The 144,179-nt window shown below is 37.4% G+C and overlaps 2 long non-coding RNA genes across 2 annotated transcripts; one reads left to right on the forward strand and one right to left on the reverse strand.

The window, feature by feature from the left end:
• Window positions 1-38,280: 38,280 nt before the first annotated feature.
• On the forward strand, window positions 38,281-111,888 carry LOC134758239 (uncharacterized). Its single transcript, XR_010133207.1, has 5 exons — window positions 38,281-38,432; window positions 90,646-90,728; window positions 92,225-92,381; window positions 100,148-100,497; window positions 111,780-111,888. It is a non-coding gene; the product is annotated as an uncharacterized lncRNA (long non-coding RNA).
• LOC115934322 (uncharacterized) lies at window positions 56,781-91,569 on the reverse strand. Its single transcript, XR_004070146.3, has 4 exons — window positions 91,216-91,569; window positions 62,797-62,863; window positions 58,939-59,074; window positions 56,781-57,065 (listed from the first exon to the last, which is right to left on the reverse strand). It is a non-coding gene; the product is annotated as an uncharacterized lncRNA (long non-coding RNA).
• Window positions 111,889-144,179: the final 32,291 nt, after the last annotated feature.

A 144,179-nucleotide genomic window follows, 5' to 3' on the forward strand; every position in this document is an offset into this window, starting at 1 on the left:
CAGTCAGGGTAAGAAGCAAATAAAAGGTGTGTTTTGAAGGAGATTAGCACTTGAGTTGATGTGTGGACAACTTGAGTTCAACTATGCCAGGGAACTCTGTAGAGCATATCACAGTTATCCTACCTGGGGATTGAGGAAGTTGGGCTTCTTGTCCTTGAATTTTCATCTGTCAGTAGTAGAGGGGTACTCCCAGAGCTGCAGGCTCAGTAATTCCAGCTTATAGTGAAGGCTGAGAAAAATCCCTCAGGTAGAGAGCCCTACCTGCCTTCAGTGAGAGACTTTTGGCAGGTGCTAAGATGATTAGTGACAAGGGAGGTGAGCAGAGCAGCAACAGAACCTGCTACAGTGTGTTATTTTACAAACTGAAATAGAAGCTCTGTTCTGGATGTCTTGCCACCTTTAAGAGGCAGTGTGTAGCAACAGAAAGGCTAAAAGCTTGAAACTATAGAGAACGGACCTCCGTTTGAATCCCAGCTCTGCCAACAAAGAACCACATAACCCTGGGGAAATTACTGGTGTTCTTGAGCCTTAGTGAAGGACAGCAATAGCTGTATCTCCACGCTATTTTGATAATTCAGTTAAGGAAAAACTGCAGTTAAAATGCCTGGTCCACCGTAGTGTCTTGCCTTGACAATGTTCCCAGCCTCCCCTCTTTGTGTGATGTCCTGGGTGTGAAGCACTTGCTCCAGGCCCTGCATAGGCTTCTCTAGAATTTCCCTAATTCCAGTTCACAAAGCACCCTGGATTAGTTTGTTTTCAAACTGCTGATAAAGAGATACCCAAAACTGGGCAATTTAAAATAGAAAGAGGTTTAATCGGACTCACAGTTCCACATGGCTGGGGAGGCCTCACAATCATGGCAGAAGGCAAGGAGTAGCAAGTCACATCTTACGTGGATGGCAGCAGGCAAAGAGAGTTTGTGCAGGGAAACTCCCGTTTTTAAACCATCAGATCTCATGAGACTTATTCACTATCACAAGAACAGCACAGGAAAGACCCATCCCCATGATTCAATTACCTCCCACCAGGTTCCTGCTATGACACGTGGGAACTGTGGGAGTTACAATTCAAGATGAGATTTGGGCGGGGACACAGCCAAACCATATCACAGACCTTTCCCCCAGAGGATCAATTCACAGAATTACTGTACCTTTCTCATGACACCTCATCCAATTTTCTCCTGGAAATGAAATAGTTTTAGTCTTTAAAACCAGCAGAAAAGCCAAAGGTAAATACATTAGTTGCATTTGTACAATATGTCACATACTGATCCAAATTTCCCACTCCAGCAGCAAGACAGGAACCTGTATGTTTAGGGTTTCATGATGCTGAGGATAGAAAACAATGTTTCAGATGTTCTTGAATCAAAGGAGGAAACTGACTTAAGATACCAGTGGTTAAGAAGTGCATAGGGATGGCAGGTGGTTTAAAGGAATATTTGTGTCAGTAAATAAGAGAAGGAAATCTGAATTGCTTATTGCAGCAATGGTAGGACAAAAGCATTTAAAGAGGTTTACAGTGTGGAGCAGTATATGGTGCTTTGGAAGAAGAACTTCTACTATCTTTTTCACACATATATTCCCCAGTGTCTAGAATAGTAGACAGAGTGTAATGTGGCCCACAGAAAGAGTTATCGGATGAATGAATACATGGGTGAGTTCTCTGAGGCGGTCCCTCTTGAGGGGTTTCTGAAAGGGCAACAGCGAAAAAAAGGTCAGGAAGAGTGCTACTGTCTACAAAAGCAGTGGGATATTCTCTCATGCTTTTTACCTTACAAACCATTGCTCTCATATGCAACAGCAAATTCATTTTCTTGTCATTCCCTAGACCAATGTGATGCTTCGTTAACTGCCCATGTACTTTGTGTTTTCATTGTTGGAGACTTTCCTTCCTTTGAATTATACAAAGTAGTATAGCAGTCCCAAGAACCCTTGGTTCTCCCAGCTCTCCAGAATACATTTGAACACCCTTCCACACCATCAACACACACACACACCTGGTCTGGGATGGTTTCCAACATAGCAAGATGCCATCTCTGCAAAAACAAACAAACAAATGGCTGGGTGTGGGGGCACATGCCTGTAGTTCCTAGTTGCTTGGGAGGCTGAGATGAGAGGATCACTTGAGCCCAGGAGTTCAAAGCTACTGTGGGCTATGATTGTGCCATTGCAATCCAGCCTGGGTGACAGAGCAAGGCCTTGTCTCAAAATAATAATAATAATAAAGTGGTGCTGGAACAACTGGGCATCCACATATAGGAAAAAAGAAGAATCTAGATACAGATCTTCTGCCTTTCATAAAAATTAACTCAAAATCAATCATAGGCCTAAATATAAAATACAAAACTGTAAATTCCAGGAGATAACAATAGAGAAAAACTAGATCACCTTGAATATGGTCCTGACTTTTTAGATACAACATTAGAAGCATAATCCATGAAAGAAAAAAATCATTATAAGTTGGACTTCAGTAAATTGTTTAAAACTTCTATTCTGCAAGATAATTGTTAAAAGAATAGAAAGATGAACTAAAAACTGGAAAATATTTGAAAATGCCTATTACATAAAAAGGACTAGTAATCAAATTATACCAAGAACTCTTTGAAACTCAACAATACAAAATTAAACAACCCACTTAAAAATGGGGAACAGGCAGCTCACTGATATACAGATGACAAAAAAAAAAACAACACATTAAAAGATGCCCAACATCATATATCATCAGGGAATTGCAAATTAAAATAAGATACCATGATATCCCTACTAGAATGGCTTATATTCAAAACGCTGACACTACCAATTTTAGCTAAGGATGTGGAACAATAGGAATTCTCATTCATTGTTGGTGCAAATGCAGAATTGGTACAACCACTTCAGAAGAAAGTTTGTCAGTTTCTTATGAAACTAAAGAAACTCTTACCATGCAATCTAGCAATTTAGCTCCTTGAGTTTCACTCAAATGAGTTGAAAACTTATGTCCACACAAAAACTTGCACACATATGTTTATGGCAATTTTACTTTTATTTTCCAAACTTGGAAGTAACCAAGATGTTCTTCAATACATGAATTAATGTATGTGGTACATCCATACGATGGAATATTATTCAGAGATAAAGGGTAATGAGCTATGAAGCCACAAAAAGACATCGAAAAACATTAAATGCATATTGCCAAGTTAAAGAAAACATTCTGAAAAGGATATTGTATGATTCTAACTATATGACATTCTGGAAAAAGCAAAATTATGAATACAGTAAAAGTAGTGATTGCCAGGGGTCAGGGGAGAGAGGGAGGTATGAAGAGAAGGTGGAGTGCAGGATACGTTTAGGGCAATGAAACTATTCTGATGATACTATAATGGTGGATACATGTCATCTTACATTTTTCAAAAACCATGGAATGTATAACACCAATAGTGAACTCTATCTAACATGAAGTATGAACTTAATATATCAATATCAGTCCATCAATTAAAACAGATATACCATATTAATGCAATATATTAATAACAGGGGATACTGAGGGGATGGGTGTGAAAGTATATATGGGAACACTTTGGATTTTTACTCAGTTTTTCTGTAAATCTAAAATTTCTCTAAACATTAATGTCTATTGAAAGCACTACAAACTAATTCACCAAAAGAGTCAGGCAACCATACCTTTGTAGTCTGAAGCCGATTATATCTGTATCTAAGAAAACTGCTCCTTGGAGAATTTATATTATGCATTTTATAACATTGTAAAAGTCACACATATTCAGAAAAGCAAAAAGGAAATAAAAATAAAATTCTCATGGAATACTACCACCCAGATACAAGGACCATTATGTTGGGTGAATGCTTAGAAATTAATATTATGTATTTCTTTGGGCACTATGTATTTCTGACATTTAATTTGATAAGATCTTGCCTTAACAGTGTGTAGGCATCCTGACACCAAAGACTGCATTTTTCATGAAGTTTATTTCACAACACCATGCATAAAGTATCTGATAAATACATTTTACCTAATTGATTAATCCATGGGGTACCTCTTTGCAGACATGCTTCAGTGATAACAGTTCCTCTTGCCTTCAGTCTCATATTTGAGTTTAGGGTCAACTGAATGAAAAGAAAGTGGTTGGATAAGCAGAGAGCTCCACTATTGTCTCAGAAGTGGGATGATGGAATGGAAAGAGCTAATCAAGCAGATTGTCATTCAAGCCTCCCCCTTTTCTGGGCGCAGTCCTAAAAAATAATTCCTCTAAGTCTCAGTCTCCTCTTTATAAAACGGGCAATTATTAAAAATGCACCTTCCTGTTCGCAGTAAATCCAGTAATCCTTAATTTTTCATCTCCATACCTTTCTTTAGCTAACATAGGCGATCTAAATCTCTTTGCTAGACTCTTGCAAAAGTAGTTAAATAGTTTTATTTTTACTCTGCATTTCAGTTTAAACTGCTCTTTCTGACCGAATACGCTGCAGAGTTGAAGGCCTGCTATTTATAAACAACGTGACTCTCCTATTTTCAAAGAGACTCTATTTTTAACTTTCGCAAAATCACCAAGATTTTGTGTCTGTTAAAAGAAAAATCATGCAGCAGAGATTTTTAAAGTAAAGAGTGGGATGCAAAACTATTTCCTAGAGAATAAAAGCACACACTTTTAATTTTTAAAAGTACTTTACAGGAAGCTAGGTAACTAGATTATCTACCAGAATGTTAGATCTGAGAGGGAAACAAGAAATTATCTGGTTCACACCTCCTATTTATGGATGTAGAAATTGAGTACTAGAGAGAAACCTTGTTCAAGGTCGCTCAGCTACCTAATACGAGAACTAGAATTAACACCAAAGGGTCTTAGTCTGTTTCACCAAAGACAAATAAATAAAATGAACACTGAATGAAGATAACTACTCATGAGATAATGTTATTAATAAGTCATGGTTAAATACACAATTTCACTATCCTCTTTCCTGATACCAGTGGGGGAAGATTTCCTAACACTGGGACCTCTGAATGGGCCTTATTTTCCTAAGGGATAGCTTTAAAGTATATATGTAAGTTGGGAAATATTTACGTACAGTTTTTCTCTGAACCTTTGTTTCCATGTGCCAAAGAAGTAATAGTACAGTGTTCCAGCCATATTAGGCATCTCTTTCTTTGTACACTTTATTCTTCTAAGTAAATGCTGGATTCAGATTTATGCTTGTATAGGGGAAGGCATAGGCCAGTCTAGAGTTAACATGGGCACAAGTACACTCTCCCACGATTTCTACTTCTCTGTATTCACCTTTGTTTCCATCACTCCTCTGTGAAATACTTTGGATGGTGAGTTTCAAGTTTAAGCTTAGAGAGAATGAAGCTACCCTGGTCTTAATCCTCAGTAAACTCTGTCTCCACACAGTGCATCAGACCTCACTATGATCTCTTGCTTGGGACAAAGATCCAGCTACTGGTAAAGTGTTGTTCTGCCTTTTATTTGCCTTATTATTTAGAGCAATGGTTTGCAGAAAGAAGCAGGTAACAAAGACAGGGTATTAGTGTTCCTAGATTCCCTGGACTAACTCCTTCTACCATATTAAATAATCTTAAATAACCTCAAACTTACATTAGATCCAGTTGGGTCTCTTACATGGAGCACCTATAATGAATTCATTAGACACTGTCTGAGCTGTGTTACATACATTCTTTCTAATCCTCAATAGCGCCGGAGGAAATAAAACTCTGAGATTAAGGAGTAAAATTCTAGACTATTAGGTTGCAAAGTGTTCTTACTTCCCAACACTAATGGATAGAAACAAAGGCTGATACTTAACAAAAGGATAGATTGTATTTAATATTTAATTTACAATTAATTTATTCAAATTCATTTTTAATTCAACCAACACCACCAACAACCCTAACAGCATTTGTTAAGGATAATATTATCTATTTTACAGTTGTGGAAATTGAGGTATATGAAAATTATATGAGTTGCTCAAAGTCCAACAGTTTCGTTGAGACATAACAGAGGCTGAAACCCAGGGATGGCAATTTCATAAATAACTCTTCCATAACAGCAGCACTCTAGATTTGGCTTGAGCAATGATTGATGCTCCCTTTGAGAAAGTGCTTTATAAAGACACACACATTTGTGCATGGTGTGCCTGAAGTTCTGGGAATGCACTACAAATAGGGTAATCAAGCAAAGTCACAGAGAGCCAGCTCAGGAAGAACTAGGAAGTTATTAAGACTTCTCTATCCTGGCCATGTCATGGTCGGGAATAAATAGCAGCTTTCAATAGGGATGTCTGAAAAACAAAATCGGAAGGAGGAGTGGTGACTAAGGTCTTATAAATCCCAAGGCTTTCCTGACCAAATGGAAGTTCACGTGCTGGGTAAACAGAAAAAGTCTAGTGACAACCAAAGTGTGTGATTGAAAGAACTACCAGCTACAGTCAATAAAGGTGATTTATTTAAAGTCAATTACTTGAAAGTCAGTGGAATCAGTGTTGTTTGTTTTACCTTGAGTACTATGCCCTGTTTTTCCTGCACTGGGAAAAATGAAAAGGACCCAGGTAAAATGCCACTTCTGTGAAAGCTTTGCTCATCCCATAGTTAGTTACTCCATTACATATCTTGCATATTACTCTGTATTATAAATATAATAATTTACTAATCATTCTCTGCCTGAGTTAGTTTGGTTTCTACCAGGGAAGTAGCCCTACTATAAGTAATATGAAATAGAGGATTGATTTTGGGGGTAAGCCACACATAATTGTGGGAGGTGAAGAAGTCTGAGGAAAGTTGTTCCTTCAGCATCTGGCAGTAGACCTAAAGTCATTGAAGGTCAGCAAAGCCAGCAGTCGGGGAAAAAATATAAAAGTGACATTGGGGACAGAAAGGAACAACTGGAATCTGTAAAGAAAACAAGAACCTATGAGGGAAACTGGAACCCACATCTGCACTGCCTCCAACATCAGCAATGCAGTTGGCCATGAAAAGAAGATGATGTCCTTTGCCACAAGGCTAAATGCTAATCTGGTTCGAGACTTAGAGAAGATGAAAGAGGAAATCCAGTAAAAGTGATGGAGCTACTCCAAGCCCAGCTACTGTCCCATCATAGCAATTAAATCTAAACCTCAGCAATAAAATGGAAACATGCAATGTTTTTGTCACCAGAAACCAACATTTGCTGGGTAATAATGGCTCTTTCACTTCCACATTCTACATCATGATTAACTTTCCTTGTGTCAAACCTAACCTGGATTTGTATAAGGAAAGGGATTCTGGAAAGGTACAGCTTAATTAAGTTGACATGGTAAAAAACAAAACAAAACAAAAAACAAAACTATTTTAGACTATAATCTCAAAGAGATGCTGCATGCCTTGATTATTTTTTGTATCATCTAAAAGTGCATAAATTTGTTTCTGAAAGATGGTTGCAACTTGTGAAAGTTTAAAAAAATCAGCCTCCAAATTATGTGACATGCAGTGTCGTCTATGTATCCTCCACTTGAATCTGTGATCAGCTATTTCTTGACCAATAGAATATGGCAAAAGTAACACTGTGCCCATTTTGGGGGTCAAGGCCTAAGGAAAGGCACTTTTCACTTCCTGCTTCTTGGAATATTTGCTCTTAGAACTCAGCCATGCTGGAAGAAAGCCCAAGCTACATGGTGAGTCCGTGTATAAATGATCCACCTATTAGCTCCAGCTGAAGTCCCAGTGGATCACCTGCTGGACATGAAAGTGCAGAGGCCTTTGCAATGTCTTGTACTTAGCAACTGTCTGGCTAAAATTGAAACATTAACTTCGGGATAATTTGTTATAAAAACATATTTGGAATAGATTACAATACTAAATATGGTATACTACCATATTTTTAAAAATTGACATTGGCTTTGAGATTGAGCAATGGGGAGGAGATAGAAAGACCTTGAGGAGGCTGCTAGTAAAAGCCTAAAATATTTCAAGAGGGCTGTCATAGAGGGCTTAGAGGAAAGTAAGAATGGGATAATGTTTCTGGAAGCTGGAGGAAAGAGGATACTTGTGTAGTGGCAGAAAGTCTACCAACACTGTCACTTGTGTTAATGTCATAATTAGGAAATGCAACTAAAGATCTCAAGGATCTAGTTAAGATTTCCAGCCAATGTGTTTGTAAAATGCTAAATAAAAAGCATTTGGGACTTGCTGTATTTTAAATTAAAGCTATTTTCAATTCCCAGTCTCTCCAGACAGCAAATGATTCTAAAATTACACATGGCTTAGGTCAAAGATCAAATACAGGGTAGGATGTTCTGTCACCTGATAATAATTTAAGCAGTGGCTCATGAAAACTTTCAAACACATAAAAGAGCCTCTGAGGATTTTAAGGTGACACCTCACAGGTCCTTTCCATTAAACAATAGGGCTTCCAAAAATTCATTTTCTAACAGCAGCTTCACAAGAAACTCAAGGTGGAGAAGAGCTTTCCTAAAAGAGCTTTGTGATTTGGCTAAGTCTAATGGAGTGAACCCACATAAGAGTAAAAAAAAATTCACAAAGATTTTAAAATAAATTTCTGGTGGAAGCACCACCTACTTGGAAAAAAAGAAATAGAGGCTGTATAAAATGAAAAGGGTGTTGGGAAGAAGACTGAGAAGTCTCATTCGTTGCAAAGTCAATTTTCTTATGCAAAATGATGAATGACTTATGGGAAGGAACCATGAACTTTGAGCACAGAGCCAAAGTTTGGGAGAATCACTGTTATGAAGGAGGAAAGGGCCCTACAGAACATGTGTCTGGCTGGATTTCAGAATTGCTATGGACCAGTAACTGTTTGTGCTTTCTGTTTTCTCTCTTTTTCTAAGACAGAGTCAGTAGCAGTTATTCTGTGTCTGTTCCACAGTTGGATTTTGAGTGTGGTGTGGAGAAGGGGCTGGGGGGAGAGGTCAGATAACTTGTCTCTAGTTTATACATTTTTAGATTGAGAGAAACCAGAAGCCAAGGATCTGCACTTTAGGAAACTAATTTAAATACAAATATTTGAACCTTGAGGGTGAGTCTGACACCAATATGCTATTAAATTCTTAAGAGATCTTGGGGATGAGTATATTTTGCGTTTTGGAGAAACGTTCATAATTTGAAGTTGGTGGCCAGACTCGAGTGGTTTTAAAAACTTACTGTGATATTCTTTGATAGTTCTCCTGTTGAGCAATGGGGTCTATGTTCCCTTGAAACTGGGCTCTGTGACTGTGCTTCTAATAGGTTACAGCAAAAGGCACCCTCTGACACCTTTCAGGCCCAGGCTACAAGAACTTAGCCACTTTGACTTCCTGCTCTTGGGATAGTGGCTATTGGAACCTAGGTACCTTGTTTTAAGGATGCACCAGTTACATGGTAAGTCTGTAGGTAGGTGTTCCATTCCCAGTTTTGATCCCTGCCAGTAGTCAATATCAACAAGCAGGCATGTGTTATAGAGGCTTTTGGCATAACTCCAGTACTACTCACTGTCTAGCTAAAAATGCACAAAAGTAAGAAACGCCAAACTGAACATAATCAAACCCCAGAATTTTGAGAGATACTAATAAATAATTGTGATTATTTTAAGCCTTAAGTTACGAAGAAATTTATTATACAACAATAGATAGCTACAGTAGCATTTAATTATGTCTCACCAATGAATGAAATAACTAATGATAAACTCAGGAAGTTTTTTTTTTACTAGTAATCATATTTTATGGAATGCTTAATGTCCTGGTGAAGAAATTGAATACTCAAACGTCAACTAATTTTTTTCTAAGACATGAAATTAAGTTATTTTCTTTAATTTTCCATTCTCATCTATTTCCTACTGTAGCATTGAGAAACCGTATTTATCACAAATGACACATTGATTAAGAATTTTGTCTGTGATTTTCATCATGCTAATATGGACTGGTCTTTCTGTTTGAGTGTTGAAAATGTAATCTGGATGCACTAGGAAATAAGTAGAATATAAAAGATTAGCTAGATTTGCTAAAAAAATTTTTAATATATACATAAATTTGTGACTCAGTTGTCTTTTTTGTTTTATTGTGAATCAAGTGATGACAATAAATGTTTATTACATACATTTTTTTTCCAGGATGCAACATTTAAAATATACTCTTTTCCTCCAGGACTCAATCTTCCAATTAGGGATCAAGATTAAAAAAACACGAAATAGGTTCATACACAGTGTCATGTACAGAAAGGTAAATTATACTCAAAATCAGAAAACTTTTGTCCTTGATCAAGGATTGGCAAAAAAAAGAGTCAGATAGTAAATAGTTTAGGCATGGCAAGACCTACCATCTCTGTTGCAGCTCCTCATCTCTGCTGTTCTAACGTGAAAGCAGCCATAGACCGGAGGCAAATGAATGAGTGAAGCTGTGTTCCCTTTAAACTTTATGTTCAAAAGCAGGTGGCCAACTGGATTGAGCCTGCTGTTAATAGTTTTCTGCCTCTTGTTTTAGACTTTGCATTGCCATTGGTTAGTTGTGTAACCCAAGGATACATCAAGCTCAGAGCTTCATTTCTCTTATCAGTAAAGTAAGAATAATAGTAGCAACTTCCTTGACATTCCCAGTACGAGGAGAAATAAGAAAATACTTGTGAGCTTTTTTGGAACTGTCTATTGTGTGGTAGACATGTTAAGTTACTTGCCATTATTATATTTATTTCAGGTCTCCTGGCTCTATTCTTTTAGCTATTTTTCTATACCTTTTTGTGAAATGGGAAATCATGGTTACTCCTTTTCATTTTGGGTTGGCAAGAAATTTTGGGGGTGTGGGCATCTCTGGCCTTCGTGGACTTGATATTCTAAGCAGCATCTTCATTCCATGGCTTTTGATATGCTATTTTATCAATTGTCCTTCCCTGCCCCTGTTATCTAAATCAGCTGTCACCACTTTCTTTGTTATACCCTACTTCGTTTTCTTTATAGTACTTATCACAGAAATTATCTTGTTCTTTTAAATCTTAGCCTCATAATTATCTGTCAGCTCCATTATGATATCAATTTGATTATTTTCTGATTCACTTAGTAATATATCCTCAGCACTGATGAATGTACTTTGCCATATATTACAAATTTGACACACATTTTTTGAATGAATTAAATGAATGAAATGTGCAATATTATCTCATCCTATAGGCAAAAGTAGAAGTTCTTCTGTGTATCTGGCCTGGCCACTCTAGTTTCTGGAGTCTGGGTCAGATATTTTACTTTCATATCACTTAGCAGATTACATATATCTACTATAATATTTAAGATTTTATAAGAACATTGATGGAAAGTCATTGGAAATGCTTTCAGTATTAAATAAAAATTATGCACTGTGCATTTCACTTGAGCATAATCATCTATCTGGTGCTTAATGATATTATTTACAGAAAGTGTCTCATTTCTGCTTATTTGGTTGTTATAGTTCAACAACAGTGTGCTTTGTCAGCTGCATATCTGCAGACGGTCTGCCAATATGGTCTTTTCCAAATGCCTTATATACTGTAGTTGCCAATCTTCTGTGTATGTCTCTCTCTCTCTCTCTCTCTCTCTCTCTCTCTCTCTCTCTCTCTCTCTCTCTCTCTCTCTCTCTCTCTCTCTGTGACTTGATTCTCTTTAGGAAGGTAGTGAGGCTCAGGGACCACTTTTTTTTTTTAATCGAACATGCACTAGCCAAATTGAGTTTAAGCTGAAGACTGCCTTTTGCAGAGAGACATAGATACTGTTGCACCATGTAACACCGTCATTCACTCACACTGGATAAAGCAGATCAGAATTTCACTCAGAATCCATTTCAGCACCAGTAATAGGTTGGCACAAAAGCCTCAGCATTCATTACATGCTTACTGAACCTAACACAGATTTTCTGAGGGACGCTGAAAAATAGAAACAAGGGCAGGTTGCTCGGTCACCTTTAAATCAGATTTTTTAAAAAGTTGGATTCCTAAAAGCTAAGGAGGTGTAGGTCTTCACGAGAGGTGTAGAAAATCTGCTTTGTGTCTTTTCCATCTTTAAATGTTTATGATCCAGTGAAAAGTCAGATGTTTAGGGTTTTCTTCTTTAACAGAACTGTGGTGAAGAGGCAATGGCTTTAACATAGATTATATGTGAGTTCCATGTAGTTAGAGAAAGCAAAGGAAATTGTTTTTTATATGTTCTTGCCATTTTTTTTTGGCCTCCTCTCTGTTTCTAATTTAATCTGGCAGCACTCTCTGAAGGTGTGGTAAGAGATAAAGCGTGACGGTTGTTTGGGCTGGCTTGCCAAGTGATTTGAAAGGCTTCTTAAGGATTTTGAATGCTGTCTTGAAGGTAACTGGTAGACACTGACAGGTTTTAGGCTGTAAATTACTTTGTCAAATTTACAATTTAAAAGCTACCTCTGGCTACAGTGTGGGAGATAAATTGGAGTATGCTGAGAATAAAAGCAAGGAGAAGATTTGGGAGCCTGCTGCCACTGTCTGTAAGAACCATAGTATCTCTGAAATAGCAAACAGGAATCCTGTGAAGAGAGTGGGGAAGGAAGAGCCCAGTGTTGAGAAAAGTGGTTTTGGGGAAAACTCTTCTCAGTGGTGGCTTTTGAGCAGAGCCTGGCATCTACCTTGGTTTACTAGTATGTCCCGAGCTCTAACTGCTACCCACTGAAATACTACCACCCTAAGGTAGGGAAGAGTCTGCAAAAGTTAACCTGATCAGTATCTATTCTGAAATAACTAAAAGGAAAATTGCTTTGAGTCTTAGCTTGGTCCGAAGAAGCTCAGTTCAGATGTTTGCTAGTTCTTTATATTCAGATTGTGAATACGACTCAGTGTATTTAAGGGAAACACACACACACACACACACACACACACACACCCAACCTGCAAGTCCCATGCATTGTGTGTTAAATATGGAACTGGCTGGCACAACCACCAAGATGGGAGTTATCCACCCCTGCAGATTACTACCTTGGACACTGCTCTTTTCAGATCCTATACTTTCTCTTCCCTAATAGTCATTGGAATGTCACTAGAACTTGATGACAGGGCAGGAAGCTGAGTCAAAAATCTCAGGAAAGCTAAAACACAGTAGAATTTATAAACCTTAGGATTCATATCTTAGGTGGGGTTGGGCTGTGTGATCTAAAATGGGAAGCGCTGACTCACTGCATTTTGAATAATGACTGGAGGCTCATCTCACAGTATGCCACTTCAATTACAACTGAGGGCTTCTGAATCTCTGATTTCTAAACACCATGGTCTTGCATCATACACAAATTTGATTTATACCATTAAACTATGCATGCTGGCATATAATGACAGGATAATAATCATGCTATTGATAATAATGATAATGAAGAGGGAGAGAGATGGAATATGACAGTGAATAGAGCACAGGTGATTCTACCCCTCGTTTATCTGTTCCTCTGAATATGTCCTTGATTGAGTGTGACAAGTGAGAGAGGAATGTGCTGTTGCTTCAGTTGTCTGATTCTTATAGTAAATATTCATATTTTTTCCTGTTTCACATGTTCCTTGGAAGAAAATTAACAATGTCTTCTATGCTGAAGGAAACAGAGACCAATTTGTATGTACACAGGAGGGAAAGCTGATTGTGTTAGGTGGATAAAAAATAATAGTGTTTAATTTTGTACCTTCTCAAAAGACTTTGGGGAGTCATTTCAACTTATACAATTTTAATTGTATTTGTTGATTTCAGAACCTAATGTTATTAAGACAAGGTTAATAGGCTTTTACATATCTGCTACAGACTTTTGGGGTGCTCTTCATTTTCCGTATCACAATTGATTGTCATGAACTCTGAATTAGAGCGGATAATATTTCCATTTTGCAGATAAGAACCCTGAGACTCAGAGAGATAAGAAAATTATCAACCAAGTAACAATTCAGAGCTAGGACCATCATTAGGATTTCATGGAAGTATCTTTTACTCTCTACCTGATGTTCTGCTCTAGAATCTTGCTTTACAGCCCCGGAGGTTTCATCCTCCACTTGAATGAGTTATGTTTAGGTTCCTATCTTCGGAGGGCATATTGTTCCCAGGAAACCAGTCCTTAGAACCCACACATGATGACTTTTACTAAGATATCTATTGAATGGTCTCAGTTAGAAGCCTAACTAAGTCCTTATTTTAGAAATCAGCCATATGAAATCAAAGTCAGCAAGTTTTAGTAAGAAGAAAAGTCAAAAATGAGGCCGTCTTAGAAGACTGTGTTCTTGACTTGGCTCTGTCTCTGTTTAGCTTATGTAATTCTGGGGAAGTCATATGCCTCAGTTTCCTTACTGGTACATAGAGAAGTAATGTCCTTCTGGCCTATCTAGTAGAATGATGTGGTATTTAAGTGAGATCGCATTTGCAAGACTGTTTCATAAAGGTAGGGTACTGTGACGTAAAAGATCAAGCCACCTGTAAGGGATACGTTACTCAGAATCCACTTTGGCTCTTCTGACCAGTGTCTTTCCCACCCTTGGAAGGCATCTTTTTTTCAAATTTCCCTTCCTTAGAGTGCCATGCAGCAGCAGCAGCAGCAGGAAGAAACAGCCACAGATATTTGGAAAAGAATAGAAAAATAGAACTCTCTCTTAAAACTTACTTGGAAGCTTGCTATTCATTCATTCATTCATTCATTCATTGATCTCTTCATCATATATTTAATGAAAACCTATTATGTAAAGAGCTAATATACGGAAATGAAAAAAGTCTCTGCCTCAAAAGACATGGTCTAGCAGAGAGAGTATGCATGTACGTAAGCTACTTAAAAACAGGTTAATATGAGTGTCCATGGGTGGGTGCGAATGTGGGTGCACGCACTTCTTAGGAACAAGCTATTGTGAAATGATAGGTCACAGCTGACCAGACTGGCAAGGCTTTCTTGAGAAGGCCACCCTTCTATGGAATCTGCAGGATAAACATAGTAGTCCAGATAAAGCAGAAGAGAAATGAATCCCAGGAGAACATAATCCCTGCTTCCTTCTTACGAGTAATGATGATGCCAGAGTAGCAAGTTTGAGATGTCTGTGCATTATGACATTGAATCCTCATAAACCTCCTGGAAAGTAAGTATTATACTGTCTATAAGAACAAGAACACATTCAGGAAAAGTAACATACCTGGGCTACTCAGCGGGTGAATGGCTGGAATTTGCAACCAGATCTTTGTGAAGCCCAAGGCCATAATGTTAACCACTATGATTTAAAATTTCCAAGCAGACACTCCAGAGTGTCTTGTTTAGAATGACACAATCAGAAAGTGGTCAAGTGGAAATCACAGCCACTTCTGTCTGGCTCCAAACCTTGTTCCCTAAACTCTCTGCTGATCTGGAAACACATGTGCAAATGCTAGAATTTGAGAATATCCCTTTTTGGAGGCCAAAACAATTCTGTTAATTTGCTAGGGCTGCCATCACAAAGGACCACAGATTGTGTGGCTTAAATAACAGAATTGTATTTTTTCACAGTTCCAGAGGCCAGAAGTTCCAGATCAAGGTGTCAGTAAGGTTGGCTCCTTATGAAGATTTTGAGGGAAAATCAGTTATGTGCCTCTTCCCTGGCTTCTGATGGTTTTCTGGCAATCTTCTGTATTTCTAAACTTGTTAGGAGCATCACCCCAATACTTGTCTCCTTCATCTTCACATAGTATTCTCTTTGTGTGGGTGTCTCTGTCTAAATTTCCCCTCCTTATAAAGACACTGTAGTCTTGGATTGGAGGCCTGCTCTACTCCAGTACAACCCCATCATAACTAAATATATCTGTAATGACACTAATTCCAAATATGGTCCTATTCTGAGGTATTTAGTGGTAAGACTTCAACATATGAATTTCGGGGGACACAATTCAACCTTTAACAGTCACCCTCCATTGTTTGAAGCACCCAATGCATGTAGAAAATTTGCAGGAAATTCAGGCTGAGAGACAAATGAGCATCCCAAAAATCTTATTGTAGTCTCCTTAAGGACTTGGTTCTGTATATGACAATAAACAGAATTTTCTGTGTGCAGAGAGAAGACTCAGCTTGCACGTCTTGGGCTGCAGCTGCTTCCACTAAAGTAAGAGTGCTACCCTTAAACACATCACAGCCTTGGTTCCTCCCCTCCCCAGGTTTTGCAAGGACACAAACAGGAGAACTTGAGTGACAGCCATTATACATAATTGACTAAGCAAGAATCTAACTACTGGCTTGCTCTCCCTCTGCATATAGGATCCTCACGGGGGCGCCGTTCCAGGAATACGCCTGCCAGGCCCAGTCCTGGGCCACCTGTGTGTCTTGAATCATTCATTACCAGGTGTCCTCAACTCAACTTGCAAAATTGAAGTGTCTTAAGCGAGTTAAAGAACTCTGCAAAGAAGAGGCATGGTGCCTCCTGTAAAGCCTCGTGAGAGTGGGACAATGATCAGGTTCAGGCTTTGGGGTAAAAAGAATTAATGAGCTTCAGTTGGAGTGACACTCCGGCTTGCTCTTGTCAGGACATCACCCCACATTACCCTTCATCTTCTGTCTCCCACAGAAGGCCTCGCTTCCAAGCTGGATTTGAGTCACTATCATTATCCTCTGAACAGACTTTCTCACAGTTCTTTTTTGCAGACAGTAACATACTGGGGTTAATTTTAGATATCACCAACTTGGAGTTTATTTTGGATTCCAGAAGTTTACATTTAGGTCTGCTAAAACGCACAACCTGCAGGAGTGGGTGTATGTGTGTGTGCGTGTGTGCGCGTGCGCGTGAAACCCATCAACTTTCTTTAATAACTCTGAATATGAGTTATTTCAGAATATTTTCAATGGATTGCTAATGTTGTGCCAAGATTAAAATGAAATTTTAAACCAAAAGAACTTACAGATGAATTGCAGAGCTCGTTTGCTTTTTACCACATTCTTTCAATTGTGATTTTTTTATCCATATATATGTGTGTGTGTGTGCATATATATATATATATATATTTGCCACACTTTAGTTTCTAAAGCTTTATTTTTGGTCATTGTAAGAAACAGCATTGGCTGAGTGGTATGTTCTCATCTTCATAACAATTCTGTAGGTTAGGTCAGTTTCTTAGAAATTAGAAAACAGGCTCAGAGAGAGATGACTTAAGTTGCTGAAGGCCATTTGGCAGGAGAATGGCAGAGCAGGCATTGCGATGATGCTTCCTTGTTTCAAGACTTGTGTTGTTTTCATTACACACTATTTCCTCAGGGCTCTGTGGTTAGGCACAGTTTGCAGAAGGGCACTTTCTAATGGAAGCTCCCAAACGACCCTGTGTGCCACTGTGTGGAGCTGAATGAACCTGTGTGATGGATAGAATCTTCAGATAGGTTGAAGAAGTTAAAATACGAACTCCTCAGACACATTCCACCAAATAGTATTTGGCAACAAGCACTGGGAATGCAAATTTTCTGTGCACATAACCCACACATTTGCAACGATTGGTCAATGATGTTATGTACAGACATAGCAGAACTATCATTAGATTTGAATGTAGAATGCCTGGAGTTTTGCTCTGGTTCTGTTATTAGCTGGGTATTTTAAAGCAAAGCAGTTCATCTCTCTAGGCCTTAACATCTGCATTTGTAAAATGAGGAAAAAAATCATTTCATTGTGAGAATAGCATGTCAAATATTTGAAAGCACTTTGCAACGTATGATAAGGTATAAATGAGGCTTTAGTCTTCCTGAAAAGTCAGACGTAGAATAAACTTTCACTTATTGAACCACATTTTCCTCCAATAAGTTCCATCATTTCAATGAGGTGTTCAAAAGGGGGAAAATATCTGGGATTTAACATGGAATAAGAATAACATTTAAGAATGGCTTAATACTGGATTCAGAAAGGATTTATCTGTTACGGTTCCATAGTTTCTGTGCCTGCCATTTTCCTTCAATACTCTAGCAAAGAATTAATGACACTCAAAATCAATCCACTTACACTTTGTACATATTTTAAATATCCATTAAAACAAATAGAACCAAGTCAATAAATATTTTTCTTAATACTGCTACCAACTGCAGTTTCATTAGCTATAGTCACACTTAACCTTCAAATAGCAGGCCCGGGGTCTCCTAATTTCTTAGTCAATCTTGGCAAAGCCTGACATTATATAGGAGCCTTGGCTAGGTGTGATTCACAGTTGATTATTGGTTCAAATCCAGAGATTGTAACATTAAATTTCATACTATAACTCCAAGTGCCTATGGGTAAGCCTCCTGTCTACCTTTCTGAGCACAGCCTACTTCCCTATACCCCTTCAAATGTACTTTCCCCATCTCTTGAATTTCTTGATTATCTTTTCAGGTTTTGCCTGAATAAAAATTCCTTGTCTATTACGCAGACCTTGAATCTAGGTCTCATTACCTCCATTTCTTTGGCACTTCATACCACTACTTGTAACCTCTGGCATTACCTTGCAATACCCAGTGGAATCCTTTTCCAAATTAGACAGGCCACCTTGAGCAAGTATCAGCCTTATCTTGAAAACAAGACTTCTCAGATTCTCCCTGATCTGTATCTTCTTTTCTAATTCTTCTGGACTACATTATGACCTGGATCCCATCTCTTCTCATTTATTCAAGTTTTTCACTTCAGCAATTCTTTCCTCTCCTGTGTCATCACTGTTGCTTTCTTTCTGTTAGATCATTCACATCAACATACCAGCATTCAGTATTATCATAAACCAACAGGACAAAATCTTTGGTTTCATATGCCTTCTGGCTCCTGTCCCATTCCACTGCTTGTTTACAGTAAAGCTCTTTAAAATGTGTTTTCTTTACTCACTCTTCATTTACACGTCTCCTTTTTCTTGAACCCATTATTAACCCACCAGATCTTGAAAATGTTCTTGTCTGTCCCCTAGTGCCTTGTCTATTACTAAGTCCAGTGGCTAATATTCTCCTTGCATACCCTATCAGCAGCATAACACAGTGGTCTATCTCATCTTAGACTATATTCCGTTTTTAGCTCTCCAGATACCACTGTCAATTCTCTTTGTACCTTACTTTTCCTCCTCACTTTCCTCTACTAGTCTATTTTCATTTCTTCACTCTCTACACTCAAGATTGCCAATGGGGTTAGACCTGGTTTCTCCTTCTCTCTTTCTCTTTCTTTATCTCTCTCCACCCTGTCAGATTTATTGTGATGCCACTGTAATGCCATTTCTAGTCAGAATAAAACTCACTTTTTCTTGATGTTTGGTTTATAACATTTGACAAACACAAACATTCATGTACTCACCACCACAGAGGAGGTGTAGAACCCCAAAAAGTTCTTGAATGATCTGTCAGAGTCATTCCCCTTCATCTCTGCAAGCCCATTGCAGTAACTGATATATTTTTATATGTCCATCGTTTTCATTCTCCAGGATGTCATGTAATCAGAATCATCAGGACCATATTGTAGCTCTAAATCTGGCTTCTGTTTAATGCAGTGCATTTGAGATGCATCCATTTTTTTTTTCATGTATTCTTTGCTTGCTAAATCCTATTACCTTATATGGATTTACCATATTCTGTTTATTCCCTACTTGATAGATATTTGGGTTGTGTCTGGTTTTTGGCAATTATAAATGAGCACTTTCATAAACATTATTTGTTTTTGTTTGAACATATATTTTCATTTTCCCTGATAAATACTTAAATGCAGTAGAATTGATAGGTAATATTATACATCTGTGTTCATAAGAAAATACCAAACTGTTTTCCTAAGTTGTTATACCATTTTTCATTCTCACTAACCACGAGAGTTCATGTTGCTTTATTTTTTTATATTATACCATTTTTGCATTCTCACTAGCCATGAATGAGAGCTCGTGTTGCTTTAAATCAGCTTGGTATTGCCAATTTATTTCATATATTAGAATTGACTTTAAATATTAGAATTGGTATATTGTGCTAACGCAAAGTTATACAAGTAATACAGATTATATTCTTTTTTTCTAAGTGTTTTATAGTTTAAAGTTATATATTTATATCTATGATTAATTTTGAGTTTATTTTTTATATGGTGTGATCTATGAGTAGAGGACTTGTTTTGCCCTATTTTTTGTTTGTCTGTTTGTTTGAGACAGAGACTCGCTCTGTCACCCAGGCTGGAGTGCAGTGGTGCGATCCCGGCTCACTGCAACCTCCGCCTCCCAGGTTCAAGCGATTCTCCTGCCTCAGCCTCCTGAGTAGCTGGGATTACAGGCATGCTCCATCACGGCTGGCTAATTTTTGTATTTTTAGTAAAGACAGAGTTTCACCATGTTGGTCAGGCTTAATGCACAGTTGCTCCAGCCTTATTTATTGAAAAGACTAACAATTTTCCACTATATTATCTTGTATTTGTTGAAAATAAATTGACCAGATATAAGTAGGTCAATTGAATCCCATTGATCGTACATTTAGTCTTTAATTCAGAGCTTAGCAAAACCTGCCCCATTGCCTCTTTTTATGTGATCCAAAATTTAAAAATTTCTTTTACATTTTTAAATAATAAGAAAATCAAAAGATGAATAATATTTTATGACACTTGAATAAAGTTTGATTAGAACATACTCATGCTTATTGGTTTATATATTGTTTATGGGTGCTTTCACATTAAATAGCACTAGAATTGTGACAGAAAACATATGGCCCACATAGCTAAAATATTTACTCTCTGGTATATCAATAAAATATTTACCAACTCCTATTTTCACTGATACCACACATTCTTTTTTTTTTTTTCTTTATCTTGAGACAGAGTCTTGTTCTGTCACCCAGGCTGGAGTGAGGTGGTGCAATCTTGGCTCACTGCAAACTCCGCCTCCCGGGTTCAAGCAATTCTCCTGCCTCAGCCTCCTGCGTAGCTGGGATTACAGGCGCCTGCCACCATGCCCAGCTAATTTATGTCATTTTAGTAGAGATGGGGTTTTGCCATCTTGGCCAGGCTGGTCTTGAACTCCTGACCTCAGGTGACCTGCTCGCCTTGGCCTCCCAAAGTGCTGGGATTACAGGCATGAGCCACCACACGTGGTCCACATTCTTGATTGCTGTAACTTTACAATCAGTTTTTGAAATCCAGTAGTGTGAGTTCTCTGTCTTTGTTCTTTATCAGAGTTGTTTTAACTATTTTGCTTTTATTTTCCATATAAATTAAAGTTAGTCAATCAAATATGTATGTTTAATTGACATTTATATAAATTTATATAGTTATATATAAATTTATTTATATATCAGTGGGAATTTTGATTTTGATTGTGCTGAATCTGTGGATCAATTTGGGTAGACTGACATCTGAACAATATTGAATCTTTCAACCGATGAGCATGTTGTATTTCTCTATTTCCTTAGATCAACATTGTTTACTTTCATTAGCATTTGTACTTCTCAGTACGAATGTAAATCTTATATATATTTTCATTAAGTTTTTCCTAATAAGAGCTGATGCTTTGATGCTGTTGTAAATAGTGCTGTTTTGTAAATTCAACTTTCATTTGATCACTGCTAGTATAGAGAAACACAATTGATTTTTCTATATTAATCTGGTAACCTATGACCTTGCTAAAATCATTTATTACTGCCAGTAGCTTTTTTTGTAGATTCTTTGGGATTTTCTATGTAGACAATCACTTTGTCTGCAAAGAGAAATAGGATAATTTATTTCTTTTCATTTGGTATGGCTTTTATCTTTTTTTTTCTTTTTTAATTTTTTACTTTAAGTTGCGGGATACATGTGCAGAACATGCAGGTTTGTTACATAGGTATACACGTGCTGTGGTTGCTTGTGGCACCTATCAACCCATCACCTAGGTTTTAAGCCCTGCATGCATTAGCTATTTGTCCTGATGCTCTCCTCCCTCTCCCCCCATCCCCCAACAGGCCCTGGTGTGTGTTATTCCCCTTACTGTGTCCATGTGTTCTCATTGTTCAACTACCACTGATGAGTGAGAACATACAGTGTTTGGTTTTCTGTTCCTGTGTTAGTTTGCTGAGGATGATGGCCTCCAGCTTCATCCATGTCCCTGCAAAGGACATGTTCTCCTTCCTTTTTATGGCTGTATAGTATTCCATGATGTATATGTACCATAGTGTCTTTATCCAGTCTATTACGGATGGGCATTTGAATTGTTTCTGTGTCTTTGCTATTGTAAATAGTGCTGTGATAAACATACGTGTGCATGTGTCTTTATAGTAGAATGATTTATATTGGGTATATACCCAGTATTGAGATTACTGCATCAAATGGTATTTCTGGTTCTAGATTCTTGAGGAATCATCACACTGTCTTCCACAATGGTTGAACTAATTTATATTCCCACCAGCAGTCTAAAAACATTTCCCGTTTCTCCACAGCCTCGCCAGCAACTATTGTTTCTTGACTTTTTAATAATCACCATTCTGACTGGCATGAGATGGTATCTCTTTGTGGTTTTGATTTGCATTTCTCTAATGATCAGTGATGTTGAGCTTTTTTTCATATGTTTTTGACAACATAAATGTCTTTTTTTATTTTTGAGAAGTGTCTGTTCATGTCCTTTGCCCACTTTTTGATGGGGTTGTTTTTTTTCTTGTAAATTTGTTTAAGTTCCTTGTAGATTCTGGATATTAGACCTTTTCAGATGGGTAGATGGCAAAAATTTTCTCTCATTCTGTAGGTTTCCTATTCAGTCTGATGCTAGTTTATTTTGCTATGCAGAAGCTCTTTAGCTTAATTACATCCCATTTGTCTGTTTTGGCTTTTGTTGCAATTGCTTTTGGTGTTTCCATCATGAATTCTTTGCCCATGCCTATGTCCTGAATGGTATTGCCCAGATTTTCTTCTAGGGGTTTTATGGTTTTGGGTTTTACATTAAGTCTTTAATCCATCTTGAGTTAATTTTTCCGTAAGGAGTAAAGAAGGGGTCCAGTTTCAGTTTTCTGCATATGGCTAGTCAGTTTTCCCAGAACCATGTACTGAATAGGAGATCCTTTCCCCATTGCTTGCTTTTGTCAGGTTTGTGAATGTCCAGATGGTTGTAGATGTGTGGTGTTATTTCTGAGGTCTCTGTTTTGTTCCATTGGTTTGCATGTCCAACTGTAGCCATGTAGTATAGTTTGAAGTCAGGTATCATGATGCCTTCAGCTTTGTTCTTTTTGCTTAGAATTATCTTGGCTATATGAGCTCCTTGGTTCCATATGAATTTTAAAGTAGTTTTTTCTAATACTGTGAAGAATGTCAAAGGTAGTTTGATGAGAACAATGTTGAATCTATAAATTACTTTGGGCAGTATGGCCATTTTCATGATATTGAATCTTCCCATCCATGAGGATGGAATGTTTTTCTGTTTGTTTGTGTCTTCTCTTATTTCCTTGAGCAGTCGTTTGTAGTTCTCTTTGAAGAGGTCCTTTACATCCTTTGTTGGCAGTATTCCTAGGTATTTTATTCCTGTTGCAGCAATTGTGAGTGGGAGCTTCTTCACGATTTGGCTCATTTTGAATTATTTCATTTGGTAAACACATCAGTAGGATGTTGAATAGGAATTGAGAGACCAGTAATCCTTGTACTGTTTCAGTGTTACAGGGAAAACAGTCAGTCTTCGCATTAAGAATGTTCTTAGCTAGAGAGTTTGTAGGTGCTTTTCATCAGATCGATAAAGGTTGCTTAATATCTAGTTTTCTGGAGGCTTTTAACATAAATGGATGTTGAATTTTATGAAATATTTTGTCTATTTCTTGAGATCATGTTTTATATATAGTCTTAATATGAAAAATTACATTGATTATCAAGTGTTAAAACAAACTTATATTTCTTGGTAAAACCGACTTGTTCATAAGTTTTATCAGATTTAAGGTCTGTGTTGATGTTAATGAGGGAGGGTATAATGAGGCATGGCTGATGCCCACTTCAGGGCATGGCCTGAACCAGTATTTCAGGTTAAATTTTAGAGTGTCCTGACTGAGGAGGAAGTTCATTCAAATGGTTGGGGAGCCTTAGAATTTTATTTTTGGTTTGCACTTTTCAAACACTCCTCTCCTCCAATCACATCATTTCTGAACTTCTTCTTTTGATTAACGGTTTCTTTCAAAGCTTCTATTATTTTCTCAATTTCTTTAAGTGGCTTTAAAATAGTTTGCAGATAAAAATCTGTTTTATAGACATATATTCTGGCAGAATTTCATTGTCTGTACAGACTTTGTTCTGCTCCTTGTATTTTCTTTTTCTTACAATTACTTCATATAGAATTATTTTATGTTTCTCATTTTACATAAAATTACTTTTCTAGTACTTTTTAAAGGAAGACAGTGGGATAGAATAGCTGTTTTAAGGTTCACTGCCCTGGAGCATCTTCTTTTGCTGTTATTTTTGTTGTTTATATTTTGATATAATAAAAAATGGCTTTATACTTTCTGATGGTATCTTCCAATATTTTGGGGGTATTCTCTTTTCTTTGTCCCTATTTGGCCTGTTTTGCTCAATTTGTATTCTTCCTTCAGCAATTATTTCTTAGCATATGGCTTTCTTCTATTATGGAGCTTCAGGTCATTAGTTTAGAGTATACACAGGTCTCAGACCACTCCAACGCATTACTGTAGAACCCTTACTTCACCCCTATGTTGAAGTCTATGGAGCACACTCCCCGTATTGGTTACTGTACTCAGACTTCCCAATGATTGCTTTTGGTGACTCAGTGAAGCACTGTTTAAATTCCTCTTCAGGGATGAAAGATTTATTCTTTCAGCTGCTGAAAGTATTGCTAAAAGATGGGCCTCCATCTGTTAGGACTGACTGTGGGGATTGCCACAGCTAAAATAATCTTACTCACCCAAGGTCATAAAGCTCTGTAGGATTAGCTCATACTTAATGGCTAATCAATGTGGAAAAATAATAACGTCCAGGCAACCTTGCCCAATCTTAGAACAACTCTAATTATCCATTCCAACTCCAGAGCTCCCAGGAGATTTGCTGAAGCCCTCTTTAGAACTGTATTACAGCTCCACTCCCTCTGCCCAGTGCTACTTCTCTTCCCTCCCTTCCACAGGCATGGATCCCAAAAGCACTTCCTAAAAAAAGCCTGTTATGCAAATATCCCTCTCATTGTCTTTTTTTCCTGATAATGCAAACTGCAACAATACCTGTGGCAATTTTGCAGCTCTTCTCTTTTGAAGCTTCCAGGTGCCCCATTTTTCTCTCTTCTTTCTATGACACAGATGCTGGTGTCATGTGAGTCTCTTTCTACCACACAGATGCTGTGTCGCATGAGTCTCACAGCTGTTGGTTGTTTGTCCACACCTGCTTACATTTTGGGGATTTATGGGGCTATCCAATCACCCAGTTTTATTGAAAGTTATCCATTCGTGTTTGTTTATGTATTTTAGTTGCTCTCTTTGTTTTATTTGCGGATGGGGAGATTTAGATTCTGGGCCGTCTAAAAACTATATTGCCTCTACTGCTATTTTTTTCCACAGCATTATTTCTCACTGAACAATACTTTTGAAAGTATGTTTATAAAAAGAAGGGTGAAAATGAGGTGATGTCCTCAAGAGGAAGCAGACTTAGAAGACATTTTTGGGTTAAGGAATAGCCATTAACTATATTCCTTACTTAATGCTGGATTTGGTGCTACGGAGATATAGAAATATCACTGAATATGCAATCATAAGACCTGAGTTCATGTTCTGGTTTTGCTAGGTGACTTATAACCCAATTAGCAAATTGCTAATTCCAATTAAATATACATTTCGCTATCTGTGAAACGGAAATATTAATACCATCCTTGCCTCTACCACAGAATTGGGAGGCTAAGAATGCAGTATTTCAAGTGGAAGCCCTAAATAAACATGAAATAAGAGGGGCTTTCTGTATGAAAGTCATGTAGGATGTGCACAATTTAACAAATAAAACCACTGATGAAATTGACACAAAGCCAATAAGACAAAACACTAACTGGCATGCATTAATTCCAGCAACATAATTTGTGATGTAGTCCAAGTGGGATGAATGAAAATAGTTTGGGACTTTTCAGTTTTACCATCAAAGCCTCCAAAAGGTTCAAAGAAACATTTTTTAGAGGTTAGTCTATGAAAAGCATACTTGACTGATGCTGTTGATTTCAGAATGCAAATATTTTTTTTTGGCATAAGGAAAGAAGATGAATGAAGAACAAAAACAAAAGAGCCCATTTCTTCTGTAAATCTTTTAGTGATCTTGCAACATTGAGGACTGTTTCTCCTGGGGAGACAGCGTTTCTAGGAGGAAACATAAAAAGAAAAAATAAAAGGAAGGAAAAGTAACACAAAACAAAATAACCTTAGGGCTCTGAGATATGCCTTCATTTTTGGCTCTGTTTTATTTCTTAATTGTTGTTTATTTCTTTTTTTTCCACAGTCAATTTTCTGGGAAAAGACAGAGCTTTTTACAATGTAGGCACTCAGTCTCGATCAATATTTATTGTAGCGTGTGTGGTTGCGAACATTCTTGCATAGCAATTTAGCAAATTATTTTTTAAAATAACCCATGGTTAGGTAACCAAAGGCAGGATTTTGAGGCAAAATAAATAATTTTACTAAGGAATATTGGTGAAAATCACACAAAATAACCCCTCCAAATCATGGGGTTTGATACTATAGAACCACATATGACTTCTGGTCATTATTTGGAACTATTAAGATTGAATGAATAGTCGACTTTGAGGATTTTTTATATATAATATTACCCGGAAACATTGTTTTATTTTACTAGAACTATTGCATTTACTCAGCAGGATCATCAATGCATAGCACAGTAGATATAACCTGACAAGGTGTCACAGGTAGCTAAGGCTACTGTAATCGGGACTAAGGCATAAGGATTCAAGTACAGAAACAATAATATGTGTGGCTTGTTGGAAATACTGTGCCTATATAACAAAAAAACAAAAGTGGGCCAGGCATTGGTGGCTCACGCCTGTAATCCCAGCACTTTGGGAGCCCGAGGTGGGTGGATCACGAGATCAAGAAATCGAGACTATCCTGGCCAAAATTGTGAAACCCTGTCTCTACTAAAAATACAAAAAAATTAGCTGGGTGTGGTGGCACGCACCTGTAGTCCCAGTTACTCAGGTGGCTGAGGCAGGAGAATCACTTGAAGCCAGGAGGTGGAGGTTGCAGTGAGCCGAGATCACGCCACTGCACTCCAGCCTGGGTGACAGTGTGAGACTCTATATAAGAAAAAAAAAGAAAAGAAAAAAAGTGACTATCCCCATAAAAATCATAGAGAGAAGCAAGATATCACTCAGAGGAAGATAGAGCAGCCATGGTAATACCTAAAGGGCTCTTTTTACTGCCCCTTTTTCTCATTTCCAAGAACACCAAAAGTCGGGGATGGGCTACAAAGTAAGAGAAATAATCTAGGACATAGAAGTGAGGACATGCTACAGAATTAATCTAACTAAGTCAATAGGCTCAAAAGACTTTCATATGATCATCAGTGGAGAAGTAGAGGAAAAATAAGGTCCCAAGAAAAGGAAACTCTTCAGCAAAAAATTAAAAACATACCTTAGCTTTAGATGATTTTGAGTTCAGGTGTCTAGTCTGTGACAGATAAATTATATATCTGATATTTATTTTAAAGTCTTGAAGTTGATATCAGAGAAACATTGGCAATTATTAGCCAAGAATTCTGAAGAAACAGGTTCTTGAAGACTTGGTGAGCAAATTTTTTTTTTTAATTTTTAAAAAGGTGACCACACAGATATCAAATATTCAGTGCTAGTGATTTGAAACAAGTATTTAGCACAATGCTTATCACAAAATAAATGAGAAATAAAAATTTATTGAATTATTAAACAAATCAATACCTGATAAAAGGCAGGAGCCATTAAAACACAGCACTGGTTCATAAAGAAACTAAACCTACTAGAATTTTTGACAGGTATTTTAGACTCAGAAATAGATACACATTTTTTAACCTGGATTTAAGAAGGCATTTCCAAAAAATCTCATGAGTCCATCATGTTCAAGATCTAGAAATGTGCATTAAGTGACAATGTAATAATTGGTTTCATGGGGGATTGCATAAATCATAAGATAAGAATTAATGAATCAATGTAAAATTGACAGAGTTCCCTAGTAATGCGTCTGATGGTCTTGTCTTTAACCCTGCAGTATTCAACATTTTAATTAAACCCAGAAATGGTTATAGGAACATAGATAGTCACTGATGTCATGCAACAAGGACTATTAAGTATCCCGCATGATAGAATCAAGACTCTCCAAGGTCCTGATGGTGACTTTCAAGCTAACAAAAAGAAAAAGAAAAAGAAATCATTCACATATAATTTTTTAATGTAAATAAGAATTCCTGAGTTTAAGTTGGATCTCTTCATGCTCCTATATCTTATCTGCCTCCTTCAGATGCCCAAGAAATGGAGCATAAACATAAGGAAAACTTGGACCTGTGTGTACTTCTCATTAATACATAAAATATGATCTGTTCTTGGTCACTGTTTTCAGGCTCACATTGAATTTTTCTTTGTGTTAAGGAATATGGAATAGTCCTCTTCTATTTCCTCCTTTTCTTTTTCTTTTTAAATTGACACATTTTTATCGTACTTAAAATACGAGGTAAAATTTGATGTTTTGATACATATATAATGATTCAATTAGGATAGTTAGTGTACCTCTCACCTCATTCATTGTTGTTTATTTGTGGTAAGAACATTCAAAAATTTCTCTTCTAGCTATTTTCTAATGTAAAACACTTTACTCTTAACAATAGTCACCCTACTGTGCTGCAGACCACCAGAAATGATTCGTCCTAATAGGAGCTTTGTACCTGTTGAACAGCCGTTCCCCGTTCTTCTTCCTCTGCCCCACTTCCCCATCTCTAGTAATCACTGTTCTGCGTTCTGCTTCTTTGATTTCAGACTAAAAAACTTTTATTTTAGATTCCACATATGAGTGAGATGAGGTATTCGCCTTTCAGTGCCTAGCTTTTTTTCACTCAGATGGTATCTTCCGGATTCATTCATGTTGTTGCCTTACAGAATTTCCTTGCTTTATATGGCTAAAGTAGTCCATTGAGTATATATAACACTTTTTCTTTATCCATGCATCCATTGTTGAACACTTAGGTTTATTCTATATCTTGGCCACTCTAAATAGTGCTGAAATAAACCTTTTTATTTTTAATACTTGAGGGTACATAGTAGGTGTATATATTTATGTGGTACATGAGATATATTTATACAGGCATGCAATGTATAATAATCATGTAAGGGTAAATGAGATATCCATGACATCAAGCATTTATCCTTTGTGTTACAAAAAAAAATCCAATTATACACTTTTATCTATTCTGAAATGTACAATAAATTATTATTGACTGTAGTCACCCTGGTGTGCTATCAAATATTAGATCTTGTTAATTCTATTCAACTATATTTTTGTACCCATTAACCACCTCCACTTCCCCCAATCCGCTACGAACACTACCGTTCCCAACCTTGGGTAACCATCATTCTACTCTCCATCTCCATGGGTTTGTTTTGATTTTTAGCTTCCATAAACAAATGAGAACATGTGAAGTTTGTCTTTCTGTTCCTGGCTTATTTCACTTAACATAACGTCCTCCTGTTCTATGCGTGTTGTCTCAAATGACAGGAATTCATTTTATTTTTAATGGCTGAATAGTGGTCCATTGTTTCCATGTGCCACATTTGTTATCTTTTACTTCTGGATTTATTTTTCAGATTATTCAGTGTTGGCATGTAGAAATGCTATTGATTTTTGTATGTTGATTTTGTATTCTGCAACTTTACTTAATTTATTTATCTGTTCTAACAGGTTTTATTGGTAGAGTCTTAAGTTTTCCCACATGTAAGATTACATCATCTGGCCAGGCATGGTGGCTCACACCTATAATTCCAGCACTTTGGAGGCTGAGGCAGGTGGATCATGAGGTCAGGAGTTCACGACCAGCCTACCCATGGGCAGGGCCTGCTGAAACTCAGAGCCCACTTGTTGGGATGGGTTATTCACTTCTGGCTAGGGCTTGTCTAAATTCTCCCTCAATGGAAGCCAGCTGTGTCCTTCCCTGTGTTTCCTTCTACTGTGACAGGGCAGCACAGTGTTCCAATGGAAACTACCATAATCACTGCCCTCTCCCTTCTCCAGGTAAATAGATTCTCTCTCCACACCACATGGCTGCTGCCACGGAATGCGGATGGAGTGACATAGGTGATTCAAGACTGTCTTTCCTACCCTCTTCAGTGCCTTTTTTCTTAATATAATGTTAAAACCAGGTACTGTGATGGCTCACCTGAATTTTGTTCCTTATGATGGTATTTATTTGTGTGTGTAAATAGTTGTTAAATTTGGTATTCCTGCAGTGGAGACAATTGCTGAAGGCTTCTATTCAGCCATCATGCTCCACCTCCTCTAGTTATACTAGTTTATAATGGTTATACTAGTTTATAATCCCACCAACAATATGTAAATGCATCCTTTTCTCTACATCCTTGCCAACACATGGTTTCTTTTGTCTTTTTGATCATAACCATTCTACCTGGAGTGAGGTAATATCTCGTTGTGGTTTTGATTTGCAATTCTGTGATGATTTGTGATGGTAATCTTTTTTTTATACACCTTTGGCCATTTGTATGTCTCCTTTTGGGAAATGCCTATTAAGATATATTGGCCATATTTTAATTGACTTATTCCTTTTGCTGTTGAGTTTTTTAAGTTTTGTACATATTCAGAAAATTAACCCTTGGTCAGTTTCATAGTTTGAAAGATATTTTTTTCTATTCTATAGGTTCTCTTTCCTCTGTTGTTTCCTTTGCTGTATAAAATATCTTTAGTTTGATAAAATCCCATTTGTTTAATTTTGTTTTTGTTGCCTTCCTTTTCCTGTAAAATTTTAAAATTCTTTCCCAGTCCAATATTGTGAAACATTTCCCCTGTGATTTTTTTCTAGGACTTCTATAATTTCATGTCTTATAGTTAAGTCCTTAATTCATTTTTAATTGCTTTTTATATGTAGTCAGAGGTAGGAGGCTAGTCTCATTATTCTGCACGTGTATATCCAATTTTCCCAGCACTACTTATTGAAAACACTGTCTTGTCTTCAATACGTGTTCTTGGCTCCTTTGGCAAATATTAGTTGGCTATAACTGCGTTCATTTATTTCCAGGCTCATTCATTTATTTCCAGGCTGTCTATTGTATTCCATTGGTCTGTGTGTCTGTATTTATGTCAGTGCCCTGCTGCTTGGGTTACTGTAGTTTTGTAATATATTTGGAAGTCAGAGGTATGATATCTGCAGCTTTTTTCTTTTTGCTCAGGATTGCTTTGGCAATTCAGGCTCTTTTGTGTTTCTAAATGAATTTTTGTATTTATTTTATATGTCTGCAAAAAATGCTATTGGTATTTTAATACACATTGTGTTAAATCTGTAGATTACTTTGGGTAATATGGTCATGTTAACAATGTTTTTCAATCCATAAACATGGGATTTTTCATTTATTTGTATTCTCCTTAATTTCTATTATCAATGTTTTATATTTCTCCATGCACAGATCTTTCATCTCTTTATTTAAATTTATTCCTAAGTATCTTTGGGTTTTTTTTATAGTTATTGTAAATGGATTCAGTTTCTTGATTTATTTTTCACATAGTTCACTATTAACATATAAAAACACCACTGATTTTCTGTGTAGATTTTGTATCTTGCGATTTTGCTAAATTTATTTATTAGTTCTAACAGTTTTTTGGTGGAATCTTTAGGATTTTGTATATATTAGATTATGTTATCTACAAATGATAATTTGATATTCTCCTTTCCAATTTGGATGCTCTTTATTACTTTCTCTTGCTTAATTGCTCTAAATTCTAGTACTATATGAAATAGAAGTCATATAGCTGAACACCTTTGTCTTGTTCCTAATGCTACAGGAAAAGCCTTCTGCTTTTTCCTATTCATTGTAATGTTATATGAGAGTTTGCCATCTATAGCCTTAATTTTGTTGAGGTACATATCTTTCATACCTAGTTTGTTGAGAGTTTTTATCATAAAGCAATGTTGAATTTTGTCAAATACCTCTCTGCATCTATTAAAATGATCATAAGGTTTTGTCTTTTTATCTATTAATGTGATGTATTACATTTCTTAATTTGCATATGTTGAACCATTGTTGTATCTTTGGTATCAGTCCTACTTCATTATAGTGAAAGCTGTTTTTAACGTGTTACTTAATTTGATTTGCTAGTATCTTGTTGATAAATTTTACATCTGTGTTTATCACGGTTACCATCTGTAGTTTTCCTTCTCTGTGTATACCTGCCCAGTTTTGGAGACGGAGTATTGCTGGTCTTGTAAAGCGAGTTTGGAAGTCTCTCCTTCTCTTCAATTTTATGGAATAATTTAATAAGGATTGATATTAGTTCTTTAAATGTTTGGTAGAATTCAGCAGTGGAGCCATCCAGGTCCTGTGCTTTTCTTTGATGAAAGATTTTTAAATTAGTGATTCAGTTGTCTCAATCATTATTGGTCTATTCACATTTTTTATTTCTTTATAATTTAATCTTGGTAGGTTTTATGTATCCAGAAATATATTCATCCCTTGTATGACATCAAATTTGTTGGTGTGTAGTAGTAGATAATTGTCTTTTATAGTCCTTTGTATTTCTGTGATATCCATCAGAATGTCTTCTTTTTTCACCTCTGATTTTAATTCTTTGCATCTTTATTTATTTATTTATTTATAGTTAGTCTAGCTAAAGGTTTGTTAATTTTGTTTATCTTTTAAAAAATCAACTTTTCATTTTATTAATATTCTGGGTTTTTTTCCTCATCTCTGTTTTGTCTATTTCTGCCCTGAGCTTTATTATTTTCTTACTTCGACTCATTTGGGGTTTAGTTTGTTCTTGTTTTTCTAGTTTCTTGTGGTGCATCTTTAGGCTATTTATTAAAGTTCTTTTTAAATTTTTTTTTTCTTTTTTTGAGAATGAGTCTCGCTCTGTCACCCAGGCTGGAGTCCAGTGGCACAATCTTGGCTCACTGCAACCTCCACCTCCCAGGTTCAAGCGATTCTCCTGCCTCAGCCTCCTGAGTAGCTGGGACTACATGTGCGTGCCACCTCACCCAGCTAATTTTTTGTATTTTAAGTAGAGACAGGGTTTCACCATGTTAGCCAGAATGGTCTCAATCTCCTGACCTCATGATCCGCCCGCCTCAGCCTCCAAAAGTGCTGGGATTACAGGTGTGAGTATTTTTGAGGTAGGTGTTTATTGCTACAGACATCTTTTTTAGAATATTTTTTGGCTCGTAGGTGTTGAGATAACATGGTTTTGTTCTCTTTTGTTTAAAGAATTATTTTAAAATTTCCCTTTAATTTCTTCGCTGACCCATTGGTTATTTAAGAGCATATTGTTTCATTTCCAAGTATTTGTGTGAAAGTTTCCAAAGTTTTTTGTTGTTGTTCATTTCTAGCTTTATAATATTGTGGTTAAAAAAACACTTGATTTGATTTTTATCTTCTTAAATTTGCAATACTTCTTCTGTGGCCTAGCATATCATTTATCTTGAAGAATATTTTTTGTATAGTTGAAAAGAATACATATTCTGAAGCTGCTGGATGGCGTGTTTTGTAAATATTTGTTAGATTCATTTGGTGCAGTTAAAGTCTGATGTTTGTTAACTTTTTTTGTCCATTGTAGAAAGTTGGGTATTGAAATTTCTTATCATTATTGTGTTATAGTCTATCCCTCCCTTTAGATCTAATAATATTTGTTTTATATAGTTCGGTGCACCAGTGTTGGGTGTGTGTATATATATATACATATATGTGTATATATATACATAGATATATGTATACACACCTGTTATTTTTGTTGTTGTTGAGTTGCTCCTTTTATCACTATACAATAACTTGCTTTGTCTCATTTAAATTTTTTATTTAAAGTGTATTTTATCTGAAATGAGTATGGCTACTTCCTTTGCTTTTTGGTTTCCATTTGCATGGAGTATCTTTTCTTATTCCTTCACTTTCAGTCTGTTTGTCTTTAATAGAGAGAGGAGTCTCTTATAAGCAGCATATAGTAAGGTCTTTAAGAAATTATTCACCACTCTGTCTCTTTTGGTTGGGAAATTTTATCCATTTACATTCAGGTTTATTGTTGATAAGTAGAGAAATATTCCTCTCATTTTGTTAATTGTTTTCTGGTTGTCTTGTAGATTTTTGTTCCTCTCTTATTCTCTTGCTGTTGGCCTCTCTAATTTGGTGGTTTTCTGTATGCTCAGCTTTGTTTCCTTTCTTTGCTTCATCCATACATCTGCTGTAATTTATTTCTTTATGCTTAACATGTGGCTAACGTAGAGTCTTGTAGTTATAATAGACTATTGTAAACCTATATGTTGTTGTTTTTACCATTTGACTTTAAATCTTCATACTAGAGGCCTGAAAGATTTACATAGCACCATAATATCACTGAAAACTTCTGAGTTTGATTTATGCATTTATTTCTATTGGTATTATACTTTCATGTGTGTTCATGATAGCAATTACATCTTTACTGAATATAGTACTATTGGCTGGCATTTTTTTTTCTTTTGGCACTTCTAATATATCACTTTACTCTCTCTTGGCCTATAAGGTTTCTGTTGAGCCTCTATACATGATTTCATGCTTTTCTCTTTAGCTTTTGGAATTATCTCTTTATCTTGTCTTTGACTTTTGGCAGTTTCATTATAATGTGACCTCAAGGGTAACTTTTTGAGTGCTATGTCTTTTCAGACCTTCACTTTTCCTGGATCTGAATGCCCATATTTCCCCAAGACTTAGAAAGTCTTTACCTATTATCTTATTAAACTGGTTTTTCATACCTTTCTCCCTTTCATCTCCCTCTGACAATTCTATAGCATGAATATTTGTTTGCATAATGTTGTCCTAGAGGTCTTATAGTCTTTTTCATTCTTTTTAAATTGTTATTTTTTTTCTTTCTGACTGGGCTATTTCAAAAAACTTGTCTTTAACTCTAAAAATTCTTTCTTTTGTTTTATCTAGATTGTTATTGAAATTCTCGATTGTATTTTTTAAATTTCTATTTTTGAATTCTTCGGCTCCAAGACTTTTGTTTATTTTTATATAATACTTATCTCTGTTGCATTTCTCATTCAAATAATGAACTGTTTTCTAATTTCATTGAAATTTTGTTTATGTTCTCTTGTATCTCACTGAGTTTTCTGAAGATCATTATTTTAGAATTGTTTTTCAGGCACTTTGTAAATATCTTTTTCTTTGAGTTCTGTTACTGGAGACTTATTGTGCTCCATTGGAGATGCTATTTTTCCTTCTTTTTCCATGTTTCCTGTGTCTCTATGTTGATATCTATGCATCTAGTGGAAGGGTTGTTTTTTCTAATTTTATGGAGTACATCATAGGTGGGTCCTGTGGGTTCTTTGGGTATGGTGCATTGGCTTTGGTTTCAGTTGGACTCAGTAGTGTGGTCTCCATACAATTTCTTCTATTGTGATCCTCATTGGTGGTGTCTGGGATTGCCTCAATGACTTAAGCTACAGAAGTTCGTGATAGCGGTGACATGTTTTTGCTGGGGATGAGGGCACCAGGTTGGATTTCTAGCCCAGTGTAAGTGGGCATGGAGAGCCAACAGGCTATCTGGTGAGCTCTCTTTGTGGAGCTGGGTCACCACTGGACTGACTGTCAAGCTATGTATACACAAGCAGGCTGGCTAGTTGTGTGGTAGTCTTTCCAGAAAATCAGGGCAAGTGCGGTGGCATGGTTGACTGTTCAACAGCTTCCCTTCTATGCAGATCCACCAGTTTCCTGTGGAAAGGTTGTGGAGGTATTGTATAGATTTAGGTGCTAGGATCTCAATAATTCTGTCAGATCCAAGCTGTAGGCAGCCAAGAGCATGGTGTTCCAGACATTCACGGAAACGTGATGGAATGACAGCAGGCACTCAAAGCTGAAAACAGTCAGTGGCCCCTGGTCCCCAGAGCAGGATACGCTTTAGTAGTTTGTCCAGTTTCAAGATGGCGCTGTGCCAGATCAGCTTAAGAGTGGAGGCAAAGGGTGCTCAATGTGGGCTCTTTTTCTAAGACAATGCAGCCACAAAACCTCTCAAATACTCTCCAAACTGGATTGGAGGCCTGTGAAGAATGTGAGACCCTCCTGAATAAAAGGAGGAAACAGTAGAGGGTTCCGGGGGAAAAAAAGACACAGATGGAGGAGCAAAAGTTACTGATAGATGTCAGAATTCAGTCAAGAACTGAAAAAAACAAACCAAACAAAGTTTGACATAGAAGTAGGGAGAAAGATTTTATTGCTGTGTACAAAAGTTTCTCATTCTCTTGGAGACATAAGGGAACAAATTCCACTCTTGTGCCTTTTTCATAAAGCACGGAACTTTCAGGCTATAGACACAAACTCTTGGCCAGCACTCTCTCTAGTGGTGGACCTATGAACTACCCCTCTGCACTTTTCTCAATTCCATGAAAATGCAGAAGACATCCAGTATTTAATAGTTGTTTATTACATCTGGGGAAAGAGAAATACATCCATATTATATGCATATCCACATATAAAATATAGATGTATTCATATGTATAAAAATCCATACATATAGAGATATTATATATATCATACAAATATATTTATTATATTATATTTATATAATATATCTAATATTTTGGATATGTGTGTGCATATATCATGCATATATATATATATGTATTTCCAATAAAGTAAGCATTTCAAATAAAGACAAAATGATATCCATGAGATCCCACCTAATAGGAAGAAGTGGCCCCTGCAGAGAACAAACTTGCAAAAATATTCAGGGACCCGGAAATCAATGATAAGGGAATGGATCTGGAACAGGCGATGTGTAATTTGCTACCTTGAATTCTGATAGTTCACATAAGCAATCTATGCCTCAGTTTCCTTAACTGATCTATTTGGATTGATCATATGTCCCAGTTTGCCTGGGACAGTTTTGGTTATGCCAATTGTCCCATATAATTATTAATAATTCTGATTTTACTCTCTAAAGTGTCCCATTTGGGTGATGAATGATATGGTCACCCTAGTTATGTGATCCAAGGGTACTTTTTATATACTTTCATGGGGAGAAACGATTAAGCATGGAGCAATTGAGGTACAGCCGGGAGTCAAGTGCTTGGTACTCAGTGCATTTTTAAACTAAGGTTTTGTCTGTGGAGCTAATTTCACCAATGATCATTAAATGTCTCTCTGTATCTTCAACATGTTACGTGAAGATGAGAGAATGGAGAGAGTATAAGCTCTGGATCTTATCAAATTAATAAAGTTAATACTACCCAGAAAGCAGGAAAACCCTCTTGTATTACACATTTCTTTGCATTTTCTGGCCTCTTGAAATCCTTAAAAACATTTAAAATCTTTCACAAATAACTGAGAAACATTGACAGTTCCACTATATTATAAAAAGGTATGGAAAAGGACAGAAAGCAATGATAACGAATGCATCATAATTTGGGTTTGGGTTAAGCTGTGCATTCCTACAGCCATGCATTTTATTTCTATGAAAATACACATATGAAACAACTTTAATGTCAAATAACAAGTGATTGGAGGAGTGATTATAGAGCATCCATACAATGCAACATATTGCAGCCACTAAAAATGATAGCAAGCAGTTATATTTATTGACATGGAAAAGAGCTCATAGCATACCATCAAGTGAAAAAAGCTATTGCTGACAAGCAGGTGCAATATTATTGTAAATTTATGTACAATTACATAATATATAGTTGTATGTGCTTACATGGTTTAGAAATGTCTAAAGTGTTCATCCACATATTAATAGCGATTATCTCTGGGTGGGGTGATTGCAGAGGACTTTTATTTCCTTTCTATTTTTTAAACAATATGTTTCCTTTTAAAAAACATAAAACATACAATTTACATGAAATTACAAAAGGAATTTCTCTTAAACTATAATTCAGAGGTTGAAATACTTATGCATAGATGATGAGAATAGGCATTGATATACAAAAGCTAAATAGTCAGAACCTACACACAATTAGAGCTCTTTCTACCATCAGTATCTGAGCCTTCCTGTAGCTCCATTTCTTGTAACTACCCCCCAACACCACCAAGAAAAAACAGCAGACCCTAAATGTAGCACCACAATTCCTGTGGTGCCAGTCTTAAAAAAGGTGCCAAATGGCCCCGTCCCCTGATTTAATACCTTTGTGCAAACCTGTCCCATCTCATGTGAGCTGGACTTGGTGACTAACTTCAGTCAATAGAATTAAACAGAAATCACACGCGTAAAATAGAAACTAGGTCGTAAAAGTAGTATGACATCACCCGGAATCTCTCTATCGCTCTAGTTGTCATGTCAAAAAACCACTTAGACAGACTATGAAGAGATACATAGGGTGAGAAACGGAGGCCTTCAGCCAACAGCTGGGAGTGAGTCCCGTCAGCAATTCAAAAGACTGCAGCCCCAGCCAACAGTTTGATGTAACCTCAGGAGAGACCCTGAGCCAGAACCACCTAGGTAAGCCACTCCCGGATTCGTGACCCACAAAATGATGTGGGATAATAGATGTTTGTTGCCACATGCTGGTAAATTTTGGCAAAATCTATTACAAAACAATGGATAATCAATACAGTTTTAAACTTATTTGAGACGTTCTGTCTCAGGAACAAGTAGCTAAGGAACCCTAATCTCAGCCAGCCTTTCCTTCCATGCCAGGCTCACTTGCTTCTGCACTGATAAAAAGATTCCTTGAATCAGCTGTTATGTGGTGTTTTTTTTTTTTTCTTTAATATCAATCATGTTTCTTGTTCTTGGCACTTAGTATCCAAGTCGGATATCTCAAAGACAAGTGACAGTTGTTTCTAGGCTGAAATCTTGCCTGAAATAGGGATTCCAGATGCACTGCTTGTTCTGATCTCTGAGTCCTGACTGTTCTTGCATTTAGTTGGTACTTCCTGAATTTTCTGGCAGAGATCCATGTACTACCTGGACATCTTCCTTTGGCCAGTGATACCACAGTACACATTTGTAAGCACCATTTCTCTAAAACAGTGCAAGTGGGGGGAGCATTTATTGACTGTCAGTGTTTTAGATATGACTTAATTTAATTATTCAAAATGCTCTGAAAAGAAGTATTTTCATTTTATAGACAAACATTGAAGGTTCAGAAAGGGTAAAAAAATGTCCTGGATTATGGAGTTCGTAAATGCAAACCCATATTTGTAACTCATACATATTTGACTCGTATATGCATGTGCTTAACCCAAATAATGCATGGTCTCCCTAACAAATAGTTCTTTGTGGTAAGCCAAGGGGGAAAAAATCTTTCTGACAGCCTCCTTAGCTGCTTCCCTGAGATCCTTTCACCTGTATATTCATTCCTCTTCAGTGGTCGTGATGTGTCTGGAGTTGGTTCCTTCCGGTGGGTTCTTGGTCTCTCTGACTTCAAGAATGAAGCCGAGGACCTTCGCAGTGAGTTTTAAATCTCTTAAAGGTGGGACGGACCCAAAGAGTGAGCAGCAGCGAGATTTATTGTGAAGAGCGAAAGAACAAAGCTTCCACAGTGTGGAAGGGGACCCAAGCGGGTTGCCGCTGGGTCCGCGGCTTCATTCTTGAAGTCAGTGAGACCAAGAACCCACTGGAAGGAACCAACTCCGGACACAATGACAAACCTGACCACAGCAAGGTAAACATTACTATTATTCATGCCACTGGCAGGTGGGGTCTGGAATTGTTTTGCATGACACTTTCCCGGTAGATGCTCCTCCTGGGCCTATTCTAGTATATCACTATGATACCTGTCTACCAAAGTTTATCCACGTGCAGCTTCTTCCTCGGCTTTACAGTAGGGACTCTGTTCCCCTGCTAGGATGGAAGTCTTCCATGTCCCAATCACCTGATTTAAAACTCTGACACTATATGGCCAAGTCCTTTTACTGGGTGGGTATTGACCTTGGGTATTCCAGACACCTTTCTGCCTTGATTTATTTCCAAGAATGAACAAAGAAGAGCAGATCAGGTACAAATAGACACAATCGTAATATTGTCACTGACTGCAGCTTCTGTGTAGTTCTATCCCACACACTGGATTCATTATCCCTTTATCATCTTGGGGTCATTTTCATCGCATTAAACCCCTAAACTAATTGTCCTAAACTTTAGTGTGCATGAGATTCACCTACTCTACTTCTTCTTGCTTCTACGAACTTGGAGAAGACAAAGTTCTTATCTAATCCTCAGGTTCTTTTTGTAGTGGTGATTTTTAATGAGAACTATCCTATAATGTGGCTATAAAAATTAAATGAGATAATCCATGGGAAGCACTTGGTATGCCTCAAGACAAATAGCAAATGATAGTGTTCTTTGTTATTAAAAGGCACAGGTGGGGACTTCGGATGCCCATTTTTAATAAGCAACTCTAGCGATTACAACACAAATTGCCATTAGAGCATACTATAAGAATTCCTAACAGAATATAACTAAATCTTGTTTGGTTATTTTGATATTATTGATCTTATGCATTCTCTAGTTTCTCTTCTCCTTAACCTTTGCATCTAACTCGCCAGGGAGTGTTCTCTCTCTTTTCAGAATTTTCCGCTTTATTTCTGAGATGCTAAATAGCTGTGTGTCTCTTGCAAGAGATTTTATTTATTTTTTATTTTTTTTATTTTTTCAGACTGACAACCTGGCAATAGTGATTGCATGGAAAGTGGCCTGCAGCTCTAACCCATATTCCATCACAGCCCTTTCCTCTAGAGTTAGTCCATAATCTGTATTGGCTTTTGTTTTTTCCATATCCACTCATATAACAAATATTTCAGGATGTAAAGTACATCTTTTTCTGGAATAAGAGCCCAAAGATTATGAACTACTTGTTAGTCATGGAAATGTCTGTGGTTTAGTATTAAATTTCAAGACAAACAAAAGACACTTCCATTTTGGTTATGATGGATAATGGATTTTGGAATTATTCTTTGCTTGTACAGACAACAATGGCATGAAAAATGGGACAAATAAATGGAAGTAGTTTAGGTCTTGGCAACAGAGATCTCAGAATGCATGTTGTTTTTAAATGTCAGAAACATTCATCATGATAGCCCTTATATTGGAAAATAAAATGTTACAATAATCTTTAAAATTAAAGCAAACATAGTGACTATAATAAAATTGCATTAGAAGCCAATTAAATATTTCTAAAAAATACCCAAAATATTTAGTAATAAATTGGAACAAAGCAATAATCTGTAATAGTATTATTTATAATTAAATCAATATTAAATACTAAATAATGCAAGATAAAATAATAATTACATATAATTTCCAATAGTATAAAATGACTATAATATTTAGATAAAATTTGTGGAATTAAGCTGAAGTATTGCTTGGAGAAAAATCTATAACTTCAAATGACTTGATTAAAAAAGAAGAAAGGTTTAAGATTAATAATGTAAGTTTAAACATTAAGAAACTAGGAAAAGAAAGATAAATTGATATTAAATAAAAGGAAGGAAATAATAAGGATAAAAATAAAAACACATAAACAAGAATAGCAAACAGTCAACAAAAACAAAATGTCATCCATTGAAAGGATCAATAAGATTAATACACCTCTAGATTAAATGATCAAGGAAAGAAAGAGAGAAAACACAAATTATCAATATCAGGAATGAAGGAGAAAACATCTCCAAGAATTCTAACAATATTACAAGAATCTCAAAAGATAATTATGAAATCTTTTGTGCCAATAAACTCTTCAACTTAAATTAAATAGAAAAATTCCCAAAAGTCATATTCTCAAAACTGTCTCAAGACAAAATAGAAAAAGCTGTGTGCCTATTAAAGAAAGCTAGTTTCTAGTTAAACATATTTTAGTCAAGGAAACTCTAGGCATAAATAGCTTCCTTGATATATTCAGGCAAATATTTAAAGTACTGCACATCTGTTTTTAAGAAGATAGAGAAGGAAGCACTTTCCAATTCATTTTTTGTACTATCATTACTGTGACAGCAAAACCAGACAGGTATTACAATGAAGGAAATCTCGAGACGGATCCCTCTCAGGAGCAGATGCAAAAATTCTTAACAAAATAAATATTAACAAATCATATCTGATAATAGACTGTAATCAAGTCACATTTATTCAAGGCATGCAAGGTTGGTTTAACATTGCAAAGTGAATCAATATACATTACCATATTAACAGATTAAGAAAATAATGTATTTATTCATTTCAATAAATGCAGAAATATTATTTAATACAAATTCTCAGCAAACTTAGAATAAATGAAGACTTCCTCAGCCTGATAAAGACATGTATAAATAATCTTCAGCTAAGATCTTATTTAATAGTGAAACCATAATAAAAAACAGGACAATAATATCCATCCATTAAGAGGGATATTGCTTTCCCCATTGTGTTGGGGCACCTGGCCAGTACAATAAGAAAACAAACAAGCAAACAAATAGTATGTGTAGTTTTTGCAATAACATAAAGATGATAAAGGTTAGGAATAAGCTAAGGGATAGATTTATAAGAACTTCATAAAAAGTATAAAGCATTGCTGAAATAAATTTAAAAACTCAAATAAATGCAGAAATATACCATATTCACAGTTTTGAAGATTGAATATTGTTCCTGGGTTGGTTCTTTTCAGAATGATAAATAGATTTTGTACAACACTCATAAAATTACAGTAGAGTTTTGCCACAGTGATTTGAAAGTCATATGTTCATTGTAAAAGTCATGTATTAATTTCAAAAGTTATAATTGCCAAAACTGTTTTAAAAAGGAACAAAATTGAATTTAATATAAAGCTTCAGTGATCAAGGGAGTGCGAATTTTGCATAAAGATAAACAAATAATAGATTAATGTAACAGATTATAGTTTCTACAAATATACCTATAATTATCAAGTTAATTCTCAACAAAAGGCAACAAACCAATTCAATGAAGAAAATTAACATTTTAAATAAGTTATGTAGAATCAAATTGATAGTCCTAGGGAAAAACTATTCTCAACCCTTGGTTCATCTTAAGTGCAAGAGTAATTTGAATGGATCTGATGCATTAATTTTAAGGTTAAAATTATGGTTTCTAGAGGAAAACAGGAAAGACATCTTTGTGATCGAGACAAAGTAGAAAAAAGACTTTTTTGAAATCACAGTTCCATAAAACATTAAAAAGTGATGAATTGAACTTTATAAAAATTAAATTCCACAGTTCATCAAATGAATCTTTATAAAATTAAAATGTATCATTAGCACAGATATCTGAGAAAGGACTTTTTCCAGAAAAAAAGAACTCCTGCAATTTAAAAAAAGGGGAATGAGACCTAAAGGCCAATAAGCACATTACATTTTTTAATGTGCTCAGCATTACTAGTCAAAAGAGAAATACAAATTCAAATCAAATTATGATATCATACAAATCCACAGGAATAGCTAAAGACACTACACCAAAATGCTGGTGAGAATGTGGAGCTATAAAAACTGTTTTTTTTTTTTTTTTTGAGAATGTAAAACATTATAAGCATTTTGCAGTACTCTGGTAGTTTCTTACAAAGGTTAATATTCAGTGATCAAACTATTCCACTGCTAGTTATTTAAACAAGAGAAACCAAAACAAATACCACAGTAAGACTTTTATGAGAATGTTCAGAGCAGCTTTATTCATAATATACAAATAAAACTAAAAATAATTCAAATATCTATTAACAAGACAATGAATAAGTAAAGGATGATATATTTATAAAATGAAATACCATTCAGGAATATCAATATTTGTATGAATGAAATGACATGGGTGAATCTTAAAAACATGATGTTGAGCTAATACATTCTGACCAAAACAGTACGTATTGTAAGATTTCATTTATTTGAAATTCTATTATAGGCAAAGCTTAATTTATGGAGACAGAAATCAGAGTAGCAGTTGCCCCTGGGTGGGAGTTTGAAGCCAGACTGCCTTGGGATGTGGCAGAGAGTCCAGGCTTTCCGAGATGTTGCAAATGTTCTCTTCTGACTGGGGAGAGGTTATATGAGTATATGCATATGTTAAAACATATTGCAATGTAAATTTAAATTCTGTGTATTCCACTCTATGTAACTATATTGGTGTACTTACTCTGTCATAAGAGAATACCATAGACTGAGTGGGTTAAACAACAGAAATTTATTTTCTCACAGTTCTGGAAGTCAGAAGTTCAAGAACAAGGTGCCTTCAGAGTTGGTGTCTGATGAGGCCACTCTGTCTGACCTTTGCTGTGTGCACACTAGGGAGAGAGAGAGTGCTAGTATCTCTTCCTCTTCTTCTAAGAACACCAGTTCTACTCAGTTAGGGACCTACTTTTATGACCTCATTTTACCTCACCTTCTTAAAGACTGTACCTACAAAAATCAAAAAAGAAAAAGAAAAAAACTTTATCTTCAAAAAAGTCACACAGAGAGCTAGAGGTTCAACATATGAATTTAGGAGAGACACAATTTAGTTCATGGCAGTAACTTATAGACTTAAAATGGAAAAAAAAAGGCAGGGAAAAGATACATTTATGTTCTAAGGGAAGTTTCATTTCTAATTATATTAAAACTAAACATTATTATTATTATTATTTATTATTATTTGAGACAGTGTCTCACACTGTCGCCCAGGCTGAAGTACAGTAGTGCGATCTAGGCTCACTGCAGCCTCCTCCTCCTGGGTTCAAGCAATTCTCCCACATCAAGTTCCCTAGTGGCTGGGACTATAAGCATGCACCACCACACCTAGCTAATTTTTGTACTTTTTGGTAGAGACAGGATTTCACCATGTTAGCCAGGCTGGTCTCAAATTTCTGACCTTAAGTGATCCACCTGCCTTGGCCTCCCAAAGTGCTGGGATTACACACGTGAGCCTGGCCCTAAATATTAAAAAGTAAAATACACTTTATTTCTAGTGATATAAAAATTAAAGTGATAAAACATCCAGGGTCACATATTTATCAAGTATAGTAACAAATGCTCTGAAGAATCAGTCAAAGGAAGCCGATTAAGTAGCTTGAATTCAACACAATTGAGCTGTTTCCACTATGTTGGTCTTACTGGCAATGACACTTTAGTTAAGAATGGAGTGAGGTAGTTTACCTTTAAGTGAGGCTTTGATTTTGCCAACTTAATACAGAGCTGCATCTATGACCATAAATTATACCTCTCACTAATCCATTTGTCCTTCTGACATATTAGAATGATTTTTCAAGATTCCACATCAATCACACACCTTCATGTATTACATATGTGACAAATTACTATTTTATAAAATCTAATTTAACTCCATACAGTCAATGTTCCATAGGAAATAAGCTCTTGAAGGCTGGGCAAAATTGAGAAGCTTGAAATATTATATGTTTTTTTCCTTCTACTCCATGGGGATCGTTGTGTAAAGACCCATAGGAAATGCTTTCCCAGATGTCCTCCCAGGAATATCTCCTGTACTACAACTGGAAAAAGTAATATTCTTTCTTCTATCTTTGCATTAAACATATATTGAGCATGTTTTCTCTTTCTAAGCACTGCAGTAGGTGCTGGTCATAAGAAATAAACACAAGTAATTTTAGCCACGAGGACACTCACACACCCATCATTCCATGAGATGTGGTGGTTTCCAGCAGAGACAAGATTGTGAAACTGTGTCTTGGGCTAGTGAGGAAAATAGATGTGTGAACTTTGACTGTTTGAGTAAACTGCAGTTTACTTGGTAGAGGTAGAGTGAACTTTGACTGTTTAAGTAAACTGTAGTTTACTTGGTAGAGGTAGAGTGAGAAATGGCAAGAAAATCCCAGGTGCACGGAATAGCAGTGAAGCTTTTAAGACTTAAAAAGAGCATGGAGCATTTCTAGAATTTGGTGGCTATGTGTGCCTTTGTGGAAGATGAGATGGGAAAGGTAGGGAGAAGACAGAATATGTTGAACAGTGTTGAATATCATGCTTTCGTTCTTCTAGACTTTAGTGAGCTAAAGAGAATTTTTAAACTGAATTGTATCATTAGATTTTTCTCTCAGAAAGGCTGGAGTCCCAACTATAAGGAGGGTGGGGGGAAGGGATCTAGCTATAAAACCACTGTCATTGGGAAATTGGATTACATAGAGGCCAGCACTAAGGTTGTTTGCAATTATTTTATTGATTGCTTTAATACTTAGTAGACCACATGGAATCAGCTAATGAGATAGTTACAAGGAGTATATAGAGAACACATTGACATCTCGATAATCTAAGAGCATATAACCCATTAGTGGAGGCAGACAGGTGAATGAGTACTTAAAAATATCAGGGGCATCTTGACATTTTTTCACGATCACTCTATTTCCAATGTCTTCGGTGAGCAAAATAATACCAACTTTTCACCTTTATTAGGCATTTTGTAATTTCCAAAGCATGTCCACATACATTTTTTCACTTGAGCTTCACAAAAGCCTCTGTAATGGAGGAAGTTATCCTAGGAAGAAACTGGGGCTTACACAGAGAAAATGATTTGCATAACAGCCTAAGAGTAGTCAGGAACAGAGTTGAAGCCAGAATGTAGTATTTATTCCAGTGCACTGCACAGCTTCTCTGTGAACTCTAGTTCAGCATTTACAATCATCTTCTTTATTTGTTTTGAATCTTCAAATCCTGATTGTTTACCCAGCAGGTCCATTGGCCCTCTCTGACCTCTCCTTTCCCATGGGTGTGCTGGTGACTGTCAGTCTTGTAGAGCTATACTGCTGTCCAGCCCTGCTCCATATTACTTTGTGTCTTCCCGATTCCTGTTTGTATCATCAGCCTCTGACCCACAACTTGAGCATCCCAAATCCTTGGGCCTATCTTGTGTTCCATTTGACTGTCTCCTTCTTACACCTGGACTTGACCTACTTGAAGAAAATTTTCAAGGGGTAGAGCATTTCTCCTCGAGATCAATATTTTGTTTTAACTCTAAGCCTAGGTACTCGGATTCAATCAGGTCTTCTTCTTTTGTTAATGGATCTAAAGTGCAATTGTATTATTTATAATCCTTGGCCATGCAATGTATCATTGGTCCACGGATTACACTTTTTCAAATTTTCAAAAAGTGATTACAATTAATTTGAAATAATGTCATAAACATCCATGAATCCACAGTTAAGGAAGAACATTAACAATAACTGTACAGGGTCCTCTTGCATTTATTTTTCTTACGTAACCCCATCTCAAGTAACCACCATCCAAAATTCTCTGTGCATCATTTCCTTGTTTTCCTATTTGTGTGTGGCATTTCAAGCAAGCACTTGTTTGTTAATAATTGTGTTCAACTTTATTTTTAAAAAGGATTTACAGCATACATAATATTTTTCAAAGTATTTTTAAAATTTGAATATATTTTTGTAATTCATCTATACTGTTCATTATTATTATACCACATTTATTTTTAGGGCCATAATAGTAAATATACAACAGTTTATTCATCTCGTATCCTCTCTATTGGCATTAGGTTGTTTGTAGGTTTTTGTTAGTTTCAAAGATTTTGTGCATGATAGTGGACACATATCTCGTGAACCTGTTTAAAAGGTTCCCTTGGTTCTACATGTAGAAGTAAAATATGTACTTTTCTCAGTATTTGAATATACAAGTTTACAATACTTAGCTATTTTCTTAAGAGATTCAGCCAAGTTTACATATCAACCAGTAATAGATAAGATATGCTATAAATTTGTATCTTTCTAGCATCTGATATTGTTAGACTTTTGAAATTTCACTAACCAACTGACTGTAAAATATAGTAGCACATCATGGTCTTAAACTGCATCTTTCTCAACACTAATGGAGCTGGATATACCCTCATATTCTACAAACCATACATATTTTTATATTTTATGACAAACTTATTCAAACTGTCCATATTTCCCTGGGGTTTGTGTTTTTCTTTTAAACTTGTATAAGTTCTTTATATAGTCTTTGTTGTGTTTATTAAATATGCTTTCTCTCAGCTTCTAGCTGATCTCTGAAATAAATATGATGTACTGTATAAAGACTAGTTTGGAGAAAAACTGTGTCATAAATTTTAGTGTTAACACTTATTCAATGTGTGACCTGTGGTTATTCAGCACCTCTTGACTTAAGTTGTATGTTAAGTAGTCAAAAATTCATGCTGCTAGTGATAATTAGGAATCAAATAACATTGCTGAGCTCTCATTATATGCCAAACACTGTGCCAGGCCCTCGGTTAGGGAGAGGTGACACATTCTCTGACCTCGCCCATGAGTATGGTGTAATGAGAAGCGGATGAACAAACAATTATTGTGAACTGTAATAGTGTGACGCAGTTGATAAGCACAGGTGCTGTAGAAGCTTGAATCCAATCTAAAACAAACTTTGCAAGAAAAGGCTGGCAGCATGGCCATGTATTTATTCAAGCATACATGCATTCATTTACCAAACATACAATGAATACCAACTCTGTGTCAGATACTTTGCTAAGTACTATAAGTGTTATAAATGGAATTCACATGAATTAGAAAATGGCTAACTTTTGGGGAAAAGAGAAAATAAAGTGTTAAAGAACTCCCAGGTTTTTACCTGTGTGAACTGTGTTTATGCACAAGGGGTTGTCTCTACTTTAGGCTTTAATCTCACCTCCTATTACTATTAAAAGCTCATTGGTCCTACTAAATTATCAGCTTGTTAATAAAATTAATATGGAAGATTATGTTTTTATTCTCAATTTTTTACTCCTTTTCTGCAATAAGATTAAACAATTGGGTCGCCTGACATGTGACTCACCCTGTGACATTGACCTTGGCCATATGACATACTTTGGTCAATTAGGTGTGAGCACATATTTTTCTTGTCAGAGACAGTGCTTTAAGTTTTATTGCATTTTGTGGCTCAGTGTCCTTGAGTTTCTGCCCATGGTCCATGGCAGGAATTCTCCTGCAGTTTGGGTGCACACATAGAGCATTTCTTAACAAAGCCTCTGCCAATCTGCCCCCCAGTGGCAGAACACCCTAAAACCTTGATGGATTCCTGCTTACTTTTCCCATCAGTTGAAATGTTAGCGACTGCAGAAAGTCTTTGCCATACCCACTGTATATCTTCCCACTCTCCCTTTAGACTGAGTGCTCCTTAAAATCAGGAACCTGTTGATTTCATTTTTCTATCATTGTCCACCAGCCAGTGTTTGATAGGAAGGAGGTATTCTGCAAAGAATTTGTTGAATGAGTGTATGAATGAGAGGCCTGAGATTCCCAAGAGAGAGGACTTGGAGTCTTATGGACAAACTTTTTCACACACATTCACTCCTGACTATTGAGTTTTATGAATATTTTAGTAATCTACAGAAAAAAAGGTAATTGTGGCTGGGTTGACTTCGGGAATCATTGCATAACAGAATTTTTCTAAAAAGTGCACTCTTGAAAGATTTTGTCATAATAAACACATCATAGCAATAATAATTTTGCATAATTTTATTTTTTGATCATTTAATTATTTCATTCTACAAATATTCATAGAGTGACTCTTATGTACCAAGTTTTTCATTTTACAACTGAAATAACTGAGTACCTAAAAAGGAAAAAGACTTGCCTTGTTCGAGATTAATAACTCTGAATTGTAGCTTAATGATCTCTGGGGGATAGGGGACTCCCTGAAAACAAATTAAATTGTGGTTGTTCTGGAAGACCCTAGTTCTTCTTCCTCCAGGTTTCACATTCAAAAATGGAAGTGGATTTTGTACTGAGACAGATCAGAGCTCTAGTGCATTTGTACATGTGTGTGAGAGTGTGTGTGTGCATGTGTCTGTGTGTCTCTGAGTATGTAACCATGTGTGTGAGTGGGTTTGGCCATCTGTGTGTATGTGTGCATGTGTGTGTGACCCAAAATCCAGGAATTCCACCCTGCTGAGCAAAATGTATTTCATCAGTATTTATTCGTACATACTACTGAAATTTGAACTGTCTTTTGAAGTTGACAAAGTATTTTAAAATTTATTATATTTTGCTCTAGGCAGAGGTATTCTAATCTTTTTCATTTCAGAAAAGGTAACCAAAGCAAATATAATGACTGCCATGGATTCAGAAATGTCAGCGTGCCAGGCTCTGATCACAGGGCTTTGCAGATTTTTAACTCAGCTAACACTCATATCAACTATGTAATATAGACTCTACTGATATATATTCACCCTCTTATGTTAATATCATAACCAATTAATATCACCCACATTTATCTGGTGAGGAAACTGAAACATAATGTATTCAGTAACCTGCCTCAGGCCACACACATAGCTGGTAAAATGTGGTACTGTGATTTGACCTTGGCACTCTGTCTCCATGAGCGAAACTCTGAACTACTCCAAGATACTAGTGATGCTTCATCCATCATTTCCCAACCTGTAGGTGGAAGATCAAACTTCTGACTTAAAATTTGTAACTTTTCTCATCCTTTTTTAAAGTCTCATATCCCTGCTAACATTTTTGTTTACAAAGCACATTTACCATAATTCATTTATTTATAGAACAACAGATGGGTGAAACAAAATTACCTTTCTTCAGTTCACAGATTAAAAACTGGGATTCAGGCTCAGAATATTCAAGAGGCTTACCTGGGGTTATACCAGCAGTTAACAGCAGACCTGAGACCAAAACCCAAGACACACAAGATGCAAGGATCCTCAACTCATAAGACCTCTGTGGTCCACGTGCTTATTTTGAGTTCTGCTATTCTGAGTGAGCTATGTTTACGGATGTCTTAACCAGTGTGGGCTGCTGTAACAAAGTCTCATAGACTGAATGGCTTATAAACAACAGATATCTGTTTCTCACAGCTCTACAGGCTGGAAATCCAAGGTCAGCATACCAGCATGGTCAGATTGTCAAGAGGGCCCTCTTCCAGATCACAGATGGCCACCTTCTTGTAGCCCCACATGGAAGGAAGGAAACAGAGATATCTAACTCCTCAGCCTCTCCTTATAAGAGTACTAATCCCACTGATGAGGGCTCTACCCTTGTGACCTAATTACCAGCCAAAGGCCCCACCTCTGAATATCATCACATTGGGATTAAGGATTCAACATATATGAATTTGGTGGCGAGGAATACAAACATTCTGTTCATTGAGACAGACACGGTATAATTTCTAACTTTACCTTAATAAAAAGATAAATAAACCAAAGTGACCCAGAATGTCTTAACAAACAAGCCATGACCATTGTGCCACTGGGGTCTTAGAGCAGACGTCATGGAAATGGGCCAGATGTAAGGTGATTGCAGTATTTGGAGATACATAACTGAAAATAACACTTGCAGCCCCCATGCACCCAGAAGTTTGTATCTCTAAGCAAATAGAAACAATGGAATGTTCACAGTGCTGACAGCCAGAGCAATAAAGGCTGACTCAGCGAGCAGGGGAGACCCTTATTGGAATTCAGTAGCAGAGGTTTTGATAGGCACCATTTAATTAAATATATTATATCAGACCCATGGACTGTTAATTCTTTTGTAAGTTAGTTCAACTTCCATGTCAGGTAAAATGTGGCACTTTTTTGTATTGGGATCATAGGCCAATCCATATCATGTATCAGTTACCTATAATTAACATTAATTGTGACAAGCTGTGCTGTTGTTATCTAAAGTTATAGGACTATTATACAGCTTTGCTGAAGTTGCACAGCCAATTCAAGTGTAGCTTCAATTGCTAATGAATGTAGTTCCCTTTTTTCAGTCATTTTTCTCTTACACCACTAGCCATACAATCTATTAGTCATTCCAACTACAAATTCCAAACCTAGATTTCCGTGTTGCCTGACATTTTTCAGAGCTTGTCTGTAGGTATTTTCTCACAGTCTTCTACAAAAGACTTAGAAATAGATATCACTGTTTCCCTTTTAAAATTTAAGAATTCCCTTTTAGAATTCCTAAGGCTGGAGAAATATAGATACTTGCCCGAGGTCACATGGAGAATGCAGCAGAATCTGATCAGGATGCAGGAGAATTTTAACTCCAACTTGAGACTTTTTCTTCTGTCACACATGGGGTCCTGATTAAAAACAAAAACAGGCAGACAATTCTTCCAATGCCTGAATATACAAAATGCAAATATATACAAAGATGCCTCTATATACAAACACGTAAAGAAATTTGGATTCTTCCCTACTATGCTCATATTATCTCAGAGCTAGCTGACTCTGTTAATGCCTCTCTATTAATCCTCTTATTGACTGTAGGATAAAATAAAGCCCTTACTCCTCAACCTGACTTTTACCATCTGAACCGTGTCTATTTCTGCAGTCTTATCACCAACTCTTTTCCTGTACTCACTGCTCCTTCCATCACACAGGATGACTTATAATTTCAAACCATGTCCATGGTTTGAAATTAGTAATTCTGCCTGCATTGTTCCTCCAGACAGCCTTGCAATCCCTTTTCCATATGCTTGGTTAAAACTTACTGTTCATGATTACTCAGATCATATGTCAACTAATTAAGTATACCCTTTGGATTCCATCTTTGTGCCATATATAGTGGTAGGCTGGGGCGTTCAATCTTTTGGTTTACATGGGCCACATTGGAAGAAGAAGAACTGTCTTGGGCCTCACGTAACATATACTAACACTAAAGATAGCTAGTGAGTTAAAAAAATTACAAAAAAGACCACATAAACTTTCAAGAAAGTTTATGAATTTGTGTTGGGCCACACCCGAAGCCATCCTGGGCCACATGCAGCACATGGGCTACAAGTTGGACAAGTTTGTGCTAGGCACTGAAGGTCTAGATAGAGTGACCAATTGACCTAGTTTGCCAGGAACTGAAGGAGCTTCTGGGTTAAAGAATGTATAGTGCTAAAAATGTAATAGTCCTAGGCAAAAAGTTGGTATCCAATATCTAGAGGACAAATTGACTCCTCAATTTCATTCTCTCATCCCTAGACATTTGGATATTGCCTCTTCTGGGTTGCCTGGTTCCTGTCTCTGCATTTATCTTATTGCTTTAATTATTGGTGTATCAACTGTCCACCTCCCAAAAAACTGTGTGATATGGTTTGGGTTGGCTCTGTATCCCCACCCAAATCTCATCTTGAAGTGTAATTCCTACGTGTCCAGGGAGGGTCATTATGGGAGGTGATTGGATCATGGGGGCGGTTTCCTCCATGCTGTTCTTATGATAATATGAAAGCTCTCATGAGATCTGATGGTTTAAAAAATAGCAGTTTTCCCTGTGCTCTCTCTTTCTCTCCTGTTGCCTTGTGAAGAAGGTTCTTGCTTCTTCTTTGCCTTCTGCCATGATTGCAAGTTTTCTGAGGCTTCCCCAGCCATGCAGAACTGTGAGTCAATTAAGCCTCTTGTATTTGTAAATTACCTATTCTCAGGTAGTATCTTTATAGCAGTGTGAAAATGAATTAATACAGAGAATTGGTAACAGAAGTAGGGTACTGCTATAAAGATAACCTGAAAATGTGGAAGCAAATTTGGAACCAAGTGACAGGCAGATGTTCAAACAGTTTGGAGGGCTGAGAAGAAGACAGGAAGGTATAGGAAAGTATGGAACTTCTTCAGACTTGTTGAATGGTTTTGACTAAACTGTTAATAGTGATATGGACAGTGAAGTCAAGGCTGAGGTGGTGTCAGATGGAGATGAGGAAGTTGTTGAAAAATGGAATAAAGGTAATTCTTGTTATGCTTTACCAAAGAGAATGGCAGCATTTTGCCCCGGCCCTACAGATCTGTGGAAATTTGAACTTGAGATAGATAATTTAGGGTATCTGCCAAAAGAAATTTCTAAGCAGCGAAGCATTTAAGAAGTGAGCTATATTGCTCTGAATGTTTTCAGTTATATGCATTCACAAAAAGATGGTTTCAAATTGGAACTTATGTTTAAAAGCGAAGCAGAGTATAAAGGTTTGGGAAATTTGCAGCCTGACTATAAAGAAAAAACTCATTTTCTGGGGAGGAATTCAAGCTGGTTGCAGAAATTTGCATAAGTAATGAGGAGCCAAATGTTAATAGCCAAGTCAATGGGGAAAATCTCTCCAGAGCATGTCAGAGATCTTAACAGAAGCCGCTCTTATCACAGGCCCAGAGGCTTAGCACGGAAAAATGACTTTGTGGGTTGGGCCCAGGGCCCTTCCTCTCTGTGCAGCTTTGGAGCTTGGTGCCCTGCACCCCAGCCACTCCAGCTGCAGCCATGGCTAAAAGGGGCCAAGATACAGCTCAGGCCATTGCTTCAGAGGGTGTAAGCCCCAAGCCTTGGTGCTTCCATGTGATGTTGCGCCTGTGGGTGCAAGAGGACAAGATTTGAGCTTTGGAAACCTCTGCCTAGATTTCAGAGGATGTATAAAAATGCCCGGATGTTCAGGCAAATGTCTGCTGGAGGGGTGGAGCCCTCATGGAGAACCTCTGCTAGGGCATTACAAAGGGGAAATGTGGGGTTGGAGCCCCAATATCGAGTTTGCATGGGGGCACTGCCTAGTGGAGCTGTGAGAAGGCTGCCATACTCCAGACCCCAGAATGGTAGATCCACCGACAGCTTGCACCATGTGCTTGGAAAAGCCACAGGCATTCAATACCAGACCATGAAGGCAGCTGCAGGGGCTGTACCCTCCAGAGCCACAGAGGCAGAGCTTCCCAAGGTCTTGGGAGTCCACCCCTTGCATCAGTGTGCCCTGGATGTGAGACATGAAATCAAAGGAGATTTGGGAGCTTTAAGACATAATGACTGCCCGGCTGAGTTTCAGACTTGCACGGGGCCTGTGGCTCCTTTGTTTTGGCCAATTTCTCCCACTTGGAAAGGGAACATTTACCCTATGCCTGTACCCCCATTGTAACTTGGAAGTAACTAACTTGCTTTTGATTTTACAGGCCCATAGGTGGAAAGGACTCTCCTTGTCTCAGATGAGACTTTGGACTTAGACTTTTGAGTTAATCCTGGCTTGAGTTAAGATCTTGAGGGACTGTTGGGAAGGCATGATTGATTTTCAAATGTGAAAAAAAAAATGAGATTTTGGAGGGGCCAAGGGCAGAATGATATGGTTTGGATCCGTGTCCACTTAAATCTCATCTCAAATTGTAATCTCCATGTGTCAATGGAGGAACCTAGTGGTAGGTGATTGGATGATGGGGGTGGTTTCCCCCATGCCGTTCTTATGATAGTGAAGAAGTTCTTGTGAGATCTGATGGTTTTAAAAATGGCAGTTTCCTCTGTGCACTCACTCTTTCTCCTGCTGCCTTGTGAAGTAGCTCCTTGCTTCTCCTTTGTGCTATGCCATGATTGTAAGTTTCCTGAGGCTTCCCCAGCCATGCAGAACTGTGAGTCAATTAAATCTCTTTTATTTATAAATTACCCAGTCTCAGGTACTATCTTTATAGCAATGTGAGAATGAACTAATACACTGTGAAATATTGAAGGCTAATGGTGGAGGAGGATCATGTACCTTCTTTACTCATCTCAGATCCTGGCTCTGAGCCTGTTATAAGAAGTGCTCTTTGAATACTGGCAAATGATTTTGCAGAAAAGACCTTATATTCTCTCAATGGACACTCAGGAATTGGATAGTGCATGCGTTCTGTAAGATGGGAACCATCAGTGCCTTGAATATATTGAAGGGTCATTTCCTGAACCCAGATATGCTCCATTCTCTCAGTTTCTTTAGTTGTATAGAAAAAAACAAGTTTGGATGAGATCACTTCAGACAGTACATAAAATGGCTATTTCTGTTTTTGTTTTTGTTTGTTTGTTTTTGTTTTGTTTTGTTTTTATTTTGTTTTGTTTTTGAGACGGAGTCTTGCTCTGTCGCCCAGGCTGGAGTGCAGTGGCCTGATCTTGGCTCACTGCAAGCTCCGCCTCCCAGGTTCACGCCATTCTCCTGAAAATGGCTATTTCTGAAAAACACATAAAGAAGGTGAATTGCTGAGAGAAGAACTAGAATGAAGAATAAGAGCAGTGGGGAGGTGTATAATAAGTGGTGCAATTAATGCTTTTTATATTCAATATGTAATTATAGCAGAGATACAATGATTCTTAAGAGAGAAATGGCTGAATCTACTCACAAAAATGGCAACTTACTCGGAAGGTTTTAGAGTCAAGTTTCAGGAAATAAATCAAGATAAGATCTATTCCAAACTTACACAAACTGTTCCAGAGAACTTGGAAACAGATGATTCACTTGAACTTATTTTATGAAGCTGAGATAATCTTGGTATCAAACCAAGCCAAGACAGATGATAAATGAAAATTATACAACAATTCAAGTTATGGACATAGTTGTAAAAATTTTAAACAAAATATTAACAAATTGATTCCAGTAATATATGAAAGATTCAGGACTCATTTGGGTGTATGCCAGGAATGCTGGTATAGTTTAATATTTAAAAATCTTTTAAAGTAATTATCTTCATTAGTCCATTAAAGGAGAAGAACCACAAAATCACTTCAATAGATTCAAGAAAACATTTGCTAAATTAATTTTTTAATATATAGAAAACCTAAAACATTTAGGCAAAAAACATATAGGCAAGCATTTTAATAATCCTGGATTATAAATACATACAACATAATGAACTCTACATAAAAGACACCTTAAAAAGTGAAACAAAAGATCATAAACTGTAAAAATATATTTTCAATGTGTGTAACCAACAAAGAACTAAGGTCATCAGTTTACATAAATCCTGGACCATACCTCTGTTTTAGTACTAACACACAAATGTATAGATTTGCTTTTTTGTTTGTTTATTTTTAGGAGATGATGAGCTCCTGGGCAAGACTGGGGTTTGTGTCATTTTGCATCCCCAGCACCGAGAAGAGTACCTGGCACTTATTGGTGCACAGACAATGTTTACTGCATGATTAGAAGGTTTAACCGGAAAAACCTACTAACCGCTGGTATGAGTGGTCCACCATGTACAAGATAATGTGCTGAGTCAACTTCAGTGGTTTATAAATGGTTAACCATTCACATCATTCAGGGCTTTAGGTTGAAACAATACAAACTCCACCAGACAGTTTAGGATGCTATGACAAAATGCTATTGATTGAGTGGCTTAAACAACAGACACTTATTTCTCACAGTTCTGGAGACTGAGAAGTCCAGAGCAAAGTACCAGCAGATCTGGTGTCTGGTGAAGATCCACTTCCTGAAGGTTTCCAGATGGACATCTTCTCCTTGTCACCTCATATGACTAAGAGCAGAGAAAGAGGAAGCAATTTCTTTATAATTCTCCTTACAAGGGCATTAATCCCATTTATAAGGACTCCACCTGTATGATCTAATCATCTCCCAAAGGCCCTACCTTCTAATACCATCCCATTGAGCATTATGGTTTCAACATATAGGTATTTTTTTGAGTTGGAAGGGGACATAATCATGCAATCCATACCACAACCAAGTGAATGCTTCTTTAGGCAGAAAAAAAAAATCCTTACTGAAAATATAGGGAGTGAGTCATAGATTTCCAGGAAGATTGGAGAATCAGGCTCAAAAGAACAAAAATAAGGAGAGGCTCCTAAGCCAGAATCACTGCACAAATGAAGCTGCAGACTTAATCTAGTGAGGGCCTGAATGCTGTTGCCACTGCTTCCAACACTGCACATGAGATCTCCACTGTGCTGTGGGCCATCCCTGGTAGCTGATTCTCCTACTGCACCTCCTGCCCACAAGAACATAAAAGCCTCCATTCCTAGGTCTTTTCTGTCCCTAAGACCAGACACATTCCTTGGCTGGTAGGCAAGGTCACAGGCCTTTATATTTTTCTGAGGGATTGGAAAGTTAAATCTTGGCCTCTATCAACCTATAATTAGGGACACGCTTTGTCTGTATGTAGGCACAGGCTTCAGGTGCTTTGCCGTCCATGAAACATTATATGTCTACAACATAGCCTTTCAGCTTTTGGACACTGAAACCCCTTTTTTTCTAGGTCTAAGAGCATAGTCTGAGTTCAGATGAAAGAAAGGGGTTCTCAGATTGCTCTTAAGAGTCTGACCTCAGCAACAACCATCTTAAAGCTCCAAGCTTCTCAATTTGGGTGGGAATTCCTCCCAGGAATCATTTAGAAATGTGTTGTGAAGTCTGTTTTTTGTTATTCACTTTTAGACCTTACTATAATTTGATGTGGGGAGAAAGAGAAGTGAAACAACTCACAATACACAGAACACTTTATGAAGCAAAGACTTGTATTACCTCATGCACACATCTTCTGAACGCTTACCATTACCTTCCCTGGGGTGAAAGCCCTCACTGCATGGCTGCTGTCACACTCTATGTGGGGGCCCAAAGCCAGGCTAAACAGTCCGTTGGGGAATTTCAGAACCAAACTTTGTTATTGCACTTGGCAAGGAGAAGGGAAAATAGCTTGATCCGGAAATATGTAGACCTGGATTATAGTCTATTGTATTTAAATTTATCTTGAATTGAGGGGACTATCTGAGACTGGGTCAGGCCCCAGGGCTACAGACTTCAGAAGACCACTGGCTCTCTACTGCTTACCTACTCCCATGTCTTGGGGGGCAATTTCATCATCATTTGAACTTAATAGCATCTTCATTTATTTTATTTTCAGTGCTATTTCCATGTTGTGTTTGTGTGTGTGTATATTAACACAGTAACCTTTAGATATTATGTAGCTAGAAAGGTTTTATTCAATAAAGTTATTTTACAACCTAGGCTGACATGTACTTTATGACACTAATGGTCATTGTGTTTACAATTGTAACCCATTTTACTGACCATATTATTTGCTCTGAGTAAAAATATATGTATATATAAACATACATATAAACCCTACTGAATAAGTATTATCTTTGATCTTAGAATTTAAGCTTTTTCACAACATCGTTTATGGAATTGTATAGTAACTAGAATTCCTAGCTATAACTTCTAGCACTCTTTTCCCTATAGAAGGAATAAAAAAGTCATAATAAGAATAACTAATGCTTACATAGTGCTTGGTGGTTTATGAACAATTTCAAATCTTACATACCAATGAAGTAGGTATTACCAATGTGCAACTGCAGTTTATAGTGTTTGAATCATTTGAGCAGACCAATGCAGCTTACACCAATTGGAGTCAGGATGTCAAACCAGGTCTTGAGCCTCCCAGACCTGTTCTCATCACTGCATGGCAGTTGCTTTCATCAAATGTTATTTTGAAAATCCAGTATCTTCTTCCTACAGTCATTGAGCATCTTTAAACTTGAGGAGGAGAAAACAAAATAAAACTATCATACAATTAGCTCAGAAAAATATATTTTTCTTTTTACTGTTTACATGCAAATATTTGTTGGAGGACATCATCCAAAGTGAAAGGAGAAAAATGTTACTTGAAACCACAGTGGTAACAGATACAGAATCACTAAAGGGCAGCTGTGGACACATAAATGTGTGGAGTAAGCATTCTCATTTGTTTGATGATTTCCTGAACTGGGGGCGATTTGATCAGCACATTGGAGGAAGGTGGAGGGAAATAACACAATTGCTGTAATGACCTAATTTTCCAATAAAAGGGTTTTCAGAATCCCAAAAGAAAACATTGTGGTATATAATGAAAATAAATTAAGCTGCAGTGCTGATGAAAACAATATCATTGGTGTCGCTTTTCCATATCCAAGGGAAAACCTGGAGATTTATTGCTTGGATCAGACCTAGTTCGTATCACCAAAGTCTGATCTCTTCAATACATTTACCATATGTGTAAGCACTAACCTTTTTTTAAGAAATAGAACTTCTATGGGTAAAACGTCAACATAAAAATAAAATGAAATAACCGTATGATATGACTCATCACTTTTATAGTTTCTGTTTGTTGGTGTTAGTATTTAAGTGGTTGTTAACAATTTTTGCATACAACAATTATACATTTAATCCTTATAAAATTCAGTTAGGCGATTATATATATACATATATATATACACACACACACATATTCCTATGGAATTATTATTATTGTCACTTAAGCAAAGATAATAGAGACTGGCAGCAGTTAATTGACTTGCCAAATACAACAAAGCTGGAATTCCACCCTGCCTCTCTGACCCCAAATCCCGAGTTCTTCAAAATTCTTGGTGCTGCCTGCTTTACAGCATATCAAGATTTCACTACAATACAAAGTAACGTAGTCAATGACCTTTCTCCTTGGTTTTCCTGTTCACACTAAATATGCCATAAATATAGAGCCCCTTCCTGCCATATCCTCTAGTAACCTTAGTCATATTTCTTTGAGCCAATGACTTAACTAATTCCGTTTTCAGGGCTTAGCCATGGAATAAGTTTCATTCATGTGTCTGGTTCGTATTTCTGCTATTCATTTTTCCACAATCACTAAGTGTCATCTTCGGTCCTTTCAAGTTTAGAGAAAAAAAAAAAGCAAGAATTTCACTTAAGAGTGTGACCTAGAAGTAAATTATGTTTCTTAATGGGCAATAATCATGAAACAAATCTGATTTTTTAAAACTTAAGGTTTTGAGCCAATAAATCTTAAATTATATGCCTGCAGAGTACAGGAGCAAGTGGGTTGGCCATATAAATGTTTTGCAAATACAGAGAAAAAGCTAAGTTAGCTTTTTAGAATTATGTCAGTCATGAGGTATTTTTCCTTAATTTCTTTCTGATAATGTTAGCTACTCTCACATGCAAACAGAAAAAAAACCTGAATGCACATAGTAAGTAAGCAGACACCAACAACAGCTACAAAAACAAAAGCAGTGACAGTTTGGTTGAAAAGCTGTCTACTAACTACCTTCTCTCTAGTGCCCATCATAATAAGATGACTTTTATACACCATGTGGGCATCAAATCACATTTTCTGATAGTAAATACTTTCTTATTTTACATGATGAAATTAAATCCATGATAAAACCATTATATCACAGAATTCTATAAAGACACTCTGAATTCCAGGATTGTTATCACATAAATGGGTTTGTGATCCACTGAACTAGATATTAAATATCTCTTACAGTGGTGGTGGTTTATAGTATGCAATACGCTTTTTGAAATCAGGACTTTCCTAGAAAATCAGTCAGATATGATCATCCTTGTATGTATAAATTGAGAATGAAAATATAAAGATACCCAGAAGACTTTCATCATGACAAAACTTTATCGGGAAAAAAAAAACTCTTGAGAAAGTTTATCCTCCTCCTCCTCTTCTCTCTTCTTCCTCGTCTCTCTCTCCCTCTCCCTCTCTCTCTCCTTCTCCTTCTCCTTGTTCTTCTTCTTTGTGTAGGAGTCCGAAGCATTTAGCATCATCACTGGGCATATAGTGGATGTTTACAGAAATGTATATAAACAATCTGCTGTTCAAGGGTGAGTTTTTCAGTCTGTATTCCATTTCAAGCCCTGTGCGATTTGTCACTCTCATCTCAAATAGCTTTTTTTAATGTAGGGTAGTATATGAATGTTGGCTAAACATTAAGTGTAAGTGCACAGAGTTCAAGCACTGTGAGAGATGCATCGTGTACAAGTATAGAAGAGAAAATGATAGAAATCATTAAGCATGATGGCTCTAAGAGTAGCAGACAGAGGATTCAGGCAAGTTGGAAGAGTGGGAGCTACGAGCAGAAAAGCCAGATTAAGGGTATCTTAATACCTAAGGTAAAGTATGATAAGCCATGTGAACAGAATCAGTGGAAGTCAGCTTGAACAAGCAAAAGGAAACTTAAATCAGTTTTAGATGGCAAAAGTAACAAACTTTCTGCCGGATAAAATAAGAGTCAGTCAGTGGAAAAGGGTATTTTAGTATAACTTCATAAAGAAGTCTTTACAAAAAAGTTTGTGTTGGGAGGCCAAGGTGGGCGGATCACGAGGTCAGGAGATTGAGACCATCCTAGCTAACACAGTGAAACCCCGTCACTACTAAAAATACAAAAAAATTAGCCGGGCATGGTGGCAGTGGGCGCCTGTAGTCACAGCTACTCAGGAGGCTGAGGCAGGAGAATGGCGTGAACCCGGGAGGCGGAGCTTGCAGCGAGCCGAGATCGCGCCACTGAACTCCAGCCTGGGTGACAGAGCAAGACTCCGTCTCAAAAAAAAAAAAAAAAAAAAAAAATTTGTGGAAAGAAGACCTGGGTTTGAGAACACTGAATTTGAGGGGCTTGCGGGATACACAGGTAGATCTATCTAATCAGAAATGACTTTGTACTAAGTAACTAGCAATGGTGGGGCTGTAGGGTCAATCCTTCCACTTGCCTTCTTCTCCCATCTGCTTTTCAAGTTAGGCTCTCTTAGATCAACCACGTTGCTGGAAAGATATATAAATTCTTCCTTTCCAGCCCCAGACTGTGATGTGATCTTCAGCAATTAAACATGTTGTTAAGATCAGCTTAAAAAGAGTGGCTGCAGTCCTGTCCCCAGTTTTTTGGAGGCTATCCTGGTTTAAGAGGGTTGTCCCAGAGTAATTATTTACAGGACCCCTTTTCTCTCAAAAAAAAAAAAAAAAAAGTCCTGGATTCATCACCTTTGCCATTATTGTCATCATCATCATCATCATCATCTTAGTCATATAGATGATGTTTACTTTGCATGATCTCTAACAGCTTTAAATAACATTTGCTGCATTATCTGTTTCGATCCTCACAACACCTCAGTGGGCAGGTGGGGACGGAAGTTGACCCCATTTTAAAATAAGGACACCGATGTTTCAGTAACTGCACAGTCGCACAGCTTTTTGGTAAGGCAGCAGCGTGTGAATTAGTGTGTTTTGAGTAGAAAATTGTGAGCTTTTTTCACTATACATTCATTTATTAATTTGACACTCTCATCGCCTTTTGACTGGATGATCTCATGGGGTAAAAATCCAAAAACTCATGATCAGTGGGAAGTTATAGATGATGCGAGGCAAATTTTAACAGGAACATTTTAAGAGACACACACTTGGTTCACAAATTCACATTTGCGTGCCAGATGTTTCCTTTTACCTGCCAAGCTCTTTTCCTCCTTATCGGCTCGAGGCTGAAGTCAGCAACTTTGCTTCACCTCTTCTGGCTGGGCAGAGTAATCGGAAATATTTTTTTAAATGTATCCTCAGGAGGCATCATATTTAAAAGGAAATCCTTTGAAAGTGAACACATTTTTCTAGCAAAGAATCAAAACTTTGACCTGGCACTGAAAACTATTATCACACAAGTGAATATTTCCTTTTTGGTTTGCAGAACATAACTACTAAGTTTTCTTCATTTAATTTTCACCAACTAAAATAGGGGTTAGTGACAGCAAGTATGAGGGAATCTAATGCTCTCCTGAGTCTTTCAGATGCTGAAATGCACATTTTCCCCATTACAACACCAGGTTCTCTAAGATGAAATTATGTTCTCAAATTGTATGAAATGGTTTAAGGGAAAGTACATCTTGCTCGACCTCGAGAAGTCTTTGAGTTTCATTACAAGTTGAACTAGGAAACTCTGAGATCAACCCTTACCTTCTTAGAACGAAAAGTTAGTTGACCTTGAACTAAATATTTCCTCTCACTGAGTCTCAGTTTCCTTATCAAGGACTCAACAGTAATTATCTGAGAAGGACCAGATTGTAGGTATGTTGTTTGCTGGACATACCTACTCGGTTACAGAAGTATACCCAGCTCAGCCGTTATAACCCAAAAGCAGCCATAGGCCATACATAAGTGAATGAGGGTGGCCATAATCTAATAAAACTTTATTTATAAAAACAGACGGCAGACTGGGTTTGGTCTTTGGACTACAGTTTGCCATTTGCCAACCGTCTTTAAGGGGAAAATATCTACTGCACAAAGTTGTTCTAAGAATGTTATTAACTAAGATACGTGAATCAAGATATATGAAGTAAATGATAGAAGGTCTGATGTTAAAAATGACAACTAATTTCTTACACTTTCTCTCAACGTTTTTCTCCCAACTTACTCCAATTCTCCTTGAATGAACATTGAGATCCCCTACAAAATGGCATGCATTGGCTGACATTTCATATCTGTAGCAATTCTTCCTTTGTTTCCTTGTTATTTTACTACTTTGGGAGGCAAAGTTAGAGAACTGAGAATATTAAGTTTTTAAAGCATGAAGCTTTGAACAAATTTGAGCTCTATTCAATATGTGTGTGTGTTTGAAGCATGAAGCTTTGAACAAATTTGAGCTCTATTCAATGTGTGTGTGTGTGTGTGTGTGTGTGTGTGTGTGTGTGTGTGTGTGTGTTTAACATTTATTCCTTTTAAAATGGAACTTAAAACAGCCCTTTTAGTGAAATTCACAACATATAAAGAAGCCTGTGATTTAGGGCAAAGGTCCAGTTAACAGCTGTGGGTCTTTGTATAACTGACAATAATAATGAGGAATCCGCCTCGCAGGCATTTATTATTTTAAGCTTGACCTCGTGTGCTTACATTTTATGTCCGTCTCTGCCAGCTTCTATGAGTGAGTCACTAGAACAACCCCTTCATTTTTCTGAATCAGTGTATTGTCTTCAGAGCTTGCCCTCCTGACTTCAGTTTTTCAATTGCTTTCTTTTCAAATTATCTTACACACCTCTTTTTTCCCCCAAGTATCTTTAGAGTATTAATGCAAAAGACAGATTACTCAGAAACGCTAAAATATAGTAGATTGAAGTTAAAACACACTGAGTTTGCAGTCAACTGGTTCCAATTCCAGGTCTGACTGTATTACTGATTACCTGCATGTCCTTAAATGAAACACTTTGCCAGGATGAGTCTTAGACTTCTCATCTATGAAATTGAGATGAAAATTGTTATTCTTCCTACCATCCTGCATTTCCTGTGTGAATAAAATGAACACTAGCTATGAACACAAAACACTATTAAATTTCTCTTTTTTTCCCTGATTATAATTATTGCTAAAATCACCAAAAAAGATATAATTTAAATAACACTTAGTGTGGACCTGGAAGTATACGAATCATTGTGCATAAATTAACTTAGCTAAAATTCATAACTAATGTATCAGGTAAATATTTTTCCTCCCATCTTACAGAAGAAAAATCTACGAAGTCTAATGGTGAAGTGATATGGCCAAGTCTCACTGTAACTAAGTGAACTGGAGTTGAAACTCTGAAATATTAGACTCCAAAGTTCTTTATCTTAATCAAAATGAAACTTAAACTGAACGTAAAACTTTACATTTTTTAATTGATTCTTACAATATTTTAAAGTTTAAATTTAAAAATAATTATGTAAAAGGTATGTTTTCTCTTTAACATTTTTATTCTAAAAAATTAAATAAGCATAAACACGTTATTTACAAAGAAATCTTTTCTCCTCTTGCAATCTTTTACATTTTATTGTTAGTTTTTATTGGATATTTACAAATAATAATTGAATATTAAGTACAAAGTGATGTATGATATATGTATACAATTTGGAAAGATTAAATCAAGCTAATTAACATACCTATCACCTCAAATACTTATCATTTATTTTTCCTGTCTAACTATTGTACCCTTGGACCAATAGCTCCTCATTTCCACTACTCTCTAGTCTCAAGTAACTATCATTCTGTTGTCTGCTTGTATGTGTTTGATTTTTTTATGTTCTACATATAAGTGAGAATATGTGATGTCTGTTTTTCTGTGTCTGGCTTATTTCACTTAGCATAATGCCTTCCAAGTTCATCCATGTTGTCACAAATGACATAATTTCTCTACTATTAAAGGCAGAATAGGATTCTGTTGTGTATATATATCATATTTTCTTTAACCCTTCATTGGTTGATAGACATCATCATCTGGCTATCATGAATAATGCTGCAATAAATGTGGGAATGCAGGTATCTCTTCAATAAGCCAATTTCAAATTCTTTGCATATATACTCAGAAGCAGAATTGCTAGAACATAAGAGAACTCTACTTTTAGTGTTTTAAGGAACCTCTATACTGTTTTGCATTATGGTTGTACTATCTTACCTTCCCGCCAAACAGTGTACTAGGGTTTCCCCCTTCCTTCACATTCTTGCCAACACTTGTTATCGTTCAGCTTTTTGCTAGTAGCCATTCTGACAATTGTGAGGTGTTAACTCCTTGTAGGTTTAATTTGCATCTTCCTAATATTTCGTGATATTGAGCATTTTTTTTTTTTTACATTTCCATTGGCCATTTCTATATCTTTCTTTGAGAAATGTCTACTCAGGTATTTTCCCACTTGAAAAATCAGGTTATTTGTTTTTTTACTATTGAGTTGTTTGAGTTTCTAACGTATTTTGTATATTAACCTCTAATTAGATGTATGGCTTACGAATATTTTCTTCCATTCTGTAGGTTGCCTATTCACTCTGTTAATTGTTTACTTTGCCATGCAGATTTTTTTTACTTTTAAGTAATCTTACTTTTAGGGCTCAATTCTAAAAAATCATTGCCAGACCAATATTGTATAGATTTTTCCCTGTTTTCTTCTACTCGTCTTACAGTTTTATATCTTATGTTTAAGTTTTAATTCATTTTGAGTTGAATTTTGTATATGGTATCAGAAAAAGTTCAATTTCGTTCTCTATGTAAACAGCTAATTTTCCCAACATCCTTTTTAAAATAGATCATGTTTTTCTTATTATGTACTGTTGGCACCTTGGTCAACAATCAATTGGTCATAAACTTATGGGTACATTTTTGAGCTTTCTATTCTGTTCCATTGGTCAATGTGTCTATTTGCATGAAGCATCCTTTTTTATTGCTTCACCTTCAGTCAACGTATGTCCTTAAAGATGAGGTGAGTTTCTTGTAGACAGCATATAGTTGACTATTTGGTCTTTTTTATTTTTATTTATTTATTTTATGTATTTGGCTACCCTGTGTCTTTTTTATTAAGGAACTTATTCAATTTACTTTCAAGCACATAGAGAAGAACTTATTATTGTCATTTAGTGATTTGTTTTCTGGTTATTTTGTATATATGTAATGTCCTTATTGTTCTTTAGTTGTATCCCTTTGTGGTTTGATGGGTCTCTGTAGTGATATGCTTTGAATCATTTTACTTATGTTTTTAATATTTATTATATATTTTTATTTTGTGGTTACCTTAAGATTTACATAAAACATGTAACAGGCTATTTCAAGCTGATAGTAAGTTAACTTTGATCTCATATGACAACACTATACTTTTATTCCCCCTTATATTTTACATTTTTAATGTCAAAATTTACATTATTTTGTAAGTTTTGTTCTCTGGCAATTAATTTTAGCTATAGTTCTTTTAATAGATTTGTCTATTAACCATCACAGTAGAGATGAAATTCCTTTACACACTACCATTTTCAGTGTAGGGTGTTCCGAATAGGATGCTGTATTGCTTATGCCATTGAATTTTGCACTTTTATATGTTTTATGTTATTAATTAGTGGCCTGTGCATAGTTTGAATAACTTCCTTTAGTAGTGTCTGTAAGGCAGGCCTAGTGTTGATGAATTCCCTTAGCTTTTGTTTGTCTGGGAATGTTTTTATTTCTCCCTCATTTATGAAGTACAGCTTAGCTGAATAAAATACTTCTGCATGGCATTTTTTTTCCTTCAGGATGTGTTGGAATATGTCATCCCACTTGTTTCTGTCTTCCAGGGTTTCCGTTGAGAAATCTGTAGTCTTATTGAGACTCCCTTTTTTTGTGAGTTTTTTTTATCCCTTTCAGCTTTCAGAATTTTTTGTCCCTAGATTTTGTAGTTTGATTATGACGTGCCTTAGTAAACTCCTCTTTGGATTGAAGACCTCTTTGCTTTCTGTACTTGGATGTTGGCATCAGATTTGGGGAGTTTTTAGCTATTATTTCTTTAAATATTCCCCTTTGGACCTTTTCTTGCTTTTCTTCTGGAAATTCTATTATATAAAAATTAGATCTTTTGTTGATGTCCTAAATTCTCATAGACTTTCTTTATTATTTTTCACTCTTTTGATCCTCTGGCTGGATAATTTCAAATGTTCTGTCTTTGAGCTCACTGATTCTTTCTCCTGCCTGTTTGCACCTGCTGTTGAAGTTTTCTAATGTGTTTTTTCATGTACTTAGTGTATTCTACCTCCCTAGGATTTCTTTTTTTTTTTTTTCTTTTTCAGACATAGTCTCACTCTGTCATCCAGGCTGGAGTGCAGCGGCACCATCTCAATTCACTGCAACTTCCACCTCCTGGGTTCAAACGATTCTTGTGCCTCAGTCTCCTGAGTAGCTGGGGCTACAGGCATACGTTACCATGCCCAGCTAATTTTTGTATTTTTAGTAGAAATGGAATTTTGCCATGTTGGGCAGATTGGTCTGGAACTCCTGATCTCAAGTGATCTGCCTGCCTCAGTCTCTGAAAGTGCTGGGATTACAGGCATAAAGCACTGCACCTGGCCTCTTTTTTTTTTTAATTTCTATTTATTTGTTAAACTCATGATTTGTGTATGTATTATTTTTTACATTTCCTTTAATTTTATATCCACATATTTTATAGTTTACTAAATACATTCAAGAGGATTAATTCCGAACTATTTGTCTGTTATTTCATAGGTATCAGTTTTTTAGGGCTCAATGTTGGAACTTTGTTTTATAGGTGTCATGATTTCCTGGATGTTTGTAATCCTTGAATTCTCCACAATTGGGGAGATAGCCACTTCTTTCAGGTTTTACAAGGTTTTCTATTTTCTTGGCAGAGATAGACTTTACTGTTTAATATAGGCTGTGATTCTAGGTGGGACTGAACCCTGGGCCTCCTTGTCAGGTGAGACGACTGATTTAATTCTGCAATCAAGCAGAGCTGATGGCTGGGAATTGTAGTTGACTCTGATTGGGCGAAGCGACAGAGTATATTCCCTTGACAGATGGTATTGATATTTAAGATCTGAAATTGGACAGAGTTACAGGCTGGGCCCCAAGGGTAAATGGAGTTCTCTCTTTGGACAAATAAGACCAGCTGTTATGCTTGATAGAGATGCATGGTTGAGGTTTACCTCCCTGCCTAGATGGGGACTTGGGTTGAGCTTTGAAGACGACCTGAGCACCATTTAAACTCCTGGGTCTGGCAAAATCCCTGCTCTTTGCCAAATTGCCCTGTGGTGAGCATCACTCTTGCTGGGCAGAGGCTTGGAGTAGGGCTAGTAGTTGGGCCTCTTGGCTGGGATATTCAAGCCAGATCCTATAAATTATGGGAGCCACCAGCTCAGTTTTGCAGGTGGGCTATGCTGTTCACTAGTTATTCTGATTGAGCACCACCACTGGCAGGTACACAGGGCCACCACAAAGATCTATGTGCTGACTGCTATGGGCTCTACCATCTTGCTTTGTTTCCACTTGGCCTCAGATATTCTGCCTATGCTGTTACACCTTCTTTTCCTGTACAGTGAGGCCAAAGTTGGCTTTCTGAGAAGTGTCTTAAAACATGAGAAAGACTAGATGTGGTTCTCTTTTCTCACTTTAGAAACCATGAGCCTTGGACAATCCTCTCTTTTTGGTACTATATCAACTACAAAGACATATTTTTAAGAATCACCATAACATAATCCTGAACATTTGTAAATAAAACCTTTTTAGAAATGGTTAGGTCAAGCAGGCAAAAATGATCATTAAGAATACAGAAAATGTGAAAAATCAAGTGGTAAAATCTGAAGGCCAAGGCTAAGATTGACAAAGAGGGAGGGATTGATAAAGAGAGAAGTGGGGAGAGAGATAATGATATGATTTGTATGTTTGTCCCCTCCAAATCTCATGTTGAAATGTGATCTTAAATGTTGAACATGAGGCCTGGTGGGAGATGTTTGGGTCATAGGGATGGATCCTTCATGAATAGCTTAGAGCCATCCTCCTGGTAATGAGTTAGTTCTCCTTCAGTTTGTTTACACAAGATCTGATTGTTTAAAGGAGTCTGGGATCTTCCCCTTTTCCTTTCTCTCTTTAACCCCATCTCCCATGTTCCCACTTCTGCCATATGACTGCCTGCTCCTGCTTCACTTTACACAACGAGTAAAAGCTACCTGAGGCCTCACCATAAGCTGAGTAGATGCTGGCACCATGCTCCCTGTACAGCCTGCAGAACTATGAGCCAACTAAATTTCTTTTCTTTATAAATTACCCAGGCTCAGTTATTTCTTTATAGCAACAAAAATGGACTAATACACACACAGAGAGAGGGAGAAAAGAGAAAATTCACACAAGGAAAAAAGTATTTTTTAAAGCAATATTTGTGAATTGTGGTCACAAAATACATTATAAGGTAAGGCTCATTTATTTTCTAAAGATTAAAATTGCATAAATCACATCTTCTGAGCAAAGTTCAATTGAATAAGAAAAAACACTAAACTATATTATTTTAAATTTTATAAGATAAAGAGAAAAGAGCAATTGAAATTAGAAAATACATTAATCTGAATTCCAATTAAAAACACTACATATCAAAATCTGAAATATGTAGTTAAATACTGTCAAAGAATAAGAGAGTATCCCTAAATATTCTGAGCCAAAAATGAAGCAGAAGCAGAAGAAGAAAGAGAAGGAGGAAGACCAGGAGAAGGAGGAGGAGGAAAAGGAGGAGGAAGAAAGTTATGGAGGAAGAAGAGGAGTTGGAGTAGATGGGAGAAGAAAAAGAGGAGGTTGCACTTCAGCTGTAAAGGCTCAGAAGAACAAACAGAATAAACATGATGATATTGAAAAGAAGAAAATTGTGAAACAGGAGAAAAAACATAAACTACATAGAAAATAAAACAACAAGGAAAGTTAAAAACCATAAAATCAACTCTGGACTAACTGCAAAATAGATAACTTTTTTTCTCAGGACTAATCAAATAAAACAGATGCCTGTAATCCCAGCACTTTGGGAGGCTGAGGCGGGTGGATCATGAGGTCAGGAGATTGAGACCATCCTGGCTAACAAGGTGAAACCCCACCTCTACTAAAAATACAAAAAAATGAGCCGGGTGTGGTGGTGGGCACCTGTAGTCCCAGCTACTCGGGAGGCTAAGGCAGGAGAATGATGTGGACCCGGGAGGTGGAGCTTGCAGTGAGCCGAGATCGTGCAACTGCATTCCAGCCTGGGCAACAGAGCAAGATTCCGTCTCAAAAAAAAAAAAAAAGGAAAAAAAAGAAAAAGGTATAAATAAATAGAGGAAAAAACAAAACTTTACTAACCTGCACATTGTGCACATGTACCCTAAAACTTAAAGTATAATAATAATAAAATTAAAAAAAGATTAAAAAAATTTTAAAACATGAACAACTGTATTCCAGTTAAGTGAAATACCAAACTAAAAAACAAGCAAACAACACAACACAAATTGATTTTAGAAGAAATATACGACCTAAAATAATTTTAATATTAATACCAGCTTCTGATGCTTTTATAAAATTTCAAAAACTAGGTAATTTTTATCATGTAAAACCATTTTAGATTAATAGAGACAGAAGAAAATTTCCAACTCATTTTAGTTATTAAAACCAAAATAGAATAAGTGACGAATGGAAACTGAAATTATGGGCAAAATTCATGCATATGTAGGAAAAAATATTAGAAATTTCTAAATACACTAAATATGGGGTGGCGTTTATCACAAGGACGTATATATGGTCAAGATCATAAAATATATTAATTATATCACATTAGGTATTAAAGAGTAAGTCATTTTATAGATGCAAGTAACATACTAAAAAAATCTATACCCCTTGTTTTCAAAAATTCACGCAACAAACTAACAGCAGAAAGATAAACATTCTAAACGTAATGACGATTACTTAAAAATCAAAAGCAAACATACACATTTTGATGCTTAGAAGCACTGTACTTTACTTCCAGTCAAGAACAAAAATTAAAAAGGTACTACCACAAATGTATTCAATATTATATTTGAGTTGCTATGTGGTAAAATGAGTTAAAAATGTAAATTAACTACACAGGAAACAAGAAGAAAGCAACAAAGTTATTCTTATTTGTAGACAATCAGTTTATTTTATCCAGAGAGGTCCTCCTGAGTGGGCCTGGCTTAATCAGGTGAAAGTCCTTAAAGAGGTACTTAGACCTTCCTGTGAAGAGTCTTTACACATTGGCGACTTTGAAAGAGTAAGATTTTCTGAGGTAGACATCATATCAAGAGGGCCACATGGCAAGGAACTATAGCCACTCTCTAGGAGCTGAAAGTGGCCCCTGGTGTCACGTCAACAGCCATCAGGAAGCTCAGGCCCACGGTCATTTTAGCCACAAGCAATTAATTTTACCAACAAACCAAATGAGCTTGGAATTGGCTGTGAAAACTCAGCCCCAGACAACATCTTACTCGAGCAAGACCAGTGAGATACTGAAGCAGAGAGCCCAACTAGACATCCCAGAAATTCTGACACAGGAAAATTTAGAGACAATAAGGAGTTGTGCTGCTTTAAGCATTTATTTATGTGCTAATTTGTTATGTAGCAATGGGAAAATAATACAAAGGACAGTACTTTCATAGTCACAGGGAAAAATAGGAAAGAGTGCAAGAAATGGGTTACATTTTATGTTTGGTGGTTCCTAGTGCAGGGAGCTTCTTAGCACTTCAAGGAGTGAACTGGTCTTGTTTTGAGGGACACTATTGAAAGTTCCAGGAAAGCCTGGCATAGGTGGAAGGTGAGCAAAGGGGAGATTAACTGCTTTTTTCAAAAGTTTGTGGTTGTTATCAGGGTTAGATCTAAAACCAGAATTTTCTGACCTCTTAATGAGTTTTTTTTTCTTTTTTTTTCTTTATTTATTATTATTATACTTTAAGTTTTAGGGTACATGTGCACAATGTGCAGGTTAGTTACATATGTATACATGTGCCATGCTGGTGCGCTGCACCCACTAACTCGTCATCTAGCATGAGGTATATCTCCCAATGCTATCCCTCCTCCCTCCCCCCACCCCACAACAGTCCCCACAGTGTGATGTCCCCATTCCTGTGTCCATGTGTTCTTATTGTTCAATTCCCACCTATGAGTGAGAATATGCGGTGCTTGGTTTTTTGTTCTTGGGATAGTTTACTGAGAATGATGATTTCCAATTTCATCCATGTGCCTACAAAGGACATGAACTCATCATTTTTTATGACTGCATAGTATTCCATGGTGTATATGTGCCACATTTTCTTAATCCAGTCTATCATTGTTGGACATTTGGGTTGGTTCCAAGTCTTTGCTATTGTGAATAATGCCGCAATAAACATACATGTGCTTGTGTCTTCATAGCAGCATGATTTATAGTCCTTTGGGTATATACCCAGTAATGGGATGGCTGGGTCAAATGGTATTTCTAGTTCTAGATCCCTGAGGAATCGCCACACTGACTTCCACAATGGTTGAACTAGTTTACAGTCCCACCAACAGTGTAAAAGTGTTCCTATTTCTCCACATCCTCTCCAGCACCTGTTGTTTCCTTTTTAATAATTGTCATTCTAACTGGTGTGAGATGGTATCTCATTGTGGTTTTGATTTGCATTTCTCTGATGGCCAGTGATGGTGAGCATTTTTTCATGTGTTTTTTGGCTGCATAAATGTCTTCTTTTGAGAAGTGTCTGTTCATGTTCTTCACCCACTTTTTGATGGGGTTGTTTGTTTTTTTTCTTGTGAATTTGTTTGAGTTCATTGTAGATTCTGGATATTAGCCCTTTGTCAGATGAGTAGGGTGCGAAAATTTTCTCCCATTTTGTAGGTTGCCTGTTCACTCTGATGGTAGTTTCTTTTGCTGTGCAGAAGCTCTTTAGTTTCATTAGATCCCATTTGTCAATTTTGGCTTTGGTTGCCATTGCTTTTGGTGTTTTAGACATGAAGTCCTTGCCCATGCCTATGTCCTGAATGGTAATGCCTAGGTTTTCTTCTAGGGTTTTTATGGTTTTAGGTCTAACGTTTCAGTCTTTAATCCATCTTGAATTGATTTTTGTATAAGGTGTAAGGAAGGGATCCAGTTTCAGCTTTCTACCTATGGCTAGCCAGTTTTCCCAACACCATTTATTAAATAGGGAATCCTTTCCCCATTGCTTGTTTTTCTCAGGTTTGTCAAAGATCAGATAGTTGTAGATATGCGGCGTTATTTCTGAGGGCTCTGTTCTGTTCCATTGATCTAGATCTCTGTTTTGGTACCAGTACCATGCTGTTTTGGTTACTGTAGCCTTGTAGTATAATTTGAAGTCAGGTAGCATGATGCCTCCAGCTTTGTTCTTTTGGCTTAGGATTGACTTGGTGATGCGGGCTCTTTTTTGGTTCCATATGAACTTTAAAGTAGTTTTTTCCAATTCCATGAAGAAAGTCATTGGTAGCTTGAAGGGGATGGCATTGAATCTGTGAATTACCTTGGGCAGTATGGCCATTTTCACGATATTGATTCTTCCTACCCATGAGCATGGAATGTTCTTCCATTTCTTTGTATCATCTTTTATTTCATTGAGCAGTGGTTTGTAGTTCCCCTTGAAGAGGTCCTTCACATCCCTTGTAAGTTGGATTCCTAGGTATTTTATTCTCTTTGAAGCAATTGTGAATGGGAGTTCCCTCATGATTTGGCTCTCTGTTTGTCTGTTGTTGGTGTATAAGAATGCTTGTGATTTTTGTACATTGATTTTGTATCCTGAGACTTTGCTGAAGTTGCTTATCAGCTTAAGGAGATTTTGGGCTGAGACAATGGGGTTTTCTAGATATACAATCATGTCATCTGCAAACAGGGACAATTTGACTTTCTCTTTTCCTAATTGAATACCCTTTATTTCCTTCTCCTGCCTAACTGCCCTGGCCAGCACTTCCAACACTATGTTGAATAGGAGTGGTGAGAGAGGGCATCCCTGTCCTGTGCCAGTTTTCAAAGGGAATGCTTCCATTTTTTGCCCATTCAGCATGATATTAGCTGTGGGATTGTCATAGATAGCTCTTATTATTTTGAGATATGTCCCATCAATACCTAATTTATTGAGAGTTTTTAGCATGAAGGTTGTTGAATTTTGTCAAAGGCCTTTTCTGCATCTATCGAGATAATCATGTGTTTTTTGTGTTTGGTTCTGTTTATATGCTGGATTACATTTATTGATTTGTGTATATTGAACCAGCCTTGCATCCCAGGGATGAAGCCCACTTGATCATGGTGGATAAGCTTTTTGATGTGCTGCTGGATTCGGTTTGCCAGTATTTTATTGAGGATTTTTGCATCAATGTTCATCAAGGATATTGGTCTAAAATTCTCTTTTTTGGTTGTGTCTTTGCCCGGCTTTGGTATCAGGATGATGCTGGCCTCATAAAATGAGTTAGGGAGGATTCCCTCTTTTTCTATTGATTGGAATAGTTTCAGAAGGAATGGTACCAGTTCCTCCTTGTGCCTCTGGTAGAATTCGGCTGTGAATCCATCTGGTCCTGGACTCTTTTTGGTTGGTAAGCTATTGATTATTGCCACAATTTCAGACCTGTTATTGGTCTACTCAGAGATTCAACTTCTTCCTGGTTTAGTCTTGGGAGAGTGTATGTGTCGAGGAATTTATCCATTTCTTCTAGATTTTCTAGTTTATTTGTGTAGAGGTGTTTGTAGTATTCTCTGATGGTAGTTTGTATTTCTGTGGGATTGGTGGTGATATCCCCTTTATCATTTTTTATTGAGTCTATTTGATTCTTCTCTCTTTTTTTCTTTATTAGTCTTGCTAGCGGTCTATCAATTTTGTTGATCCTTTCAAAAAACCAGCTCCTGGATTCATTAATTTTTTGAAGGGTTTTTTGGGTCTCTATTTCCTTCAGTTCTGCTCTGATTTTAGTTATTTCTTGCCTTCTGCTAGCTTTTGAATGTGTTTGCTCTTGCTTTTCTAGTTCTTTTAATTGTGATGTTAGGGTGTCAATTTTGGATCTTTCCTGCTTTCTCTTGTGGGCATTTAGTGCTATAAATTTCCCTCTACACACTGCTTTGAATGCGTCCCAGAGATTCTGGTATGTTGTGTCTTTGTTCTCGTTGGTTTCAAAGAACATCTTTATTCCTGCCTTCATTTCGTTATGTACCCAGTAGTCACTCAGGAGCAGGTTGTTCAGTTTCCATGTAGTTGAGCGGTTTTGAGTGAGATTCTTAATCCTGAGTTCTAGTTTGATTGCACTGTGGTCTGAGACATAGTTTGTTATAATGTCTGTTCTTTTACATTTGCTGAGGAGAGCTTTACTTCCAAGTATGTGGTCAATTTTGGAACAGGTGTGGTGTGGTGCTGAAAAAAATTTATATTCTGTTGATTTGGGGTGGAGAGTTCTGTAGATGTCTATTAGGTCTGCTTGGTGCAGAGCTGAGTTCAATTCCTGGGTATCCTTGTTGACTTTCTGCCTCATTGATCTGTCTAATGTTGACAGTGGGGTGTTAAAATCTCCCATTATTAATGTGTGGGAGTCTAAGTCTCTTTGTAGGTCACTCAGGACTTGCTTTATGAATCTGGGTGCTCCTGTATTGGGTGCATATATATTTAGGATAGTTAGCTCTTCTTGTTGAATATATATTTAGGTTAGCTCTTCTTGTTGAATTGATCCCTTTACCATTATGTAATGGCCTTCTTTGTCTCTTTTGATCTTTGTTGGTTTAAAGTCTGTTTTGTCAGAGACTAGGATTGCAACCCCTGCCTTTTTTTGTTTTCCATTTTCTTGGTAGATCTTCCTCCATCCTTTTATTTTGAGCCTATGTGTGTCTCTGCACGTGAGATGGGTTTCCTGAATAGAGCACACTGATGGGTCTTGACTCTTTATCCAATTTGCCAGTCTGTGTCTTTTAATTGGAGCATTTAGTCCATTTACATTTAAAGTTAATATTGTTATGTGTGAATTTGATCCTGTCATTATGATGTTAGCTGGTTATTTTGCTCGTCAGTTGATGCAGTTTCTTCCTAGTCTCGATGGTCTTTACATTTTGGCATGATTTTGTAGCAGCTGGTACCGGTTGTTCCTTTCCATGTTTAGTGCTTCCTTCAGGAGCTCTTTTAGGGAAGGCCTGGTGGTGACAAAATCTCTCAGCATTTGCTTGTCTTTAAAGTATTTTATTTCTCCTTCACTTATGAAGCTTAGTTTGGCTGGATATGAAATTCTGGGTTGAAAATTCTATTCTTTAAGAATGTTGAATATTGGACCCCACTCTCTTCTGGCTTGTAGAGTTTCTGCTGAGAGATCTGCTGTTAATCTAATGGGCTTCCCTTTGAGGGTAACTCGATCTTTCTCTCTGGCTGCCCTTAACATTTTTTCCTTCATTTCAACTTTGGTGAATCTGATAATTATGTGTCTTGGAGTTGGTCTTCTCGAGGAGTATCTTTGTGGCATTCTCTGTATTTCCTGAATCTGAATGTTGGCCTGCCTTGCTAGATTGGGGAAGTTCTCCTGGATAACATCCTGCAGAGTGTTTTCCAACTTGGTTCCATTCTCCCCGTCACTTTCAGGTAAGACGTAGATTTGGTCTTTTCACATAGTCCCATATTTCTTGGAGGCTTTGTTCTTTTCTTTTTATTGTTTTTTCTCTAAACTTCCCTTCTCACTTCATTTCATTCATTTTATCTTCCATCGCTGATACCCTTTCTTCCAGTTGATCGCATCAGCTCCTGAGGCTTCTGCATTCTTCATGTAGTTCTCGAGCCTTGGTTTTCAGCTTCATCAGCTCCTTTAAGCACTTCTCTGTATTGGTTATTCTAGTTATACATTCTTCTAAATTTTTTTCAAAGTTTTCAACTTCTTTGCCTTTGGTTTGAATGTCCTCCCGTAGCTTGGAGTAATCTGATCGTCTGAAGCCTTCTTCTCTCAGCTAGTCAAAGTCATTCTCCGTCCTGCTTTGTTCCATTGCTGGTGAGTAACTGCATTCCTTTGGAGGAGGAGAGGCGCTCCGCTTTTTAGAGTTTCCGGTTTTTCTGCTCTGTTTTTTCCCCATCTTTGTGGTTTTATCTACTTTTGGTCTTTGATGATGGTGATGTACAGATGGGTTTTTGGTGTGGATGTCCTTTCTGTTTGTTAGTTTTCCTTCTAACAGACAGGACCCTCAGCTGCAGGTCTGTTGGAGTACCCGGCTGTGTGACATGTCAGTCTGCCCCTGCTGGGGGGTGACTCCCAGTTAGGCTGCTCGGGGTTCAGGGGTCAGGGACCCACTTGAGGAGGCAGTCTGCCCGTTCTCAGATCTCCAGCTGCGTGCTGGGAGAACCACTGCTCTCTTGAAAGCTGTCAGACATGGACATTTAAGTCTGCAGAGGTTACTGCTGTCTTTTTGTTTGTCTGTGCCCTGTCCCCAGAGGTAGAGCCTACAGAGGCAGGCAGGCCTCCTTGAGCTGTGGTGGGTTCCACCGAGTTGGAGCTTCCTGGCTGCTTTGTTTACCTAAGCAAGCCTGGGCAATGGTGGGCGCCTCTCTCCCAGCCTCGCTGCCGCCTTGCAGTTTGATCTCAGACTGCTGTGCTAGCAATCAGTGAGACTCCATGGGTGCAGGACCCTGTGAGCCAGGTGCGGGATATAATCTCCTGGTGTGCCGTTTTTTAAGCCTGTCGGAAAAGTGCAGTATTCGGGTGGGAGTGACCCGACTTTCCAGGTGCCGTCTGTCACCCCTTTCTTTGACTAGGAAAGGGAACTCCCTGAACCCTTGCACTTCCCGAGTGAGGCAATGCCTCGCCCTGCTTCAGCTCACGCACGGTGCGTGCACCCACTGACCTGCGCCCACTGTCTTGCACTCCCTAGTGAGATGAACCCAGTACCTCAGATGGAAATGCAGGAATCACCCGTCTTCTGCGTCGCTCATGCTGGGAGGTGTAGACCGGAGCTGTTCCTATTCGGCCATCTTGGCTCCTCCCCCCTTAGAGTAGCCTCTTAATGAGTTTTAATACACTTTGATTCTCCACTCAAAAATCATAAATATTTAAGTGGAAATATACACACATACATAGATTATACTGCAAATTTGACCATTAAAAATTCATTTATCAGTATTACGTATACCCAGATAATCATACACAGTGCTGTTCTTATTCTTTGAAACATGAGAATATCTTTCTACATTTTTTACTTGATTCTTTCTTTGTAGAGGTACCAATAAAGATTCCATAAGTTGAATTATAACATGTAAAGACATTAGAATTTACTTGAAGCTAAATGAATATACCTTATCCTTTAAGATACATTGTTAGCAATGGCCTTTCTCACCCTTCAATTGATTAATAAATTGTACTTACTGCTACTGCTTAAGGGGCCCAGGGTACTGAGTTGACAGGGAAATCCATCTTTAGACATGAGAACACTTTGGCTTTTGAGTTACTGTTAAACATTTTTTATTTTTTAGTGCCCAGTTTGACAATGCATTCCGTTGCTTTCCCTGATCATTCAAAAGTTCTTTTGTAAAGTGCAGGCACATTATAAATATTGGCCTGTAATGATTCTATTATTATCCAAATAGGCTGCCATTTCACTCTCTGGAAAAGGTCTGCATGTTTGAAGAAACATGTCAAAGGAAAATTTGGGTTAGTCTAAGACTCCTGTTTCCTAAAGGTACAATTTAGTGCATGTTTAGTTTTGATAAACTAGAATGAAGGTATATTGATTCCCTTCCTTTTAATCTCTGTGAGGAACAAGTAAACAAAGATGTTTCTATAGGACATGTTTCCATAGGATGTTTCTACTGGACATGTCCTGTTTATGAAGGGCACTTTACAAAGTGGAGGGTAAAAGCGCTTTACCTTTTACCCTATATAGAATGGAGAGGCTACATAGATAGTATGCTGAGGATTCAGTGAGCAGAGATTGAGTCCACTTGTTTTTCCAAGGCCTTAGTTAGCTGTAAATAAACTACAGTCCCTTTAGAAGGGCCAATAAGCAAAGCCCTATTTGGAATCCCATACTTGTGTTCATTTTTATTGCTCTGTATTCATTTCAGGGAATCTTTGGATCACTCTCTCTTAGAAACTGATGGCTTCTTACACTGGCTGTGAGTTGTAAGGGCTTTGGTATTAGATTCAGCAAAAACAGAAAAGGAACAGCTGGAAAGGGACTTTGTGCTAATTAGTGAACTAGGTATCACTTTGAAACGTGGGTCTTCTGAAACTCTATTTTTAACAATATGATGCTGAAAGCAGCAAAATTAAGTAAATTGAGGAAAGCCACCAACTAGATTATTGAAGAGCTCTTTCCAAAATGGGGTAAGTTAGCTATATCCCAACTATCCTAGATAGCTATTCAGGCTATCACCAGAGAAAATGAGGCCAGGCACAGTGGCTTACACCTGTAATCCCAGCACTTTGGGAGTTTGAGGAGGGTGGATCATGAGGTCAGGAGTTTGAGACTGGCCTGACCAACATGCTGAAACCCCATCTCTACTAAAAATAATAAAAAAATATAGCTGGGCATGGTGGTGCGCACCTGTAATCCCAGCTACTTGGGAGGCTGAGGCAGTAGAATCACTTGAACCCAGGAGGCAGAGGTTTCAGTGAGCAGAGATTGAGCCACTGCACTCCAGCCTAGGTGACAGAGGGAGAATCCATCTCAAAAAAAAAGAAAGAAGGAAAATGAGGCTTAAGTATTCATATTGAAAAAGTGCACATAGTTAGCAATATGACAATTAGCAATATCCTTTTGATTTGAAATACAATTTCTAGTTGGTTCTGCACTCTTGATAGGTAGACTCTCAGTTAACTATTCTGGCACCTGATTATGGGCTGTTTTGCATGCAAAGGAGGAATTCAGTGAATCTGGACAGAAAAGGTCCACTTTATGAACTTGCTCCCCAGTAAATACTCATTGTTTGGTTTCACTCATAAATGGTCCACATACATACAATATATTAGCATATATAAGAAGGATACACAAGTTGTAAGATAATATTGTGCATACTCTATGTGTATCCAATAAAGATGTACTCAAATGTGTTCTTTCTCTTGAGGAGAGTGTTCACATTTAACTCATCGCATTGTCAGAAGCATAGAATTTTGTTGAAATTTCGTTGTAACTAAAAAATGTCATTCTCTTTCTTCATTTCCACCTCCCTTAAAACTACATAATTGATTTCAAAGTGAGCATTATGGATTCAAAGAAGGACCAAATTGGTTTAATAACAGAAATGTAATCCCACAATAGAACTTGACATGATAATTATTTTCTATGCCACTCTAATTCCATTCCTGGATGCTATATTGTCTGATAATCTTTGAAGGTTTTTTTATTTTAATTTTTGCACTTTTTGAATCTTCATCAACTGCCATTTCAATTTTTGATGACCAGTAAAAGTCCTTTGATTCCTGGACTTATCTAAATGGCCTTTGTTGTGGTGGTATCATCTGAAATCTTCAGTATAAGTATTTAACACTTCCATCCATCACAGCATGTATTGCTGGACACAAATTATGAGTCATTAAGCAAGTAATTGTGCTCTTAGACTGGTGTCACTCTTGACATTTGTTCTGAGTCCCCTAGACACATCACCGCTTAAAATGCTAAATCTCAGTAATCTCCTACTTTCTTAAAAGATGAATAATATACAAATATATAAAAACAGATCTGCAAGGGAAATTCAGTTACAAAAGATGATTATCTTAATAAAATAGTCCTTCTGGTGCCATTGGTATAGATAGATTCTCTGAAATGTGAAATTAGCTCAGCAGTTTTTGTTGATAATGTTCATGTGAAATTTTGGCATCTGCATATTTTTCTAGTTAAATAAATAATCTTAGAGCACTAATTTACTCTAATGACAGAGACACCATTTGGCTTCACAAAAAACAAAACTAATCTAAGGTCCATTTCCTATTTATGGGGTGTATACAACATTCAGTTGTAACATTCACTGAAGTTTAAAAAATGAGTTCAAGCAAATTTAAAGCACGGGGACACTGGCACAAGAACTCTTTGCCATGAATGGTAATTTGAATTTAATTACAGATGTTATCCATATGCATTTTCTATCAACATTTAAAAAAACACTCAACCTTGCCTTTCTCTTCTGTAAGACTTCTACATCTTATTGGTATTCTACCATCGCCTAAACCAAACCTTCTTGCAATTATTTGTTTACAATCTTTCTCTCCCACTAGAAAGATGTTGAGGACATACCACACATGTTTCTATAGCTGTAAAATGTAGTCCAATGACTCTCCAGCATGATGTGAATAATAAGTATTTGTTAAATTAATTAGATTACTTCTGCTTTTCTAAAGCTCGATATTACTTCATTTCCCTTAAACACCAATTCTACTCTGTATTCCTTTGTCTGTAGATTTCCAAAAAAAATCAATTTAATAACCACAAAGATAGCATTTGATCATATAATATACATTGTTCTTTGGCTTTTTATTATGTAATTTATTGATCCTTTCATTCACCTATGTATTAATTGACTCAATAATCAAATAGTTCAGATTTTTTTATTTTTTAAGGATGGGTGATACATCTAAAACATAGTTTTTTAATTCCCCCAAATTTCTAGTCCAGTGCTAAATGTAACACTAGTTGTGTATCCTTGAGCACATTGCTTAACATCTCTGCCACAGTTTCCACTGTTATTAAGTGGAAATACAATAGCATGTTGTATTTGAAGTGAAGATTAAATTAATTACATAGGAAAGCGTAGCCATGGAACAAATACTATATAACCGTTTGTTGTTGTTGCATTATTAGCTGACTAATAAATCCATGCCAAGTTGCTTGATAAACACAGTTTATTCCTGGAGAGCAAAGATTTTAAGAATAGTAAATTAGGAATTTTTTTTTCTAATTTCTACAGTTCATAGACTCATTTCTTCTTCTATGATTAAAAAATTCAAAAGACAAACATAAAGCTGTATAAAACATGGTGATATATTAAAACAAAATTATGAGTAATAAACAAATGAATCAATCAACCAAGTTATCTATCTTTTAAAAATATGCAGTAAGTTATGAATATACTGGAATGTTTTATTCTGAAACATATAACCATTTTTCAACTTCTAACATGGAAAAAAATGGCCAATGCAGGTTGACTGCTGCATGGTTGTTTCAATGCTGCTTAGTACAAGTTCAGAACTCATCATCACAAGTGGTTTTAAATACTTTTAAATTGTTTTTCTAAGATAAGTAAAGCTAATTTACTAAGTTTCAGATTTCTTTATCTGAGCCACAAAAGTACTCTTAAGTTGTTCTCTGTTCATTTATCTGTATTTTTGAACTAATTTATTTCCTATTTTTAACAAATCTAGCTAGAACATAGTTGGCAAAATACAGAGCTGGGAGTGAGTCGAAAGGTTCCTTGGGTCTTACATCTGCACTTTTCTCACTGTGTTCACCTTGAGCAGGTCATTTGACTTCTAATCTTAGGATCCTCATTTGAAATGGTGATATGCAGAAAAATAGAAAATGTGAGTGGAGTGACTTGCACAGCGTTTGGTACAGTAGTTGCTCTGTGAAGGCTATTTCCATCATCCCCAAGCTTTCTCCTTGGAGCTATAATTTAGTTTTTCAAAATAGAACAACGTGATTTTTTTGTTACTTCTATTGGAAATCCCAGCCTTTCTTTTTCCAGAGAAGCTTAGTAATTGGCGTCATTGGCAGCCAAGTGTTATTAAAAATTTATATTTGGAAATCGTGCAGGGTCCTTAAAAAACATCTGATCCATGTTCCTTCTCAGAATATAATCATCACTGCAACAGCCCTGAATTCTGATTATTCACATCGTCCTTGAACATCTCCATCTTCCAGGAACTCCCTCTGTCCATAGATGATGCATTGTAATTCTGTCCATCTCTGCTAAGATCTAAAATTCATTTTCCTGCTTTCTCTCCATTGACATCTCCCTGACTCCTTGAGCAACCACATAACAGGTCTGACCGCCCTTCCTAGCCCACCTCAGCTGTGTCATCCAGCTTCCTCACTCTCCTTTTACATATTTAATCTCTCAGAGAAAGACTATTCCTTGTTCTGAGGTTTGGAGGAAGTTATTTACTATCTTTGGGTCCTCTGTTTATTTAGCTAAGGGCACAGATAATATCTACTTTTCTTGGTTGTGAGAAATAAATAAAATTATATGTACTATTCAAAAAGCATTTATTAAGCCCCAATTATATGCCAGGCCTTAGTCTAGAACGTGGAGATATAACAGTGAACACAATAAACAAATGTCTCTCTTTCATGAGCTTTCTTCCTTGTGGAGGAGGCAGACAGAACACAACCTATCATTAGCATAGTAAACAAGCAAGATAGATAATAGGTTGGTAGGTAGTGATAAATGATAACATAGAATAGTAGGACACATGTAATATCGGGGTACGAGGTAGTACATTTAGGAAAGGTACACAGGGAAGACTTATGAGAAAGGTAACATTTGAAGAGACTTGGAGGGCCAAAGGAAAGAGTTAGATGTTTTTGGGAATGAGAACATTCCAGACAGTTGTAACAGCAAGTATGAGGGCCTTGAAATGGGACCTTGACATCATTTCTGTCATGAAATAAAAATCAATGAACTTAACATCAGTTTTTCTATAGCAATGTTTAATTTAACCTAATAGAGTCTCTGAACATTCTTTTTTAAGAAAAATCTTATATTTTCTCACCACAACAGTACACATAGGGAAACTGGTAGTGATAGTATCATAAGAATTAACAATACACCTATTTAGAATTTAATTTTACAGTGCTCATAAGCATTAGCTTGCATTCCCAAACTAATCAAGTTATTGGAACATTGGCCACCCAAATGCTTTTTACAATCAACATTTTTGGATATGTATTTAGCTTTCAGAGACAATCATAATGATATTTCATCTCCAGATATCTCGTGTCTTCTAGTGTGATAGAAAAGAAACAAACATCTACTGCTTTTCATTTGGAAGACACACATGCCAGATGTGGTTAAAGTTTGTCCATGGAACATGAAATTTCAAATTGTAAACATACCCCAAAGAAAATATTAAGGACAAACGCACAACTAAACGTTAATGAATACTGTTGTTTATTTCCTCTCCCTTTCCTTCATATTTTCCATAAAAGTTTTAAAGATTAACATTTTAATATTTTATCAAAGGGCTCATGATTATTTGACATTGTCTGATAAGATGTGTCTAAGCAAGAAATATATATATATTATATATATATGCATATGCACACATACATATTTATCATGGGTGATATATCACATGGAGGTCAAATTGTGCTCCCTTTTCTAGGAAGGGACACTTTTCCCTAAAATTTAGCCAGTATGCTGCATGTAGACCAATGCAGCTAGAAAAAGTCTCACTCGCTGTCAAGGGAAAGGGGTGGGGAACAAGACTATTGCCAATCAAACAACACCTGTTAAATCTGTCTACTTGGGCTTACATTACAATGACCCATTAGGCATAAAGGGTACCTTTTTACCATACTTGTTTTATAGGATTTTATTATTTCTGAGCCACAATCTGTTGTTGTTACACTACAGAATGTTGAATTAGGATTAAAATACCATTAGATAAATTCGGAGTTGCAGATAATCAAGTAAAATATAAACTGAAAGCAGAAAATATTCAGATAAAAATCTTAGTCTGCGTATTGTGGAAATGACTGTATGTCTGACGATTTGCTGTCAGTTTCACTGAACTGTAACATTAGTGTGCAACTCTGCTTAACATTTCCTTAAAACTTATTTCCTAATTTTTTTTTTCTCAGAAATCTCCAAGTGAGAAGACCTTACTTGTCTTCTGAAAGTCTGGTAACTCTCCCCTGCAGATAATGCTACCATCATGATTTCCTTTTCCTTCCTTCTTTCCACCTTTCCCTTCTGTTTCCTCCCCTCACCTCCCTTTCCGTTCCATTCTTTCTTTATCTTTATTGAGGTATAATCGATAAGAAACAAACAAAACACTTTGCACATATTTAATCTATACACTTTGGTGAGTTTGGACATGCACATGCATCTGTGATATTATCCGTATAATCAAGGTACAAGTGCATTCATCACCACCAAAAATTTTCTTATGTCTCTTTTGTGTGTGAGTTTGGGGGTGGGGGGGTAAGAATGCTTAACGTCTGGTCTACTCTTTTAACAAATTTTTAAGTACTCAATACAGTACTGTTAACTACAGGCACTATGTTATACCGAAAATCTGCACGACTTATTCATTTTGCATAATTGAAACTTTACACCTTTGAATAACAACTCCTCCTTCCCCTAACCCAGACCCTGGCAACTACCACTCTCTTCTCTGATTCTCTGAGTCTGAAAATTGTGGATACCTTATATAAGTAGAATCGTACAGTATTTGCCTTTCTAAGACTGGCTATTTCATTTAGAATGGTGTCTTCCAGATCAATTCATGCTGTAACAAATGTATAATTCATTTCTTTTTAATGACTGGGTAATATTTCTATATCTTGACTGTTGTAAATAGTGCTGCAATGAACATGGGCAGTCTAATAGCTCTTTGAGATTCTTATTTCAATCATTTATTGAATGTGTGTGTGTATATATAAACAAAGACACAGAAAAGGAATTGCTGGACCATAAGATAGTTTTATTTTTAATATTTGGAGAAACCTTCATACTGTTCTCCAAAGTGGCTCTACCAGTCAGCATTCTCACCAATAGTATTAAAATGTTTAAATTCTTTTCACATCCTCACCAATACATTGTCTTTTTATGTATATATAATAGCCATCCTGATGGGTGTGAAGTAATATCTCATTGTGCTTTCACTTCGCATTTGCCTAATTAGTGATGTTTAGAAATTTTTTACGTGATCATTTGCCATTTTTATGTCTTCTTTTGAGAAATACCTATTTAGATCCTCTGTCTAGTTTTTTTTTTTATCAGGTTGTTTTGTTGCTATTGAGTTCTCTGAATTTCTAATATATTTTGGATACTAATCCCTTATCATATGTATGGCTTACAAATTTTTTTTTCTATTCTATAGATTGCTTCTTAACTCTATTATTTACTTTGCTGTGCAGAAGCTTTTTAGTTTGATGAATTTCCATTTGTCTATTTTTGTTTTTTGTTGGCTGAGCTTTTGGGGTCAATTCCAAAAAAGCATTGCCCAGACCAATGTCGTATAGTTTTTTCCCTATTGTTTTTTCAGTAGTTTTATAATTTAAGGTCTTATGTTTGTCTTTAATCCATTTTAAGTAGATTTTTGTGTATATGAAGGGCCCAATTCCATTCTCTTGTATGGGGGTACCTAGTTTTTCCAAAACAATTTGTTGAAAATGTTCTCCTTTCACTATTTTGTGTTTTTGGCATCCTTATTGGTGATCAATTGACTGTATGTATAATGCATAAATTTATTTCTGGGCTTGAAAGACTCAATGATCATGTTTATCAGATTTAAAGCATGCATCCCAGAATATTTTATTATAATATTTTATTATATATTTTTTCACTCTTCTAAGTTATATATAGGTAGCATATATTATATATAAGATAAAAGTAAATCAAAATAGAAATAAGAATAAAATAACAAATATACAAATGTTATAAATATGGAATATATTCTAAACTCATAAATATCTTCTTTTGCACTCTGAATAACAAATTGTAGGCCAGTCCTTGTAGCTAAATTCTTATTTTGCTACATTTATATTTTTCTACCTTTTCCTTTTTAAAGCCATCTTTACACATTTTTTTCTTTCCCTAAGTTTTTCAAGATTAATCTTCTGAAGTGGAAAAATATCAGGGACTCCCCAGGGTAAAATTTGATTCTCAAATCTTTACTCTTTTTCCCCTGAAATATAAAACATGACATTATATACAAAAGGAGTCTTGCTTTCAAATCAGGATTTTTGCATTAGACTATTTAATATATCCAACATTTATTCTGCTTATTGAAACTACATGTATATGATATACCTAGGTAAATATTACAGAAGGGACTTCTTATTTTCTCTTTACAATCAAGTGTAATATGATTAGACACAAAGTTGATATTTCTCCAGCTAGATTACTTGATGTCAGGTATTTTGAGCTCTCATGTTTCAGGTAGGGGAAAAAAATATGAAGAAAACAGGTTTTGCCGAAGGTCACCCTTAGAATCAGCGATAAAATCCAGATGTATGAGTTACTAGTCTGTATTTTACCAGAATTTGTTTTAGATAATTTCATCAAAACACTATCTAATCTATCTGAAGATAGTAAATTTCAAGAAGTAAATTAATGTATTAATGACTGTTCTGAAAATATATGTATTTTTTAACTTGTAAAATGTGTTAGAGAAAAAAATGAGACACTTAAGAGATCCTCCCAGGTATTCTCCGAGTAGGGATAAAACGTCCACTAGAGGGCATTTCTCCCTGGACGCTCTGTTGTCAAGGCTGTAAGCTCATTCCCCAAAATGCTATGAACTCATTTTATCAAATTGGGAGTAACTAACTAAAAAAATTGAATGTGAAGTATTCTGATGCTTCCGGATTCACACAAATAAGATCAGAACCACCTTTCCATTTCAAAATTGACAGAATTTGAGAGGCTAGCCATTTCTGATAACTCTCCTACTGTCAAGCATGTTGCATGTGTACTTTTTTTTAACCAAATTTGAAACTAAAATTTTATTATACAAATTTAGAGATGACAAAACTAGAGTCAACTAATCTATGTGTATTGTGCTCTTACTGTCATGATTTCTATGTGGTTTCATGCCCAATGGCGTCTTTGTATAAAAAATATACAGATAGATAGATAGATATAACTATGCTTATTTTTCTTGTGTTATGCTGCTGTTTAGTTGTATATGTTTCAGCTGTATATGTTTTAATATCCATATACATACTGAAATGATTACCACAGTGAATCATACTAACGTATCCATCTGTTTACATAGTTACTCTTTTTGTGTGTATGTGTGATATAAGTGTCTGAAATCTACTGTTAGTAAATTTCTAATATGCAATACAATATTATTAACTATAATTCTTCTGCTATGCTTTAGACCTCTAGACTTATTCACCCTACATAAGTGCAAGTTTGTATCCTCAGACCTACAACTCCTCATTTCCCCTGCTCCCCATCCGTGGCTGGTAACCACCATTCTACTATCTGCCTGTATGAATTTGATTTTGTTATATTCCACTTGTAAGTGAGATCATACAGCACTTATTCTGTGACTATATTATTTCAGTTAGCTTGATTCCCTCAAGGTTCTTCGTGTGGTCACATATTCTATAATGTTCTGCTTTTTTATGGCAGAATAACATTCCATTCCCTGGCCGTTGCATAGTTTTTGGTAATTGTCTAACCATCTTAGGTATTCCTGGTTGTTTAGAAGCATCATTCTTATTTCTGAAGCATCATTCTTATTTCTGCCTTTATCTTCATATGGTGTTCTGTGTGTATGTGTGTGTACCTTCATGTCCAAATTTCCTTTTTACATGAGAATACCAGTCACAGTAGATTAGGGTCCCATTGTACTCTAGAATAGCCTCTTCTTAACCTACCTAATTTATCTTCAATGACCTTACTTCCTAATAAAGGCACATTTTGAAGTATTAGGGGCCTTCAACATAGGGCTTTCTAGGGAAACATTTCAACCTACAATAGTCACTTTATGTTTTACTCTATGATTGGCACTCGACTGGGTCCTCTATTAAATAGATGAGCCATTCTTGCTCTTTAGAATACTATGTGGAGTCCAAGAAGAACAGAGAGAGTGATTAATTGGGAAGATGTTGCTTCAGACAAAAAAAAAAAAAAGGAAAAATTGCTTTAGATTGGAGAGTGACCTAATTTAAAACCAGTTCTGACAAAAAACTTCATGTGACCTTGAACAATGTATTTTACCATTTTTTTGTTTCTTCACATAGAAGATAAAATTATTGAATTGGATCTGTCGCTGCCCAGCAATAATACACATTAGACATGGATTTTGTAGAAACACTATAGTAGATGATGCCTAAACCATCTTTCAATTCTAAGAGGTTGTCACATGCATCTGGAAGAGCCTGAGAATGCTTTTGAGTTATACGTTGAGCTTGACACCAAATACTGACCAACTTGGTAACATCCCCTCTTTCCTTACCTCCATGCATTTTCAATACATATGTTTCTCTGATATTGTATGTTTTTATGATATAATTGCTACGCCTCAAAATTTTGAATCCTACTCTAAGACATGTGAGGTGTGACTGATGCTTAGAAAATTATGTTGATAAATTGTAAAAACATCATAAAACCAGGATTTATTATTGTTTTTTATTCTAGGACTATTTCATTCTAAAATTATTGTTCTTTCCTCTACTATACGATCAAGTCTCTATAGCTTTTGAAAAATTCAACCTCTCTAAATATTTTTCAGTTAGATTTGGAGTGTTTACTTGAGCTTCATTTTTAATTTTTTAATTTTTAAAAATGTTTTCTAACGGGCATGAAGCATAATAAGATTTTTATATTCTTTATTCCTTCCTTGTGCAGCTAGGACAGGACAGTTTTCTATATTTTTGGGAGAAAGAACAATTAGATTGTCATCATAAACTCTTGTTGTCAAAGGACAGTTTAATTCCATTGTCAAGTGCTGATGTCTTTGGTGCTAACTGCTGAGCATTAAGAAGTTCTGTTCTCACTGCCAGAGGCTTACTCATGTTAAATTCTTGTCAGCCTCCCTAATCATAATAATCATAAGCCGCTTAAATGAGGAAAAAAAAACAGTGCTTCCAAATCTGAACGAAGTATGCTATATAAAGTTGGTGGACATGGTAACAACACTTGCCAAAGAAATATTCTAGCCAGCAGTGATACGGCATCCTGAGTAACGAGCTTAAGCAATTGCCTAGACCTTGGTGTGTCATCCTAAAAGTAAAATGGAAACATACCTAAAGAAACAAAGAAATAACACCATTTAAATTATTGAAACGAGCAATAGATAAAATGATATATTTTAAATTATTGAAACGAGCAATAGATAAAATGATATATTTGGATCTTCTACCCTGAAATAAGCCCCTCTCTGCCCTGGTGTCATTTCAGGCCAATGAGCTATACCTAGTGATTCCAAAGTCCACATAGATTTACTCTGTTCTCACTGTGCAAAGTAACCGCTCTGAAGTCAAGTAAGTCATTGTCGATAGATAGTACTAATTACATTAGGTTTTATATATGTGTGTCTGAACATACTATATAACAAACATATACAGTACACAATTTTGCCTTTTATATACTTGCATGTGTGCATATATATGTACATATGCAATCATGCATAGTTAATGGCACATGTATACACTTGTGAAATAGAATACCTACGAATTGCTAATGAAGGGATTTCTCTGACACCAATTCAACTTGTATGGGGAAAGCTACTTACCTGCTTTATTTCTCAATTTTCTCATCTACGACACAACGTAAGCAGGTGCACATGTTATCTGTGTTGTCTCCTAGCTCTTAAATCAATTTTATAACATGAATTGCATTTATCCAATAGGAGAAACACTTTCTAGCTTCAGAGTATAATTGGTATAGTTTTACATTGCAAGTAACAGAAGTCCCATGGAGCCAAATTGATCAAAATATGGTATTTCAGAAGGATGAGGTGGATCTTACCTCAGGCATAGATGCGTACATAGATTCCAACGAAAATAATGTGGCACTGTCTTCTTGTAGCTCTGCCTTTTCTTCTGTGCTGGGCTCTTGTTTACCTGCTACAGGCTGGGCTGATATTCTCTGTATGGTTAAGTATATGTCCATGCACTGCCAAGCTTCACATCTACCTGGCCTCCAAAGCAAGAGGCTTTTAGAACTGCCGTTAGAACAGTCCTGGGGAGAGCTTGGATTTCTGAGTTGAGACATGTGTAAACCCTTAAATCACTCACTCAAGCTGTGTGGACAATTTTCCATGATACTCTGGACTAGGATGACCCATCCAAGAATTGGCAGGAAACCAGCTGGACCAGCCATCCTTACACAGATTTATTCCCCCATATTTCAAGGAAGTGAGCCATTTTGCTTGATCCAGCACATACTTATCTACAGTGCTTACAACTAAGAACTCAGATACAGTGTCTTAAAGGCTTATTTCCTCTTACTCTTCAACATGAGCCTCTGCTCTAACCATTGTCAATCACTATGAATTTTCTTGTGTTTCATATTTTCTTGACTCTGGCTTATCTTGATAATTTCCTCTTCTTCCTAAAGCCCTTAGCATGCCTATCTTGTATACTTTGCCACCCACAACTCCAGATTTTCTCTACAAAATGTTGAAACAAATAAATACACATAGAAACAAAACAAAAATAATAACTTAGCACACCTCTCTAGTAAATATTGTTTTCCTCAATGCTGGTGTAGAGAATTATTTTCTAAACTCCCACAGTGCCCTAGATTTTTCTCTGTTATTGCACTTACTACAAGATACAGTGCTTTTTCTTTCCTACTACCAGACTCTTGCATAAAATAAATAAGGCATGTTTTGAAAGAGGCATAAACACAAATTGAAATATTTAAAAAGAAAAAAAACTGGAAGGATCCCAGTACTTTAATAACTACCAGAGTTGTCTTCATATTTCTTGTATTTGCTGACTTTGAATGTCCATTTTATGCTCTCCCTTTCCAGAAAAGCTGGGATACATGAAGACTGCCATCCCTTGAGTCACTTGCCCTGTAGCTGCCACTGTTGGAAAAGGGCTTGATTCCGTGTCCTTGTGCCCACTTTGGGAAGTCCTTGGAGTCAGATGATCAGGCCTCCACCACTCTGCCAAAAAGTCTGTTCAGTGAGTTTAGAATCATATAGAAAAGACATGGATGTGGGGGATCCTATGCCATGTATTTGAAACAGTAGCTGCCATATAATATGCTTTCGGTATATGAATGAATTCAAAAGGATATTATCATGCTAATACCTTCTAGATCAGGAGTCCCCAACCCCTGAGCCACGGACTGATATGGATCTATGGTCTGTTAGGAACTGGGCTGCACAGGAGGTAAGCGGCAGGCAGGCAGAGCATTACCACCTGAGCTCCGCCTCCCATCACATCAATGGCAGCAGGGCACTAGATTCTCATAGGAGTGTGAACCCCACTGTGTACTGTGCATGTGAGGGACAGAAGCTGCACACTCCTTATGACAATCTAATGTCTGACGAGCTGAGGTGGAACAGTTTAATCCCAAAACCATCCTCCTGCACCCACAAGTCTGTGGAAAGATTGTCTTCCATGAAACTGGTCCCTGGTGCCAAAAAGATTGGGGTCCACTGTTCTAGAACTTAAACAGTGAAAAAGTTTCAATTTTAGACTCATATAAGTTGCCAGTTGGTGTAAAGCACTGGCTTTTCTCCCTTTTGGAGAATGCTTAGGAATAATTGACTTTTTCAGATTTCAGTTTTCTGCACTTTTCATCTGTGTAAAAGGGTGTTTATGATAAGGATATATGTGGGCTAAAGGCCCAGATTCCAGATTAATAGCACAAAGCTTTCTTGTGCAAAGCTTTCTTGTGAGTTAATACTATAATTATTATACTTTTTTCCCTTAAGGCTGTATTTTTTTTTTCTGATTTTCTGATATTTTTCTCCATAGCCAAAATGGTGTTTAAGAAATTAAAGGCCAGCTTGAATGTGGAAGCTCAACTATAACTACACTATAACTACAGGGCAAAAAAACTAAATCTTGTCATAATATTCATAAGTGGTTATTAATAATGAGGACTTGCAACACTTTCATCTAAATTATCTTGGCCATGGAATTAAAATATACAGATTACTTTCCATTAACATTAAGATACCATGAATAAAAGACCAAGTTTGTAATAATTAGAGTAGGTTTCAGAATTTTGCCCTGCACTCAACTCGTTACATTTTTTAAATTTTATTTTTAATTGTTGCAACCTCTGTGCCTCCGTTTTTAATTTACTTATACAACGACGATTTTAATGCTTTTAAGTCAAAGGGGTAATGTGAAAGCAAATACATTTTCTTGTTTTAATGCATATATAAACATAGTGCCAGTTCTCCTGTGTTAACTTTTTTTTTTTTCCTCATCTTCAAGCAATTCATCTTCAAGCAATGGTGCTTCTAGAATTTCCTTATAGGAGGAGTGAAGAGTAAGCATTTGGATTGGACCAGGATTTGGAGAACTTGTCATGTTGCTCTATGTGCATATGAAATACATCATTATAACTTAGAATGTGAATTAAAGAACAAACATGAAAGTTAGAAAAATATTCTAAACATATTTTTATGATCTCTACTTGCAATAAGGAAACTGTTTGTTTGTTAGGTTTTTCTATCAAAGAATAAGTGCAACAAAAACAAAAATTTCTGGATGGACAAAAGGAGATTTGAGGGGCAAGGCTAAAGCCCCCCAAACCTTCCTCAGGATGAACACAAACCCCATATTTTCCTGTTGCCACTGTTCCATGTTGCTGGGCTCTATTCCAGCAAAATTTTGGAAAGCGTTGCTACAGTTCTGCTCATTTCTTTCTCACTTCAGAACAATGATGCCGTTTCCAGATAAAGCATCTTAATTAAAAAGATGACATTTGAACTAGACCTTGAAGAACAGGTCAGAGTTATATTGGGAAAGAAGTGGGAGAGGAACACCCAGAAAATAACATTTGTGAACATAAAGGCACAGAATATAAATGTCTCTGACAAAGAGATCAAGGGTAAATTTTAGTGTGGCATAGATTAATTCACTAACTCAATATATATATATTTACATAGACAGCATGGATAGATACTAGAAATAAAACAATGGATTAGACATGGGCGACCTCATGATGTTTAGCAAATATTGTGTTCTTTAAGGCAGCGGTTCCCAACCTTTTAGGTACTAGGGACCGGTTACATGGAAGACAATTTTTCCACAGACTGGGATGGGGGGACTGTTTTCAAGATAATTCAAGCATGTTACATTTATGGTGCACTTTATTTCTATTATTACTGCATTGTAACACATAATGAAATAAGTACACAACTCACCATAATGTGGCATCATTGGAAGCCCTGAGCTTGCTTTCCTGCAACTAGACAGTTCCCTCTGGGGCCGATGGGAAGCAATGACAGATCATCAGGCATTAGATTCTCATGAGGAGCCCACAACCTACATCCCTCACATGCACAGTCCACAGTAGGATTCACGCTCCTATGACTATGAGAATCTAGTGTCATGGCTGGCAGATCTAACAGAAGATGGAGCTCAGGCAATAATGTGAGTAAGAGGGAGCAGCCAGAAATACAGATGAAACTTCACTCACTCACTTGCCACTCACCTCCTGGTCTGCGTCCTGGTTCCTAACAGGCCATGGATAGGTATGAGTCTGTGGCCCAGGGGGTTGAAGACCCCTGCCCTAGAGTACATATGCAGTGGATGTTGAGAAACAGATTAATTCATTAATGCAGAGTCTTCATATGCCAAACAAAAGATTTGAGGGTTTTATCTGTTATAACTAATAACAACACTTGTGTTTCACTAATTATGTCAGGCACTACTCTAATAAATTCAAATTTATTCACTCACATTATTAGAACAACATTATGATACAGGAATACACTTGATATGTCCGTTATACTGATGAGGAGATTCAGACATAGAGTAGTTATTTAACTTGGGTAAGGTCTTCAGAGCTAATAAGAGGAAGAACCAGGACTTGAGCATGGGTAGGGTGGCTTCAGCGTGGTAGTCTGGCTGTTTGTAATCAAAATGAAGCTACAGTGATGTTTCAGTTTACATAACAGAGTCCTGAGGCTTAAAGATGCCAGGAAATTAATTTAAAGATATTGTCGTATGTATCCCTATCCAGACTAGAACTCCAGTCCAGGAGAACGCCAGTGCTCCTTCTGTGCTCCTTCTGTTTCACATAGAGAACACATCAGTACTGTGACACACAGAAAGGTTTTAGTGGGATGCTTGGTTAAGAGAAATACGTTTACAACAAAAGAGGTGATACTGTTGCTTGTCTTTGTATTGGTCAGACCAGCAGAAAAATATGGGAGACCTCAATCAGCTGAAGTTCAACATGTTCAAAGGTAGACAAAGTTTCTTGTTGCTCTAAGTAAGTTTAAAATTGAGCCAAAAAGGTCTTGATTGATAAGGGTGGCTGATACACTTTTGAATGTTTTCACTGGCATGATTCACAAAATTGTACAGTCCCAGGCTATCCCACCATTAACTGCCTCATGGGGACTGTCTCTAACTTCCCCAGGACTTGATCCATAGGGAAATGCTTGCAAGAATAAAAAGCATTAATGAATTCAGGATTCGTTTCTCACTAAACAGCAGTTTGGGGTGATGTCACTCCACACACACACACACACACACAAAAATGGAACAAGCCAGCCCCATTTTCAGCATTGCCTCATTTAAGCTTGGCACACAAAGACAATTGATGCTGACTCAGAGTTATTTCAAGACGGAAAGAGTGTCCTGAATTATCACACCCCACGTAATCCTAGCCACCCTGTATTCCCTCTCCTTACTGTCCTATAGGTGGGTACATCCATCCCAGATAACAAGGTTTGACTCATTTTAGGCCCTTTTCCTTCTGCACAAGATCCTGAAATTTTCCCTACCCTGTGTGTTTGATGGTGCAGAAGAAACAATTCTCAAAAATAAACTAGTTTATCATTAGATGGAAGCAAGGTATCACCTTTATTAATGAGAAAGCAGAGTTTGAAGGACATAGTGCATTCCTCATGCAGATAGACCCTCTGCTATTGGCTCCTGCCTTTAAATTAGAAAGCCTTACTCTTCCATCTGCAGGTATTGCTATCCCTTTACAAGCCTCTGCTCCCACGGAAAGAAAACTGTGCAACATACGACAAAAAGCAATAGAGGCTTCAGACTCTCCAAAAAGAAAAAGAAATTATGTCAAGAATGTAGTTTATTACTTCCCAATTGACTCTAAGATTAAATTGACTCGAAGATTAGTCAGTAACTTTTCCATGATGTAATGAGTAATGAGACAGAGAGAAACAGAGTGTTCCACTAATTGATCTCAATCCATAAGAAAGGAAAAGTATTTCCTCCTTCCTTCCTCCACATTGTGTTCTCTTAGAACTGTGCTTTACTTGCCCAGGGAAAAGAACACAAGTTTAAAGAAGCCAGTTCTTCCCATTCCAAGATGAGGCCCCACAGCCAATGCTAACACTACTTCTCAGAATGAATACATTTTAGAACTATCAATGAACTGAGCTGAACTTCCCCAACCCCTGTAGACTCTAAAATGGGTCAGAAGAGCACATTGGTTAAAACAACTACTAAGGCTGAAAATTTAATCTCTATTTGATTTTCTGGCTCACATTTTTTTTCTCAGTAACCTTGCCAAAATAGCCTAGTAGGAGACCCATTTTGAACTTGAGTGATAACATAATTATACTCGAATCACAGAATGTCAATAATGAGATGACCCACATTTAAATAACATTTTTTTGATACTATAACATTACTGGGCCTATATTAAAATAGAAAGATTAAATTATTTTGCAACTTAAAGTATAAATATAATGCTTCCAAAGAATTAAGGTCCAAATCATTTCTTTTCCTGATACTTGTGAGTTAAAATTTAACAGATTTTAAAGTCCCCACTCATTTAATTTTTTGGCTACTTGGTGTCAGTTGCAAGAGTTCTCAATACATTGGACAAGACAGTGATCTCTAAGCATTTGAAAACTGAGCTCTTTCTCCTTGGAAGGGGTGTATTTTCTTCTTCATGGTCTCAGAAGTTGTATTTGTTTAACACTGAGTCTCTGAAGTTCTTCACTATTTAAAAAATTCCAAGAAGTTACTGTTAAAGAAAAGATTATCATAGCAGTGGCATTTATTCTGAGAACTGGATAAACAGAGCAATCCATCATGGCTTCTAAAAGAGTTTTCACAGAGAAAAATATTTTCAACCTGATCATTTGTATCGCCAAAGACAGCAGCAGAAACTTAGTATTGTGCTAAAAGAAGATGGATATCTTGGCAGAGACCTTGCTGGCTTATCATTCAGTTTATGCTATTTTTTAAAAATCTAATAATTGAAATTTTAACTCAATTGGAAAACTTTCTCACCAAGATATTAATTCTGGAATTTTTTACTCTATCAATAAAATTTACTTATAAATACTGCCTGATAAGTCAGAATGGATTTGCTTGCTTTTCCACTCATAACATTCAAAAGCTCCTGGCTTCCATGTCTGCTGAACGGGGATTCTACGAAGTAAATGGAGTTCCCCACACTTTCTTATGATAAAGCATTTTTCAGTTCTGAAATACGAAGGCTGCTTCTCCTTCATTTATCTTTCAAATTTTTAAGACATAAAAATATCCCTTCTTTGAGAGGGTTTCCCCTCTTATAAGTAATTAAGAGATACAGAATTAATTTATCACAAGATAGTGTTGATAGCGGGAGGGTGAGTTAGTTGATACTTGACCCCATGGAAAAGCTGGTTGATATGGTTGGCTGTGTTCCCACCCAAATCTCATCTTGAATTGTATTCCCCATAATTCTCACATATTGAGGGATGGACCTGGTGGGAGGCGACTGGATTATAGGAGCAGTTTCCCCCATGCTGTTCTCGTGATAGTGAGTTCTCACAAGATCTGATGGTTTAGCTTCCTTCCTTCAATTGTCTCTCTCACCTGCTGCCATGTAAGACGTGCCTGCATCACCTTCAGCCATGATAATAAGTTTCCTGAGGCCTCCCCAGCCATGCAGAACTGTAAGTCAATTAAACCTCCTTCCTTTATAAATTACCCAGTCTCGGTGATATTCTTTATAGGAGTGTGAGAACAGACTTATACCCTGGTACTGGCTCTAGACCTGCAATCTCCTTCCTCAACTTGAATCATAACTAAAATTCGGCAGCCAATTTAACCTTTTCCCTAGGCCTGGTGTTAACAGTTTCAACCTAGGACTACCCTTGTGCCCTGTAACACACTCATAATTCACTTTCTTTCAGACTAAGCACAGCACATATTCCTCAACCACTGAGGCCTAAAAGTTCTTTAGTGATAATATGTTGTCTCTAATCAAACTCTTGCCTCAGCTGACCCTTTTAACTGATGCCTCTGAGGCCACCACTATTTGCATGCTCCCTGTTCTTCATGCACATAAACTAAGCACAGGTCAAGATCACAGTGCTGGGACCTGTACCCACAGGCAGTCTACAAATTTGTTGGGACTCCAGAAGCCCTCTTCGCATTTGTTGGGGTGTCCTTCTATATAAGCTATCACAGAACTCTGGCCAGTGTCACAATAACCTGCAGTAACCTGCCATGGTCAAAATAGTCCAAAGATTCAAAGATTCAAAGTCCCTAGACCATGCCACACATTCATAAAGCCAACTCCACAATGAAAAACCAGCTGCACTGTGTAATGCAGGTGGCAAGTCACTAAGATTAAAAAAAAGAAAAAAAAAAAAAAGAGCCAGCATGGCCTGTGCTTAGAAAAGCACAGTTTACAAGCATCTGTTCCAGCTCTGCCAAAAGCCAAAATCATTCCATGCATAACTTGTTTCCAAAATTTTACACCTTACTCATTTCTTAAGGTGCATAGCCCACGCATCAGAGTTATTTGAGAGAAGCTAAATGAATAACATTCCTTTTGCCATGACCTGGATTACAAACTAACTGAAAAATAACATTTCAAGCAAATAAAAGCCAAAATATACCCATTATTAATAATAAGGGTAGATTGGAATGCAAAACTTACATTTGTGAGCAATTGGACATACTAACACTAGCTTCTGAATTAGACACACTTACTGATCCAACCATAGATAATTCTGCATGGAAATAGACCTGGTAAAAGTTACAGAATGAAGGAACAACATGTGATAAATGCATCTGCTGTGAGACAAACTTTCAAGGCACATGGGTTGCACACAGAAGATCACTCTCTTCTTGGATTGGGAAAGATAGTGTTGGGCTCTCAGAAAAGGCTGGAAGGAAGATTCTTGTTGTAGGGGTTTACAAGGTTTAGTAGGAACATTCTAGATGAGAACATGAGTGGGTGGAGATTCTAGGAATATGTGGCACACTATGTTAAGCAAAGATACATGGTGTTTTTTGAGACAGAGTAAGTCATTTATCATCATTAGAGTATAAAGCATAAAGGGAGAGGTGGGAGGCTACATGTTTAAAGAGATTAAAAGGTGCCAACTTATGAAACTCATTTAGGAGGAAATTAGGTGGTTCCAAAGGTTGTAAGTAGCAGAAATTTGTGATCAAACATAGCTTGCTATTTGCTGCTTTTATATACTGTATTTCTGAAAACATAAATTATAATGCTTTTAGCACAATTAAAATTATAATAGTAAAAATAACGTTCACTAAGCACTTACTGTATACTATGATCTTTGCTAAAGCTTTTTCATTTGTTATCTTTTAATATCTAAAGCAACCCTGAGGGAGGGAGGAGTGTTGTCCACATGGCAGAGTGCATGATAAATGGTAGGACCAAGGTTCAAATGGAAAGCTCCCCACTCCAAAGCCCAGGCTCTCAACCTTCACTCCCACTGTATTTTTAAATAAAGCTCCCTTATCTTGTCTGAAAGCAGGAAGTTTCAAATCATTAGAGAAGAGGGAAGAAGGACATTTGTACTGGGAGGAGTCGACTGGTCCCAATCAGGAGAAAGTAGCTACAGAGTCATGGGTGAGCTGGGTCCCCCAAAAAGGAGCTTTAAGGGAAGGGACTGAATCAAGTCAGAGATGTCCCCAAAGCAAGACCAAAGAACTGAGCAAGAGAAGCATTTATCAGAAACCAAAATTCAGCTACAAGTGAGCATCCAGATGGAGGTATTATGAAGAGGAACTGAGACTGAGGGCAAAAAGTGCCAGCCAGAATCCTGGATAGGAGAGCAAGAACAAGGACCTCATTTAAGAGACAACCTGCTTAAGGCAGAGTAAGGTGAGATTGGATTCATGCAAAGACCTGGAATTCAAGTAGGTTAATGAACAGATAGTGTGTGCCTATACCACGAATTTACAATAATAATAAGGGTGCTAATAATCACATGGAATTGTAGAATATAATGAAAATATACACACTGGAGAGAAATTGCACGGGTTGGCATCTCAGCTTTGTCATTTACTATAACAGTGACCTTGGGCAAGTTATTTAACCACTCTCTGCTTCAATTTCCTGATCAGTAAAATGAGTTAATAATCCTTTTTTTTTTTTTTTTTTTTTTTCGAGATGGAGTCTTTCACTCAGGCTGGAGTGCAGTGGTGCGATCTCGCCTCACTGCAGCCTCCACCTCCCTGGTTCAAGCGATTCTCCTGCCTCAGCCTCCCCAGTAACCAGGATTACAAACGTGCACCACCATACCCAGCTAATATAAATATATTATATATATATTTGTACTTTTAGTAGAGATGAGGTTTCACCATGTTGGCCAGGCTGGTCTTGAACTCCTGACCTCAAGTGATCTGCCTGCCTCAGTCTCCCAAAGTGCTGAGATTACAGGCATAAACCACCAGCCTTGCACTATTGATAATTATTATAGCATAAAGTTTTTCTGAGGACTAAATGGGGCAAAATACGTAAAACACTAATTATAATTATTGGCAAATCCCATAATGCTTGTTGTTATTAGTATACTTAGAATTATTTTAACATTAAAAACTGAAAACTGAAGCTCTGAGAGTCTGTGTGACTTTCTGAGGATTAAAGAACTGAAAAATGGTAGAAGTAGAATTTGAACTAGGAAAGTACGGTTCTTGAATGCATGGATTTAATCCCTATTAAATACTTTATCTTCCAAAATCTATGACTCTTTAGTCTTCTTTGTTAACAAAACCTACTTTACGAAATACAGAACTCTCAGTTGTATATATCAAATAATATTTGTCTATAGCTGAATGCTGTGAACGTATCCAGTCATCCGTTCTATAGTTGTAAGAGCATTACTTTTTTTTTTTTTTTTTTTTTTTTTTTTGAGACGGAGTCTTGCTCTGTTGCCCAGGCCGGAGTGCAGTGGCGCGATCTCGGCTCACTGCAGGCTCCACCTCCTGGGTTCACGCCATTCTCCCACCTCAGCCTCCCGAGTAGCTGGGACTACAGGTGCCTGCCACCATGCCAGGCTGATTTTTTTTTGCATTTTTAGTAGAGATGGGGTTTCACCGTGTTAGCCAGGATGGTCTCGATCTCCTGACCTCTTGAAACCCCTGCCTCGGCCTCCCAAAGTGCTGGGATTATAGGCGTGAGCTACCGCGCCGGGCCCACTTGCTTTAATGAACGGCCGTGTTCATATATATACATAATAAAATGTTTCACCCATGTGGTTGCCCACTGCTTCTGAAATGCCATCAATCTCTGTTGATAAGTTGTATTAATTTTGTTATAAATTTGCAACTGTGGAAAATAAACACAGACCCATCCAGCTGTTCACTTCCTCAAGCGACTTATGTCAATCTGTTGTGATCAATCTATTCTAGCACTCCTTCAGACTCCCTGCCAATTAATTAATGCCCCTTTGTAAGGTGGCTTTCTTCTTGAGTTCTTCCATGGGGCTTTCCCCAGTATAGGTGAGAGTAGTGGTGCGCCATGAATCAGAGAATAGTAACAATGGTCTGGGGTAGGCAGAGAGGGTGAAATTCAACCTGACCAGTGTGTCATCCTCAATAGCAAAGAACTCTTTTTCTCATTTGAGCAGAAAGTCAGTGGCTCCTGTTAAGCAATCACTTGATGCCCTCTAAGATCTGAACTCTGCTTAGAGCCCCAGGTTCATCTTGCCATCCTGTACCCATCCTGGCCTTCAGTCAAATGCACTTAGAGACATCTGAATAACCTGCACCCTCTATCTTTCCTGTGATTTTGCATGTGCTGCTCTCTCTGGAAAAGTTTCTTTCCCCCTATTTTGTTTCACTTGATAATCTCACATCCTGCTAATGTATCATATATGCAGGCTACCTTCACAGGCGCTTCCCCTCTGTATTAGTTTGTTAGTTTTACTGTAACAAACTGCCACAGACTGAGTAGCTTAAACAGCAGAAATTTCTCACAATTCTGGAAGCTAAAAGTTCAAAGTCAAGGTGTCGACAGATTTCGTTTCTTTTAAGGCCCCTCTTCTTGGATTATCGATGGCAATCTTCTCCCTGCATCTTCACGTGGTCTTTCTTCTCTTTCTGTGTCCAAGTCTCTTCTTATAAAGACACCAGTTATATTGAATTAGTGCCCACCCTAAAGCCTCATTTTAATTATCTCTTAAAAGACCCCGTCTCTGAAAACAGTCACAGTTTGAGATACTTGGGATTAGGATTTCAATGTATGGATATAAAGGAGACACAATTCAGCTTGTCACGGGCATTAGCTCCAAGAGTCCCTTCTGCTGATATTCCTGGCAAGCAACAAGTGCCTCCCTCAGAGCTGGGCTCAGCTGTGTCATGATTATATGTTCAGACGTCACCTACTGTAGGCTGTGATCTCTCAAGTCGTGGCCTGGCTCCTGTTAGTCTCCTCTCCTCAGTTAGGTAGCAAACTTGTTGGCAGTGTAGGTGGCTAATTGGTAAATTGGTAAATGATCCAGAAAAAGAGGATCTTGTAAATGGAAATGTAGTTATTTATTAAACATAATTATGAATTTGTCTTTTTATCTATCTTCTGTCTTTCTTCCATGTACTACTTAACTGCCATTAATTAGGAGATCGGATATGTCTATAAGTTGCTTTCTACTATAAAGAAAAATTAATTTTAATTTCTTCATCAACTTTCAAGATCACACTTAACTTTTATTCGTGCTTAAGTATAATGTTTTTTTATTTTTGTATTTCCTGGTATCTTAAAGGATGCGCCTATATTATGCAATTAGCAGCAGTTAGCATATGGCTATGAGACACGGTGGCTGTGGATGATTTTCCATAAGAGGCATGATTTAACTTGGACTTGCAAAGGTGGGGAGTGGGGTGGGATGCAAATAGGTGAACTAGCAAAAGAATATGAAAAGAATATGGAATACACTGTTTGACCTCCCGTCCAGAATTCTCTTTTGGTCATACATGCTTTAGGAAAAAAGGCCATCATTTTGCATGAGTTTCTCAACCTTTGTACTGGACATCCTTCTATTTACCTGACTTTCCATCAGTCACTAAGAGACCTTCTGAGGATACAGAAAGGACTAGGAAATAGCAACAAACAGTGGGACAAGAGGTCTGCAATAGGATGGCTAGTTTGAAAAAGTCAAGGCTGGGCCCAATGGCTCACGCCTGTAATCTCAGCATTTTGGGAGGCTGAGGAGGGTGTATCATGAGGTCAGGAGATCGAGACCATCCTGGCCAACAGGGTGAAACCCCATCTCTACTACAAATACAAAAATTAGCCAGGTGCAGGGGCAGGCACCTGTAGTCTCAGATACTCGGGAGTCTGAGGCAGGAGAATCACTTGAACCTAGGAGGTGGAGGCTGCAGTGAGCCGAGATTGCACCACTGCACTCCAGCCTGGGTGACAGAGCAAGACTGAAAAAAAAAAAAAAGTCAAAAAATAACAGATGTTGGTGAGGTTGTAGAGAAAAGGGAATGCTTAGACACTGTTGGTGGGAGTGTAAATTAGTTCAGCCATTGTGGAAAGCAGTGTGTCAATTTCTCAAAAAACTAAAAACAAAGTTACCATTCAACCCAGAAATTCCATTACTGGGTATATACTCCCCAAAATATAAATTATTCTTCCATAAGGAGACACGCACATGTATGTTCATTGCAGCATTAGTCACAACAGCAAAGACATAGAATCAATCTAAAGGTCCATAAACGGTAGACTGGATAAAGAAAATGCGGTACACATATGCCATGGAATACTATGCAAACATATAAAAGAATGATATACTATCCCTTGCAGGAAATCAAGCTAAATGCTCATCAACAGTAGACTGGATAAAGAATATGTGGTACATATACACTGTGGAATATTATGCAGCCATACAAAAGAATGAGATCATGTCCTCTGCAGGAACATGGATGTAGCTGGAGGCTATCATACTTAGCTAACTAATGCAGGAACAGAAAACCAAATATGACATAGTCTCACCTATAAGTGGGAGCTATATGATGAGAACACATGGACACAAAGAAGGGAACAGACACAGGGGCCTACTTGAGGGAGAAAGGTGGGAGAAGGGTAAGTATCAGATAAAATAACTGTTGGGTACTAGGCTTAGTACGTGGGTGACTAAACAATACACACACTAAACCCCCATGACATAAGTTTGCCTACATAAATAACCTGCACATGTATCCGTGAACCTAAAATAGAAGTTAAAATAAAAAAGTTCTGGGACGAAGCTGGGGCTGGACAAGAAGAGACAAAGAAGCTACCTGATGGATGAGATCCACTGGAGCTGTAAATCTTCAGCACTTCCGTCCACTGCCCTGCTGGCTCACGGCCGTGTTTGCTTCAGGTGTTTAATGAGCTGCTGAGAGATCAATAGCACGTGGCAGATAACTTTGAAAAATTTCCCTTGACTCAATCAAGTGTCTAAATCCTCATTAATTCTGATGACGTAAGCCCTTTCTGATTAGCTTAGTTGCTAAATATCCACTCATAACTGTTGATAAGGACATAAGAAACTTCATTCCCTTAGACCTCTGAACTCTATGTGGGATTAGCAGTTCATTGCTGCTAATCCCACAGACAGTTCAGAGGTCTAAAATTTTTATTAAATGATATCTTTTCCACAAACATTACACACACAAACACACTTTAAAAGTATTTATTCATTCATTAAATATATGTATTGCATGGCTAGTATGTACCCAACGTTGAATCATTTTTCTGTACACAAAGCTGGAAACATTAAGGTCTGAATGAATTTAAAATGTGAGCAGAGAAGCATGCCTGTGACCAAGTAATTTCAGTATAATACCATATGTGAAACTGCTTTCATTGACCAAACTAGGATTTCAAAGGTAAATACAAAAGCTAGCTTCATTCTTTCTTCCATTGCTACTTTAAATTTACTCTCTAGAATGGCACTTTTTCTTGTTTAAAATTATAGAACAATTCCACAACTTCCCTGATTAGTGTTAGATAAGATCCCATCTCCTCATCTGTTTTGGACATTAAAAATCCAGGTAATAGCCAAATAACTCCAATTCAAGTTAAGGCCATATGAATATTCGGGACTCTTAGCCAAATTAAAGCCCAGGATCTGATTCAAGCTCAAATGTTTTCAGTAGGCAGTGAGTCAAAGTTTGCTTCTTCTCTCTTTGACTCATACTTGCAAAGGTTGGCTACTGATGACTTTTGGCTACATTTCTCTCTAGGAATGACCCTTAACTAAAGAGAATTGTTACCTGGAATTCCTCTTTCCTTGGCTTATATATGAATTAACCGCCAGGTATCAGGATAAAAAATACTATATCAAAGAGTCCATTTCAAAACTCTCCAATCTAGTTATTTCTCTGGGTTATTCACCAATGATTACTGGATATTTACCAATAGCATCACCCAGGACCCCTTTGTATGGTATTGCTCCATGCTGATGTTCATAAGTGTTATACCTGTCGTGTACTTACTCTGCAAAGAGGGGAGAAAAATACACCTCCATGCTTGCTCACTGCATCCCCAGGATGGAGCACTGTGCTCAGTATATATTAGAAATTTGGCAAACATTTGCTGAACAACTGGAACCAAAAACAATATTGCAGTGCTTTAATTCCAGTAAATTTTTTCTTTGTTAGTTTGCCAAGAGATAGAAGGCTTCATTTACTACCAACTGATACCAACTTGAGTTAAAACTTCCTCCACAACTTTTAGCAAGCCCTCTTAAAGACAAGAGGAAACGTAAAAATAAATGAAATAAAAACTCAAAGTAAGAAAACATCTTAACATCTGTAATAGTACTGTCAGAAATATAACGTGTACTACAAATGCAAGCTACCTGCATATTATTCAGTTTTCTTGTAGTCACATCAAAAAACAGGAAAAAGCTAAAATGAATTTTACTGATTAATGTATTTTATGTAATATATTAAAAATATTATTTCACCATGTAATCAATATAAACACTGTTAGATGCTTTGAATTCTGCTTTAGTAACAGTTATTAAAATCAAATGTACTTTATACTTACAACAAAATATACAACATGTACATCTGCAAAATGTAAGGATATAAGTGTTACAAAAAATCTCAATTAGTAGAAGTAACATTTCCAGTGTTAAATAGCCACATATGCCTAGTAACTATTATGTCATACAGTGCAGGTGGATAATGTACTCCAACAGGGAATTCTAAGATATATTTCCCCAAACCTCACAGTATTATCTATTATTTTTATGTGTATGTACGTATATATGTAATGTTTTGTTTTCCAAAACATGTTTTGTAATTCTAGCTGCTAGCAATATCTGGGCTCCAGATTTGCATTTGGTTACTTTGAAGCAACTATAATTTTCTCCTGCATATATTAAAGAAAACTTTTCAGACAATTTAGTTATAAGCATTGGCTAGGGTTTTATTAGTCTTGCACTACAGATTTTTTTAAAAGCCCCCAATGACCAATTCAAAGATTTACTCTTGGTTAGTATTTCACAGGGCAAGAGAAGGAATAGGTAGCTTTGTTAGATTATCTATTAAATATCAATAATCATGTTAAATACTGGAAGAAAAGAAAGTCTCCTTCAAGGGCACTGGATTCTTGACTAACAGTAAGCTAGCAGTCAACTGGGTTGGTGAAGTTCTCTGGATATAGTTCAATCTTATTAAAATCCAGCAGAAAATCACTTATCATTTTGTCTGGAATACTAATTTCTTCCCAGAAGAAGGGTATTGTGAACTACATTGCTCAAAAGTGTGGGTTTTTTTTTGTTTGTTTTTTGTTTTCTCTTTTCTACAGTAATGGTGTCATTACCTCCTGTTGTTTCAGAGATCAAATTCGGTTTTTTTAAAAAAATGAAATAGGACTAGGCTGGGCACAGTGGGCTCACGCCTGTAATCCCAGCACTTTGGGAGGCCGAGGCAGGCTGATCACTTGCGGTCAGGAGTTCGAAACCAGCCTGGCCAACATGATGAAACCCCGTCTCTACTAAAATACACACAAATTAGCTGGGTGTGGTGGCAGGCAACTTAATCCCAGCTACTTGGGAGGCAGAGGCAGGAGAGAATCATCTGAACCCAGGAGGCGACGGTTGCAGTGAGCCAAGATCGAGCCATTGCACTGAAACCTGGGGGGATAAGAGCAAGACTTCTCTCAAAAAAAAAAAAAAAAGAAATACGACTATTGATAAGTCTTAACTGTTAAAACATAGAGTGTGGGTAAGAAAGTTTTAGATAATGAGGTGAGAAAAAAAGGTTGGGCCTCTAAGTTTTTTATACCATTCTCAGGAGTTTGGATTGTATGTTTAGCCTCTGGAGAGCTATGTCCACGTCTGAAAAAGTAGAAGTAATTTAGAAAAATATTGTAATAAACCAGGATTGGAAACATTGAGATTGCTATCAACGTGTCAGCTTCCTAGACATCCCCAAGCCTTCCAGACTGGACTAACATGGAATGACGGAACTTAAATAAAAATGAATCCAATCTCATATAGAAGTAGTGGACAACTCAGCATCACTCACTAACTTCCCACTATTTTCCAGCATTTACAAGAGCTTGTATTTCTTATAATGTCTTCCTACTCAATATTTTGCTTTCTCACAAGTCTTTATATTTCCCCCCTTTTGTTTCTTATAGCTGTTCTCTTTTTCTGTACCAAATATTGATCCAAAGATTAAACAAAATTTATTTTACTTTGATTTTCTCAAGGCACTGCTCTGACAAGGCCATTTCTTCAAGTCGAATTTAATTAAATTTGGGAGTTAATGCCAAGTAGGTAACAGCAAAGATCCAATCAACACATAACTTATAATTAAATATTAGGTAGCTCCACCCTTCAAAGAATCCGAAAGATTTATCTCTTGGATGCCTTGTCTTCCTGAGATCCCGTGTCTCATTTTGAGTATGGCCATTTCTCTACCACTTACTCTTGCATTATTTTATTTCTGAGAACACTTACTCTTTATGTCTGAATCCCAGGCCATCAAGATCATATCCTGAAGACTCTTTCCACACCAATGTTCCATTAAAGTGTTTGCAAAGCCATAGGTATCTTCTCCCTCAGATTTATGCAATTAGCTCTTAAACCATCTCCTCCTCCCACCTTCCCCCCATGCAGACTTTTCAACTTCCTTCAAAATAATTTTAGGGGCCGGGTGCGGTGGCTCACGCCTGTAATCCCAGCACTTTGGGAGGCTGAGGCGGGCGGATCACGAGGGCGGGAGATTGAGACCATCCTGGCTAACATGGTGAAACCTCATCTCTACTAAAAACACAAAAAACTTAGTCGGGCATGGTGGCGGGCCCCTGTAGTCTCAACTACTAGGGAGGCTGAGGCAGGAGAATGGCGTGAACCGAGCTTGCAGTGAACCGAGATTGCGCCACTGTACTCCATCCTGGGCGACTGAGCGAGACTCCGTCTCAAAGAATAATTCTAGAAAATGTAACATTAATGCCAACTAAGACAAAGAGGTAAAATCTCCACTCCCCAGAGATGGGGGAGATAGGGGATTCATGCTGTAGTAAGACACAACAGGCAGTGCTCCTACACGTAAGAGCAAGGATGCAAAATAAAAAATAAACAGCAGGAGTCTCCTCTGCAGGTGCCTGGTGAGGTCATTCTAAGCTTTCCCCGGTAAATGCAAATCATCAAGCAAAATCATGACATTTGTCAAGGAATTCTCAGGATGCCTTTTAGATTCTGGTCCACTTTCCCAATCAGACACCTCAAAACCATGCCTTCCACTTAGAAACAAAAAGATTTCTATATAATTAAATAATTCACTTAAAACAGTTACACCTTTGGAAGAGTGGTTTCATCTGTTACCTGTAGAATAGTCTAGATGAAAAAAGTTTTTGTAGTTATTGTAGCCCCTGTGTGAGAAAATGAAACATAGACTGGCAGATTCATGCAAATACTGCAATTCTGCCTTTGTGTTCACAATGTGTAGTCACTGTGTGCTGTGGAGTGAGCGCATGCTGCCTCTAAATGGGAGACCTCTGAAGCAAGGGGATCCTTAGGACCGTAACCTCGGCTCAGGCACATGCTCAGTTCAAACTCTGCATAATCAGCGTTGCAGCACCTTCTCTTCATTATTGAAATGGAACAATATTTTATTTTCAAACAGTATTTTTTGAAATGAAATACTGTTCGAAAAGCCTGGCCTATATTTTGCTTACGAGTTTTCTTTGTCATCCCTAGAATTAAAATAAGAAAGAATAAAACAAACAAAATCATTCTTCAACCAATCAACTCAAAATATGTTTTTGTATTTAAATGTAAATGCCCCTATTTTCTTCTGCATTTTATCATCACCTACCAAAATGTCAGGGTATAAGTGTCACAAAATTGTTTTACTTCAAGTTCAGCTGTTTTGTTGGAATTTATTAGACAAAGCTAAAGAGTTTTCTGTGTGGGAACAAAAGAGTGTTACATGAAATGTACAAAAATCTCTAAAACTTTTGGCATTTCTGCTTTAAGATGGGTAGAAATTGGCTGCAATTTTTTAAAATTATTATATAATATTTATCATTTGTTAGATTAACAAAATCATTTCAAAAGGTGGAATACCCCAAAAGTCTTATTAGGGGAAGGAGAGAAGAGTGGGAAAAAAAATAATAACGTATATTGCCCAAACATTTTACGTAGATACCGGATCAGTTACTTTACATGCGTTATCACTAAATCTTCACCAAAACTTCAGGTCATAGGAGTTATGTGCCCCATTCACATTTAAGGTACATAAAGATTTAAAATTGTAATTCCATGGAAGTGAAATAGAAAATTTAGACTACATTTTGTCAAGCTGGAGAGTTATTGTGTTCCACTTTCATCAATCAGGGATCTTCCAGGAGAGGTTAAAAATAAGAGAGAAAAGTGAATGTGCTTCCAATAATTATAAATATTTTTAGTGTAGCCAAAGAAGGCAATTAAGAAGATATTTCATATGCATTTGCTCAAAGCATGTTGTGAACTCTGCATTTGGCCCTGACTTCAGACTCAGGTTAGAAGCCGCAGAGCAAAATAAAGCCTCATTATGTTATAGTACCACGGAGTCACTGATTTCAAGCAGTGTCCACAGCTTCCTATCAGCCATCTTCATTAGTCTTGATTCCAAACGCTTTTGGCAGTTTCGAGATATTCAGTCAACTCCCAAAGGACTAAGATTTTGCCAAGTGTTGTCACTGGTTATCATAGAGAAGAGTCAGCACCAAAGGCAGTTCCCCAAAAACGGCAGTTTCAGAGTTCCTTTTAGTAATGGCAGCCCTGTTGGTATGAATGGAGCGCTCCCTACAGGGACAGTTAGGAGAGAGGAGTGCAAATTCTCAGGCAGTTGGTTAAAATTAGCACTTTCTTCAATCATGAATACCTCCGCATGACCAAATGTGTCAACAAAATATGCTTATTTTAGGAGTCTACTTATATGTAACTGAAAATATAACTTAAACATCAGGTGATTTTATTCAGTAATAGATGCAGGTATTTCAGATTATATAAAAGTACCTTATGATATAAACTGTTTGTTAGGCTAAAAACTTTAAATACATGAGTATGTATGTATGTGTATATATGTGCATAAATATATATGTGTATATATGTGCATATATATATGTGTGTATATATATTTCAGATTTTTTAACATTTGTGTGTGCATAATATGTATGGATGTGTATCTAGAAGTCAGATGGTTATAATTCCAGTGATGCAGATATAATATGATATCAATTAACTTGGCAATATAGCCCAGGGGAAGGAGGTAAACAAAAGTCACAGCTCTGGTGAAAAGAAAAATAATATTTACAAACTTCTGTTTAAAATACAAAGGTGAGATGATCAATTAAGGAGCCAGAAGTTCAGGAAGTTAATTGAGATCTAGTCCACTAAGAGCTTTCAATGTCAAAGTAATATCTTAATTATAAACCTAATACAATTTTCATCTGTTTGATATCTGCTGCCAAGGACAAGTAATGTATAATTTTATCTCATCAAAATATCCCAGCCAGTTCAAGAATCAGAGGTGTTATAGCTTGAGAAGATTAATGTCTATAGATGGGACACAGTTTGGCTATTTGTATTATTATTTTTTGAATAGCAATTTTTTTGGCAATGTTCCCTGGTTGTTTTTCATTTATTTCTCTCTTTTTTTTTTTTAACAAATTAGCACAAATGGGCACTCAACATCAATGAAGTAACAGCAAAGTCACATAATAAAAGCATGGAATTAAGCCAAGCTGAAGATTCGGATGCAATAAAACAACCACCCATTATTATCTCAGTGGTTACTGTGCCTCATTTAATCTAATTCTATTTTGTTCACGTGAACAAATTAACTTTTAAAAATTAACTTTATTGAGGTAAAATTTACATAGGATCAAATCCAGTCATTTAAAATGCTCAATAAGTTTTCACAATATATATACCTATGCAACCACTTCATATGTATTTTTACACACTGCATGTGTGTACATATATGTACATTCACACTACATATTTGTGTACATTCAAATACACATACTACATACATATAAGTAACTATATACTATGTATACACTATATATATATATAAACTGCTTATATGCTTGATTATATAATAAGCAGTGAAACTCCAGTTTCCAAATGACACTGTGGTATAGTGGGAAACGCATTTGACTGTAAATCAAGAAATCTCAATACTGGTGTTTGAGGGAGTCGCTAACTAGCACTTTTTCTCTCTCAGCTCTGCACCCATTGAGGAATGAGGTAAAAGACTAAGACGGGAAAGAGACAGTGATGAGCTGAATATGTCTTGTGTAACCTTATGAGAGCTAATTGTGTGCATGTCTTTTCAAGTCCTCATTCATTGGCGTCACGGTCACAGTGAAATGAGTCTAGGTGGAGGTATTTATACCACAGAAGTCTGCAGATGCTGCAAGTCTGATTTTTTTTTTCTTAGAGTCAAGTGTTAGTTTATCAGCATGATCCTATTAAGAGATCAAAATATTACTATTACTAATGGAGAAAATATTGGTCAAGTGGGCCTCGCAGTGCTGAACTTGGAATTTAGAGTTTTCATTCTCATGCTGGCACCACAGTCCATTCCCAGACTACCTGGGCTCTGGAATGAGCTCCCTGCATAGCCAACAGCTATAAAAACTCATGCCTTATGTAAGGAGGTCTGCCCCAAAGAAAAAGAAGGGAGCACCTTGGCTATATATGCCCTGGCCTTGCTTTTGCATACACTAATTAGGCAAGCAATCCATCTCCCATGGGAGGACAGATAGGGGCAAACAGAGGCAGGGGTTTTATACTGATGGAACCCCTTTACTTTGAAGAAAATCTCAAATGTGAGGGAGAATCTGCCCATATTTTCCCTGCACCCCCAAAGCTGAATTTAGGACAGTTCTGTTTCTAAATAGTTCTTGGGCCCATTATTAATGCTTTTGTAAGAATAGTTTCCACCACTATAAAATAATTTTTAAAATAGCTTCAGACAATTTCAAAGGGGCCTCTGATGCCACATTTCTATTATTTACAATTCTAGGTTTCTGTATCTGTAATGTACTGCAGCAAAAGTTTGAATTCTATTTTAGTGCATTTATAAATTCTAAGGAACTGATCCTTTCTACTCTGCAACCCCACCTTTCATCAGGTCATTTTTGAAAGCTTTTAACAGAGGGCAAATGGGAAGAGTGCTTTGACCTTCTTCGACATGAGACCAAAGTCAGCGTGAATAAATAAGCTGTTATTCTAATATATATGATGGATCTATTTCATATTATTATCTAGCAGCTGAAGTGAAGTTTTCTTTTCCCTTCTGAGTTTATTGTTGAAAATAACTGCCTTTTCACCTAAAAAGAACTCTAGGTGCAGATTCTTGCAGATTTGATCTTACTCAGTGATTGTCAAGAAGTTCATAGACCTTCAAATATGTGAGTGCCCGTGTTGTGTGCTTCTACTTCTTTTACGGTTCTTATTATTCTCTGATATAACTTGTTTTTAATCAACCTATGAGTTCCTTGAGTCTTTCATCTGTATCCTTAATGTCCAGTGGAGTGATTGGAATGACAGTAGTTTGCAATATTTACTAGAGGTTTCCGGAAATATATGATGAGCCAAGACTGTTCTGAAGTATTTATCTAACTCATGGTCAAAAATACATATGCATAGAGCAGCCAGTTCCAATGCCTGGAGATGCAGGGATTTCAGATGAAAATGTCTAACAACAGGAATTCAGTTGTTTTAGTCTGTTTTGTGTTGCTATAACAAAATATCTAAGACTGGGTAGTTTATAGAGAAGAGTTTTATTTGGCTTATGATTCTAGAGGCTGGAAAGTTCAAGATTGGGCATCTGCAGCTGGTGAAGGCATCAGGCTGCTTCAAATCATGGTGGAAAGCAAAAAGGGAAGCAAACTGGCATATGCAAGGAGGTCACATGGCAAGAGAGGAAGGAGGAGAGAAAAACTGAGGAAGTCAGCCTATTTTTAATGACCTGCTCTTGCAGGAACTAATTCATTTTAGTGAGAGTGAGAACACATTCAATCCTCATGGGTGGGCATTCATCTATTAATGAAGGATCTACCCTGATAACTCAAGCACCTCTCCCTCGGCCCCATCTCTCAATGCAATGCAGCCACATTAGGTATCAAATTTTAACAGGAGTTTTGGTGGGAGCAAAGCAAACCTTAGTACCAATCAAAAAAGCAGTCATTGTGTGCTTCAACTAAATGTGACCATTTGATCCAAACTCACTTCTCTATTACAGTATACCACCATTTATGCTATTAACTGAATTACTTCTAACATCAAGGGAAAATCAGAACTCAAATGAAAATGATGGCAAAGACTGATGTGGAGGTCATTTTGTTTGATCTTCTAAATCAGCAGAGTAGGAGAGCAAATCCCCCCTGCAGGAGGCAGGACATCTTTCCCTGCTATCAAATGAACAATCATAGACAACACAATGACTTGAAAAACCTAATTTTAATTATAAAAAAAAATCCAAATTGGGATGATGATGCTTAAATTATTTCAATGTCTTTTCAGAAGCAATGTTAAGTTTAAAAATAAACCATTTACTTATAAAATTGCCAAACAAATATTTGTAGATTGCCCTGTGTACGTCAAGGGTTGCTCAAAGCAGGGTAGAGGGAAAGTATACAGATAACTTATGCAAAAGAAAAATTTTGGGGGAGGAGCCAAGATGGCCAAATAGGAACAGCTCCAGTCTACAGCTCCCAGCCTGAGCGATGCAGAAGACGGGTGATTTCTGCATTTCCATCTGAGGTACCGGGTTCATCTCACTAGGGAGTGCCAGACAGTGGTCGCAGGTCAGTGGATGCGTGCACCGTGCGCGAGCCGAAGCAGGGCAAGGCATTGCCTCACTCGGGAAGCCCAAGGGGTCAGGGAGTTCCCTTTCCTAATCAAAGAAAGGGGTGACGGATGGCAGCTGGATAATTGGGTCACTCCCACCCAAATACTGCGCTTTTCCGACAGGCTTAAAAAACCGCGCACCACGAGATTATATCCCACACCTGGCTCGGAGGGTCCTACCCCATGGAGTCTCGCTGATTGCTAGCACAGCAGTGTGAGATCAAACTGCAAGGTGGCAGCGAGGCTGGGGGAGGGGCGCCCGCCATTGCCCAGGCTTGCTTAGGTAAACAAAGCAGCTGGGAAGCTCGAACTGGGTGGAGCCCACCACAGCTCAAGGAGGCCTGCATGCCTCTGTAGGCTCCACCTCTGGGGACAGGGTACAGACAAACAAAAAGACAGCAGTAACCTCTGCAGACTTAAATGTCCCTGTCTGACAGCTTTGAAGAGAGCAGAGGTTCTCCCAGTACGCAGCTGGAGATCTGAGAATGGGCAGACTGCCTCCTCAAGTGGGTCCCTGACCCCTGAACCCCGAGCAGCCTAACTGGGAGGCACCCTCCAGCAGGGGCACACTGACACCTCACACTGCAGGGTACTCCAACAGACCTGCAGCTGAGGGTCCTGTCTGTTAGAAGGAAAACTAACAAACAGAAAGGACATCCACACCAAAAACCCATTTGTACATCACCATCATCAAAGACCAAAAGTAGATAAAACCACAAAGATGGGGAAAAAACAGAGCAGAAAAACTGGAAATTCTAAAAATCAGAGCACCTCTCCTCCTCCAAAGGAACGCAGCTCCTCACCAGCAACGGAACAAACCTGGACGGAGAATGACTTTGACGAGCTGAGAGAAGAAGGCTTCAGACGATCAAATTACTCTGAGCTATGGGAGGACATTCAAACCAAAGGCAAAGAAGTTGAAAACTTTGAAAAAAATTTAGAAGAATATATAACTAGAATAACCAATACAGAGAAGTGCTTAAAGGAGCTGATGGAGCTGAAAACCAAGGCTCGAGAACTATGTGGAGAATGCAGAAGCCTCAGGAGCCGATGCGATCAACTGGAAGAAAGGGTATCAGCAATGGAAGACGAAATGAATGAAATGAAGCGAGAAGGAAAGTTTAGAGAAAAAAGAATAAAAAGAAACGAGCAAAGCCGCCAAGAAATATGGGACTATGTGAAAAGACCAAATCTATGTCTGATTGGTGTACCTGAAAGTGATGGGGAGAATGGAACCAAGTTGGAAAACACTCTGCAGGATATTATCCAGGAGAACTTCCCCAATCTAGCAAGGCAGGCCAACATTCAGATTCAGGAAATACAGAGAACGCCACAAAGATACTCCTCGAGAAGAGCAACTCCAAGACACATAATTGTCAGATTCACCAAAGTTGAAATGAAGGAAAAAATGTTAAGGGCAGCCAGAGAGAAAGGTCGGGTTACCCTCAAAGGGAAGCCAATCAGACTAACAGCGGATCTCTTGGCAGAAACCGTACAAGCCAGAAGAGAGTGGGGACCAATATTCAACATTCTTAAAGAAAATAATTTTCAACCCAGAATTTCATATCCAGCCAAACTGAGCTTCATAAGCGAAGGAGAAATAAAGTACTTTACAGACAAGCAAATGCTGGGAGATTTTGTCACCACCAGGCCTGCCCTAAAAGAGCTCCTGAAGGAAGCGCTAAACACGGAAAGGAACAACCGGTACCAGCCACTGCAAAATCATGCCAAAATGTAAAGACCATCGAGACTAGGAAGAAACTGCATCAACTAATGAGCAAAATAACCAGCTAACATCATAATGACAGGATCAAATTCACACATAACAATATTAACTTTAAATGTAAATGGACTAAATGCTCCAATTAAAAGACACAGACTGGCAAATTGGATAAAGAGTCAAGACCCATTAGTGTGCTATATTCAGGAAACCCATCTCACGTGCAGAGACACACATAGGCTCAAAATAAAAGGATGGAGGAAGATCTACCAAGCAAATGGAAAACAAAAAAAGGCAGGGGTTGCAATACTAGTCTCTGATAAAACAGACTTTAAACCAACAAAGATCAAAAGAGACAAATAAGGCCATTACATAATGGTAAAGGGATCAATTCAACAAGAAGAGCTAACTATCCTAAATATGTATGCACCCAATACAGGAGCACCCAGATTCATAAAGCAAGTCCTGAGTGACCTACAAAGAGACTTAGACTCCCACACATTAATAATGGGAGACTTTAACACCCCACTGTCAACATTAGACAGATCAACGAGACAGAAAGTCAACAAGGATACCCAGGAATTGAACTCAGCTCTGCATCAAGTGGACCTAATAGACATCTACAGAACTCTCCACCCCAAATCAACAGAATATACATTTTTTTCAGCACCACACCACACCTATTCCAAAATTGACCACATACTTGGAAGTAAAGCTCTCCTCAGCAAATGTAAAAGAACAGACATTATAACAAACTATCTCTCAGACCACAGTGCAATCAAACTAGAACTCAGGATTAAGAATCTCACTCAAAACCGCTCAACTACATGGAAACTGAACAACCTGCTCCTGAATGACTACTGGGTACATAACGAAATGAAGGCAGAAATAAAGATGTTCTTTGAAACCAACGAGAACAAAGACACAACATACCAGAATCTCTGGGACACATTCAAAGCAGTGTGTAGAGGGAAATTTATAGCACTAAATGCCCACAAGAGAAAGCAGGAAGGATCCAAAATTGACACCCTAATATCAAAATTAAAAGAACTAGAAAAGCAAGAGCAAACACATTCAAAAGCTAGCAGAAGGCAAGAAATAACTAAAATCAGAGCAGAACTGAAGGAAATAGAGACAAAAAATATCCTTCAAAAAATTAATGAATCCAGGAGCTGGTTTATTGAAAGGAACAACAAAATTGATAGACCGCTAGCAAGACTAATAAAGAAAAAAAGAGAGAAGAATCAAATAGACGCAATAAAAAATGATAAAGGGGATATCACCACCGATCCCACAGAAATACAAACTACCATCAGAGAATACTACAAACACCTCTAGGCAAACAAACTAGAAAATCTAGAAGAAATGGATAAATTCCTTGACACATACACTCTCCCAAGACTAAACCAGGAAGAAGTTGAATCTCTGAATAGACCAATAACGGGATCTGAAATTGTGGCAATAATCAATAGCTTACCAACCAAAAAGAGTCCAGGACCAGATGGATTCACAGCCGAATTCTACCAGAGGCACAAGGAGGAACTGGTACCATTCCTTCTGAAACTATTCCAATCAACAGAAAAAGAGAGAATCCTCCCTAACTCATTTTATGAGGCCAGCATCAGAGACACAACCAAAAAAGAGAATTTTAGACCAATATCCTTGATGAACATTGATGCAAAAATCCTCAATAAAATACTGGCAAACCGAATCCAGCAGCACATCAAAAAGCTTATCCACCATGATCAAGTGAGCTTCATCCCTGGGATACAAGGCTGGTTCAATATACGCAAATCAATAAATGTAATCCAGCATATAAACAGAACCAAAGACAAAAACCACATGATTATCTCAATACATGCAGAAAAGGCCTTTGACAAAATTCAACAACTCTTCATGCTAAAAACTCTCAATAAATTAGGTATTGATGGGACATATTTCAAAATAATAAGAGCTATCTATGACAAACCCACAGCCAATATCATACTGAATGGGCAAAAACTGGAAGCATTCCCTTTGAAAACTGGCACAAGACAGGGATACCCTCTCTCACCACTCCAATTCAACATAGTGTTGGAAGTTCTGGCCAGGGCAATTAGGCAGGAGAAGGAAATAAAGGGTATTCAATTAGGAAAACAGGAAGTCAAATTGTCCCTGTTTGCAGATGACATGATTGTATATCTAGAAAACCCCATTGTCTCAGCCCAAAATCTCCTTAAGCTGATAAGCAACTTCAGCAAAGTCTCAGGATACAAAATCAATGTGCAAAAATCACAAGCATTCCTATACACCAACAACAGACAGAGAGCCAAATCATGAGTGAACTCCCATTCACAATTGCTTCAAAGAGAATAAAATACCTAGGAATCCAACTTACAAGGGAGATGAAGGACCTCTTCAAGGAGAACTACAAACCACTGCTCAAGGAAATAAAAGAGGATACAAACAAATGGAAGAACATTCCATGCTTATGGGTAGGAAAAATCAATATCGTGAAAATGGCCATACTGCCCAAGGTAATTTACAGATTCAATGCCATCCCCACCAAGCTACCAATGCCTTTCTTCACAGAATTGGAAAAAACTACTTTAAAGTTCATATGGAACCAAAAAAGAGCCCGCATTGCCAAGTCAATCCTAAGCCAAAAGAACAAAGATGGAGGCATCACACTACCTGACTTCAAACTATACTACAAGGCTACAGTAACCAAAACAGCATGGTACTGGTACCAAAACAGAGATATAGATCAATGGAACAGAACAGAGCCCTCAGAAGTAACGCCGCATATCTACAACTATCGGATCTTTGACAAACCTGAGAAAAACAAGCAATGGGGAAATGATTCCCTATTTAATAAATGGTGTTGGGAAAACTGGCTAGCCATATGTAGAAAGCTGAGACTGGATCCCTTCCTTACACCTTATACAAAAATCAATTCAAGATGGATTAAAGACTTAAACGTTAGACCTAAAACCATAAAAACCGTAGAAGAAAACCTAGGCATTAACATTCAGGACATAGGCATGGTCAAGGACTTCCTGTCTCAAACACCAAAAGCAGTGGCAACCAAAGCCAAAATTGACAAATGGGATCTAATTAAACTAAAGAGCATCTGCACAGCAAAAGAAACTACCATCAGAGTGAACAGGCAACCTACAAAATGGGAGAAAATTTTTGTAACCTACTCATCTGACAAAGGGCTAATATCCAGAATCTACAATGAACTCAAACAAATTTACAAGAAAAAAACAAACAACCCCATCAAAAAGTGGGTGAAGGACATGAACAGACACTTCTCAAAAGAAGACATTTATGCAGCCAAAAAACACATGAAAAAATGCTCATCATCACTGGTCATCAGAGAAATGCAAATCAAAACCACAATGAGATACCATCTCACACCAGTTAGAATGGCGATCATTAAAAAGTCAGGAAACAACAGGTGCTGGAGAGGATGTGGAGAAATAGGAACACTTTTACACTGTTGGTGGGACTGTAAACTAGTTGAACCATTGTGGAAGTCAGTGTGGCGATTCCTCAGTGATCTAGAACGAGAAATACCATTTGACCCAGCCATCCCATTACTGGGTATATACCCAAAGGACTATAAATCATGCTGCTCTAAAGACACATGCACACGTATGTTTATTGCAGCACTATTCACAATAGCAAAGACTTGGAACCAACCCAAATGTCCAACAATGATAGACTGGATTAAGAAAATGTGGCACATATACACCATGGAATACTATGCAGCCATAAAAAATGATGAGTTCATGTCCTTTGTAGGGACATGGATGAAATTGGAAATCATCATTCTCAGTAAACTATCGCAAGAACAAAAAACCAAACACCGCATATTCTCACTCATAGGTGGGAATTGAACAATGAGATCACATGGACACAGGAAGGGGAACATCACACTCTGGGGACTGTTGTGGGGTGGGGGGAGGGGGGAGGGATAGCATTGGGAGATATACCTAATGCTAGATGAAGAGTTAGTGGGTGCAGCACACCAGCAAGGCACATGTATACGTATGTAACTAACCTGCACAATGTGCACATGTACCCTAAAACTTAAAGTATAATAAAAAAATAAATTAAAAAAAACAGTGAATAAAATAAAACTAAATTTCAGTGAAACAAACAAAAAAAGAAAAAAAAGAAAATGTGGCACATATACACCATGGAACACTATGCAGCCATAAAAAATGATGAGTTCATGTCCTTTGTAGGGACACGGAGGAAATTGGAAATCATCATTCTCAGTAAACTATCGCGAGGACAAAAAAACAAACACCGCATATTCTCACTCATAGGTAGGAACTGAACGATGAGAACACATGGACACAGGAAGGGGAACATCACACTCTGGGGACTGTTGTGGGGTCGGGGGAGGGATAGCATTAGGAGATATACCTAATGCTAAATGATGAGTTAATGGGTGCAGCACACCAGCATGGCACATGTATACATATGTAACTAACCTGCACATTGTGTACATGTATCCTAAAACTTAAAGTACAATAATAAAAAAAAAATAAAAATTAAAAAAAAAAAAAGAAAAATTTTGCACTGAACTCATGTTTACAACATGAGACAAATTTTCTTCCGGTTATTGCAGTAGGACAGAGAGAGGTTACTATAAACTGAGCTTAACTTCATTTAAACAACAGGCAGGAAGGAGGCTTTTAAAATGCTGTTGGAGGGTGGCCAATGTGACTCTGAGATCTGTGTTTGCTAAAGGTGTTTATTGAAGTTAGGCTCCTACCCTGTCACAGAGATTGGGAGACAGGGTTTCCATCTGTTGTGATAATTACATTTCAAAAGGATGGCTTCCAGGTTTTTGAGAAAAACATTCTTGGGTTACAAGAGATGCATCTCAATGGAGCAGAGAAAAGATGTTAAACTGTAAGTTTTCTAAAGAAAATGGGAAGTCAGCCCATGTTCACATATCGACTAGAAGAAACAGTAAACTCTTTGACCATTTTTTCAGGCAGGTCTTTAAGAGGTGGGGGTACACTGGGGTCACCCTAGGAACATAGTCTTGGTCTAATAAAAGGCATGTTTGGGTCTGAACACTTCTCCTAGTCAGGGGAAGGAGGAGAGGTAGGTGGACTAGGAGGAGTTGTTTATTTGAAGAGTTTTGTGGGTTTTTTTTTTCTAATAAGAAAAGCAATTGAAGATATCTCTTCTGTACATTATATATGTTTTTTGAAGAAAAACTAGATGCCACTTTTATTCTAAATAATGATAGAGAAGAAAACATGTAAGAGGCTACCACATAAGCATCCTGTTTTTTGTTTGTTTGTTTTCATCATTTTATGTATATCTGTGCTAATAGGGATTCCTCTAAGGTCTTTGGCTTCACTCTTACTTCCTTGGGGATATGTATGATTATAATAATTATTATTTTTATAGCTGTGTCAGACAGGGACTTCCTTCTTCTTTCCTCCTTTGAAAATAGCATCGTAGAATGTGTTGGAGATTGACACTTGCCTTCCCATCCAATAAATGAGCAGTCCTTGTGATTCAGTCTGTGAAATGCTTCTTGGGTTCAGAGCCTCAGCCCTGCAGTCAGTATACCTCTCCTTGAGCACAGACTCCCTTCTATTCCCTTGTGCTTCTCTTTTCTACTACTCAGGAGCTAGTAGGGTCTTTGTAGAGTTTATCTGTAATTAAACACTCTAGGGACTCCTCATTACCTAAAAGATCAGAGGATTCATTTCTAAATCATTTATTGAACACCTGTTACAGGTTAGGTACTGCACAATTCCCCTCAAATTCACACAGTCTTAGTAATCTAATTTTAGACTTTCCTAATGATATTTCTTGACAGTCTCAGCCACTATGAACTCTATTCACTATTTACATAGAAATACCAACTGTTCCCTTTATGCACTGAACTGCATTTTACCTCAACGTCTGCATATTCAATTCATCTGTTGAGAATGCCATTATGTAGTTTTCATCTGGTAAAATCATATTCAACTTTATGGTCCAACTCAAATATCAACTTTTCTTTATAAACCTATCTCACTACCTCTAGGCCTACTTAAGATATCTCTTTTGGGTTCCTGCAACTCTTCATTAATTTGTATAAAGTCACACATCTGTTTACATAAAAATTAAAGATTCATGCCCCCCCCCCACAGCAAAAGAGTTTCTTTACAATAGAAAGTCTTATTTGATTGTATTTATAATTTTAGTATTCTAATATTATTGAAACTTATTTCTTCTTTCACTTGTTTCTTCACGCAGGAATTATTTACCAAATATCCCAGACCAGACATTCAATACATCTAATATTCCTTAAATATTACATGAGAAAGAAAGTCCATAATATGTGAAAGTCAGTAAGGATAAGCACTGAGATTAGACAGCCTTGATTCAGTTTTGGCTCTGCCGTGTTCTATCATTCTTTAGAGAGCTTTTTTAGTTTAATCTGGTGTTTGTTTTGTTTGTGTTTGAGTCTCTTACTCCTAATAAAGACATACCTGAGACTGGGTAATTTATAAAGGAAAGAGGTTTAACTGACTCACAGTTCCACATGGCTGGGGAGGCCTCACAATCATGGCAGAAGGCAAAGGAAGAGCAAAGTCGCGTCTTACATGGTGGCAGGCAAGAGAGAGCTTGTACAGGGGAACTCTCATTTATAAAACCATCAGATCTCATGAGACGTATTCACTACCAAGAGAACAGTATGGGGGAAACTGCCCCCCATGATTGAATTATCTCCATCTGGCCCTGCCCTTGAAACGTGGGGATTATTACATTTCAAGGTGAGATTTGAGTGGAGACACAATCAAACCATATCAGTTTGCTTTTTAGCTAAACTATATAACCAATATAAAACACATAGTTTGGGCCTGACATAGAATAGATCATTCAGAAACACTGATGACTGAATGGAATAGTTAATGAACTCTGGCACACCAGTTGCATGATTAAGCTCAGTCTGATGAGCTACCTTGTTTCATGTTTATCTCAAATACCTACAGGGAAAGTAAACTGGTTTTACTGTATCGTTTTTAGATCCCCTCAGAAAGGAAAGACAAGGATAGATTAAGTAAATAATTAATAGAAAAAAAGGGATTTTTTTCAGATAAGGTAGGTGATGACTTATGTGAATGAGAATCACTTGCTTACTCCTGTACGTGGACGTTATAAATCATTCACTTAATTTTCTTTTCCTGTTCAGGACAGCGCTAATTTAAACTATAAAAGCAGATTGCTCTGCCTTTCAGAGGCCACTGCTTTTGTACATGGCCTGATTTTCCCCCTTGCAGTGTTTTCTCTTTTATATCCAAACAAAGGAAATGGATATGGACTTTGGATGCACATTCATTCCAGATAACCGAGGGAGGATCTTACCATAGTGGCGAAGTCATAATAAACTCCTGGTTACATATCAAAATATTTATTACTGTTCGACTGGGATAAAGGTGTGGTAGCTTTATCACCCCATTACAGGTTTCCTGTGACTCTGGAAAAGGAAGCATTCTTCTGCATTTACTGTTTTCATTAACTTTCCCTGTTTTTTTCTCCTTGTGTGTGTGTGTAGGGTATTTTTCCTCTGGAAATGAGCTGACTAGGCATGCTACTTCTACTTGAAAGAAATTGATGCTTGTCTTACACCATTTTGAGGTCACCACAGTACATGACTCAGAATCATTAGACAAATGTTGATTGACTATCTCCTACATTCCAAATACTGTGTTGAATGTGGTTAAAGCATTAAATGTTAATGGAATATTTTGTACAGTCAAGAAGTGATTGCTGTCATAGAAGAGACACAACACACTGGTAGAACACAGCAGTGAAATTTGACTTGTGATGTATGTCCAGAAAAAGATAGATAACACATTCTCTAAAAGTTTAGAAGAAATTTTTGTCCCTTAGATTGTAGTCTTGACTGATTAAGAAACAGAACAACTTAGTGGAATACTGAGCATTGATTCGCAATCTAATGGTGCCTGGGGATGCCACCTGTTTTCTCGCAATTAAAATTTAAAAACAAAATTATACAAAGAGCAATTGGAGTTTAAAGCACTGTAAAGAAAACAATTAGAACAAAAATCCATTAAATTGAAAATAGTGAAACAAAGGGAAAATGAACATAATCAAAAACTGTTTTTATCAAAAGACCAATAAACAATTTTGATTGAAGACACAGGTTACCAACATCAGAAATGAAAGAGGAGATCATCACCCATCATCCTGAGACATTAAAGGATAAAAACAGAACACTATTTGTAACTCTATGCCTACAAATTTGACAACTGTCATGAAATGGACCAATTCTATGAAAGGTACAAACTACCAAAATTCCCAAGGAGATATAACTAATTTGAATAAACCTATTTATGTTAATAAAATTGAATTGATAATTAACAACCTTCCATAAAAAGAAAACACCAGGCTCAGATGCTTTTAAATTGAACCAAATATTTCAATAAAATAATAAAATAAACTATACCAATCCTCTATAATTTTTCCAGAAAATTGAATTGGAGGGAAAACTTTCTAAATCACTCATTCTGTCAGGCCAACATTACATTAGTACCAAAATCAGAAAGAAAATTACAAAAAAGAAAAACTATAGTCTAACATCTTTCATAAACATAACAGCAAAAATCCTGAAGAAGTATTAGTAACTAGCATCTAACAATATATAATAAAACTATACACCATGATGAAGTGAGCTTTAACCCAGGTATTGAAGACAGTTTCAACATTTGGAAATCAATCATTGCAGTTAACTTCTTCAACAAGCTAAAGAAGAAAAATAAGATGATCATATCAGTTGTCTCAGAAAATGCATTTGACGAAATGTAGCACTCATTCATGATACAAACTCTTAGCAAATTAAAAATAGAGGGGCACTTCCTTAACTTCATAAAGAACATCTACAAAAGTTCTTTGTCTAATATGTATTCAATGGTGAGAAACTTAATTGTTTATCCCAAGACTGGGTATAAGGTAAGAATGTCTTCTCTCTTTACACCTATTCAACATTGCGCTAGAAATCCTAGCTAGTGCAGTGAAATAAGAAATGGTAAGTAAAGTACACAGATTTAAAAGGAAGAAAAAAAAAGAAATCTTTATTCACAGATGACATGATTGTCTACGTAGGGAATTAGGAAAAGTGGACAAAAGCACTCCTTGTAATTAATAGACAGATATAGCAATCTCACAGAATATAAGGTTAATATAGAACATTCAAGCAATCTTTTTGCTTCCATCCTTGCCATGTGACATACTGTTTCCCTTTCACCTTCTGCCATGATTGAAAGCTTCCCAAGTCCCTCAACAGAAGTAGATGCTGGCACCATACTTCCTGTACAGCCTGTAAAACCATGAGTCAATTAAACCTCTTTTCTGTCTATGTATATTCTCTATATATGTATATATATATTTCTATGTTTCTTCTATATGTATTTGTGTATATATTCTTTATATATATTTATATACAAATATATAATTCAATCAATTGCCTACATATCAAAGAATTATTTAGAAATCAAATTAAATCTGAATTTTACTTTAAAGAAACCAATAGCAATGTTAACATCTGGAGCAATTTGAACAACAAAATAAAGTAATATTAAATTATAGCTCAAAGTATAAAATAAATATCTTTGAGTCCAACTGATATAAATAAGTGAATGACTAAATAAATAGAGAGGGGACAAATGTCTCATGCACAAAAATTCCAAATAATTTTTGTAGCTATATTATTCTTAGGAAGGGGAGCATAACTCCTCATTCCTTAAGTGTAGGTCCCTCATAGTCACTTCCTTCCAAAGGAAGGAAGTTTGTTCCCATGGAAAGGGAACAAAAATGTAACTTTACAGTGGAGAAATCTGACAAATGCCATTTCAGCCAGGTGATCAAAGTCAACATCAACAGTGATAAGTCTTGCTGGAGTCTAAGAAAGTGTTACTGCCAGGAAGAGCCTTAGAAGATTAAATATGATAAGGCATTCTGAAACAGAAAAAAACAGGCCTTAAATAAAAAGTAGGAAAATCTGATTAAAATGTGGACTTTAGAAAATAATAATGTATCAATATTAGTTTATCAATTGTGACTAATTCCCATGCAAAGGTAACACAGTAACCATAAGGAAAACTATGTGGAAAGAGTAGATAGAAAGAAACTCTCTGTATTATATTCCCAATTTTTCTGTAAATGTAAAGTTTGTCTAAATATAAAGTATAATTTGAATACATATGGGATGTTTCTGAGACATAATCACAGCTTAATGCTGCAAATAAGGATTTGAAAGAATGCTACATTTTGCAGTAAAAATAGTCCAATTTTTTTCCTGTTTTGTTCTGTAGAAGCCTGATGACCTTGACAAAGTCATTTAACATTTCAAACATCACTTTCCTCATCTCAGAAAAAACTACAGCCTTTCTTCCCCTGCTTCATAGGATTGTTGTGAGGATTAAGTTATTCAATACATGGGAAAAAAGATAGATATTGTCATGTGCAGACAGGGAGATATGACAGACTACAAAACATTCAAGGAGAATTAAGAGATAAGGACATAACAGAAGCACAAAAGAATTAATGTGAATTAAGTAGAGAGACATTCTAGTCCTAAAAGGAAAACAGAAAGAAACTCCCAAGCTACTGTTTATATTTAAAAATTATTGAATTGCTTGGTGACTGAGCTTGTTCTAATTTAACTTCTACTCCAGACCACATTTTTTATGACCTTCAACAAATCACTTGCCTTCTTTTATCTTGCTTTTTTCATCTGTAAATGAGACATGATCATATTTTCTCCCTAAGTTTATTGTCAAAAAGCCAGTCACATAGCATTTAGGTAGCAATGGTAGATCTTGATCCAACAGTAAAATCTGTCCCCATCCATCTTATAAAAATTTTCTTAGTAACCCAAGCCTCTTAATTCCTAATGAATCATGCTAATTTCCTCAAGGTTATTACTGCTGTACTTCAGTTGGCTGATGTTTGTGGATGACTAAAGACTTTGCTGATAACTGTGAAAAATTGTAACAATTATCTTTGACCCATAAACTTAAACAAAACTGCATACTTTATTCCATTTAATCAAAATATCTACTTTTTCCAGGTGAATTATTAAGTTTTAAACACCCATGACAATAAGATGCTTTTACAACATTTTGCTTAATGAAATCAATCCTGTAATATTCTCCCATTTCTCTGGTAAATAAAACTCTATTCATCCTTCCAGGTTGAGCTTAAATACCTTGTTCACAAAATATTTTTCAAGTACCCCAGTAAACTGACTTCCTTATTCACTGCCTGTTGCAATCACATTTAAATTTCTAACATGTTGCTCTAAGCTGCCATGCATTATCTGTATTCTCCCCACTAGGTGGCAATTCAATAGCAGGGTGTGTTAGAACTATTTCTAGGCTCTCCTTAGCCTCATCTTCCCACACAAACTATGCCTACCACTATGTTTTCCACATATGGGGTGTTTTGTTTGTGGCCTTAGTGCTTGTTGAATTTTATTAATGTCATTTCTCCCTGCTAGACTGTGAGTCCCCTAAAGAACTCACAATGGCAGAAATTATACTTTTATTTATGTGTTTTATTTGTGTCAGGCCTCTGAGCCTAAGCTAAGCCTTCATATCCCCTGTGACCTGCATGTACACATCCAGGTGGCCGGTTCCTGCCTTAACTGATGACATTCCACCAGAAAAGAAGTGAAAATGGCCTGCTCCTGCCTTAACTGATGACATTCCACCAGAAAAGAAGTGAAAATGGCCTGTTCCTGCCTTAACTGATGACATTATCTTGTGAAATTCCTTCTCCTGGCTCATCCTGGCTCAAAAGCTCCCCTACTGAGCACCTTGTGACCCCCACTCTGCCCGCCAGAGAGCAACCGCCCTTTGACTGTAATTTTCCTTTATCTACCCAAATCCTATAAAACGGCCCCACCCTTATCTCCCTTCGCTGACTCTCTTTTTGGACTCAGCCTACCCGCACCCAGGTGATTAAAAGTTTTATTGCTCACACAAAGCCTGTTTGGTGGTCTCTTCACACAGACGCGCATGAAATTTGGTGCCGTGACTTGGATTGGGGGACCTCCCTTGGGAGATCAATCCCCTGTGCTCCTGCTCTTTGCTCCGTGAGAAAGATCCACCTACGACCTCAGGTCCTCAGACTGACCAGCCCAAGAAACATCTCACCAATTTCAAATCCCGTAAGCGGCCTCTTTTTACTCTCTTCTCCAACCTCCCTCACTACCCCTCAACCTCTTTCTCCTTTCAATCTTGGAGACACACTTCAATCTCTCCCTTCTCTTCATTTCAATTCCTTTCATTTTCTAGTAGAGACAAAGGAGACACATTTTATCCATGGACCCAAAACTCCGGCACCGGTCATGGACTGGGAAAGCAGCCTACCCTTGATGTTTAATCATTGCAGGGAAGCCTCTCTGATTATTCACCCACATTTCAGAGGTGTCAGACCACGCAGGGACCACCTGCCTTGGTCATTCACCCTTAGTGGCAAGTCCTGCTTTTCTGGAGGAGGGGCAAGTACCCCAACCCCTTCTCTCCATGTCTCTACCCCTTCTCTGCTTTTCTGAAGGAGAGGCAAGAACCCCTCAACTCCTTCTCCTTCACCCTTAGCAGCAAATCCCGCTTTTCTAGGGGGCAAGAATCCCCAATCCCTTATTTCCACGCCCCGACCTCTTATCTCTGTGCCTCTACCCCTTATTTCCATGCCCCAATCCCTTTCCCGCTTTTCTGGATGGTAAGAACCCCCGAACCCCTTCCCTCTGTGTCTCTACTCTCTCTTTTCTCTGGGCTTGCCTCCTTCACTATAGGCAACCTTCCACCCTCCATTCCTCCATCTCCCTTAGCCTGTGCTCTCAAGAACTTAAAACCTCTTCAACTCACACCTGACCTAAAACCTAAATGCCTTATTTTCTTCTGCAATGCTGCTTGACACCAATACAAACTCGACAGTGGTTCCAAATAGCCAGAAAACGGCACTTTCAATTTTTCCATCCTGCAAGATCTAAATAATTCTTGTTGTAAAATAGGCAAATGGTCTGAGGTGCCTGACCTCCAGGCATTCTTTTACACATCAGTCCCTCCCTAGTCTCTGTGCCCAGTGCAACTCATCCCATATCTTCCTTCTTTCCCTCCCACCTGTCCCCTCAGTCCCAACTCCAAGTGTCACTGAGTGTTTCTAATCTTCCTTTTCTACAGACCCATCTGACCTCTCCCCTCCTCGCCCGGCCGAGCTAGGTCCCAATTCTTCCTCAGCCTCCGCTCCTCCACCCTATAATCCTTTTATCACCTCCCCTCCTCACACCCAGTCCGGCTTACAGTTTCATTCCGCGACTAGCCCTCCCTCACCTGCCCAGCAATTTACTCTTAAAAAGGTGGCTGGAGCTAAAGGCATAGTCAAAGTTAATGCTCCTTTTTCTTTATACCAAATCAGATAGCGTTTAGGCTCTTTTTCATCAAATATAAAAATCCAGCCCAGTTCATGGCTCATTTGGCAGCAACCCTGAGACGCTTTACAGCCCTAGACCCTAAAAGGTCAAAAGGCTGTCTTATTCTCAATATACATTATATTACCCAATCTGCTCCCGACATTAAATAAAACTCCAAAAATTAAATTCCAGCCCTCAAACCCCACAACAGGACTTAATTAACCTTGCCTTCAAGGTGTACAATAATAGAGTAGAGGCAGCCAAGTAACAGTGTATTTCAGAGTTGCAATTCCTTGCCTCCAGTGTGAGACAAACCCCAGCCACATTTCCAGCACACAAGAGCTTCCATACACCTGAACCGCAGCAGCCAGGCGTTCCTCCAAAGCCGCCTCCCCCAGGAGCTTGCTACAAGTGCCAGAAATCTGGCCACCAGGCCAAGGAATGCCCACAGCCCAGGATTCCTCCTAAGCCGCGTCCCGTCTGTGCAGGACCCCACTGAAAATCAGACTGTTCAACTCACCTGGCAACCATTCCCAGAGCCCGTGGAACTCTGGCCCGAGGCTCTCTAACTGACTCCTTCCCAGATCCTCTCAGCTTAGCAGCTGAAGACTGACGCTGCCCCATCACCTCGGAAGCCCCGTAGACCATCACGGACGCCGAGCTTTAAGTAACTCTCACAGTGGAGGGTAAGTCCATCCCCTTCGTAATCAATAGAGAGGCTACCCACTCCACATTAGCTTCTTTTCAAGGGCCTGTTTCCCTTGCCTCCCTAACTGTTGTAGGTATTGACGGCCAGGCTTCTAAACCTCTTAAAACTCCCCAACTCTGGTGCCAACTTAGACAATACTCTTTTAAGCACTCCTTTTTAGTTATCCCTACCTGCCCAGTTCCCTTATTAGGCCAAGACACTTTAACTAAATTATCTGCTTCCCTGACTATTCCTGGGCTACAGCCGCACCACATTGTCACCTTTTCCCCCAGTTCAAAGCCTCCTTCACATCCTCCCCTTGTATCTCCCCACCTTAACCCACAAGTATAAGATATCTCTACTTCCTCCTTAGCGACCGATCATACACCCCTTACCATCCCATTAAAACCTAATCACTCTTACCCCACTCAATGCCAATATCCCATCCTACAGCATGCTTTAAAAGGATTAAAGCCTGTTATCACTCACCTGCTACAGCATAAGCTTCTAAAACCTATAAACTCTCCTTACAATTCCCCCATTTTACTTGTCCTAAAACCAGACAAGACTTACAGGTTAGTTCAGGATCTGCGCTTTATCAACCAAATTGTTTTGCCTATCCACCCCACGGTGCCAAACCCATATACTCTCCTATCCTCAATACCTCCTTCTACAACCCATTATTCTGTTCTAGATCTCAAACATGCTTTCTTTACTATTCCTTTGCACCCTTCATCCCAGCCTCTCTTTGCTTTCACTTGGACTGACCCTGACACCCATTAAGCTCATCAAATTACCTGGGCTGTACAGCCTCAAAGCTTCACAGACAGCCCCCATTACTTCAGTCAAGCCCAAATTTCATCCTCATCTGTTACCTATCTTGGCATAATTCTCATAAAAGCACACGTGCTCTCCCTGCTGATTGTGTCCAATTAATCTCCCAAACCTGAATCCCTTACAAAACAATGACTCCTTTCCTTCCTAGGCATGGTTAGCACGGTCAGAATTCTTACACAAGAGCCAGGACTGCACCCTGTAGCCTTTCTGTCCAAACAACTTGACCTCACTGTTTTAGCCTAGCCCTCATGTCTGCGTGCAGCAGCTGCCGCTGCTTTAATACTTTTAGAGGCCCTAAAAATCACAAGCTATGCTCTACTCACTCTTTACATTTCTCATAACTTCCAAAATCTATTTTCTTCCTCATACCTGATGCATATACTTTCTGATCCCTGGCTCCTTCAGCTGTACTCACTCTTTGTTGAGACTCCCACAATTACCATTGTTCCTGGCCCAGATTTCAATCCGGCCTTCCACATTATTCCTGATACCACACCTGACCCCCATGACTGTATCTCTCTGATCCACCTGACATTCACCCTATTTACCCATATTTCCTTCTTTCCTGTTCCTCACCCTGATCACACTTGATTTATTGATGGCAGTTCCACCAGACCTAATTGCCACACACCAGCAAAGGCAGGCTACGCTATAGCACAAGCCACTAGCCCGCCTCTTAGAACCTCTCATCTCCTTTTCATCATGGAAATCTATCCTCAAGGAAATAACTTCTCAGTGTTCCATCTGCTATTCTACTACTCCTCAGGGATTATTCAGGCCCCCTCCCTTCCCTACACATCAAGCTCGAGGATTTGCCCCCACCCAGGACTGGCAAATTAGCTTTACTCAACATGCCAAGAGTCAGATAACTAAAATACCTCTTATTCTAAGTAGACACTTTCACTGGATAGGTAGAGGCCTTTCCTACAGGGTCTGAGAAGGCCACCGCAGTCATTTCTTCCCTTCTGTCAGACATAATTCCTCAGTTTAGCCTTCCCACCTCTATACAGTCTAATAACAGACCAGCCTTGTTAGTCAACTCAGCCAAGCATTTTTTCAGGCTCTTAGTATTCAGTGAAACCTTTATATCCCTTATAGTCCTCAGTCTTCAGGAAAGGTAGAACAGACTAATAGTCTTCTAAAAACACACCTCACCAAGCTCAGCCACCAAGTTAAAAAGGACTGGACAATACTTTTACCACTTTCGCTTCTCAGAATTCAGGCCTGTCCTCGGAATGCTACAAGGTACAGCCCATTTAAGCTCCTGTATAGACGCTCCTTTTTATTAGGCCCTAGTCTCATTCCAGACACCAGACCAACTTAGACTGTGCCCCCCAAAAAACTTGTCATCCCTACTATCTTCTGTCTAGTCATACTCCTATTCACTGTTCTCAACTACTCATACATGCCCTGCTCTTGTTTACACTGCCGGTTTACACTGTTTCTCCAAGCCATCACAGCTGATATCTCCTGGTGCTATCCCCAAACTGCCGCTCTAAACTCTTGAAGTAAATAAATAATCTTTGCTGGCAGGAGTATGCTGAATCTCCTTAGGCACTCTCTAATCAGATGTCCTAGGTCCTCCCAATTCTTAGATCTTTTATACCTGTTTTTCTCCCTCTCTTATTCCATTTAGTTTTTCAATTCATACCAAACTGTATCCAGGCCATCACCAATAATTCTACACAACAAATGTTTCTTCTAACAACCCCACAATATCACCCCTTACCACAAAATCTTCCTTTAGCTTAATCTCTCCCACTCTAGGTTCCCATGCCACCCCTCATCCCCCTTGAAGCAGCCCTGAGAAACATCGCCCATTATCTCTCCATACCACCCCCAAAAATTTTCACCGTCCCAACACTTTACCACTATTTCATTTTATTTTTCTTATTAATATAAGAACACAGGAATGTCAGGCCTCTGAGCCCAAGGTAAGCCATCATATCCCCTGTGACCTGCACGTACACATCCAGATGGCCAGTTCCTGCCTTAACTGATGACATTCCACCACAAAAGAAGTGAAAATGGCCTGTTCCTGCCTTAACTGATGACAGTATCTTGTGAAATTCCTTCTCCTGGCTCATCCTGGCTCAAAAGCTCCCCCACTGAGCACCTTGTGACCCCCACTCTGCCCCCCAGAGAGCAACCCCTCTTTGATTGTAATTTTCCTTTATCTACCCGAATCCTATAAAATGGCCCCACCCTTATCTCCATTTGCTGACTCTCTTTTCGGACTCAGCCTGCCTGCCCCCAGGTGATTAAAACCTTTATTGCTCACACAAAGCCTGTTTGGTAGTCTCTTCACAGGGATGCACATGAAATTTGTTTGTGTGTTTGTTTTTGTTAATTCATTAATAATCCCTCAATCTATATCAAGGACATATAAGGAGATAGAAAAGAGAGAGGAGAGTGAAGAAGAGGAGACTAGAAGCAAGAAGAGGCACTTGCACTGGAAATAATCCCTCTTCTGCGACAGGCATAGCATTGAGGTATCGAGGACTAAATAAAGGGATCTGTTTTGATCTTCAGTAGGAATGAGATTGGAAACACTGACTTTCTAAATGTGAAGCTATAGTGGGAGAATTAACTGAAGAGCCAACATTTGAGAAACAAGTCAAATAATCAGGGCTGACTTTCACAATGACTGGAGAAGCAAACCTGTCATAAGAAGGGCAAACACACAAAACCAAGCTAGCATCTCAAAAAGCCAGGGACAAGTGAATATTCTGAATAGGTCATGGCACAGGGCCTGTGACAACCCTGAGCTAGTCTAAACAGCCTTGCACTTATTATCACTCGTGAAGCCTAGGACAGGACACCTTAAATTAGGTGGTACTAGGTGGGAAATAACAGGGACATTGACAAGACAGAATGTCAAGATCTAAGTGAATAGGAAGTATATGGAGTAGTGGTTACAGTGATTAGGGCTGGAGATATGACAGAGAGATATGACAGAATACAAAACATTCAAGGAGAATTAAGAGATAAGGACATAACAGAAGCACAAAAGAATTCATGTGAGTTAAGTAGGGAGGCATTCTAGTCCTAAAAGGAAAACAGAAAGAAACTCCCAAGCTACTGGTTATATTTAAAAATTATTGAACAGCTTGGTGAGTGAGCTTGTTCTAATTTAGCTTCTACTCCAGACCACCTTTGGTGGAGGGCAGGGGGCAGCATAATGCCATATACCTACGTCATAGCCACTAGAAGAGTATAATAAACTTAACCTTCAAACAACTGATAATTAACTTTGAAGTGATGTACCAAAGGCAATATATGTTTCACAGACTGAGAAACAGTGGCTAAGTACGTATGCATCCTGTATCAAGCTGAAGTAACTACCCTTCTCATCAGATATGGAGAGGTCTCCAAGCTGCATCTGCCACCTTCTAGAGGGACCTAAAATAAAATTAGCATTCTAAACCAAAGTAGGAGAGTCAAGGACAGTTAAGAAGCCAAACAATTCACAGGACCCAAATGTTAGGTTGTGCTGTTCTGAATTCTCTTCAAGGATGAATGCGGGCTTGTATAGAAACTAGATGGCCCTGAGGTGAAGTTTATCCACACCCTCAGATGCAGGTGACTGGAAAACAGAAGCTGAAAGATGGAAATGTGGCCATGTGCCCTCAGTGTTTTTGAGATAAATGTATTTTATCATCTAACTCATTTAACTCATTTATTTCATAGAATACTCATCTAACTCATTTATTTCATAGAATACTCATGAAAAGCAGAGAAAACAGGAATGGTCCTGGGCCAGAAGATTTACTATCTTGAACACATTCAGTCTGCTAATTAAATATGCATCCATCACCCAAATCTATGAAGATTCTACTTGGCAAGGCCATTAAAATATGCAAATAATTATTCATCCAGACTTAAAATGTTTACCCCATCTTAGCTTCAGCAGTAGAACCCTCTAAAAAGACAGATCTAAGACACCCTTCCATCCTTTTTCTCTATTTCTATACTCCAACAAATGAAGAAAGTGTTCTGAAACATAACTCATTGTTTTTGTAAAGATGACTGAAATGCAAACCTTGGTTTTTCTACAGGTTCTATGAAAAGCTTGACTATATCTTTTCTTTATTTTTTTCTTTTCAGCTTGATGAACACCTGTTTTCGAAGTCCTGAATCTGTAATCATAAGATTCAGCCCTGTTTCCTTCCAAATCTTGACTTCATATTCAAACTAGAGAATAAAAATTTAAAAACAGACCTTTGTGCCTAGGATGTAGAAAAATTATTAATTATTTTCCTATGTCCCACGTAAAATACCAAACAGTTTTTAACCATTATGAAAATTTATTTATTGTAAGACAGCTTCAAAATAAAGTATTTTCATGTAAGTTTAAATATTATGGCTATTTTTCTTCTTTAGAATAGTCTTATGTTACAAAGAAACCTTTTGGTGCTGTAAGAATGCAAGGGAAAGCATGAAACTAAGAGGAAAAATACAAGCAATTTTTTCCACTGCGCTCAGTTTAAATAACAAATCAGCTGCAGAATAAGAGCAGCATGTTATAACCCTCCTATTGTTATATATGCTGCTGTAAAATCCTTCTTACATAATTCAAAACACATGACACATAATTGACAGAGAGATATAAAACATATTAATAACAAGGGTATCACTAACAATAACAGGAAATATGGAAATCTCTCTCTCAAGCTTGACAAGGCACTTCTCTGCTTAGTGTTTAGAGACTCCCTTGGAAATACCTGCAAAGATTTTGAGGAAAACAAGCTTCACATAATAAAGTAATAGGTGGTAGGTAATCTAATAAAGTGTGAAGGTTCATAAAAGAGAGAGTATAAAAGTAAACATTTTAAACAAATCATGGAAATTATTTTTCTAGATAAGATAGTGTGCTCTCATTTTAAATGAAAAATAATTAGCTGAGAAATATTTTTGACTGTTATACTAGCAGCGTGAAGCAAGAAAATAAAACTTGTAATATTCATTTTAAAATATTTAGAAAATATCTACTGTGTTCCAGGGATCTCTATAAACTCTGCAGATGCAATGGTGAGAAAATTTAAGTAACAGTACTAATGAATAAGAAATCATGTGAGAGTACGTTCAACTTAAACCCTCCTGGCATTCCTGGTTACTTCTTTGCCAATCCCCTTCCGTTTAAAAAAAATAATCCAGGCTGGTCGCAGTGGTTCACTCCTGTAATCCCAGCACTTTGGGAGGCCGAGACAGGTGGATCACGAGGTCAGGAGATCGAGACCATCCTGGCCAACATGGTGAAACCCCGTCTCTACTAAAATGCAAAAATTAGCTGGGCGTGGTGGTGCGTGCTTGTATTCCCAGCTACTTGGGAGGCTGAGGCAGGAGAATCGCTTTAACCTGGGATGCGGAGGTTGCAGTGAGCCGAGGTCGGGCCACTGCATTCCGGCCTGGCAACAGAGGGACACTGTGTCTCAAAAAAAAAAAAAAAAAAAAAAAAAAAAAGATCCTGTAGGACACTTAGTATATTGAAAGACAGATACTCAAATACGTGTACATAAAATGTTCATAGAAGCACTGCCTACAATATCTAAAAAGTGGAAACAGCCCAAATGTTCATCAACAAATAAATGGGTGAACAAAATGTGATAAATACAAACAATGGAATATTATTAAGCCATTAAAAGATATGAGGTATGGAAACATGCTATACATGGATATACCTTAGGCACATTATGCTAAGTGGAAAAGCCAAACACAAAAAGCCACAGATTGTATGATTTCATTTGTATGAAATGTCCAGAATATGAAAATCCACAGAGAGAGAGCAGATGGGTGGTTGCCAGGGGCTAGAAGTGGGGGTGAGGAATGGCATGTGACTGCTTAATGGGTGTAAGTTTTTCTTTTGGAGTGAAGAAAATGTTTTGCAAGCTGACGGAGGTGGTGGTTGTACAATATTGTGGATGTGCTGAATGCTGATGAGTTATATACCCTGGTGTTTTATTGCATAGCCCAGTAACTATAATTAATAGCAATGTTTGAATTTTTCGAAATAGCTAAAAGAGAATTTTAAAGGTTCTCAACAAACAGAAATAATAACTTTTTGAGGTGATGAGTATGCTAATTAGCCAATTTGATCATTTTGCAATATATACATGTACTGAAACATGATATCCATAAATTTATACAATTATTATCAAAAATATTCTGAACTTCTTCCCCCCAAGTTAGTAATAAATAAAAAGCAAATAATAAAATACAGTGGTTAATTTTATGTTATATGAATTTTATTTCAATGTAAACATCTCTTAAGAGTAATAATGTTATTGTAATATCTGCATAGGCTGAGAATATAAATTACTTTGCCAACTAAAGAAGATCATCACACAATTGATTTGATGGAGGCAACTGTCAAGAGGGCAGAATCATTAAATAGCCAAGTCTAGGTGGGTAACCATGTCTAGACACAGTCCCAGTCAGAGGTTTCTTTACTTCAAAATCATTACCATGACAGTTGTTTTAGGGTTTTGAACCTGACCTTCTGTTGACTAAATTTGCATGGTGAAGGGAATGTTGTACAGGATCCAGGAGACAGCAGTTTAATTCTGATCGACTTCAATATTTCAGCTTGACTTACAGCTTGAAGAAAGATTAAAAAAAAAAAAAACCTATAACATAATCTGAGAAGCTTTCAAATCTCTAGTTTTAAGTAAATTAACAAGCTATTCATCCTAAACACTAAATAAATATACATAGGAGAAAAACAATTTTTAATTGGAAATGTAAAAGTCACCAATTAATCTGTCTTTAGCCACATAAATCAGATAATTGATTGTTATTTCTTCTTAATGCGTGAACTCACAAGGTCTGTAAAGTCAATGTAGTGTCTCCCTCCCAGGGACCAGATGCATGTAATAAATGAGTAAGTTCTTGGAAAGGATATACCTTTGTAAATCCAGAAAATGGTACTTAAAATCTAAGTTTCTTAAGAGATAGGAAATAGTAGAAGAGAGGAACTTTAGAGGTCAAATAAAAATTGGAAAATAAAACAGAAATAGGTCTTACTCTATCTATACTTTACATTTCTCTTAGTTTCACCAAATTAGCCAAAATTTATATCTAAAAGCCATTTTTATGCACTTAAGATCAAAATGCAAACATCCTCCATATCCCTGGTTTTTCTTGACTACTCACTCCCATATACCAGGAAAATCAATCCTAAAGTCAATATTTTTTAATTTTCTAAATGAATCTGTCATCCACTCTTATCTTTTTATTGCATTATCATCATGGTAGGTAAACGATCCTTAATTGTAAATTAAGTCAGGGCTAAAACATGTCATGATTCATGTAAATTACATCACCTATTGCTATGTTTTATAATACATAAATTTATTTTGTCTGTAAACTGGTGGCATGTACTTACTTCACAAGAATTTTTTATAATGCTGAAGTTCTTAGAAATTATAATGATGAAGTTTTTGGAAAATGACATATATTATTCATTACACTTCAGTAACACCAAAAAAGTAGGTTTCTAGAGCAATATTGTATTAGTTATCTGTTGCTATATTAAAAACTCCCCCCAAAAGCAGCTGTTGAGAACAACATACCTTTCATTATCCAGTTTTTATGAATCAGGAATTTGGGAGTAGTTTAGCTGGGTGGTTTTGGCTTAGGGTCTCTTAAAAATTTCAGTCAAGATATCAGCCCTGGGCCAAACACGGCTCAGGCTCTGAACTCAGGCTCAGGCTCAAGCCTATAATCCTAGCACTTTGGGAGGCCAAGGCAGGAGGATCACTTGAGGCCAGTTCAAAACCAGCCTGGCCAACATTGTGAAACCCCGAATCTACCAAAAAATACAAAAACAAAATAGCCAGGCGTGGTGGCACATGTCTATAATCCCAGCTACTTGGGAGGCTGAGGCAGGAGAATCGCATCAACACAGCAGACAGAGGTTGCAGTGAGCCAAGATCCCACCACTGCACTCCAGCCTGGGCCACAGAGCACGACTCAAAATAATAATAATAATAATAATAATAATAATAATAATAATAATAATAATGAAAGATATCAGCCATGGCTGTGGTCATCTCAAGTCTCTACTAGAAAGAGTTCTATTTCTGTGGCTGTTGGCAGGCCTTGGAAAATCTTTACAACTTCACTCTCTTGGTTAAGAGAAAACGTCAAAAGATCTCCTGAGTTCACTCATGTAGGCCTCTCTACATAGCTCTGTCATCACAGGGAAGCTGGCTTCCCCCAGAGCACGCTATTGTAAAATCTAATCTCAAAGATGAGAATCCATCACTTCTGCCATATTCTATTTATGAAAAGTGAGTTATTTAGTCCTGTGCACATTCAAGTGGAGGGGATTACACAATGGTGTGGATATCAGGAGATGGGTTACTGGATACTCTCATGCAGGCTACCTACCGGAAATAGCAAACGTGTGCTCTCAATTCTCATAGCTCATAGTTAGAGGAGCCTGGTCTTTCAATACAAATCTGGCCACTTAGTGTCTTCTGAAAACTCAGGTCATTCTGTTAAACTCTTAGAACCTCAGTTTTCTTCTCTTATAAAATAGAATGAACATAACAAACCTTATAGAGTTGTTGGGAAAATCAAATGATGATCGTCAAGGCAGATGCCATGAAGTGATGGCAGGGGGCAGTCACAGTCAATCAGCTCCAAACCGGAGAGAGGCGGTTTCTTACTGAAATCCCTAAATGCTTCTAGTATGCACAAACTGGCATCCTCAAGGGGAGAAGGGCAAAATGCTGCCCCAACCATTGACTACTGGCTGCTGAATTAGATAAGCCTTAAGAAGCGTCATTCTTCACCATTTCCCTTGATCTTTTCTCAGTGGATGCCCTTAATCTCCATTTCACTTGGCTGCTGAAGCATTTTAGATAGGCTATTGATTAGTGGAAAGACATGTCACACACACACGCATACTTATACCTTTTCAAATTTTAAGCAAAGAATATTGAAGACATAGGTGTTAGTGGATTCTCTGTGCAAAAATCATCTTTAAGTATATTTTTTTAAAAACTGACCTATAATTGTACTATACCAAGTATGGCCATTTTAAGCTCAGAGCTTACAGTACCCATCTAATTACTTCTTTTAAAGGAATTTTTACAAGTTCTATGTATGCGAAGGCATGTCTTTATCTAGATGGAAAGATGCTAGGGGAATGTGTGAAGAAACCTAGTTTGTAGGTAGTACTCAAGTGGATTTAATATGTTATTTTCCTTAAAGAATATCTTTGCCTCTAAGTTTCCCCTATCATTGAAAACACTGTGATTTAAAATTCTCCTATTTCTAAATGTCTATCACCATTTGGTTTGATGAGCTAATTCCTAGCATTCTTGCACTTCACTGAGATGTTGCTTCCTGAAACAATTCTTCTTTTCTATGAACTTCAGGGATTTTATTTATTTATTTATTTTATTTTTTTTTTGAGACAGAGTCTCACTCTGTCACCCAGGCTGGAGTGCAGTGGTGCGATCTCGGCTCACTGCAAGCTCCTCCTCCCGGGTTCACTCCATTCTCCTGCCTCAGCCTCCAGAGTAGCTGGGACTACAGGCGCCCACCACCACGCCTAGCTAATTTTTTCTATTTTTAGTAGAGACGAGGTTTCACCATGTTAGCCAGGATGGTCTCGATCTCCTGACCTCTTGATCCACCCGCCTCGGCCTCCCAAAGTGCTGGGATTACAGCCATGAGCCACCGCGCCCGGCCCACTTCAGGGATTTTTATGAGTTTCCTCAATCCATGTTTTGCCCACCCTTTGGCAAATATGCCTTGCCAAGAAGTACAGCACAGGTGATCCTGATTTATGTGGACTAAGAATCTCTGGGGCTAGATTTCTGCTGTGTCTGTAGATGAGGCTTGAGGTAAGGAGGTTTTTCATTTTTCTGCTTTTATTATTGTATTGATCCAACTGTACCTGCAGGCAAAGGTAGCATGAGGAATTCAGGGTTATGTTGTTCATGTACCTGTTTCTCCTAGAATACAAATTTCCTGCTCCAAAGTTGATGCTAATTTATCTCTAGATCTTTCATGGTGGGCACTTAAGAAATGTTTGGAAAACATTTTGTTGGCTCTAAATATGTATTGACTAAAGTATAGCAGGTGAGTAAAAGAAGTTCATTGAGAATTTTGAAATATGGAAGATCATGGAAGGAGAAATAGTTAAGACACAGGAAGGCTTCCATGAGGACCAAACAGAATAGAATTATCACTCAACCCTGCCATGCAGGGTTGTTGTGAAGATCAACAAAATAATGTGGAATGAGTGATTCTAAAGCTTAAAAATCAGTGTTGTTGATTATTTTTCAACAACAAAAACTGCTAGATTCCTCCACTAAAATTTTCCAGTATATATTCATAGGCAAAACAATGGATATGAAGCCATATTACAAGTTCACATTATTATAATAGTTTACCATTAGTTAACCCAAAAATGTTTGTAAGCATGTAGTCTCCTAGTAGAGCAATAGATGAGAAATATACATAGGAAATAATCTCTGTCTTCAAGAAAGGAATTCTTCTGTATCACCTAAAAAACAACACTGAGTATGAAGATGACAAAGAAAAAGAAGATGCAAAACTTGTAGTAGCATGAAACTACTTGCATAAATTGACCAATGTGCTAAGGAATTGATATGACATGAATAAACTCACAGTTATTCTATGTTGAATATACTATTTTTGTCATAATTTATGTTCTATAAAATGTGTGAGAATAAAGATGAAGCTTGGATGAGAGAGAAGGGAGAGCCCTAATCCCATTTTATCTCCTAAAAGCCACTGAAGGGGGTGACCTTCTTTACTAGGTTTTTGAGTTTTGATATGTGAGGTTTTTGTTTGTTTATAGCTTATAATCATATCAAGTGGTTTCTGTAGAAAGGTCAATCATCAGGGATTTCCTCAGGAGGGAGGAGTATCTCCTTTGTAGCCGGCATACTTTTTTCACAAAAAGACTTTTTTTTTTTTTTTTTTTTTGAGGCAGAGTCTTGCTCTGTAGCCTAGGCTGGAGTGCAGTGGTGGAATCTTGGCTCACTGCAAGCCCCGCCTCCCGGGTTCACACCATTCTCCTACCTCAGCCTCCCAAGTAGCTGGGACTACAGGCGCCCACCACCACACCCGGCTCATTTTTTTGTATTTTCAGTAGAGATGGGGTTTCACCATGTTGCCAAGATGGTCTCGATCTCCTGACCCCGTGATCTGCCTGCCTTGGCCTAAGACTTATTTTTTTTAGAGCAGTTTTAGTTGCACATCAAAATTGAAAGGAAGGTACAGAGACTTTCCATATATCTGTGCACAGCCTTCCTCATTATTGACACTTCCCAACAGTCTTGCATTATTCACAATTGATGAACCCACATTAAGATATTATTTGTATCTCTAATTCAATTTGTATTCTCTTAATTTAAATTTAAATTGGGTTAACACGTTCAAATTATTTGGTCACGGTCAGTGTTCGTATTATGATATCAGAATTCGATTTCAGGATGTCTGAGTCTCAGAGGCTGGATGGATAATATGATCATTTTGCAAATTACTCTAGTTGTTATTGTGTGGCTGAAGAAACTGAAACCCAACACAAATACTCCAGTTCAAAACTTCTAGGAAGTAGAAGAGGCGGTGATGGACATGGCTCCCAGGGACTCCCAAGTTTCTGCTCCCTCCTGACATGCTGTCACCTCGCCTTATGCCAGGGCTGCTTCCATTTCATTTGCCAGTGGCCTGGTTATAAGTTCATTGCTGACTATCCTTTCCATTCATACCCTGGTGCTTTTACAGTTTTAAACGACCACAAGACAAGAAAGGGAATTCTATCTGTAGTGGTGGAAGAAATGTTGGCTTTGGAATCAGAATTTGCTTCAAATTTTGACTAAGCCATTTAGTAGCTCTGTGAATTTGAACAAGTTATTTACATTGCCTGCACTTCTACTTGCTCAGTTCATTCATTCACCAGAGTTAACTGCTGCCAATTCTCTAACAGCATGCCTCTAGACCTCAGGGAGCTGGCAGTAAACATAGCAAGGCTCTATCCTCAGGGAACAGATATTCTTATGAGGCACAGAAATGATGAAAACAAACACATTTAATGTACAAAAATGTGTAAAATAAAGAACTAGGGATAATTGAAGGGACGTGACTTAAATACAAGTTGCCCATAAGTTGTAGCCATTGAAATACCATCATTTTATGTTGATAAACCATTTTCGATATTTTCCTCTGTTACACAGTTTTCTCTGTTTCCAAACTTGGCAGCCATCATGTAGATTGGTCAGTTAATGTTTTCCAGGAAAGATGACAGTTGGATTGAGAGATACTGGGAACCAAGGGATTATATGTGGGGAGGAGGACGAGCAGGTCATACAGAAGAAACAGTAAATGCATAGACACTGGAGTTTTTGCAAAAAGATATGAGGTTCTAACCATGGGTAACACAGGGTAAGAGGGCAGTGAGAGGACTGGTGTATGAGGTCAGACAGATGTACAAGCCCCAGTTGGCCATACTTAGGATTTTAGTCTACACAAAATAAGA

The sequence above is a fragment of the Gorilla gorilla genome, chromosome 3, assembly GCF_029281585.2.
Source record: "Gorilla gorilla gorilla isolate KB3781 chromosome 3, NHGRI_mGorGor1-v2.1_pri, whole genome shotgun sequence".
NCBI lineage: Eukaryota > Metazoa > Chordata > Mammalia > Primates > Hominidae > Gorilla > Gorilla gorilla.